At 29.5% G+C, this 107,296-nt stretch overlaps 11 protein-coding genes, 2 long non-coding RNA genes and 1 other non-coding gene across 19 annotated transcripts; 7 read left to right on the top strand and 7 right to left on the bottom strand.

Annotated features, from left to right (window-relative positions):
- The first annotated feature begins 16,272 nt into the window (after positions 1 to 16,272).
- LOC137809987 (glycine cleavage system H protein, mitochondrial) lies at positions 16,273 to 17,797 on the top strand. The gene is made up of 4 exons (XM_068611084.2): positions 16,273 to 16,622; positions 16,714 to 16,802; positions 17,118 to 17,288; positions 17,562 to 17,797. The coding sequence occupies exons 1-4, from the start codon at positions 16,514 to 16,516 to the stop codon at positions 17,688 to 17,690; spliced, it is 498 nt and encodes a 165-aa protein (XP_068467185.1). The 5' UTR covers positions 16,273 to 16,513; the 3' UTR covers positions 17,691 to 17,797.
- A 1,235-nt stretch (positions 17,798 to 19,032) lies between these two features.
- Positions 19,033 to 21,941, bottom strand: LOC137809577 (7,8-epoxymelianol synthase CYP88A154). The gene is made up of 8 exons (XM_068610689.2): positions 21,648 to 21,941; positions 21,089 to 21,563; positions 20,607 to 20,867; positions 20,415 to 20,504; positions 20,217 to 20,295; positions 20,031 to 20,137; positions 19,795 to 19,916; positions 19,033 to 19,311 (listed from the first exon to the last, which is right to left on the bottom strand). Exons 1-8 carry the CDS (start codon positions 21,896 to 21,898, stop codon positions 19,218 to 19,220), a joined length of 1,479 nt encoding a protein of 492 aa, XP_068466790.2. The 5' UTR covers positions 21,899 to 21,941; the 3' UTR covers positions 19,033 to 19,217.
- Positions 21,942 to 30,515: 8,574 nt separating this feature from the next.
- Positions 30,516 to 32,051, bottom strand: LOC137809986 (uncharacterized). Its single transcript, XR_011080829.2, has 2 exons — positions 31,895 to 32,051; positions 30,516 to 30,914 (listed from the first exon to the last, which is right to left on the bottom strand). It is a non-coding gene; the product is annotated as an uncharacterized LOC137809986 (long non-coding RNA).
- Positions 32,052 to 48,989: 16,938 nt separating this feature from the next.
- LOC150028925 (uncharacterized) lies at positions 48,990 to 50,599 on the top strand. Its single transcript, XM_090298018.1, has 3 exons — positions 48,990 to 49,467; positions 49,543 to 49,851; positions 49,945 to 50,599. Exons 1-3 carry the CDS (start codon positions 49,094 to 49,096, stop codon positions 50,102 to 50,104), a joined length of 843 nt encoding a protein of 280 aa, XP_090154144.1. The 5' UTR covers positions 48,990 to 49,093; the 3' UTR covers positions 50,105 to 50,599.
- An 845-nt stretch (positions 50,600 to 51,444) lies between these two features.
- LOC137830459 (uncharacterized) lies at positions 51,445 to 54,022 on the top strand. Its single transcript, XM_068637819.2, has 6 exons — positions 51,445 to 51,675; positions 51,749 to 51,961; positions 52,043 to 52,135; positions 52,224 to 52,325; positions 53,337 to 53,693; positions 53,781 to 54,022. Exons 2-6 carry the CDS (start codon positions 51,797 to 51,799, stop codon positions 53,853 to 53,855), a joined length of 792 nt encoding a protein of 263 aa, XP_068493920.2. The 5' UTR covers positions 51,445 to 51,675; positions 51,749 to 51,796; the 3' UTR covers positions 53,856 to 54,022.
- Positions 54,023 to 56,626: 2,604 nt separating this feature from the next.
- On the top strand, positions 56,627 to 62,561 carry LOC137809984 (protein NRT1/ PTR FAMILY 7.3). Its single transcript, XM_068611082.2, has 5 exons — positions 56,627 to 56,919; positions 57,149 to 57,263; positions 60,292 to 60,509; positions 60,621 to 61,183; positions 61,353 to 62,561. Exons 1-5 carry the CDS (start codon positions 56,887 to 56,889, stop codon positions 62,212 to 62,214), a joined length of 1,791 nt encoding a protein of 596 aa, XP_068467183.1. The 5' UTR covers positions 56,627 to 56,886; the 3' UTR covers positions 62,215 to 62,561.
- An 832-nt stretch (positions 62,562 to 63,393) lies between these two features.
- On the bottom strand, positions 63,394 to 70,179 carry PKP3 (plastidial pyruvate kinase 3). 3 transcript variants are annotated; one of them, XR_016518313.1, is made up of 12 exons: positions 69,827 to 70,165; positions 69,473 to 69,742; positions 69,056 to 69,221; positions 68,716 to 68,850; positions 68,469 to 68,579; positions 67,472 to 67,560; positions 66,261 to 66,379; positions 65,474 to 65,649; positions 64,790 to 64,889; positions 64,508 to 64,656; positions 63,773 to 63,881; positions 63,394 to 63,679 (listed from the first exon to the last, which is right to left on the bottom strand). XR_016518313.1 is itself a non-coding variant. In XM_068611083.2 (12 exons), the coding sequence occupies exons 1-12, from the start codon at positions 69,995 to 69,997 to the stop codon at positions 63,566 to 63,568; spliced, it is 1,653 nt and encodes a 550-aa protein (XP_068467184.2). In that variant the 5' UTR covers positions 69,998 to 70,179; the 3' UTR covers positions 63,394 to 63,565. The 3 variants fall into 3 exon arrangements, 1 of the variants encoding a protein (XP_068467184.2); XM_068611083.2 differs by having other exon boundaries at positions 66,317 to 66,379; positions 69,827 to 70,179; XR_016518314.1 differs by lacking the exon at positions 67,472 to 67,560.
- Positions 70,180 to 74,019: 3,840 nt separating this feature from the next.
- Positions 74,020 to 75,488, top strand: LOC150028924 (uncharacterized). Its single transcript, XM_090298015.1, has one exon. It carries the CDS (start codon positions 74,161 to 74,163, stop codon positions 75,214 to 75,216), a length of 1,056 nt encoding a protein of 351 aa, XP_090154141.1. The 5' UTR covers positions 74,020 to 74,160; the 3' UTR covers positions 75,217 to 75,488.
- Positions 75,489 to 75,548: 60 nt separating this feature from the next.
- On the top strand, positions 75,549 to 76,217 carry LOC137809983 (uncharacterized). The gene is made up of 2 exons (XR_011080828.2): positions 75,549 to 75,675; positions 75,842 to 76,217. It is a non-coding gene; the product is annotated as an uncharacterized LOC137809983 (long non-coding RNA).
- Positions 76,218 to 77,167: 950 nt separating this feature from the next.
- LOC137813124 (small nucleolar RNA Z101) lies at positions 77,168 to 77,262 on the top strand. The gene has a single exon (XR_011081359.2). It is a non-coding gene; the product is annotated as a small nucleolar RNA Z101 (small nucleolar RNA).
- Positions 77,263 to 77,474: 212 nt separating this feature from the next.
- LOC137809982 (Peroxidase superfamily protein) lies at positions 77,475 to 79,309 on the bottom strand. The gene is made up of 4 exons (XM_068611080.2): positions 78,736 to 79,309; positions 78,448 to 78,639; positions 78,197 to 78,362; positions 77,475 to 78,001 (listed from the first exon to the last, which is right to left on the bottom strand). The coding sequence occupies exons 1-4, from the start codon at positions 78,946 to 78,948 to the stop codon at positions 77,574 to 77,576; spliced, it is 999 nt and encodes a 332-aa protein (XP_068467181.2). The 5' UTR covers positions 78,949 to 79,309; the 3' UTR covers positions 77,475 to 77,573.
- Positions 79,310 to 80,968: 1,659 nt separating this feature from the next.
- Positions 80,969 to 86,323, bottom strand: LOC137809981 (type I inositol polyphosphate 5-phosphatase 2). 2 transcript variants are annotated; one of them, XM_068611077.2, is made up of 12 exons: positions 85,772 to 86,323; positions 84,962 to 85,307; positions 84,781 to 84,886; positions 84,602 to 84,691; positions 84,165 to 84,252; positions 83,966 to 84,070; positions 82,840 to 83,638; positions 82,460 to 82,644; positions 82,248 to 82,356; positions 81,908 to 82,056; positions 81,563 to 81,819; positions 80,969 to 81,335 (listed from the first exon to the last, which is right to left on the bottom strand). In XM_068611077.2, the coding sequence occupies exons 2-11, from the start codon at positions 84,989 to 84,991 to the stop codon at positions 81,612 to 81,614; spliced, it is 1,869 nt and encodes a 622-aa protein (XP_068467178.2). In that variant the 5' UTR covers positions 84,992 to 85,307; positions 85,772 to 86,323; the 3' UTR covers positions 80,969 to 81,335; positions 81,563 to 81,611. The 2 variants fall into 2 exon arrangements, with proteins under 2 accessions (XP_068467178.2, XP_068467180.2); XM_068611079.2 differs by having other exon boundaries at positions 84,962 to 85,104; positions 85,772 to 86,055.
- Positions 86,324 to 94,897: 8,574 nt separating this feature from the next.
- On the bottom strand, positions 94,898 to 100,368 carry LOC137809979 (tobamovirus multiplication protein 2A). 2 transcript variants are annotated; one of them, XM_068611070.2, is made up of 8 exons: positions 100,189 to 100,368; positions 99,881 to 99,935; positions 99,318 to 99,655; positions 97,108 to 97,207; positions 96,843 to 96,923; positions 96,665 to 96,769; positions 95,431 to 95,634; positions 94,898 to 95,169 (listed from the first exon to the last, which is right to left on the bottom strand). In XM_068611070.2, exons 3-8 carry the CDS (start codon positions 99,557 to 99,559, stop codon positions 95,062 to 95,064), a joined length of 840 nt encoding a protein of 279 aa, XP_068467171.2. In that variant the 5' UTR covers positions 99,560 to 99,655; positions 99,881 to 99,935; positions 100,189 to 100,368; the 3' UTR covers positions 94,898 to 95,061. The 2 variants fall into 2 exon arrangements, with proteins under 2 accessions (XP_068467171.2, XP_068467172.2); XM_068611071.2 differs by lacking the exon at positions 100,189 to 100,368 and adding an exon at positions 100,070 to 100,160.
- A 1,705-nt stretch (positions 100,369 to 102,073) lies between these two features.
- Positions 102,074 to 107,000, bottom strand: LOC137809978 (tobamovirus multiplication protein 2A). Of its 2 annotated transcripts, none has more exons than XM_068611068.2 (7): positions 106,871 to 107,000; positions 105,859 to 106,172; positions 105,026 to 105,125; positions 104,843 to 104,923; positions 104,661 to 104,765; positions 103,627 to 103,839; positions 102,074 to 102,458 (listed from the first exon to the last, which is right to left on the bottom strand). In XM_068611068.2, the coding sequence occupies exons 2-7, from the start codon at positions 106,098 to 106,100 to the stop codon at positions 102,351 to 102,353; spliced, it is 849 nt and encodes a 282-aa protein (XP_068467169.2). In that variant the 5' UTR covers positions 106,101 to 106,172; positions 106,871 to 107,000; the 3' UTR covers positions 102,074 to 102,350. The 2 variants fall into 2 exon arrangements, with proteins under 2 accessions (XP_068467169.2, XP_068467170.2); XM_068611069.2 differs by having other exon boundaries at positions 105,859 to 106,191; positions 106,871 to 106,987.
- Between the last annotated feature and the right edge of the window lie 296 nt (positions 107,001 to 107,296).

Raw genomic sequence — 107,296 nt, 5'->3', positions numbered from 1 at the left:
CCCTGCAATTATTAATATTTTGCATGATAAATGTTTTATTCAGTGGAGATACGCGGTTTAAGAAGAAGGCAGTGTGAAACTTTATTTTAAAACCAGTATTTGTCCTTTGACATTTTTTAGAAGTGTCAGAGCAGAATAAAGTGTGCAATATTGTATAAAGAAAAAGAAGAAAAACAAAAGGCATATATATAAAGCTTGGTATAATAGGAGTAGTAAATGTCCATGATCTTTGTTGACTTTTTTAAATTAGATTTTTCATCTGAAAATAAATTACTTAATATAATGCCATCCGTAATAGACATGGTGTCTAAATTCCAAAAATAATTATTCACAGAACCAAGTGTTTTAACTTTTCAGTTTTTTACAAAAAAGTTATAATTTTGTGGTTGGGAATTAGTCCCTTTTTCTAAAGAGAATGAATCAGATAACTTTACAAATAAAAATAAATTAATATATTTATCTATAATTCGTTTTAAGGAAGAAAAACAACTATTTAACATACTTTCATTAGTACATAATAAAATCTTGAATGTTTCAAATATATTTTTATTTATTTATTTATGTGTAAGAGATATTCAGGATTTGCATCTATTTAAAAAAATAAACAAATAGTTGAACTTATAAGTATAGTAATTGCCTTTTTTTTTATCTAGCAAATTTATTGTATAAATATTTATCATTTTTATGTGTTCAAACTTTAGATTTAAAGTGAAAGAGAGGAAAATAAAATAAATAAAAAATTATGTTAAAAAGTTGATTTGTTTGAATGTAAAAAAGTGAAAATAAGAAAAAATATAAAGGTAAAAGTATTTAAAAGTATGTAATTTAAAATAACATAAAAAAATAAGGCTATCAAATTTTTATACAACTATATACCAACATAAACATTATATAGTTAACTATCCCAGTGTTTATGTTGGTATATACATTATTTTAAAAGTGATAATCATAAAAAGTGTGTTCAAAATGGTGCTTATTTGATCAAATTTATTTATAATTGATTATTTTATATTTTATTTCAATATATTATCAAAATTACTTACATAATTGGTATGTTAATGACATTTTTGATTAGTTGAGCATAATGATCTAATTATATTTAAGAGTTACATGATTGATTATAAGTCAGGCATAATCGATTATGTATGTTTATGAAAGTTAAACAGTCAACTATGCATGCACATCTCGTAGAAAAATAACTAAGTAACTAAGTGAGTGGGTTATATGAAGCAGGTGCAAGATGAGCCATTTAAGACAATTTATTTGAAAATCACCTTACCTTTATCTAATTTGTGTGATCAATCTAAATCAAGTTCATATGAAAATTTGAACTTTTCATTCTTTTATAACATTTAGAAATTACCAAATAATTTCATTAATTATGTTATAAATTATTAACTTTAAACATTACTTATAATTTAAATTTCTAACATTATTGTGTCTTAAAACTATAATTCAAATATTAATATATTTTATATAAATCAAACTCTAATTATAAAAGTCTATTTTATTTTAGTAGATTTTTTTAAATGAAATAAAATATGAGATTCTACAATATATTATGTATATAGATTATAATCTTAACCATTTAGAAGATAAAAAAAACTGTGTGACCCATCAGTCACTTTCTGTGAAACAAGACTGTGTGGTCCATCAATCACTTTTCATGAAACAAAATTGTCTGTTTTATCTATCAGTTTTTCATGAAATAAAAATGCATGATTCATCAATCACTTTCTATAAAACAAAATTGTGTGGTCAATCCGTTACTTTTCTTGAAATAAAATTGTGTGATTCATCCGTTAATCTATATGAAACAAAACTGTGTGGTTCATCCGTTAATCTATATGAAACAAAACTGTGTGGTCCATCAATCACTTTCCATGAAACAAAATTGTCTAGTTCATCTGTCTCTTTTCATGAAATAAAAACATGTGTGGTTCATCCATCACTTACTATGAAACAAAACTATGTGCTTCTTCCGTTACTTCTCTTGAAACGAAAATCATGTGGTCCATCGGTTACTTGAAACACAAAACCATGTGTTTGATCTGTTACTTCTTAGAAAACAAAATTGTGTGATCAATCCTTTAGTTTCTATGAAATAAGAATATAGTACCTTTATGTGCATATTTATCTGAATGAACATAATTAAATAAGAAAAACATACTTAAATTCAACATTTCAATCATTCATACTTTAAAATATAAAAAAAAATTAGTTGGCCTGGAATAAAAGTTTAAATTAAATAAAAATATATATAAAGATATAATGAATAAGATAACTCTACAAATGGAAAAAAATTAATACATCTATAATTATTTTATTACAATAATGTAATTATATTTAAGAGTTACATGATTGATTATATGTCTTGCAATTGATTATGTGTGTTTATAATAATTAGACAGTCAATTATAAATATATTTTGTAAAAAAGTAAATGAGTGAGTTGGTCATCTTAGACATGTGCAAGGTGTGCATGCAAGGACAATTTATGTAATTTATGTGGTCAAACAAAATCAAAAATTAAATTAGAAACGCATATTAAAATTTGAACAATTTATTATTTTATAACAATAAGAAAGTCCCAAAAGATTTCATTAATTATATTACAAACTATTAACTTTAAACATACTTATAATTGAATTTCTAACATCATTGTGTGCTTTAAAAATGTAGTCACTACAAGGAAATCATGAAATAAAAATCAATTTTAGAGACATAAAAATAATTAGTTGTTATAATGACTAAATTAGAGACAATTTTAGAAACTAAAAAAACTTTTAGTTTCTATTATTGTTAAATGATTTCTAAATTAGTATCTAATTAGCTACCAAGGTTTTTGCTACCAAATTTAGAATTTAAATAATTGGTAGTTAAAATTTTGTAGCTAATTAGATAGCAATTTAGAAACTATTTAACAATAATAGAAATTAATTTAAAAATAAATAAAAAATTTAGTCTCTGAAATGGTCTCTAATTTAGTCACTATAACAACTAATTATTTTTTTATCTCTAAAATTGGTTTCTATTTCATGATTTTCTTGTAGTGAGTTCAAATATTAATATATTTTATATAAATAATTTGTGAGAATTTGTTTTATTTTACTGGATATATTTTTTAAAAGAAATATGAGATTCTACTATATATTATGTATATAGATTAAAATTTTAATCAGTTTGTTTTTATTTATACAATTTTTCTTATATTTTTATTTATACAATTTTTCCTATATTTTTAAACTTTTTTTTCTTTAAATCTTAGTAAGAATTTTTTAATCAATCATAATGAATTTTTGATAGAGTAAGTTTATTTATTTTCTATAATATCCTTTTTAAGTATTTTTTAAGTTTAGGTTGAAATGTTGAATTTTCACAAAATTTGTAAAATGAAGATACAATGTTTTATTAATACCAAACTTTTTTTTTTTTTTGTTTTGAAACTTATATTAGCAATTTCATACCTTGTTTTTCTTTAGATTTGGAAAACAAATATTTATTTTGTAAGAGAAAAAAATATTACGAGAGTTGTTCAAATATTTGTAATTAAAAGAAAATACAAAAATTGTGTGGTCCATCAGTCACTTCTCATTAAATAAAACTATGTGGTTCATTAAACGTTGTTTGGTTTATCTATCACTTTTCATTAAATAAAAACGCATTTCATTCATCACTTTTTATGAAACAAAACTATGTGGTCAATCCGTTATTTTCCATGAAACAAAACAATATGATTTATCTTTCACTTCCTATGAAACAAAACTGTGTGGTCCATCAATCAATTTCCATGAAACAAAGTTTTCTGGTTCATCTATCACTTTTCCTAAAACAAAAAAACTATGGTTCATTCATCACTTACTATGAAACAAAACTGTGTGCTTCATCTTTTACTTCCCATGAAACAAAACCATGTACTTCATCCGTTACTTCTTATAAAACAAAACCATGTGGTCAATCCCCTGCTTTCCGTAAAATAAGAAAAGAGTGACTTTATTTGAATGAGTGTAATCAAATAAGAAAAGCATACCTAAATTCAAACATTTCAATAATTTATACTTAAAAATATATAAAAAGATTAGTTAACCTGGAATAAAAATGTAAATTAAATCAAATAAAAAAAATAAAGATATAATGAATCAAATAACTCTACAAATGGAAAGAAATTAACATCTATAATTAATCTTAAGAAAAAAATTATTTAAGATACTTTAATTAGTATATAATAAAACCCTTTATGTTTCAAAATCTATTTTATTTATTTTTATGTAGGGAGAGATTTAAGATTTGCATCCACTAAAAAATATGAAACAAATAGTTGACTTTATAACTATAATTATTGCCTGATTTGAACTTTAGATTGAAAGTGATATTGAAGAAAATACAATAAAAGAATGTGATAAAAATTATTGTAAAAATTGATTTTTTTTTGAATTGGATAAATAAAGTGAAAAAAATAAAAATAAAAATAAAGGTAAAATTATTTATCTGTATGTAATTTAGAATAATATATAAAAGAAGGTTATCAAATCTTTATGCAACTATCATAATGTTTATGTTAGTATATAGATTATTTTAAATGTGGTAATCTTAAAATCAGAAATCAAATTAGAAACGGGTATTAAAATTTGAAATTTTTATTGTTTTATAACAATAAAAAATACCAAATGATTTCATTAATTATTTTATAAACTATTAACTTTAAACATTAGTTATAATTTAGATTTGTAACATTATATTGTCTTAAAATTATAGTTCAAATATTAATATATTTTATATAAATGAACACCTAATTATAAAAGTCTAATTTATTTTAGTTGAGATATTTTTTAAATGAAATAAAAGATGAGATTCTACAATATATTATGTATATAGATTATAATCTTAACCACTTAGTTTTTATCTATACAATTTTTATTATATTTTTAAACTTTTTTCTTTAAATCTTAGTAAGAACCTTTTAATCAATCAAAATGAATTTTGATAAGGTAAGTTTATTTGTTTTCTATATTATCTTTTCTAGTATTTTCCAAGTTAAGGTTGAAGTGTTGAAATTTCACAAAGATTATTTAATGAAGATATGATGTTTTATAAATATCAATTTTTTTTTTTTTTCCCTAGATGATTGAAACTCATATTAACGATTTCACATATTTTTCTGGTTTAGAATTTGAAAACAAATATTTATTTTGTAAGGAAAACTATCATATGAGTTGTTTGAATCTTCATAATTAAAAGAATGGACAAAAATTGTGTGATTTATCGGTCACTTTCCATAGAACAAGACTGTGTGGTCCATAAATCACCTCCCAAGAAAAAAAACTTGTCTGGTTTATCTATATTTTTTATGAAATAAAAACGCATGATCACTGTGAAAAAAAAAAACCGTGTGGTCCACCCGTTACTCTTACTGAAACAAAATTGTGTGGTTCATTCGTTACTTTATATGAAAAAAAAACCGTGTGGTCCATCCGTTACTCTTCCTGAAACAAAATTGTGTGGTTCATTCGTTACTTTATATGAAAAAAAAACTGTGTGGTCCACCCGTTACTCTTTCTGAAACTGCTTCATCCATCTATCACTTTCCATGAAACAAAATTGTCTAGTTCATCTATTTTTTTTTCATGGAATAAAAACATGTGGTTCATCCATCACTTACTATGAAACAAAACAGTGTGTTTCATCCCTTACATTTCATGAAAATAAATGTGGTCCATTAGTTACTTTTCATGAAATAAACCATGTGCTTCATCCGTTATTTCTGATAAAAGAAAACCATGTGCTTCATCCATTACTTCTTATAAAACAAAACTGTGGTCAATCTCTCAGTTCCTATGATATAAGAATAGAGTGACTTTATGTGTATATTTATCTAAATGAGCATAATCAAATAAGAAAAACATACATAAATTCAAACCTTTCAATAATTCATACTTAAAAAAAATACATAAATGAAACCGTTGGCCTGGAATAAAAGTTTAAATTAAATAAAAAATATATATAAAGATATAATAAATAAGATAACTCTACAAATGAAAAAAAAATTAATACATTTATAATTACTTTATTATATTTAAGAGATAATTGATTATAGGTCATTCATAATCAATGCTTATAATAGTTAGACAGTCAATTATGAATACATCTTGTAAAAAAGTAGATGAGTGTGTTGATCATCTAAGATATGTAATCTGAGCATGCAAGGATAATTTATGTTAAATTCTTGTAATTTGTGTGGTCAATCAACGCATATTAAAATTTGAACCATTTATTATTTTATAACCACAATGACCAAATGATTTAATTAAATATGTTACAAACTATTAAGTTTAAACATTATTTATAATTTGAATTTTTAACATTATTGTGTATGTTAAAACCGTAGTTCAAATATATTAATATATTTTATATAAATGAACACCTAATTGTAAGAGTTTATTTTATTTCAGTGGAGATATTTTTTTCAAGATAACAAGAGATGAGATTCTCCACTATATTATGTATATTGATTATAATTTTGACCACTTATTTTTTATTTATACAATTTTTATTATATTTTTAAATTTGTTTCTTTAATTCTTAGTAAGAATTCTTTTAATCAACCTTAAATTTAGGTTCAAATGTTGAATTTTCACAAAATTTGTAAAATGAAGATATGATGTTTTATTAATACCAAACTTATTTTTTTTATTTTGTGTTTTCAAGATGATTGAAACTCATATTAGTAATTTTATTCCTTGTTCTATTAAGTAAATACTAATGATCAAATTATACGTAATTATTGTATGCAATATTGTACGATATTGTACCAATTATATGCAATTAATTTAATAATGATAGAATCTCATGATTAGTGAATCATTACATAATTAGATTGGAGAGAGAAAGTCTCCCTACACCAGTATATATTTCCTATACATGATGTAAATATACACACAAGAGAAAAAAGAAATATCTCTTTTTTCTTATCATTTTTTTTTATCATTTTTTATATATCATTTTCTTACATGGTATCGGAGCGTAAATTTCTTATTTTAATTAAATTAGATAGGCTAATGTTCTTATTTCCTTTTTTGGTATTTGTTTTCGTGTTAAGAAGTTGACAATTTTGCAATATACTTAAGTCAGTTTTGAACGCTACGACACAAGTTGGTTCATGATCTTCACGTACCAACTTGAGGGAAGTATTAAAAAAATAATAATTATCAAATTATACGCAATTATTGTATATAATATTGTACGATATTGAACCAATTATATGCAATTCATTTAATAATGATAGAATTTCATGATTAGTGGATCACTACGTAATTAGATTGTAATTTGGATAGAGAAAGTCTACATACACTAGTATATATTTCATATACATGAAGTAGTGATGTAAATATAAACACAAGAGAATAATCATATACATGAAGTAGTGATGTAAATATAAACACAAGAGAATAAGAAATATTTGTTTCTTTTACAATTTTTTATATATAATTTTCTTATATGGTATCAGAGCGTAAATTTCTATAATATTCATATTCTCATTTGAAAATCTCTTAAAATGAGGTGTTATTTTAATCAAATTAGCTAGGTTAATATTTTTATTTCTTTTTTTTTTATTTGTTTTCGTTAAGAAGTTGACAATTTTGCAATATACTTCAATTTTTGACGCTACGACACAAGTTGGGGTTCATGATCTTCACCTACCAACTTGAGGAGAGTATTAAAAAAAAATTTATCAAATTACACACAATTATTGTATGCAATATTGTACGATATTGTACCAATTATATGCAATTAATTTAATAATAATAGAATCTCATGATTAGTGGATCACTACGTAATTAGATTGTAATTTGGAGAAAGTCTTCCTACACTAGTATATATTTCTTATACTTGAAGTGATGTAAATATACACACAAGAGAATAAGAAATATTTCTTAGATACAAATATGATAACCTAATATATGTTTACATGTTAATTAGATATTGCATGCATAATATATTAACAAATATGGGAAAAAAATAGGATGTTACAGAAAACCTATTATAAAATTGGTTTGAATCGTTGTAATTAAAAGAAGATACAAAATCTGTGTGGCTCATCAGTCACTCTCCATAAAACAAAATTATTTTGTCCATCAATCACTTTTCATGAAATAAAATTGTGTGGTTTATCTGTCATTTTCCATGAAACAAAAATGCATGATTTATTCATAGCTTTTTATAAAACAAAAATGCATGATTTATTCATAGCTTTTTATGAAACAAAACTGTGTGGTCAATTCGTTACTTTTTCATGAAACAAAATCTTATGGTCCATCAATTACTTACTGTTAAACAAAACCATGTTATTTATCTTTGCTGATATACTTCCTATGAAACAAAACTGTTTGGTCAATCAATCACTTCCCATGAAACAAAATTGTTGGATTCATCTATCACTTTTCATGAAACAAAAAACAAAAAATGTGTGGTTCATTCGTTACTCCCATGAAACAAAACCACGTACTTCATCCATCACTTCTTATAAAACAAAACTATGTGGTCAATCCCCCACTTTTCATGAAATAAGAACAAAGCGATTCTGTTTTAAGTTATTAGACTTTTAAGTTATTGCCGGATGTGTATTTTACTCTTTAATACACAAGTGAATAAGAATTTTCTTTGAAAAATAAAATAAAAATATCAATGAAGATGAATATTCCTTGTCTGATGTGGTGCTTCAATGGAAAGCACGTAATCCCACATAATCGCAATGAAGAAAAAGAGGTTCTGATAAACCCTAATTGCAAATGAAAAAGAGACAATGACTTAAGCGTAAAAGAAAGAAAAGTAGAAAAAAGAAAATATAAAGGAAATATAATCAATTATGCATCTCGTAAAAAAACAACACCTCGATGAATCGCTCATGTGAGACATGCGTAAAGTGAACCAGCAAAGACAATTTAGATAATTTATGTTATTTTTGTGTAATTTATGTGACAAATCAAAATAAAATATTAAATTATAAATGCATATTGAATTTAAACATTTTCACGTAAGAAAGGACCAAATGATTTAAATAATTATGTTGTAAACTATTTATTTTTTACCACAAAATTATGAGAAAATAACTTTAAAATTTACTTATAATTTGGATTCTAATATCTATGTGTATTAAAACTGTAATTCAAATATTAATATATTTTATATAAATGTAGTAGAGATATTTTTTTTAAATGAAATAAAATATGAGATTTTACAATGTTATGTATATAGATTATAATTTTAACTACTTAGTTTTTATTTATACAAATTTTACTGTATTTTTAATTTTTTTTCTTTAAATCTCAGTAAGAATCCTTTTAATCAATAAGAATGAATGTTTGATAGAGTAAATTTATTTATTCTCTATAATATATTTTCTAAGTCTAGGTTGAAGTTTTGAATTTTCATAAAATTTGTAAAATAAAGAGATTATATTTCATCAATATCTATCTTATTTTTGTATTTTTGTTGTGTTTTTTTAGATGATTGAAACTCATAGTAACATTTTCATATATTTTTTCTTCTTTAGATTTGGAAAACATACATTTATTTTTGTAAGGAAACTATCACCTGAGTTATTTGAATATAGTAACTAAAGAAGATAAAAAAACATGGGTGCCCCATTAGTCACTTTCCATGAAACAAAACAATTTGGTTCATCACTTACTTTTTCATGAAATAAAATTGTGTAATTCATTCGTTACTTTACATGAAACAAAACTTTGTGATTCATCTTTCACCTCTTATGAAACAAAATCGTGTGGTCCACTAGTCACTTTCCTTGAAATAAAATTGTCTGATTCATCTATCACTTTTCATAAAACAAAATTGGTATTTAAATTAGTTATCAATGTTTTAGCTACTAATATTTATATTCTTAATTGGTCTCAATTAATTTTTTAAAGACTAATTTAGAATCTAAAATATTAGTAACTAAAATCTTGGTAGCTAATAGTTAAATATCAATTTAAAAACTACTTTATAAATTTTTATTAATAATAGAAATTACTCTAGATACCAATAATTTTTTTAGCCTCTAAAATATCTCTAATTTAGTTCAATAATAACTAATTATTTTGGTTTCTAACTTGATTGATAACTATTTATTTGTTTTACAATTAATTTATATAAAAAGTTAATTTAAATATTATTTATTGTGCGAGTTAAAACCCACAATTCAGATATTAATATGTTTTATGTAAAATAAATACTTAAATAATATAAAATATTTTCAAAGTTAATTTAATAAAAGTATTTATCAACAGAAATTAGTATGATTTTATACAAAGTTTTCATTTGGGATGAAATATTTACTCACAATTTTACTTTTAATAATACTTACATCAAGTAATTTTCACGATTAATTAATCTTACATGACTTTTTTCCTATGAGAGGTGAGTACTTTTAATTCAACATTTCATTAGAAAAATAATCTATATATTTCGTAAATAATAATAATAATATTATTATTTTATGATAATTCATATCATCTTATGCTATTGAATAATGCAAATTATCCTTAATTTAATCTTTTTAATAATTATTATGAAAGTAATAAATTTGATCAATATGATAGTTTATAATAAAGAGTAGTATAAAAATTATCTATACTATCAATGTGGAGATGATTTACTCATGAAATAAATTTAATATATTTGAAACATGGTTTTTACACTATTTTATTTTCTTACTAGGAAATTATTTCATTATTATAATACTTACGTGTGAACCTTTTAAAAATCTGCAAGAACAACGTTTTTATTCGATATTATATTCGTATAGTAACAGTTGTATAATTCAATAAAACTTATTAAACTACAAAAATAACTTGGTGTTCTCGCAGTAATCTTGTTATTATTTATAAAAATATAATTAATTATCTACTTCATTAAGATTAAAAACAAATGGTTAGTTTAGTTAATAATACTATTTTTTAGTTAAAACTATATAGTTTTAAACTACATTAATTTATATTAGCAGAAAGACATAGTGTCTTCGCATTTTTCATTATAATTATAAGTTAAAATATATTGATATTGATATTAATTTTAAGTTTATATATTTATTTAAATTATATATATATATATATATTTAAGTTACTAAGTATGCATGATAGAATGAGTAGTTTTGGAAGTTTGAATTGGAGAATCTTTCTTAATCACTCTTCTCAAATTCTAAAGTCTCAAGTCTCAATCAAAGTCCCACGTGGCGTCATTTTGTTCCTCATATTATTCTACTAATTTAACTTCTGTTTTTATAAAAATAAAAAAAATAAAAATCAGAAAAGGTGTGAGATTCAGACATGAGTAAAATTGTACCCAATTAAATATTTTTACATTTTGAACAGCATTTATTAATTTTATTTTAATGAATAATATTTTTCATGTTGTCATATATTATCAAAACCTGTCTCTTTCTCATCTCTCTGCAAGTCAAAGAGTTTGTTGCATATAGACAGACGCATGAAGCTAAACGACGATAAACATGATTCAAAGTCACGCCACTGTTATTAACTTTTACCTTTTTTTATTTTTATTTTATTTTTTATATATTCAAATAACTCTAATCACTCCCTATTACGAATGCGTGGGATTATATATTTTTGTGGTTCGATAACGGTCCGATAGCGGGTGACACGATAAGCCTAATAAACACTCGTTAGGATAGGTTCGAAATGGCTCTGATACCATATTACGAAGTGGACTTTAAGCCTAACTCAACCCCATAAAACCGACTCATAAGGTTGAGGTTTGCACCCATTTATATATTATGAAATGTCTTTATCACTAGTTAATGTGGGATCTCCAACACTCTCATTCTATTTTTTTATTTATATATATATATATATATATTATTTTATTTTATTTTGGGTGGAAAACCGAATTTATAAATTCAAGTGGAAGAAGTTTGGAAGAAACCATATGTCAACGTGGTACCAAATATGACATCATAGGCCATGTTCCGTTGAAAATTCGTGACCACACTATGGATATTATATTATATTTTATTATTTGGTCATAATTAGTAATAGTTTTGATCGTAATTAGTAATAGTTTATTATTTAATTATTTTATATTTTCATGTTATCAATTTTATTATAAGTCTGATATTTATTTCTAATAGAGCACTTTCTTTTCCGATTGGTTGAGGATGTGAACTATTGACACGTTACAAATAATTTCTCATTGTTTTTTAAAACTTCAATGGATTTATGAACTCGTGGAGAATGATGACAACAACTCTGAACATGCGATTCTGATTTCGCCAATAAAATAGTTGACACAGATTAGATAGTTTATGCAGATTCATACTTTAATAATTTATCTGCTTAAATTTATAAATAAATTATAAAAATATTAATTTTAATAAAATATCACAATTTAAAATTAAATTTGAGTTTTCAAGAGTAATATAATCTTTTTAATATATAATTTTTTTAATATATAATTTTTTTAATAAATTTATATAACTTTTAAGCATTTAAAATTGAAGTTAAAATGCATAAATAAAAAAATGTGAATAGTTGAATTTAATTGGGAACATGGGTCCAGGACATGGATCAGTTGGTCAACGACCTTTGACAGAGATGCTGAAACTTAGGTCCACCATTTCCGACTTTGACGTCATCCTTGTCGGTCTCTTTTGATACTGAAATCAAATTTATTCATTTTTAAAAACAATATTATATATACATTAAATTTATTTGTATTAATAATACTTAAAAATAAAATATAAGTATATTATTTATATACCAAATTTATTTTACTAAAAAGTATACATATTTCTTAAGTTTAAAGAGATCAATAAAAATATTAATATTTTTAAAAGCTATAAAAATATCTTATAGAAGAACTGTCCATTCTTTTTAATCACAGGAATCAGAGAGAAGAGAATGTAAACCAGAAATAAATCTAAGATAAAAATTGACTAAAAAGTTTTAAATTTCTAAAAAGATAATGCTCTCAAACAAGAAACATTAATTCTTATTATATTTTATTTTATCTAATAATTTAAAAGAATGTTTCTTATATAATTTAGTTTAGATAAGAAGAGAATAAATCACCTCCATGTGGGACTAAATTAGAGAAGAGACTGATCTTTACTAATTTCTAATCATTTTAAAGTAATGGTATTAGTTAGAGGTAGAGCTACAAACACTGGGTTTCAAATCTTTAGTTATTTTTGAAAAAAAAAGAGAAAAATTACTACGAGTCTTAATTAAATTTTAGACTACTTTTATATTAAAATAACTATTGTTGAAGTTGAAGGTTTTATTATTCTTTTTAGCATAAACGTGGTGCACTTAATTTGTAATATGTAGAGACATATGCGAACATGAATATAGTTATATATACGAACACAAAAGTATAAAATACGGGAATACGAATTTATATATTATATAATTATAAATTATATAAATTGATAATAAAGATTTATGTGTATAAGTATGTTTTAGATTTATTTTTTTTAGTAGAAAAATGGTTTTTAAGACTGGTTCAAAATATTTGTTTTTTATTTTTACAATTATAATAAAAATTTATACAATAAATTTGAATTTTTAGAAAATTAATATATTTTTTTTAAATTGTGTTAGAATCTTGATAGAATTGTTAGAAATTCAACAAATACTTTTTGAATTGGACACTATACGAATACGTGTTCTACAATGTGATACGAATCGAAACTTCATAAAATTAGTATATATGAATTATATATAATGTAACTTAGACTTATGTTAATGTATTAAAACTTACTTTACATGGATTATTTATTAGTTTAAATTATATTTTTTTTCTATACTTTGAATTGGTAACACAGAAAAGAATTATAAGTGAAAATATTTTTTTAATAATTCTTTTAAAATTTTCTTATTTCTTTCCAGCTCTCTATTTCTTGATTTTGTATATTTTATTATTTTAATATTTTTAATTCTTTTAATTACGTGTTAATAAGTATAATTTTATAAATGCCAAATTATAAGTAAATAGATTTATTGTATGTATAAACAGTTTATAAAACTATTGTAATTATTTTACTTAAATTTTTAAAATAAAGACATATTCAAACTTCACAAGGTTATTTTGTGTGGGAATTTAAAAGAAAATTTGTGATAAAAAATTAAAAAATTGACTGACTAATCTTTTTTGAAAGACTAATCCAAAATATACTTTCTAGCCGGACTCAGAAGTCCTTTTTTTAGTAAATTGCTCATACTTCACATTTTTTTAATTGTTATTTTGCTTCTTTTTAGGATAAAGAGAGCACTTAACCCTTTTTGTTTTACAAAGAGAATCACCAAGCCACACACTTATTCAATAGTGTGTTTGAATTATCATAAAACCCTCAAATCACAATTGAAAAAAAAAGAGAGGATAAATTGTCCCTTATTTATTGCTAAATTATTCCATAGCTGAGACAAATTTTGGTTAATATTTGGTCAACAAAGCCCATTGGAACTTACAAGTATGTGGAAGTATCTACATAAGTAAATAGGGGTATTTCTTCCTGCACCCCTAATTTTTCTTCCTGTACCCCTACATTCTATGCAATACCAGAATTATCCTTGATAATTTTGGATGATTCTGGAATAAGGGTTCCGTAAGCAAAAAATATTTACAGAATAGGAGTTTCGTAAGCAAAATGTGTTTCCAGAATAAGTAATCTGGAAGGCAAAAAATCATTCCAAAATATTCTTTCCGAAACATATTTTTGTAATTTCCAAAATGATAAATTCAAAATTCATAAAATGTGTTCTAGAAAGTATGTTTCAGAAATATTCCAGAAAGAGTAATCCAGACGTTATTTTTAAAAAGGTTAAAATGATCTTTTATGAGAATGATGGGGTACAGGAAGTCATTTATCCAGGTGCAGGGAGGTGACAAATAATAGTTTTTTTTTTATATTTTTGGGTTCATAAACAGTCTTGTGGGCCTACGATACAATTGACGGCTCCTTCTTCCTGCACCACCCTGTGTTCTTCAGACACCACCATAAATTTCAAAATTCCATAATTGCATTTTAGTAAAAAGTTTAAAAAAAATCATAATTGTGGTTTAATTTTGTTTTGGATTGATTAATCCGGTGCATATATGGATTATCTAATTTGTAAGTTAAAAAAAAATAGCAATTCTATTATGGAATGAATGATTCAAAAGTCATTTTCAAATCTAGATTAACATTCCAACTTATGTATATTACAAATTACATATGTCGGAATGATAATCCAAATTTGGAATGTAATCAAGAATTTATAGTTATATTACAAATTACATACGTCGAAATGATAATACAAATTTGGAAGTGAATTTCAGATTACTCAATCCAAAATAAAATGACTAATTTTTTAAGTTAGAGATTAAATAATAAAAAAAATGTCAGATCTAAAATGAAGTGAAAAATTAATGGATTAGTTTTGAATTATGTAATTTAGAATGTTATCTTTGGTATAGAATAATTTCCATATTATATTTTTTAAGTTACTGAATTACTTGTGAATTTTGAAGGAATTGTATGTAGCACAGGTTTGGGTAGAGTGGGTGAGAGAAGAGAGCAGGAAAAGTAAGGTGAAAAGTGTTTAGGGTTTTGAGTTTTAAATTATTTACTTAAGGACAAAACAATAATTTCTTATTTATTATGGGTGTTGAAGAACACATGGGGTGCAGGAAGAAGCAGACACAAACTTTTATTGGGCTAAGTGAACAGTCTAAGATAGACGAAGAAAGAGTGAGGCCCAGTCTCTAGTTTTGATTTGATCTACAATACTCTGAGCTTTGTATTGTTCTTGGCTGCTTCTTCCTGCACATCCATACCTTCTTGTGCCACCCCCATACATTTTTCTTATTCCAAAAATACTCTTTTCAATATTCCGGATTATATAATCCGGAAGTCATTTTTTAGATTCAAAATTAGCTTCCGGATTATGTAATCCGGAAGTCTTTTTTTCCGATGTGTTATTAGCTTTCGGATTGCATAATCCGGAAGTCTTTATCCGGATTACATAATCCATAGGCTTATTATTTCAAATCCAAGGGGGTGAAAAAAAAAGGATAAAATGGTATTTTCATATTTAGTATGGGGGTGGCACAAGAAGTTATGGAAGTGTAGGAAGAAAGAGTCATTGTTCTTTAATTTTTCAGTGGTTGCAAATATAGAAGGATTCAGTAGGGTTTTTAATCCAACATGATAAAATAAATATATTTTGTTAGAGATATTATGATTTTGGAAAATATTAAAAAAAAAAAAAAAAAAACTGGGTTAGGTTTGATTTAATTTGAAGGTTAAAAGGAGTAGTGGAAGGAGAGTGGTCGATGGATAACATAGCATAAGGCAGAACGTAAAGAGGATGAGGCTTTCGCTGCCCACCATTCATCCAAGATAATATATGAAGAGCTCCATGCACTGTTTCACTCATATTATTATCTCCACGACATAACATATAACATAAAACATAACCAAAACACAGACACAAGAACAACCTCAATCTCTGTCTCTAATGGCACTCAGGATGTGGGCTTCTTCCACTGCCAATGCACTCAAACTCTCTTCTGCCTCCAGACCCCATCTCCTTCCTCCTTTTTCTTTCTCCAGATGCTTATCTACTGGTATATTATCATCATCTTCACATTCTTTCACTTTAATCTTTTTTATCAATTTCACTTCATTTTTCATAACCTCTTTCTGCTCCTTTCACAGTCTTGGATGGACTTAAGTACGCAGAATCACACGAGTGGGTCAAGCATGAAGGCTCAGTCGCCACCATTGGTATCACTGACCATGCTCAGGTTGGTTTTCTTCATTAACCTTAACCCTCTTTATCTAATTCATCTACCTCACTGCACTTAATCAGACAAGGCTAAATTATCCTTTTTTTTTAGCAACTTTCCCACCCAGTATAGCTATAAATTTTACTTCAAGGTTAGTAGGACACTGCATTGCAACCGATAAATTGTTGTTTGCTTATGTGTTTAGTGGTTGGTTAGAGAACTTTGCTCCTTACAATTTAATGGAAACTTTGTGCACTTGTTTGTGCAAGGGTCTTCGTGTAAAATATAACTAGAAGTACTTGAGTGAGTGATGAATGTGTGTAATAATTGCAGGACCATCTTGGAGAAGTTGTGTTTGTGGAGCTGCCAGAACCAGGTGGTGCAGTGTCCAAGAATTCTGGCTTTGGAGCTGTTGAAAGTGTCAAAGCAACAAGTGATATAAACTCTCCAATCTCAGGGGAGATTGTTGAGGTTAACACAAAGCTCACAGAAACGCCTGGCCTGGTGATCAATTCTAACCTTCAACCCTGTTTCTTTCTACTATTTGCTCTAAGGAGTTTAGTTAATAGGAAGTTCTGTAAACTACACTGTTTAAGATGGTTACTGTTATTACTATAAACATCAACACAATTGTTATACATGCTTATTACTCTTACTTTACTCGTATATACATGTCTATTTTGGCAATGATCTGAATTACACTGGTGATTTGGCTTTTTCTTCTAATAAGTTATACATGCTCATATTTACTTTTCTACTTTTCCCTACTTGATTAAGGTAAACTCAAGCCCTTACGAAGATGGGTGGATGATCAAAGTAAAGCCAAGTGATCCTTCTGAATTAGAGTCCTTGTTGGGTCCAAAGGAATACACAAAATTTTGTGAGGAGGAAGATGCTAGCCATTGAAGTTTGAATTGGCTCCTGCACTTATATTTGGAACTATTATTCATGTGTTTATCATCTTATTGTCTTCTGAACAGTTTTTTAATCTGCAATAGAACTGTTTCTTTCTATTTTTCCTTCCCCTGCTATTCTCTTCTGTCACCGACACTTCAGTGTGTCATTCTAATTTCTTTAATAAAAATGTTTTTTTTTTATTAACATAAATGCATAGTTTGAAAGAACACAGCACATCAACGTTCTGTTTGAAGCAAGTGTAAATTTGACCCTTTTCATGGTTCAAACAACCTGTTTCAAGCAAGTATTGTTTATGTTTTCTTGTAGAGACTAATATTTTTATGAGTTCTAATATTATTTTAGAAGGTTAATGTAGTTGTGTTTAAAAAAACTAACGTATTCTCTTTGATGCTAAGAAAAACTATAGATATGTAAGTTACTTTATCCCATCAGAATAATGAGTAAGTTTAAAATATTTGACCCTCTAATGTTCGCCTTCTAATTTTAAAGAAGATAAAAAATACAAGGCCACATACTTCTAGCAATTATCTTTTATGACTATATATAAATACCAGAGGATTTGAGAGGAAGAGATTAACTTTTTGAGATAAAATAGTTTTTTAAGTGAAAATAATTAACTTTTAAATTTGTATATCTATTGGACATTTTTATTGGATCGAATGAATTCATTTAGCACAATTACTAATAATTGAATTGGTAATCTTGATTCTTATACCTTGTTAATCCACTTAACTTCTGTTATAAAAGAATTGAATTATTCTAACTTTTAAAAAATGAATATATAGGATTTGTGATTATTTTTTTTTATCAAAAGACGGATTGTTATGTTGTTTGATGAAATAAATATAATAATCACAGTTAAAATATGAGAAGTTCTGAAAAAAAGTTATATTTTTTATTAATAAATAATATACTAAATAAAAATGGAGTATTTGACTGATGTTTCAATTTTTATACAAAAATTTATCTGAGGCTGGTCAACCACTATTTCCTTACTAGTTACACTAAACAATGACAAAAGAAAGTAGACTTTAAGAATTGGTACAATATAAAGACAGATAAAGATAAATATATTTTTGTTGAAAAAAATATAAGACAAATTTTAAGGTTTTAAATTAGTATGAGTATTTTCTTGCACGAGTGATTTATTATTTTTGTAAAATTAAACTGCATGTTTATGGTATGATACATGAGTTTAGAGATAAGGTACACATAACATAAATTTAGATAGTTAGGGGATTGAGTTTTGTTTTAAATTTAAAGTTGAGCTAAAATGGAATATTGTAGTAAAATTGAAAATAAATAAGAATGATGATATCAACTAATCAAATTATAAAAGACTCATTTTATTTTTTAAAAATATCATAACAATGAATATAACTATTACATTGTTTTCACATAAAAGCTCTTTGCAACTTATGCAAGTGTCTCATCTTAAACTTTTATTTAATCATCTCTCTACAGTTTCTTTTTTCACTTTTCATGATTTTTTCAAGTATCTGTATCCATGATGATTTATGTGACTTTTATAATTCTTGCACAGCAGTTATCTGAGGGCCTTGGCAGTGGTAGATAAGTGATTGGACAATCTGGATTAATTCTCTCCATCCTGCAACATTCAAATTTAAGACCAATCAATTTATAATTATAACATTATAACACATAAGTTAGACCTTGTTTGTTATGGATAGAAAAAACTCACGCGCAAGCAGCAACACATAATCACGAATCAATCAATCGTAGAAAATAAATAACACAAAATTTAAAGTGGTTCGGTCGCTAACTGCAACTTACATCCACATACATAACTATTAAGTTTTCATTTCTGTCATGTTGCATACCATTACAAGTACAATTATTTATTTAAATAGAGATTATAAAAATGACACAATAATTAAGTCCATTCACTAAACAACAACATGGGTTTAGCCAGGCCAACCCAATTGGTATTGCTTCATATCCAACACTTACATCATCACTAAATGTTCGACCAAATTAATAGATTTTTGAGCAAATTGAAACAGCATGCATTCTATAGTCCTTCAGTCCAACAACTGAATGAATGGTTGCAAATGTGGAAGGAAGTTAAAACCTGTAGTTAAGAAGAAAATGATGGAGGAAAATGGTGATCTCAAGTTTGGCCAGGTCGCTCCCAGGGCAAAATCTGCTTCCTAATCCAAATGGAAGAAAAGAACCTGCTCTTCCTGTGTGATTCTGCAAGTTAACACACATAACATATTATATATCTTCTCTGTTCATCAAATTAAACTCACATGTTAAAGAATGAGTGATAAAACATTTTACAAAATTAATTACTATCATACATACATCCCATCTGGAAGGATCGAATTCCTTTGGATTGTTGTAAATTTCAGGGTCCATGTGCACCCCTCGATTCCAAACCAGAACTTTCCATCCTTTTGGTATAGTAAAACCTGCAATTTTTCATTATTCTTAAATGTTAAGGTAATTTCAAATAAGAAGCACTGAAAATATATGGAATCAATAACTAACCATTAATGCTGAAGTCCACCTTTGCCTGTCTATAGTTAGCAAACGAGATAGATGTTTTGCGCAGCATCTCATCGATAACCTATTCAGAATATAGTTTTCTCAAACATAACTTTTTTAAACATCTCCATTTTTCATTATTTTACTATTATTAATGCTGATTACATGCCATCAAGAACTTATTATCAGCAATATAAATACCTTTGAAAGATACTCCATTTGCTTAATTTCCTTAAGGTTCAGCCCTTTCTGTGTGGAGGGTCTTGCTTGCATGATCTCTTCTTGTTCTTTCTGGAAGGTGCAAAGTTTTGTGAGTAAAAACCCTCATAAACAGTATATAAAAATCAAGCTGTGAAAACATAGATTGAGTAAAATTATGCAGACACTGAGTACCTTAGCCCTTTGGAAGAACTGTGAGTGTTGCGTGAGGTAGATGATGGTCCACAATATTCCATGAGCAGAACTTTCGTGACCAGCTAACAAGAATACCAGAAGTAAGTCCATAATGTTTTCATCCTCCAGCTTCCTACCCTCTTCATCTGTGACTTCCAACAATGAATCCATCATATCCCTTTTCGTCTTTGTTTTTGTATGATTGCTCCTTCTCTTTAGGTCCACTAGACCTTGCAGCAACTTTGTCAACTTCTTTCGTGCCTGAATACACATACATTAAATATTAAAACCTACACCATCACAAAGTTGTGATTTCTTCTATTAAGTCATAAATTCAACATAATGTGGCATTGACAATTACCACACTCTCTCTACTCGATACCCTCTCTAGTTTCACAAGAAATTAATCAATTAACTAACATTGTTCCTGATTTTGATTAACTATAACAAGGTTCTGGTTTAAAGTTTAATAGTTAATTAACCTTGTGTGCTTTATAGAACGCAAAGCCTGGGAGATGGATAGGCAGTGACTTAGCTCCACGACTTAAATCTCTGTACAAGTTTTGGAACAAGCCAAGGTCGACATGGTGAACATCAGAGCCCATGAAGATGGTGGTGATGATCTTAAAAGCGAACTTTCTCAACTCTGTGAGGAGCTCAGAAGGGGTGGTCATGCTAGACAACTCTTCCAGCACTTTGACAGAAGCATCTTCTGTGAGACCTATGTACGTGGACAATGCCTGGCCAGTTATGGGAGGGGTGGTTAGGCGACGAAGACGCTTGTGTTCCTCATTTGAGATGCCATGGAATGATCTCTTTCCAAAGAGGGACAAGGCAGGATATCCAAGCTTGAGTTGTTCATCATCTGAGAGAACCTTACGACATATCTCTGGGGTGCAAACTATGATGCTAGGGCTCCAAAATAAGAATGTCCTGTAGATACCAGTCCTGCCATATCTATACACAGTTTGTAGATCAATGGTGAATTCCTTTTTTATGTAAAGTGTGCGTACTATAGAGGTGAGTGAAGAGAAAAGATACCTGGAAACAAGATCATTGATAAAAGAATCGGGATCAGACTTGAAAGCTCTGAAGAAGGTGAGCATGTTCCCCAAGAAAGGCCAACCCAGATGACCAGGTGGGAGAGTGTGTTGTATCTTTCTTCCCAGCCTTGAAACATAATACCATTCATTCACTCTCCAAAGAAATCCAAACACAAATGCATATCCCAATAGAGCTGCAACTAGGATGAACCACAAAGAATGCACAAACACCATGCTCATTGTTTTCATACAATCTCTCTAGCACATCCCTCTTTTTTACCTTCCACGTCCAAAATCGTTGAGGGGTATTTATAAAGATTTTCAGACAAATAAACTCTCATATATATATATATATATATATGTATGTATGTATGCATTGCCAACTATTAATCTCTCTGTATACTTTTTAAGAGGGTCAACGATATTACTGCTGACCATGTTTAAATAATATAGCAACTTTTTTACGCTATTGAGTAACAATAAATCACACTAAATATAATTTTTAAACTGCACAAACTTATTTACGTAATTTATTAGATGGAGTTTCCTCTACCAGCTGGTTAAAATTAACAATGATGGAGTTGTTAGGGGATATTCTGGTCTGACTACTTGTGAAGGTATTTTTCGTGGGAGTATGAGGGAATTTATTGGAACTTTCTCTGCGTTTCTTGAAGTTCAGACTACTCTGGTTGCTGAGTTTTATGAGGTTATACATGCTATTGAGGAAGTTCAAATATGGGACTTACTAATGTCTATCTGTAATGTGATTCTGCTTTGGTTTGTGCTGCGTTTACTGCTAGGACCAATGTTTTTTGGATGCTTCGAAATCGATGGAATACTTATCTTAATTACGGTGAGAAAATCAGGTTTAGGATTACTCATATTTTTTCGTGAAGCGAATGCTGATAAGATAAGTTGACTAATTTATGATTTATTCATAGAGAATCTTTTCTTTTAGTATAATAGGCTACCGTCTAGTCGGTTCTTAAAATTCTTTATGAATAGATATAGTCTACCTATGAGTTTTGGTTTAATCCTCCCATATTTTTATATTTTTTTTAATAATATTTTTTTTCATGCGATGATAAATGATTGTTGTTACTTGTAGGTGTCAGCATAGTTGAGATGTCAAATTGCATAGTAATACCTAACATGAAAACTTTTATTTAAAAAGAACTTATTTACGTGCCTCCTCTCTGTGATTTGAGACTTGATACATAACAATTAAAAGGTTTTACACAGTTAATGCATAAACTCTTTGTTAAACAACTCTTTTGCAAGTTACACTGATTACATAAAATTGAAATACTTTTATGAATAAAAAAAAGCATAAAAATTGTTTGATACGGAAATACTAAAAAAACACTGACTTCACAATTCCTTATAATAATAATATAATAATATTTTAATGTATCAGCATACTTGTGTGCATGGTGATGAGATTAATATTTGACTAATTATTTGAGTGAAAAATTAAGCAAAGATTTTTGGGACCCAACTCTAAAATTAATTATTTACTCAATTGGTTAATTAGCAGTTAATTGTGTTATACTCCAATATATAACGAGATGACATACCTAAATTTATGGTGAATTAGGGGTCACCTTATATATAGAATATATAGTTAAAAGTTAGTTCAAAATGTAGGAACATATCAAAATCACAGCCTAGAAAATTGTAGTTTGTAACCTATGAACTTTGATAAATTCTATGATTCCCAGACTTTCCTACCATCACTTTGTTTATGTTTCATTGGATTTCTCAATCTGTTCTTAGAATTCTTTATGAATAGGTATAATCTACCTATGTATCGTTTGTGTTAACATATGAGTTTTGGTCTAATCCCCCATGTTTTTGTTTTTTTTTTCTTTTTTTTAATAATATTTTTTTTCATGTGATGGCAGATGATTGTTGTTACTTGAGGTGTCAGTTTAGCTGAGATGTCAAGTTGCATAGTAATGCTTAACACGAAAACTTTATAAAAAAAAAAAAAGGTGGCAACAGGTTGGTTGATATGACGTTGTATATTCACTAAACTCCTTTAACATTACTCAATTTGAAGTGCACAACAAGTTTACTACAAAGAAAATATTACTTTGACACCGTTTTAATATATAATTATACCTTTAAAGTTTGTTTACTCTCAGAAGTTTCTTCCTTAAATATTTCTAGAGTTTGTCTTTAATTATACGAAAGTATATGAATTTTTTTTTTCTTTCTCTTTTATGCAACCACGTTCATACGAGGAATATCTTATGCAATTTTCTGTATTGGTAAACTTCACACATGCAAGATAAGTATATTAGTTATTTTATGTATTATGTCACATGGAATACTTATAGATGTATATTATTTTATGTATCAATGTCACATGAAATACTTATATGTATATTATTTTACGTATTGATAATTATTTATATGTCACATGGAATATTTATAGATGGTGAAATACGACAAATTTATACTCATAGCGAACTGAATTTTCATTGCAAATTCAATTACAATTTGAATTTAAAAAATAGTTGAACTAATTCATTTTGGTATATTAGAAAATATATTTTAACTTGTGTTTGTATTTTCTTAATTTTAATAAAACTTTTCAAGAAAAGTACACCTCTATGTTAAGAGTGGCTTGTCTCAAACCATTTGTCATTTTTTCTATCATTGGATATGTAACCTTAAACCCTTAAACCATTGAGTATATTTTACTCCACTTTAGCCATCGAACATTTATAGTTTTGCTTCAATTTTGAGCATTTTCATTTTGACTTTATACATTGAATATCTTCAACTTAGTTTCATTTTTTTTTTGTTAAGAATAAATAAAATTAAAAAAAATATTTTAGGAGTGTTTCAATCCTTATACAATAACAGCTAGTAACCAGAACCAGAATAGATCATAGGTAAAAAAAAAGCCAAAACTTCTAAGAGACTATAAAATCATTAAATATAAATCAACTTTAAAGATAAAAAATTATTAGTTGTTATACTAATTAAATTAGATACTAATTTAAAGATTAAAAAATTTATTGATATCTATATTAGTTTCTATTGTTGATAAATATTTTATAAATTGATATATAATTAACTATCAAAGTTTTAGCTACCAATTATTTAGACTCTAAAGTTGGTAGTTGGAACCTTGATAGCTTAATTAGATACAAATTTAGAAACTAATTTGAATATTTTTCTTAAAATATATGGTGATTTTTCTGGTGAATATTATTTCGATTAAGCTAGATTTGAATATTTGTCAAGAGTGATGGTAGTCCTTTGGTTAAATTGATTAAGCTTATTGTGGTAACTTTTTCTATTTGGATGATATGGCGTATGAAGAATTATGCTAGATTTCAGGATAAGATTGAGGTTTATAAAGTTATTTCGATAATTAAATATTTAACTTGTCTAGTGGGAAAATTTTATAAAGCTTGAATGAAGAATGACATGTTAGATTTCAACGTGATTAAGTTTTTTGGTATTAATACTCGTAGTGGTAAAGTTCTTCATCCTCTTCCTGTTAGATGGGAGTTTCGTTCACCAAGCTGGGTTAAAATTAACATTGATGAGGCTGCTAGGGGTATTCTGGTCTTGCTACTTGTGGTGATATTTTTCGTGAGAGTATGGAGAAATTTATTGGTGTTTTCTCTGTGTTTTTTGAAGTTCAGACTGTTATGGTCACTGAGTTTTATGGAGTTATACATGCTATGGAGGAAACTCAAAAGATGGGGCTTACTAATGTCTGGCTTGAATTTGATTCTGCCTTGGTTTGTGTTCCGTGGATGCTTCTTAATCGATAAAATATTTGTATTAATTACTGTGGAAAAAATAGGTTTAGGGTTACTCATATTTTTTATGAAGGGAATGCGTGCGCTGATAAGTTGGCTAATTTAGGATTTATTCATAGAGAATCATTTCATTGGTATAATAGGCTTTCATCTACTATGTTCTTATAATTCTTTATGAATATGTATAATTTTTGTTAACATATGAGTTTTGGCCTAGTCTCCTTATATATTTGTATTTTTTTCTTTTTTTTAATAATATTTGTTTCATGTGATGGTAGATGATTGTAGTTACTTGAGGGATGTCAAGTTGCATAGTAATGTCTAACATGAATTTTTTTTTTTTATAAAAAAAGCTAATTTAGATATCAATAATCTTTTTAATATCTAAAATAATATATAATTTAGCCAATATTAACTAATTATTTTATTTTTAAAAATTTGTTTTTTATTTAATAAAATAGTACCTATATGGTAGTTTTGACCTCTAAAATGAATTTTTATTTAATAATTTTTTTATAATAATAGATATATTAAAATAATGTCTACATGTTCTTTTGACAATTCATAAACCAAAACCAAAACTTAGCTCCATGTCTCACGGATATCTAGCTGCATAGGAATCTTTAGTTTCACTTCCATGTCTTGAGCACTTAGCATAACTCCATGTGTATCTCCAGCTTAATTACATATTTTAAGGATATTCAACTCAAATTTATACCACTACCACTGGTCAAAAAAGACCTCCTTTATCAATGTTGCATTATTTTCTTATTAAATTTAGGTCATAGGTTATCCACATTTCGATCTCTTTCGTTGTTTCAGAGTTCTTTTTTCAACTTACAAACTTCAGGAACACATCATATTTAATATTATGTCAAAATGACCGAATTTAAGTCAGAATGAATGAGTTAATTTATTTTTTTATTCCTATATCTAGATCTAAAAAAAATGTGACGAATCTTTTGTATCATGCTCCAACTAAAACCTACAATAAATAAAAATACTTTAAAAAAATTCAGTATAATGAAAAATTTCAAGCATTTAAAATAAGTAGTTCACATTCTTCTCACAATTTCTTTTAGAAAACTCCTATATTGAAAGTGTCCCTCACCCTTTTCTTATTATATGCATCTTTTAAGTCTGATTTTCATAAATAATTAAGCATTAAATTTTTTATATGTATCTAACGATTATGATAAAAAATCAAATTCGGAAAATTTAAAACTTCTTTTACTTTTATTTATATATATAATTGAAAAGAATGAAAAATAATCTTACTACTTTGTTTTGAAAGTATATAACGATGCATATAAAACAATTTTAAAATGTAATATAATGACAGATAATTCTTAATATGGTTTCTAATTATTATTAAAATCAACAAATTTATTATATGCATGATTTTCTTTATTAAATGACATTATTTAGTGCATAATACTTTTTATCCATTTTTGAAATAACAAATTATCCAAGAAAAATATAAGACATGGATAAGATCAGAAGTTTGAATGTGATAATTTTCTTCTAAAAATATTCTAATTTTAGCAATAGTTTGTTGTTCGCTTAAAGCTCGCATATGATAAATAATATTTAATTAAAATCTTTTAATATGTTTCTTTAAATACAAACGTCCTCATCTCTAGTGCTTGTATTTTTAAAATTTGTTATGTTATTTTATTATAAATATTGTATAATAAATTTATAATAATTTTAATTTTATTGAATTAATATACAACATAAACTTATAAATGTTATTATATATTTTTATTATATAAATGTAAAAGCAATAATTTAGAATATGATCATTTAGTGTTCAAGAAGGTATATTTGTTAATGAATTTATTTATTAAAAGTAGAGTATATTTTTTCTTTAAAGGATAAATTATATATATATATTAAAAAAATTTATTATATATATAACCATTAATTGTAAGAAAATAAATTATTGAATTATTTTAAAATACAAATAAATTATTCAATATAACATTAAACAAACAAACAAATTATTATTTTATTAAAAGAGGAATAATATAAATATACGATATATTTTTTCCTTTTGACAAAAATTATTATTTTTAAATATATATATATATATATATTTTTTTTTTACTTTTTGATTGTATAGGTGGTTTTTTTATTAACAATATTTATTTAAATTTTAAAAAAATAATTACTTAAAGGGTAAAATTGTAAGAAATTGGATTTTTTTTTTTAAATTCAAAATTTTCTAAATTTTTAAAGATTCAAATTTAAAATTTAAAATAAATACTTGTTAAATTTAATATTATAAAAGATAAAATGAGAAAATAAAATGTGTAAAAAAAAGAGAATTCCTTTATATATTGTTATAAATATTGTCCTAACGGTTTTGAACTTTCTCTTCTTGATAAAGAGAAATTGGACCAAACATAATTTTGGCAAAAACAGGTTTTTAAGGGTAAGTATTAATAAAATAAAATATAATATAATTCTAAAAGTTGATGGTACTGGTGATTTAAAGACATAATATTAGTTTTGCTTGTAACCATGGCATCAAAAATGTTTTTTTTGTGAGACAGACAACTCTCAGATTCAGAGGAGTTATAAAAAAAATTTAGACATGCTCAAATACTCTACATTTAAAAAAACCTTGGCTTTATCAATAATGGACTGCGTGAAACTCAAATATATTGATTATGCATCTTCCCTTTCCTCAACTTCATAAATTCTTTGTTTTTTTTTTAGTTTAACACTGCATTATAGGGAATCTCACACTTTTAAAAAAAAAATATTTAAATATATCATATTTAAATTAATTTTATTTCAAATTATTTTGGACAAGGTAATTTAAATTTATTAAAAAAATCATTTAAAAAATATTAAAATATTTTAATTATCTAAATATAAAAAATATATAAAACAATTGTTAACAAAATAAAAATATTTTAGTTGATATTAAAATGTTTTTGTCAGAATTCATTGACAAAAAATACTTTAGTTAATATTATTAAGTGAAAGTAACAGGAAAAAGAAAATCCTATTGAAGAAAAAATAATTTTAGCGTGAATGATAAAAAAAACCTTCAGAGTTTTTAAGAAAAAATTAATCATAATATCATAGAAGTCAATAGAAAATCTACATATCATCTATAAAAAAAATAAATTTTCTAGATTGACTAAAAACACTCATACTTATATCAAACAATAATTTATAATAACAACAAAGCAATTCTAATAATTGTAATAAAGAAATAACAAAAGATTGGATGTAAAAATTTGAAATTCTCTAGTTTTAAATAATCTAATTATTATTATTAAACTTTAAATTTTAATTTCTTTTAAAATTTCTTACTCAAACATTATATTTTATCATTTCAAATTCTCTAAAAATATTATACTCTTAAAATTCCTTATCCACTATCTTCCACTAAAGAAAAAAAAATACCCTTGCGCAATACGTGAAGAACCAAGAGTACATTTAAGCTATTATTGTTTCCAAAATTATGAAAAGATCTTAAGTGAAGTAAAAAGTCAATTCATTCTCATTTTATCTTCACAAATTGTTTTCAAATTTGGAATAGAAATGTCTCCCCATTTTACCAGGCATTTTGTCAACAAAAGAAAGTTACTAACACATACTCAAAATTGTCACCCATAGTCTCCAAATAACGACATTTTTCTTCATATAACACAATTTTCATTTTTCCATTTAATATCTTTTTGTTTTTATTTTTCTATCTAACATCATTTTATTTTTATTTTATTTTATTTTATTAAGTAAAAGCTTTCATGTTAGGTATCTATATCAACTTGACAAAAACGATACATACGTAGACTATATCTAATCATAAAGAATTCTAAGAACGGACTAGATGGTAGCCTATTATACCAATGAAAAGATTCTCTATGAATAAATCCTAAATTAGCCAACTTATCAGCATACACATTTCCTTCACGAAAAATTGAGTAACTCTAAACATGAATTTCCCACAGTAATTGAGATAAGTATTTCATCGATTACAAAGCATCTAAGGAACATTAGTTCTAGCAGTAAACGCAATACAAACCAAAGCAGAATTACATTCCAGCCAAACATTAAGTCGCAACTTTTGAGCTACCTCCATAGCATGTATAACCGCATAAAACTCAGCAATCAGTTAGCAGCCCCATCAGTGTTAATTTTAACCTAGCCTGGTGAAGGAAACTCTCATCTAACAGGAAGAGGACGAAAAAATTTACTAGTACGAGTACGAATACCAAAAAACTTGATCATGTTGAAATCCAACATATCATTCTTCATTGAAACTTTAGACGAATTTCCCACTAGATGAGTTAAATCTTTTATAACCGAAATAGCCCTAGAAACCTCAATCTTATCCTGAAAACGAGTATAATTCCTCATACGCCATATCATCCAAATAGAAAAAGTTATCACAGCAAGCTTACTCAATTTAACCAAAGGACTACCATCACTCTTAATAAAAGAGAGAAGATCATCCTTATTAGAGAAATGAGAAGTAGGAAAAATTTGGCGAACTCAACTCCAAATACGCAAAGCATTAGAACATTCAAAAAATAAATGTTCAATAGATTCCTCGTGTTTTTCACAAAGCATACACATAGAACAAATATGAAGACCTTTATTTTGAATATCTTGATCTGTAGGAAGCCGCCCATGAAAACTTTTCAAAGGACAAAAGTTTTGGAAGGCGGAAGATATGAAGACCAAATAAATTTACCCCAACCACAAGAAACTCTTGGATCCAAGAAAAAAGTCCTAGCCGATTTAAGAGTGAAATGACCAGTCTCATCTAGAATCCAATTACCAATATCCTGTTCCACTCTAACCATCACTCTTATATCGATTTAGAGTTACTCATATCTTTGTTACTTGTCTTAATTACTGTGGAAAAATCAGGTTTAGAGTTACTTATATTTTTGTTAACATATGGATTTTGGTATCCCCAATATTTTTTTCATATGATGACAAATTATTGTTGTTACTTGAGGTGTCCGCATAGTGTGATACCATGTTAAATAATGATGAATAACATGAAAATTTTTATTTTAAAAAAGATATAACAGAATACAAAACAAAGCATGTGAGTGGAGAAAACATGTGGTTGGAAGATAGTCCACACTGGATAGCCATAACCAATTCATAACATTCGGTACAGCAGAAATTCAAAACATAAGAAAAAATAAGTGTAGCATATATTACAGTCTATATTCCCCTGATGAGGTTTTATCAGATTTTGACATCGGGAGATTCAACATAGGAGATTGAAATCAATTCTGACCTAAACTTGTCATCCCAATCAACATTGGGTCTTCCAAAGCCATCTGCGTCCTCGCTTTCACTCACAATATCTGAATCCAGAATTTTATCAGGTAAACAATCAGAGATAGCAATAAGCAACTCACGTGACAGCTCCTCAGGTGCCTTCTTGCTCGGTGATTTGATATCCATATAACTTTCTGATATTTCCTACAAGTCCAAATCTGTTTTGAGGATCCAAAATATCAGATATTCCCAACATAATACCCTGTGTTTCATTCGGCCTAATCAATTACAATCAATTGAAATCATTGCATGTGTTCAGTGTCTTTGTGTGCATTGCCAGAGAAACCCAGATTTTTTTATCATCTCTTGATCTCGTTCTCACACACCAATCATAAGGTAAATAAGTATTAAAATGCATTCATAGTGTAAAGGACAAAATTATTAAATTAGCAAACCATTAGATAAGTATAATAAGAAATAAAACAAGGCATCCAATGAAATTAATACAACACACGCAACTGAAAAAAAGTTCTAGCAACTTTGAATTCCATGACCACTTCCATATCACCCTTTTTTATGAAATATTTTCAGATATTACTCTCAGGGCAATTCCACTAGTATGACCAACCCAAACATAATGAACATTTACGTACGTAACATGCAGCAAATATAAACTATCAACAAAGAAAATTCAGTTAGTGACAGAGTCACACCATTGCACTAATTATCTATTAAAGGCAAAGGAACGGTAATTGCCAATTCAGTCAGAAGGGTTAGCATTGGGTGGATGCTTACAGAACACTAAGTGTGCATTCTAACTTCATTTTCGTATTCTCAGTTTTATGTCTATTTTTGATCCTCTAAGTCAACATAGATCTGATTTCTTGAAGAAGAAATCACAAAATACTCACTCAACCAAAACAGAAAAGAAAAAAAAAAAACCATTCTGATTCTTCCTGCTAACATCAACTCCACGGGATCAACATCAATAAAAAAAAGAAATCCGTTATCATCTAATCTTGCAATGAATTTAATTATCTTGCAATTGGTTTGTTGCAGTTGGCGATCAACATCTCGAAAAGAGTTGCGAATAACAAGACGAGCCTATATTCACGCGAAACAAAAGATCGGCACAGAACATTCCATAACAACGAAAACGCACAATTGAAATTAGGGATCAAAATATGGACAACGCTACCTTATTTTCAGCTCTTCAGAGATGAACGCGTTTTCTTCGCCTTCTCCACCCCAATCTTTTCAACACTCTTTCGTAATTTTCCCGTCCGTTAAGATTTAATATGATAATTTTTTTTTCTTTCTTATCTTTATTTCAATGGGCGCTTTATGAAGTCTTCATTGGAATTATCCAAAATAAACAATTTTTGTTCAAAAAAAAAAATCAAACATTTTAGAATGTTAAAAACATTAAATCGTAAATTCAAAATAAACTAAAAAATCAAATCAATTAATTTTATTTTAAACAAAGGATATAAGAATGCCTGTTTGATAAATTTTAAAAAAAGTTTGTATATTGGAATTTTAAAGTTTTTTTTTAAAAAAATATATAATTTTGAGAATTTTAGTTCTTATTTTTATTATGAATTCATTAAAAATAATTTCGTAGAAATTATTTGTATTTACGGAATTTAAAAAATGCAAGAGAATAAGAGGTGTATATAAAGTTTAGTTGTAAATGGAATATTACGATATAATAATAATATTGTATTTTTCAATTTTCTCATGCTACGTGTGATATTGATGAATAGAACGATTTTAATATTCTTATCCTGATGAAGTAATAAGACGTATATGTCATTTTCATAACAAAATTTGCGCAAAATTAAGTTTTAACTATCACATTCACACATTTAGTTGATTTTTTTAAAAAAAATGTTAGTTTCAATGGATAAAAATGTTTCATATTTAATATATGTTTAAATAAAATTATAAGATAAAAAAATTAATACTTTTTAAACGTTAAAATGATGTTATGTACAAGTTAAAATGAATTTGTAAATTTTAGTTTTTTAACAATCTTTTTAGTTATTTTCCTTCTATAAATATTTTTTTTCATTCATACGGTTAAAGGTCTCTCTCTATATATATATTCACTCAAAGTTATTTTCTATAATAATTGCATCTTCCCCACTTTATTTTATTTCATTTTTTATTTTTAACTGTTTATTTTTTAAAATTATTAAATTTGATTCATGAAAATCATATTCTTAAAAATATAATTCTAAAGAATATAATATTATGAAGGTTGTATATTTGGTTATATTTTAAAATATTAAATTCATTATTTTATTAATTAAATTTGTTTGAAATTGTTTTAATTTTATCTTTTAAACATCTTCAAAATCTGATTTAGTTTATATTTTGTTAAACTGCTTCTAAAATTTAATTCAGTTTTATACTAGTTCAATTCATTTCATGCATTATTTTCCACCACCATGAATTCTATCAGTAATTCTCACTTTGTCATTTATATTCACCGCAAATGTTCAAGAGCTCTCAGACAAGCCCACGTTCCATTGGCTTGAATAATGGAAAACTGGCAATTTCTTATTGCACCTCCATAGTTTTCTTCATGCCCCTATAATTATTGTAATTCCAAAAATATTATTAAAAATTTATATTTTAAATTTTACAATTTAAAATTCATTTTCTGAATTTAAAAATAACTTTTAAATTATAAAATTCAAAATATAAAGTTGACTTCCAAGGTATTTGTAAAATTTGAAAGTGAACTTCTATTTCAAATTTTAGAATTGAAAAGTCATTATAACTTTTGAATTCTAGAATTTAGAGTTCAAAATTTACTTTCAAAGAAAATAATAATTTCATTAAGGTTAAATTTAACTTTTCAACAAGCATGAAGTATGAAGTTACATGCACAAACTATAGAAGTGGAGAAAGAAATGTTCTGAAAAACTGAACCCTAAAACTTAACTAATCTTCAATTGTTTTATGTACCCAAAAAATTTAGAGCCACATCCAATTACTCACGTAAACTATGTAAAATGGTATCTACAATTTTTAAATAGATGTATAATTTTAGTTTCAGAATCAGAAACAATTTTAAAATTTTAAAAATTGATTAGGTGCACGAATCAATTGCCTTTAACTTCACTCTATCATGTTGAATGTATGAACATGTTATATGAATTATGCAGTTAATAAATTATTAATGTTAATAAATTATTAACATTAATAAAAACGAATTGAAGAAAATAACATAAGACAACAAGTTATAGAAACTAAGAAATTACAAAATGTTGAATTGATAATTTATTTTTATTGATTTACTTTAATAATATATATAATAAAATTATAATTTAAAAATAATAATAAAATCTAAATTAATAACCAATATTTGAAAATAGTAAAATTTGAATTAATAAAATTTAGGTGGGAAGAAAATAATAGCTAAAGTATCTAATAATTCCAAGAATATCTCTTATTTTGCTCACTAATAATTAATGCCAGACAGGTAATATTGAGATGAGGTAATGGTGTTGGAAATCCAAGTGTTCATTCTTGTTTTCTTTTTTATATTTTTAGAGACTGTTTCAAAAGTGTTATTTGTTGGAGAGAAAGGTCTAAAAAGAAACTGCTACATTTAGGTATGATTACCAGCATCATTACTACATAAAAAAGAGAGAGAAAGTGCAGTTGTAGTGCTTTTCTTTTTCTTCATAATTGGAGCATCTATTTAAGAAACAGGTTTATTAGGCAACCTAATATAGTGGAACATCACAAGTGAAGATAATGAATATTGGAAAACAGAGGATTAATGAGAGAAACCAAATATAGTGCTTTGCTTATTCACTAATTTTTGTCCTTTCCTTTTTATCAAGGGCCCTTTACATTTAATCACACTTAATTTAAACCAAAATCACTGAGAAGTTTCTTAGTCCATGCAAACTTTTTACGTATCCTTTCCATGTATATACATACATATATACAAATCCATCTAAAGTCTGTCTAAGAAGTTCAAAAAAAAGTTGAATAAGTTTCTTCTTAAGTTTTTATAGATTAAAACTTTACTGGTATGGGGCGAGGCAGTTCACCGAAACTCGGTCTGCTTGACTGAACTGACCAAGATCCCCACGGACGGCCTGGCCGACCGACACATTTAACCATTAACGTTCAAACCAAGGTCAGTGAAACTAAATTACCATTAAGAATTAGGTAATACAACCATAAATGTGATTCATTCCACTAATCAGGCCCAATAAAGTAAGTTCATTAAAATAATATAAATAGCACACATTCCAAGAAATAAGGTACATCATTATCATTGTACATATCCGAGTGTCGAACACCCTCTTTACTGATTTTAGCGTCGGAGTGTCTTCTGCAAGTACCTCCTCCATTTGGCATTCACCCGAGACTGAGAGCCGAAGGAGTAGCGCGAAGACCAGAAGGATCATAACAAAACTCTAGCAACCTGCCCGAAGGAAGGAGGAAGACGAAACCTTCAATAGTTCTCTAGGTCCATCTCCCTAGTAGAAACAACAACTAATTTTTTAGATAAAATCATTCCGTGCATTTTTTATTATTTTTTGTTCAGAAACTTTTATAGAAAAAAATGTCTAGACACATAAGAAATGTTTGGAACTAGAACAGCAAAAGGAATATATTTGTTTTTCTAAAATTGTTTGTAAAAGTGTTATTTCATAAATGGTGGTACCCATGACCAATCGTGGGTTTCAACCTTGTACGCAATAACTTCTTTTGCTGATCAAAATCATATGCTACCTTTGTTCCAATATATAATACATGATTGGATGGGAAATATTAGTCGATATATTAGTTTTGTTATAACTTTTCGAAAATTTAATTAATAAATAATAGATTATTCCCAACTCAACTTACTAATAATTTTGAAAGAGTGCATTATTTAGCATAGTTTTCTTTTATAAACATCAAATGTAATAAAAATTTATAAAATAAGAAAGTTAATGTTGAAAATTACACATTGACTAAAGATAAAAACACTTCATAGTATATAGATGAATGTAAATATTACCTTATGAATTGGTTTTGTAAAATTGAATTAAACTTTTTTTTATTAGCAATTGAGTTAAAATTTTAAGTTCACTTCTTTAAATAAATACAAATTTTACCTTATAAGTCGATTTCATAAGGTTAAGTTATCATTAAGTATATTTTTAAATAGTTAATTTTTAAGTTTCTCTAATTTCAATAAGAAATAAAAATAAAAGTATTTATATTCTTAAATATAAAAAAAAAAGGACTAGCAACAAGAAGGTTTAATGAAGGAAGTTTTGCTTACTTGTGCTTAGCTAAATTTGAAGCGTTTGAGATAGTCCTTCTTTTTCTTTTTGACACAATCTAGATCCTAAATTTATCTCTTCATGAATAATACCTTTTTATGTTCCCTCAACCATTCATCAAACATAGCTTGTTTATACTCTATATATAATAATATATTACAAATATTTAAAAAAAATATTATATATATAACATTATTTTACACTTTTTCTTTAAGATTATATTTTTAATCTCCTTAATATAATCTTATTCTACTTCCTTGGTAACAAAAACTTATCCATTCAATACCAACACTAGTGCATATATTACATTTACAAGAACGACTATATGGCCACATTTAGCACGCACTCGTAAATCGAAGAGATACAAGAACGACTATAAAAAATAACTTATTAATAATTTATCCTTTACTTTATCTTTCCTATTCATCTCTAACTCTATACACAAATTATAAAAAAAAAATAGATAATTGTAATTAAAATATAAATAGAGTAGAAGAGGTCAGAAAAAATCTATTTGTATTCTATCAAAGTAATTAAACAAATTTTTTGGAATTAAGTAACACAAATAAGACATATATTATGTTAGGAACGCTTTAGATACATGTCTAAACGAAAAAAAAATGTGTGAATTATTATCTATTCACACAGGAACCTAATTGATAAGTAGTGTGTGGGTTATCTATCATTCATGTTGGTGCTAGTTTAATCTTCCACTTCAATATAATTCATTCCTATAAAAAAAATTATTAATATCAACTAATTTAAAAATAAAAAATAATTAATCATTACATTAAATAAGTTAAATATTATTTTATAAATTAAATATTAATAATTTTTTAATATATAAAATAATTTTTAATTTAATAAATATATTGATTAATTATTTTTTATATCTAAATTAGTTTATATTTAATTATTATTTTTATAATTATTTTAAGATAGGAAAAATTAAGAGTTTAACTTTTAAATAAATCTAATATTATATACTAAAATCACTTATTTAATTATTATATTTTTGAAAAATTGAAACGATGGAAGTTTTATAAAATCTTTTTTCAAACAAAAGAAAAAATCAAATATTTGGTGAAGTGAAATTACTTTTTATCTAAATCGGACATCAAAATTATATTACTTTTCCTTTTTAAGTAATGGGAGAAGATGAAAGGAACTTAAAGTGTGATTGCAATTCCTTTCTTAATCAAGATTCTTAATTAATGTCTTTATTCCATATAATCAACTGTCTATTTTAAATATAATTTTAGTTAATTAATTTGTCAAGTACTAATAAAATTATTAAATAAACTAATTTTAGGATTGTTTTAAGACATGAGATTTAATTCGAGACATAAATCTTAAAATAAACAAAGGATGAAAAGTATAAAAATAAGTTATAAATATTAATTTTATTATTTTGTTATGAATTTTATTTGTTTAAAATTTTCTTTATCTCCAAATTTTGTTTAGCATTTTGGAGTTGAAGTAATTTATTTTATAAAAATATTATATTATGAAGAAGTTAGGTGGTTGTTGGTCGATCAAAATAGTTGATTAGTTTTAGATAATGTTTTATTTTCTTAAATAGTTTTAACTTATATCTCTTCTTCTCTTTTAACTTTTAATCAAGGGGATGTTAATGGTGTTGGAATTAATTGAAAATTTAAGAAGTTGGATAAGAATGTTGTGGTATTCTAGATGTACACAGGAAGTTTTTATTAATAGACACTATATTTAGGTTAAAAATGTTAATTGTAAATATTATTTAGATATATGATTTGTGGTGATTAAATGACATATATAAGTTGGAGTGTGATTATAAAAATATGTGTATAATTGTTGAAAGTCCCAAATATGATTTTAAAAGCAAAAAAGTGATATAGTAATTAGGTGATAGAATTGGTAGTATGAAATAAGCGTAAATGTAATATATCTATCAAAAATTGAAGTATTATATTATCTAATTGTGAAATTTGTTTTGCCTTGAAAACTTACTTTTAAATTCATCTGAAAAAAATTGGATTATTCCATCAAGATCTAAACACAAGTAATAATTTAATACATACAAAATAAATAAAAATATTTTCAGGAAATAAAATGTATATAATAATTTTCACGTAAAATAAACATCCAATTAGATCGATTTATCCATATAAATCAAGAGGATGTTAAAAAAAGAAGTTGACCTTTGTCTTCTCCTTACTCAAACTTTCAATTCTTACTTAAGTGTAAATATTGCGACTTTGAACAACATTTTGATTGCTTGAGTGAAGAAATTATATGACAAATTATTTCTCTTTTTCTATTATGTTCAAGTGAAATTATCTTAATTCAGTGAGACATGCATAAATAGAGCACCAACAAATTGATGAAAACAACTAAACATTTTTAAATTTTCATCATCAACTAAACATTTTTAAATTTTCATTTCTAAGAAGTAACATACAATGTATATTGACAATTAAAATCATTATTGACCCATAATTCAACATAATCCAATTTTTTTAATACTCAGCAAATTTGAATACACATTTTCATTAAGTTTTCAATTCAATTCACTTCCAACTTGGTTAATTCATTAATTGGCTTCTATATCCTATTCAAATTTTCATACAAACATTTCTACTACAATTCATATCTCATTTTAACACCAACATTCAATAACTTGGGAACTTACATTATTAGTTACCTCAAAGTTTTCAAAATTTTGTATTAAAAAACTATCGTTATTCTGCCAAACAAACATGAAAAAATTTGAAAAAAATATTTTTAAAGATGGTTCCAAGTTGGAATTGTCGTTATAAGTACGTTTTGTTTTAAATATTTTATTATTATTATTATTATTATTATTATATATATATATATATATATATATATATATACTCTATCCTGCATAAAATACCAAATTTCCAGAATAATAATGCAATATGAAAGTCAACATACAATACATTAGTACATATAACATTTTACAAAAAGTTCTATAAATATATGAAAAAGTTTTATGTCATTATAATAATTCGTATATCCTAAAGTGTTATACATGGTTACCTTAAGTTGCATCCAAGTGAGTTTCTTTACATTTGCACTTTCCCTCCAACTCAACATGTTATATCCAGAATAAACACTAAACTAATAAGATTTCATGTTATAACACACAACATTATGTAATGTAATATATGAGTAATAAATTTGTGAATGTAATATAATCATAATAGTTTGATAAATCTCTAACTTGTACTAGGAAACACAATACAAAATTTCAGAATTTTCTGACAAGTAAAAGTATGGGAACTAAAATCTTAAAATACCTGAAAAATACATAAATAAATAAAAAATAATAGTAAACGGTGGATTTTTGGAATCTTGGTCGACCCCAATCCCTTCGGATATTAGCCACCGCCTAAACCGACTTCTTTGTCAAAAGTTATGACGGATTGAAGTTTTTCCATGCTAATTTTTGTCAACTCCAAATCTATCACTCTTCTCTTCAATGTTAGGACTCCTCCATCAAATATTCAGTAAATGAAGTTCCCACAAACCCTAATCAACACATACATGCAAATATTTGTTATAAAATTAATTAAAAAAATTTAGGGTAGGGTTTAGGGAGGCACCACACCATGCATCAATCCAGTCCTAATAGTGTGTGTGTGGTGGAGGTGTTGGCGACGTGCAGAAGGTGTTGTCACACGGAGGTGAAGGGTTGGTGCGGGGGTTTGATGTGCAAAGGAGGGCTGGAGAGTTGGAGCGGCGAAGGGGAGGTTCGCAAGTGGGCTGTGCGCGAAGAGCAGGGGGCGCGACGACCGTCAGCATGGGCAGTGATAAGAAGAACTTGTGTTGGTGGCGGTGGAGATAAGGAGTGGGCAGTGGGAGAAGGAGAAGATGGGTGCACAAGTGAAGAAAAAAAATGAAAAGGTGTAAGTGAAGATGAGGATGTGGGCACGAAGAGAGTTAAAAAGGGGTACAAATAACTACGGTTCCAAGGCAACCGTCATTATATACCCCTCATCAATACATCTAACGACAGTTCATAGAGCAATTGTCGTTATTTCAGCCAAATTGATATATTGTGACTGTTTTATGTTAAAAAAGAAAAATAATTACAAGTCTGCTACCGCCTCTTTTTTATGGATGGTTTTATAAAAATCATCTTTGTTTGGGATCGCCTTTTTGAGATTTTGTACTAGTGATTTAATGATTTTCTTATAGTGAAATCTATGCTTTAGTTTTTGTCAAACGTTTGCATATCTATTTTTTGATAAAAAAATTTGAAGTTAAAGTGAGAAGATAAAGGACACTTAGCCTTTCTTTCTCCATTCTATTTCCTACTTATTGTACTCTTGATAACCATTCAAGAAAGTGAAAGATATTTAAATTGTAAAATTTTGAAAGAAAGGAAAAAAATGAAGAATAAGGTTTCTCTTGAAGGTGAAAACTATGATTATCATTTTGCAAAGGAAAATAAATAAGTTTGTTTTAAATTTTAAATTCCTATTAGCACTCCATTATTTAGATAAGTTTACACCTAAAATCTTAAATCAACTTAAACTCACACTTAACTATCTTAAACTATTTACACCCTCATTTTATTCATACATCTTACATTAAAAGTTTTACAATTATAATAACTCTACCTATTAATAAATGGATTAACTATGTATTTTCATCCTGATATTTTTACGCGAAATTGAATTTCACCTCTAATTCAAATTTTAGATCTCTTGGGTATTTTTATTAACAAAAACTATTAGAATGAGTTATTACCAGTTTTGTTAGGTGGCAAATAAAGTTCTAATATGGATTAGGATGTTAAAAAATGTCATTCTGACTCATCCAATATATGCTAAAAATTTGTTTGTTACATAAAAAAACATTAGAACTCAGTTCAATAGTTTTCTTACTATAAATATTCAAACGGTTTAAAAGTTAGACTAGAGACAAAAACGAATCTTTTATTATAATAAAAAATATATATTTAACCCTATAAATATACTTAAAATTTAAATCACTTTAGAATCTTCCACTGCTTCTCTGAGTTTTGAATTTTTTATTTTTTTTGTAATTAGATAGATTGATGGGTGCATTTGAAGATAAATTAAGAGGAAACACGTTTTTCACTTCATGCCATAAAATACATAGGAAATTTAAAGAGGAGTGAAGCAAAGATTTAAAAGAGGAGTGGCTATGAGAAATATGATATGATTACATGTTCTACATCAAATACAAGTATACGTCATTGGCCAAGCATGCGCTGATGCTCACTGCACTAACTACTTAATTATCCAACTCATACACATTCACAACTATCCATAACAATAAACAAGTGCCCTCACATCAAATATTTCTGATTATGAAATATTTCTATTTTTAATCAATATAAAATCTACACATCAATCTTACAAAATCAACATAAAATTTATACTGTAACTTGATTTTATTTTTAGTTAATGCAAAATCTCTTATACACTTGTTCCGATCTCAAGTCGTTTAACAGTATTGTTAGAGTCAATCACCGCATACAAAGTATTGTCCGTTTTGGAGGTCGGTGTTCCATTACGGTTTTGTCCTTAAAAAACACCTAAAAGATGAAGGGAGGAAGGAGTATATAAATTGCCTTCTGCCTCGATTCTTAGACTATCTTGGCGTACGCACAACAATCCTGTCTGATATTCTAATATGATATAAGATCTGATTTAAGATCTAATGAGAGTGATAAGTGAATTCAGAGATTGAAATTTGAAAGACAATAAAATTAGTTGTTTATTCTCTTGGTAAGGTAATATGCAGAGAGAAAGAAGAGGAAGCAATGAATGTGTGAATCAGCATGGCCTATAAAGGGTGATTACGAACACATCAATCAATGACGTCATCAACGTTGTTCTGTGAAATTGATTCGGTGATTAAAATTGGGTCACGACGTTGATGTTTTCTATGAATGATAATGGGTGCTATCTGACTATATATAATCACACGTAGAATTTAGGAGAGAAAATATCACAGTGAAGCATGGTAGCCCACCATAAAAGATAATCATTTTGCAATTTATACAAACCTAAACTGAATTATAAAACTAAATATTCTACTTTTTATATCTGTCAAAAAAAAATTATGTAACAGATACACACTCATACGATAAAAATAATATCTAAAATGTAATAGATATATTACACGAACACTCATACGATACAAAGAAACGTATAATATCTAAAATGTAAAACATGAAAATACGGATATATATATATATTATAATTATGAATTATATAAATTGATAATAAAAATTTATGTACAAATATAAATATATGTTTTAGATTATTTTTTAGAGTAGAAAGATGTTTTTCATGACTGTTTCAAAAGAATTTGTTTCTTATTTTTATAATTATAATAAAAATTTATACATTAAGTTTGAGTTTTTAGAAAATTAATGTATTTTTATTTTTTAAAATTGTTTCAGATCCGTACTAGAATTGTCAGAAATCCAATAAATACTTTTTAAATTAGACATTTTACGAATGTGTGTTTTACCAGTGTCATACGAGTGTCGGTGTCCGATATGAGTATATGAGTATCTGACACACCATTTAAAAGAAGTGTTTGAGCTTCATATAAAAATTCAGATTGATTTTAATTCTTCACGCATTACTAAAAGTAAATATTGTTGTGGTATTCTAAAATGATTCAGATAACATAATTTAGGAATTGTGACAAAATAAATTTATAATTTCGTCACGATTTTATTTTTATAGAATTTTAGAAAATTAAGAATAAAAGGTAAATTCGTTAGATAAGAAATTGGGCTCGCGCAATTTTATATTTTTCAATCAGTAACAAATATTTTAAAAACAGTACTCGAAAACATGTTTTTGTAATTTCTCTTAAGAATTTATAGTTTTATCTCATTCCATATCTTTATTATTTTAGCATGTTTAATTTTCATTATCTCCTTTTGAAACCTCTTTTGGATTACAATCTCTAAATATTTTAATACTCATTATCTAATCCTAACTCAATCTTATTATGAGTGGCTTTTTTCTTAATTATTCATATTTTTGATACACATAGATTATCGATACTTTTTTAAGATTGTGATCTGTTATCCTAATCCTAATTCAATCTTTAAAAAACAATATAGCTTTGATTTAATAATAATATAAACATATTAAGAATATTTTTGTATTCTAGAAAGAAAAAAATGTATAATCAAGTAAATAAATATTTTATATCTATAAATTATTTCAATTAATATTTACACCAAATATTTTTTATTTGATGTGCCATAGATTTTTAACCTTCATTTAATAATTTAATTTTTTTAGCTAAATTATATATTAATTTTGTCAATAATAAAAGAGAAGGCACCAAATAAATCCATTTGCAAATTTGCGTCAGCCCACTACTGAGTATTGACCAAGACCATACTCTTTATTTATTCATAAATATTAATCAAAATTCATTTATGATATATATAATACTACCTCCAATCTTTTTAAAATACATAAAAATAATTTAGTTAATTTTAAATAATAATGTAAAAAATTAAATAATAATTACACTATAATAAAAAAATATTAAATAAAAATTAATTGTAGAAAATAATTAATCACTAAATTAATTAAATTAAAATTATTTTAAAAACTTAAATAATTATGATATCTAAAATAATTTTTATTATTAATAAAAACATTAACTTAATAACTAATTAGCCTTTACTTAATATTTTTAGTGATAATTATATAAATAAATTGTGATATAAATAAAAACGACTTATATTATTATAATTTTGATCGAAAATAAATTTGTATTTATTAAGGATAATACACCTATTTAGTTTATTTATACATGACTAAACCTTATATATAGTGATAAAATACAAGTTTTTCTTAATATATAATGTTAACAATAACAAATCTTACCAACAATAACTCCTACTTTGCTGATTAAATTACACCCACAAAGCTTTCTCTTTATATAATTTTTACTTAATAAAATTATATAAAAAATGAGACTTAATTAAAAAAAACAATAATCAACTAAAAAATTAATATGATATTCATTCCCAAAGCCAACTTGCATTCCTATGTAATAAACACTTAATTAATTATTAAACAATAAATTAGTACATATATAATCCTAGGCCACTGAAACAAATTTGTCTCCAAACTTAAAACAAGATAGAGGTATATATATAACAATAATAATAAAAATAATCTATTTGATTGATTTTATTCAACTTTTAAATATAAGGTTGTTAATATATTAAATTTATCTTAACTATCAATAACTTTTTAAAATTATTTTCTTATTAATATTTATTAAATAAAAATACACATTTATAATGAGACAAATAACCGAAACAAAAAAAATGTTTCATATAAATTTATGAAATACGTAAATTATTGTTTACATTGAGTTTGCTTGATTTTTCTAAATATTTTTTTTTAGTGAAACAATTATTTTTAATATATTAGAATAAATTAAGAAATAGAGAAAAAAATTGTCCTTTTATGATAGGAACCTTTTAGCTGCAATAAAAAAGATAAACTTAAAAAAAGATTTTTCTTTTGCATTAAACAAACTCATAAATTTATGTTTATATATTAATTTTTAGCAATCACGTATAAAAAATAGAGTCGCTTAGAGTATTTTTTATACATAAAAGTAAATGATATTTAATATTTCTAAATATAAAAATAAAGTATGAAAGTTATTAAAAATATTATAGAATGAGCTTTAATTATAATATTGTTTTGCGGTCATATAAAATAATGCGGTAGGTTTTGGTGTTTTATACCGTTGTTTTGTGCATAACCAACAAATTATATATATATATATATATATATATATATTATTAACGTTAATCAATTAATTTAAGATATTGTTTGTTTTAAAGTTTGAAAATCATATAATTTTATTGTTGCAAGATGTATTAGTATGTTAAATAGGTGTATATAAACTAACTATCATATTAAGTACTAAATAATGTAAGATATATTGAATGTATAGAAACATTATTTATTAAGTATTATCACGTGATCATGTATATGACTTCAGAGTTAGTAAAAACTAAATATCTTATCAAATACTCTTTGTTAATCTTCACATCATACTAATATACTAAATATATTCTTAGAATCTATTTTAAAGAATTTAAATATAATGGGAAATATTCGTCAAGCCATCTTATTCAAAAATAGACATGGTTAGAAAATTATTAAATAAAAATTAATTTTAAAAACTAAAAATAATTAATTATTAATAATTAAATTAGATACTATTTTAGAGACTAAAACAACTATTGATTTCAAAATTAGTTTATACTATTAATAAATAATTTTTAAATATTAGTAGTTAATTATATACCAATTTAGAAACTATTTATCAATAATAAAAACTAATTTAAAAATTAATAATTTTTTAATCTCTAAAATAATATATAATTTAGTCAATATAACAACTAATTATTTTTTATTAAAATTGATTTTTATTTAATGAGTTTTATGTATACTTAAGTATTTTTTTTCAAAAAATAATAATTAATTAATTTATTTTATTTATTAAGTGAGAGTGGTCAATGCTACACTTCATGGTGGTTGCAAGACGGGAAGAAGTGAGAGTGGAAAAACTCTAAGATTTTGAAATAGGAACATTTTTTACGTCCACTTAAACACCAACCCATATAAAAATCACTTTTCTGATTTCATATATAACATATATAATGTAAAAAAATCTGTCTTTATTTACAAAAATGTTATTAAGCAACACAATGCAAATGGTAGTTTATTAGATTATTTAAAAAAAAATATATAACTCAACTTTTTATAAAATTAGTTTACAAAATAAGATTTAAATATTTTTTTTTTATCTCTGATTGATGTGTGATCTTCAAACTTATCCTCCGATCAGAACTAAACAAATATTTATAGTTAGAATGAGGTTCCAACTTAACATCTTTTGAGATTTTGAGAAGAATTAATTTTTGAAAAGCATAGTATGATGAAAGTTGTGAGTTGTGTTTGGAGGAGTTATTATCGTTGACCCCTATTATAGAATGAGTCAAGATTTGAGATGCAATGATTTATCCTATGATAGATATTATCAGTTTGAGTTCGCTTATCTCCGACTCGTAAGTTTAATCGATATAAAACTATATGATAACACTTAATTTGTTCGTTCGCATAATTTGTACTCACGTAACATTTTCGTGTAGCTAGTTAAGATAATTTAAAAACTAAAAATAAAGAAAACGAATGAATAGTGAAAGAAGTCATGGTGGTTTTGCACCCAACATTTGGTGTGAATGGTGATATCTGTTTCTATCGTTTTCGTTGTGGTTTTGATATGAGGAGAGATTGAAACATATATGTTAGGTGGTGCACTCATGCCTAACAGGTGTATTCCTTATTAATTAATCACCTTCTTTTACTTTCTATTTTTGACATCTTGCGGATAATTAGTGCTTTCTGATTAGGACATATATATGAAAAAAACTTACTGAAAAATAAACTAATCTAATAAAAGGAATGATTAAATTAATATAACCAATCTAAGTTATATGAATTGCTTGTAGCCCTTAATTTCAGGTGTAGGTTGAACCACACAATGACTCAATAAAATATTGTATCACGTATGTTGAAAATGAATCAAACTTTTGATTCTTCAGAAAATCTTGTGATGTAGAGGACCAATCTCCTGTTTTCATGCATGCCATATTAAAGAGCATATTATAATGCAAAATTTGGACCTATCTAATTGAATCTAAAAAATTAGTATATATGTGCATAAACTAATTATTAAGTACTATAGTTTCATATTCTTACAGTTTCATATTCTTACACATAAACCAAAACCAAAACCCTGTAAAATCGGCTCGCATGGTGAGGTTTGCACTCACTTATATACGGACTCTAATATCATATTACAAAGTGAACTTTAAGTCTAACTTAATTCTATAAAACTGGTTTATGAGGTGAGGTTTGCACTCACTTATGTATAATAAATTTTTTTCATTTCTAGTCGATGTGGAATCTCATTATGCTATTAGAACCTTTATGTTTTACATGCATTTGTTTTGGTTGCACTAATGTGTTTGAATCTTCTAATACCTCTACTTTATGTACCCTTATTAATTTAATTTATTTTCATGTCTATGAAATTGAAAAACTAATTAGAAGTTCATGCAAATGCCAAATATATAATGTAATTTAAAGGGTAATACTTTAATTAAACTAATAAATTAAATTTTACTTAAGATTTGAAATAATTTAATTAAATATTGAATTTTGGTTTGGATACTTTAAGTTAATAAATGAAACCAAATATACATTAACTCCTTTAAGTTTTCTTTATATCTCAATTTTCATGTATGGTAATTTTTTAATTTACAAGAACCTTTATTTAAAAATTTAATAATAACTTATGTTAATGAGATAAATGTATGTTTTTATATATATATATATATATATATATATATAATATATATATATATATATATATATATAATATGTCTCACTCTAATGATGTGGACAAAAGGAAAATAAAGTTTTCAGTCACTTTTTCTTTTAATTTTCAATTTATTGCCTACATACAGCAACTAACCAGAAAAAGTGCATAAGGTGACATTTAATGTGCTACCAATATTGCAAGAAATAAATCCTAACTATTACACTAGCTTTAACTTCTTAGAGATAAAAAGTTCTCTTGTTTTCTCAAGGGTTATCCAAAGAATATAAAAGTTTGGTTTGTTATAGGTATGAGAAAGTTAGGTTATAAATTTTTATTGAAAATAGAAACTATTTTAAAAAAAATTATTAATAATAGAAACTACTTTAGATACCACTAATTTTTTTAATCTCTAAAATAGTCTCTAATTTAGTCTAATAGTAACTAATTATTTTGGTCTCTAAAATTTATTGCAATTTGAATATTTTTTTTAGTGCATAATCATTTATAAATATTATTTTATAATAATAATAACTTATAAAAATATTAAATGAAACTATTAATAATATATAAAATTTAAAAAAATAAATAAATATATATATATATATATATATATATATATACTCTCTTTCATCAAATCTAAATAATCGGAATTTTAACTTTAACTATCTTCTTTCTTATACACTTATTTTATAAAGAAACCTTCATTTTACATTTACTATCTTTCGAATAAACCTTTACTATATTCTCATTTTTTTTTTTAATAAAAGCTTTTATGTTACACATTAATATGCAACTTGACATATCAGTTAGGCTGACACCTCAACTAACAACAATCATCTGCCATCACATGAAAAAAAAATATTATTTAAAAAAAATACAAAAATATGAGGAGATTAAACCAAAATCCATATGTTAACAAAAATGATACATAGGTAGACTATACCTATTCATAAAGAATTCTAAGAACAGACTAGATGAAAGCCTATTATACATAAATGAAATCCTATTACACCATTTCATAATTAAATGATTCTCTATGAATAAATTCCAAATTAGTCAACTTATCCGCACACACATTCCCTTTACGAAAAAATATGAGTAACACTAAACCTGATTTTTCCCACAGTAATTAAGACAAGTATTCCATCAATTGAAGCATCCACAAAACATTAGTCCTAGCAGTAAACGCGGCACAAACCAAGGCATAATCACATTCAAGCCAGACATTAGTGAGCCCCATCTTTTGAGCTTCCTCCATAGCATGTATAATTCCATAAAACTCAACAACCATAGCAGTCTAAACTTCAAGAAACGTAGAAAAACACCAATAAACTTCCCATACTCCCACGAAAAATACTTTCACAAGTAGCAAGACCAGGATACTTCTAGGAACCTCATCTGTGTTAATTTTAATTCAATCTAGTGAAGAAAACTCTCATCTAACGAAAAAAAAAAAAAAACGATTAAGATATATTTGCACTAGCTTTTCAAGAAGAAAAAGTAAGGTATATTTTTCTGTAAATTAATTTATAAAACTTGTTGTTACATAGGGTATAAGGAAAGAGCTTTGGCCAAATGATAAAGGAAGATTTCGGCCAAGTGTATTTTCATTGTCAAAAACAAAGAAAAAAACGTTTTTGCGGACGTTGAAAAAGGCTAAAATGCCAGATGGATACTCAAGTAATATTGCAAGGTGTGTAGATTTGAAAGGTGGAAAGATTTTTGGACTCAAGAGTCATGATTGTCATATTCTTATGGAACAATTACTACCTATTGCCATACGTAATGTTCTACCAAACAATGTGACTGCCGTGATAGTAGAAATGTGTTCATTTTTTCGACAATTATGTGGGAAAAGTTTAAGTCAATTTGATCTTAATAAACTTGAGTCTCGCATGATTCAAACTCTTTGCCACTTGGAAATGTTATTTCCTCCTACCTTCTTTACAATCATGGTTCATTTAACATGTCATCTAGCTGGTGAGGCAAAACTTGGAGGACCGGTACATTACCGTTGGATGTATCCCATAGAAAGGTAAATTTCCTACGAACCTTTGTACTTTTTTTAAGTTCAAAGTTTGATTATTCTAATTGCGAAAGAATTTTATAGGTATTTGGGACACTTAAAATCGTATGTTCGAAACAAGGAACAACCTGAAGGTTCTATTGCTGAAGGATACCTAGCTGAAGAGGTTTTGACCTTTTGTTCTCAATATATGGAAGGGATGAAAACAAGAACTAATAGACCTTCACGTGTAGATGACTCTTTCAACACAAATATTTCAGAATTGAATACCCTATTTCCACCAATTGGTAGAGTTGTAAGTGCTGCTTCAACTTTTGAGATGTCAACTATTGAGAGAACACAAGCACATCGATATGTGTTATTTAATTGCCCTCAAGTTCAACCTTACATTGAGTGAGTATTAACACTCAATATAAATCTAATTATGTTGAAAAGTTGTCCTTTATGGAATTATTAGTAATATATTGGTTTCAAATTTTTTCTTAGGGAATTTAGACAACATTTACGAAGAAGGTCTAGAGGGAGAAGAATTCCAAATACAGAGCTAGAAAAGATTATCAATAAGGATTTCATGAATTGGTTTCCTCAAAGGGTAGGTACAATATGTTTTTACAAGTTTAAAATGTCAATTTCAAAGATATACTGACAACAAGCATTATTTTTGTAGATTAATAACACAGCCATTTCAAGTACAGTTGCAAATGATCTTAAGTATCTAGCTCAAGGTCCAACAACACATGCTAGAAGAATTTCTGCCTTTAATGTAAATGGTTTCAAATTTAGAACTGAAAGTCGAGAACATGACCTAAAAACCCAAAACTGTGGAGTGTTCTTAACTTCTTCAACATCATGTGTTGTAAGTGGTGTGGATCAAAATATTAGACAAGCAGATTTGGCATATTATGGAAAATTAGAAGATATAATTGAGCTTAATTACTATGGTCATTTTAAGGTTATCTTGTTCAAATGTAAATGGGCTGACACCACAAGGGACTGTGGGTTGAGGAAGGATCCTTGGGGTTTCACTTGTATTAATTTTTCAAGGTTAATTCACACGGGAGATCGTGAGGAGCATGATCCATACATTGAAGCTTCACAAGCTGGAATGGTATATTATATAGATGATGAGGTGAATAAGGAATGGTCAATTGTTGTCCATTTGAAACCATGAGACTTGTATGATATGGGAGAAGGAGATGGTGAAGTTTGTGAAGTAGAACCGTGTCCACAACAAGACTTACATGAATTTTTCAGCAACTCTGACCAATTGGCATTATTTAGGGAGGATGAAGATGATGAATTACTAAATGAGGACAACAATGATGATGAACTTCATGAAAATGACTCAATGTCAGAGTAATAATAACCTTGGTTCAGCTGCACTATTAATATGTTCATTCATCTACTATGTGCATGTATGAAGCTTTTAATATATCTCCACTTTTAATATATCTTCAAATTTAAATTATGTTGTTGATTACTTCAATTTTATGTGCAGATATGCCTAAACCTAAAAGGATCAAGAACTTGCTTAAGTCAGTTGCTGGTTCAGACAAATCTGTGGCCAACTATGTAAACATTAATGCTACGCCTTCTACTACACAGGACCAGACAAGAACTACTTCTGCAAGTCCATTTGGATCTCCACTACCACAAGCTTCTCAATCTATTCATCAACAAACCTCACAACCTACACAATCACAAACTTCACAAGTTCCACAATCACAAGCTTCACAAGTTCCACAACCACAGACTGAATCTGAAAATCTTGAATCATCTGAATCTGTACCTCCAGCAACTTCTGAATCTGCACCTGCACAACCAACTTCTGAGTCTGAAAGAGTGCAACCAAGAAAATCAAGGCAATCAAACCACTATTGGTTTGTTGATGCTATAGGTAAAATCTTTTGTTTTTTTTTTCTTTACATGTAATAAGTTTCACTGCACATGAAATAATGTATTTGGATTTTTATAGATGGTGAAGGAGTTAGTCAAAAACTAAAGGTGAAGGTTAGGGATGCTCATAACTTACCTACCGGATTACGTGTGGTGGTGAACTATGATGACAATTTTCAACCAATTGGAGAAGCATCTGGTTTACTTGCTGGAGTTTGTGGACAACTAGCAGCAAATCATGTATTGTTCCCTATTAGTTTTGAAAAGTGGTCAACTTTGCCAGATACTTACAAGGATACAGTGTGGGAGAGTGTACTAAAGGTAATATAACTTACATTGAAATAACTTTAATTTATTCAATACATTTGGACTAACTTCTTTTCTTTTTTTGAAGTCTCGATTTTGTTTCAAAGTAAATGAAGATTTGGCTAAAAGAGATGTTATGTTTAAAATTGGGAAACTGTGGAGGGAATACAGATGCAAGCTTTGGAATGAATTTTATGACCCTCTTATGAGCAGAAGTGACCTCATCAAGAATGTTCCAGCTGGATTAAACATGGAACAATGGACTGTTTTTGTTGATTATCGTTTGAGGCCTTCTACAGTGGTATAGTAAACTCTGTTTTTTATTATTATTAATAAGCTTACTTTAAGTTTACACAAAACTGATTTCATTTTCACTTTGTAGAACATGTGTAATAGAAATAGAGATATAAGGAAGAGACAAATTATTCCTCACACTGGTGGTGCTATGTCTTTGTCAAGAAGAAGAAATAATTTGGTATTTGTTTACTTATATTGTGCTCTTTATTTTAATATATTACAATTTCCACCACATTATACTTATATTATTATTGTTGAACATATAGAAAATTGAGACTGGTAAAAATATTGGACGAGCTGAAATGTGGAAGATCACACATAAGAGGAAAAATGGCATATATGTGAATGAAGAGGCGCTGGAAATTGGGGTAAGTGTTTGGACTACTTTGATGATGATGTATTGATCATAGAAATATATTGGACTGCTTTGATGATGATGTATTGATCATGGAAATATACTGGACTACTTTGATGATGATGTATTGATCATGGAAATATACTGGACTGCTTTGATGATGTATTGATCATGATGATATATTGATCTGCTTTGATGATGATGTATTGATCATGATGATATATTGAACTGCTTTGATGATGATGTATTGATATGGGAAGTGGTGGATAGGAAAAAGAAAAAGCAGGAAATCTAGAAATAGTAATAATAATAAGAATTATAATGATAAAAATGAATGGTAGTTTATGTGATGGTGACCGGCACAGAGAGGTATGATAGCATGAACTTAAGTGGAATCAGGGGTGGGTAATTGTTATTTATAGATGAATAGGTGCATCTATATTTAGGGGTATGATTTTACAGATTTTGTCTCTAAGGTTCCAACCACATGGTCTTAATTTGGATAGTGATTGATGAGTGAGAATGCTATCATATAGATTTTAGCACTAGATTGATTGATGACCAAACACATGGTCTGTTCTTAATCGCACTAGATTTTAGCATGCTATGGGAAATTAATAATGGAGTGCAGGTATAAAGAACCTTTTACCACAAGGGAATTTTAAAATTAATCAATATTTTCTTTTATAGCATGCTTTAATTATTACGTACCATTATTCCAAACACAATCACATTATTATGTATAAATAATTAATAACCAAATGATAAAGTCACTAATCAATATCTGCATGCATGCTCCCCTTTTTCTTTAGTCAGTATATTCAGGCCTTTAATTTCTCAGTTTTTTTTCTTACCTTTTTACCTTCTTTGGGTTTTAAGTCACTGTCATCAAAATTGTAGAGAATTGGGATGAACTTTGGATGGTTTCTTTTATACCTTACTCTCATTCTATGTTGTAGTTGAGAGTTCAACCATTTCATTATGTTTACTGCTGCTGCCATGATATATTTTCAATTTTATCCAGGAAAAAATTGATGAACTAATATTGACAAATCCAAAAGGTGGTTCAAATATATCTCCAGAAGATCCAATTGGTGTCATATTTGGTAAGGAGCATCCGGGTCGAGTTAGAGGGCTATCATATGGAGCTTGTCCCAGCCTTGCTTTCAAAGGATCCACAACAAGGCTAAGTGGTATGAACCATGCTTCCTCTAGTTCAACTTCATCAAATGTGGAGGACAAGATAACTCAAATGGAAAATGAGCTTGCAACTGTGAAAAATCAAATGAACACTTTGCTTGCTTATATTGCTTCAAGAAAAGACGTTCCAGAACATTTTGCTGCAATAGCAGCTAATTTGGTTCATGCATCCACCAATGAGGTATTAATATATTTAAATATTTATTGGTGTCTTTTATTTTATAATTATAAACATACAAATTCATTAACTTAAAATTATTTATTTCAGGCATCAGATTATGGAAGTGGTGCTCCATCACCTAATCAAGTAATAGGATCAAGTGCCGGAAGCAAAACTGATTAGAGATGTGTGTTTTAATTTTAAACTTGACTAGGAATGTATGAACTTTTGAACAACTATGTGTTGGAATTTTAAACTTAATTAGGGATGTATGAACTTTTTATGTGTTTTAAACTTTTGAACATTATTATGTGTGTTTTAACTTTCAATTACATATAAACATTTGAACATTATTATGTGTGCTTTAATTTTTAATGAAATGAATGGATGATTATAACTTTATACATTATTTTATTTTATTTTGAAAAAGTGGTGGTTAAATTTTATAATTGTATAAAACAGATTATAAAAAAGATTATAGAAAAGTGGTGGTTAAATTTTATAATTGTATAAAACAGATTATAAAAAAAATTATAAAAAAGATTATAAAAAAGTGGTTAAATTTTCCTTATTCAGTAATAAAATTACGTCAGTTAAAAACGCCACTACTTACGAATATTATGGTGTCAGAATCTTCTTCAATGATTGTAAATTGCGACAGTTATAACTGACACTACTTACAGATAAAAACCGCCACTACTTACACTATGTTTAAAGTGGCGGGTGTTGCGGCGGGTAACATAAAACCGCCACATTAAACTTTGTGACGGCCAGTTCTATGGCGGTTTGGGAAACCGCCACAAGCGTATATTGTGGCGGTTATAAACGCCACTTTATACGAAAAAAACCGCCACAATATACACTTTTTTTTGTAGTGAATTATATATAAATTAATTTTAATTTAGAAGAAAAGTAACCGTAATAAATCATTAAAAATTGATAAAAAATAATTAGTTTATATATTGATTAAATTAAATACTATTATAAAGATTTAAAAAAATTATTAACATCTAAATTAGTTTCTATTATTAATAAATAATTTTTAAATTAATAACTAAAATCTTGATAACTAAATAACAATTTATAAATTATTTGTGTGAAAACTAATTTAGTAAAATACTTTTTAGTCTCTAAAATAATATATAATTAACTTAATATAATAATTAATTATTTTTTATCTTTAAAATTAATTTTTATTTAATGATATTTTAGCAGTGTAATTTATTTTTCTTCTAAAATAACAACTTATAAAAAAATCACTTATGCATAAAATATTAGATAATTTCCCAGCAACTGGTAGAAAAAAGTCAATAACTATGTCTCTTAAAGGGTTAAAAACGAGTTAATAAAGTGAACTAATAATGGAAGCTTGTCCCTGAAAACAAAATTCTAAGAAACAAACAAACACAAGAGAATGATTGAGGAAGTGATATTATCATATTTGTTATGAAACTTTACATTACAACATGATTATCACATTTTTTTTATCTATTTAAGAACTAAATGAGACTTAATGATATTTTGTAGGAGTTAGATTAAGAAGAATTTATATTTTTAGAAAAAGAAAAAAGTGTTTAGATTTTATTTAATGGTGATTTGGAAGTGCTAGAATTGCGTGTCTATCTGGAATGCATATAAAGAAGTGGAATTGAAATCTGTCAAAGACCAAACTAACGTAAGAGTAATACATAGATGTATGGTCCTTTTTGTTCTCTTACCCAAAATCAAAATATATAAAAAAATTGTGCTTATCGATGAGTTATATTCTAGATGTTTGATAATAGAATTCCATAACTTTTACTTGTATTATACTTGGTTGCGTAATAATTAAATTATTAAGAACTTAGGCAATTAGATCAAAATTGATAATAGAATAACACTACTTTACAAGGATACGTATAGTTTTTTGTTCTGAATAGTATATTCTTTATCCCAACAGAAACAGAAAGAATAATTGCTTAAAAAGTAAAAATTTTAAAGTCTTATAACAAATATCTGTTAATTACTAATTTAAGAAAATATTAAATACCTTCAATGTTTTTTAATATGACGTCCTATGTGTAAGTTTTTTGTTAATCACTAAGAAAATTATTAAAAATGTATATAATAAATCTATCTCTCACACACACATATATATATATATATATTAATAAGATTAATTTTAAGTTAACTAATTTTTCAATTTTAAAATTAAAGAAACTATTAAATATTTTATAAATGCGTTTTTCTTTATTTGATTCTCTCACGAGTTTGTCTGCAAGTTCACTAAAAAAAATCACTAAATAAAAATCTATTATAAAAAAATAATAATTAGTTATTATATTGACTAAATTAAAAATTAAAAAAATATTTATATCTAAATTAGTTTTCATTAGTGATAAATAATTTTTAAATTAGTATTTAATTAACTATCAAACTTTTATATATCAATTATAATTGATAGCTAAAACTGTTAAAATCTGGTAGCTTCTAAATTTATTTTTTTAGTTTTTAAAATAGTATCTAATTTAGTCAATATAATAATTATATATTTTTTTATAATATTGATTTTTATTCAATAATTTTTGTGTAGTGATTTGAGAGAATAGTTTCAATGCAACTCTTAAATATATCAAACATGTTACATCAATAACCAAACTTATTGTAAAATGAAACTAAACTTAATCTACTAAAGTTGAAGAAAATAAATAAACTTGACAATTACTTGTGGAATGTTCCACACTCAATAACTTTAATCCTCAATTCAATGTATTTGTTATGTATGGAAAGAAAGGGAGAATGCATTTGTGTTTCCTTTTATTGTATATAAAAGATGTGAATACAATAAAAGTAAAGGTGTAAAATTGTACGTGTCAAAAAATGTGATGGTTTTTTTGTTACATAAATCATCATATGTACTATTCCCATAACAACTGTAATGTTTGTATTATCTTCTTGTTTCATATCATTAAATCAAATTTGTGTCTTTGTAAAAGTGCATGTCATACATAGTTTTTGTATGTTTATAACATGTGGATACCCCACTTCTTGGTTTACTTCATTACTCCACCGTTCATGCCAACCTTAGTTCATCTATATATTCATCTCTCCCACTCTCCTTCTCTCTTGTGTAACATTGCTTTCTCTCTTCTCCTTCACCTCAATCTGCAACAACCTTCCTCTACTTGAGTAATCTACCTTGCATTATCAACTTTCTTCTTTTCATATACCACTCATGTCTTGCTTAGAGTCTGAGCTCTGCAAAGAGGTCAGTGTTAAGAGGTTTTACACATACATTACATATTCTTCTTCTTCTTTATTTTTTGAAGTGTTTCTTCTTGTCTGTAGTTTCCTCAGTGTTCATATATTTTATGTAAGATACTAGAAAAATGAGTGTGACATGTATTAGCATCATTTTGTATTCTTTATTTATATCAACAATGAATGTGACAAATACTGAAAAGCCTAGAATTTTGTGTGTTCAAAACTCTGCACAGAGCAAGTTTGAAGAAGAATCAGAAGAGGTTACTCTTGATGGAAGTGTTGATTTGCATGGTGGTCCTGCTATAAGAGCCAAATCTGGAAGATGGGTTGCTGCAATTATCATACTATGTAAGCTAGCTCCAAAAACATTAACTGCACGTATATTTTTATTACTTTTGGATCTTGGTGAAGGATAATGCATATCTGATATTATCACATCATATGCATATAATCCGTATCTTCTTTAGTCGTAAAAAATTGTTTGTTTTGATATGAAAATAGAAAAGGACAACAAATAACTACATCACTCTTTTATTCTCCTAGATTGAGGAATTATTGTTGTTAGGGAGAGAATTCCCCGATGAGTTATTATCTATGAAGTGAAAGGTTATAGGGTGTACTACAATACATTATAAATATTAATTGATCTTATATTCTTTGAATCTATTAATCTCAGGAATTTTAGGTTAATGACAGAAATAGGTTACTGCAAAAATACAATGATTATGGTGATATATATGTAGAAATACACGTAACCTAAGTTTCAGACCAGGAGTATTGTGTGCAGAAGTTTTCTTATGACTCATGGGGTTGTGTGCATATAGCTTATCATAGAAAGAGCAAAAGGGTGGTTACTTTATGGTGGAATATGTGCTACTACAAGCAACCATGCTAGTTAGTCTCCTTCTTACCAGAAAAGAAGGAGAAGACAACACTTAAATGCAGGAACGTGTTTCATTTGGAGTACAAAATCCAAAACCAGACATTTCAGTCAGTTTTGTTGCATTCATTTTCCTGTGGAGTGTGTGTGTTTGGCAGACACTTACAGCTATGTCTTGGCTGGCTGGCTACCTAGTAACTACTTATTCCTCCACCATGCAAAACTAGAACAAAATTAAATTAAATTACCATAATTATTGGATGATGAAATTCTTCAAACCCTCTTAAGTAGTATTATTATCTAAATGTTAAAAATGAATGTTTTTGGAGTTTTTGTACTTAGTAACTTATTATATGCTTTTGTTTATATTATTGGTAAAAGGCCAAATTGTATACTATTAACACCTCTCTGACTAAAATAAGAAAACTAATTTTAATTTTGAAAAACAATACCTAAATATGATGGGACAGAGGATATAGATTTCTGAATAATGCCTGAACTGGGTTTTTGGCTGTGTCCTTCAGAAGAAAAAGAGACAAATAGCTTTCAGAGAAAAATACCTTTCAGAGACGTAACCGCTGTGGAAATTTGCATGATGTGGGTTGCTGCCATGTGTCATCAACACAGACAGATATGCATGCAAATTTGTAACCATTAGCATTTTACAACAATCAAATTGGAAGTGCAAACTTATTTATTAATTCAATAATTAGTATTTGGTCACTGCTATTTACTCATATAGAAAAGAAAAGAAGAGGAGCATGATGAGTACGAAACCAGCTATTTGGGGTAAGTGGTGATATATATATATATATATATATATATATATATATATATAATGCAGGTTCCTATATAGTTCATTCTGAATAACAAAAACTGATATACGTCACGATCATATAATTATTTAGAACCCTTATTCTCTTAAGTTATTTTCGAAATCCTGCTGAGTGTTGCATTATCACACAAACAAAAGAAATTCAAATATTAACAATCTATTTAGCATATAAATCTGTGATTATCTGGCAAAAGAAATGTAATTAGTTTAGATGGTTTATAATATTTAATTTTCCGACAATTAAGAAAGATTCATTCTCCTCGGTCTCTTTGTGTGTTAGGTATCTTTAGATTTTATTAGAAGTATAAAAGAAACTTACGGTACACTATTTGGTTGTGATTGTGTAAAGTTGTTGTCTGTATATGGATATAAAAGGGCTCACCTCCAGCTCCTAAAAACGATGAAAAATGTTTGTTCAATTTTACTTTTCTTTCTTTTACTCTGATCCTTATCAGTTGTCAATTTTTTCCACGTATAAAGAGACACGAAAGAATAATAAAGGTCCTTTTTCCATGAATGAAAAGTTAGATTAAAATAACTAATATTAAATGTAATACTTATGCAAATATAATATTTATAGGTATAATTATTTTTTAAAATTTAAAATACACTCAAATAATTATTTTAAAATACTTTCATTATTATATCATTCCAGTTTGAATTATCTATTATTTAATTTTTGCAAAAAGATAATATTATAATGATTTTTTTTTTTAGTACAGGTGTATTGTTTGGATAAAGGTTGGGTTAACGCAAGTGTGTATAGAGTTACAAGTTTTAAATGCATTTGTGCAAAGCCCTGCTGTAAAATAATACTGCATCGTCATATTAAAAATTAAATTTTGGAATAGTAAAAAAAATGCCATACAAAACAGTAGAGTGACTTTTTCCTTCAGAACCACGACAAAGACTGAAAGAGTTCAAAAAGTGAATTCAGAATCATGAAAATCACGATATTCTCTTTTAAAGAGAATATTTAATATAACAGTTTAATTTCTTTTAATAAGCTTTCAAAGTGTTATCCCACCTATGAAACCAATACTATCTAAGTTTTAACAAAAGAAACCAATACAAATTTCATCGTGTGCTGTGTAAAGGGAAATCCTAAACGTGCCTGACACTATACCCTGAATAGACTTGTTAAAATAGGACCCTGTTAATGGGATATTTTTTTAGACTTTTTAATGCCATATATTGTTTTTAATTCTAATTATTCATATCTTAATTTTTATAATTTTATTATTATTTGCAGTACTTTCTTTTTATCTCTTTCCTTTCAAAATTGTATAACCTCTGAGATTGAGGATTTTTTTATTAGAATGCATATGAATGAGAGACAATTATCTCAAGTAGACGAAGGTATGTTTTTATGTTGTCTTTCATCTATTATAGAAGGCAGGATACAAGGAATAGAAGTTATAATATCAAGTACCTTTCGTGTCATGATATAGTAGTCGCCTGTGGATTATCTGACTGCATGAAATCCTAATCATTGGTAATTTTTATATATCAAACAGAAAAATGAAACACAATTTAAATAAACATTACTGAAGGATATGGCTATAGGAGTAATGCGTATTAACTTACCATGCATGGTTCAAAATATTGAGAACATGGTGCCAATGATTCTTGTTCCCTGATTTGTTGATTGCATCTATCAGTGAATCAAGCTCTGGCAACCCTTGCATTCTTTGGGATGGGAGTGAACCTAGTGCTGTTTCTGACAAGGGTTGTAGGACAAAATAATGCTGATGCAGCTAACAATGTGAGCAAGTGGACTGGAACAGTTTACATCTTCTCTCTTGTGGGTGCTTTCCTCAGTGATTCTTATTGGGGAAGATATAAAACTTGTGCTGTCTTTCAGGTCATCTTTGTTATAGTAAGTAGCGCTCCATTTTCTCTCCTCTCATTCATAATCTTTCTTTTTAATTCCTAACTGTTACATTAACTACTTCACTAATCAACAAATCTGTGTGGCTTGACATAACAGGGTCTAATGTCCTTATCCCTGTCATCATACCTATTCTTACTTAAGCCTAAAGGTTGTGGGAATGAAACAATTCATTGTGGAAAACATTCAAGATTGGAGATGGGAATGTTCTACCTCTCAATATATCTAGTTGCCTTGGGTAATGGAGGTTATCAACCAAATATTGCCACATTTGGAGCTGATCAGTTTGACGAGGAGCACTCAGAGGAGGGTCACTCTAAGGTGGCCTTCTTTAGCTACTTCTACCTAGCTTTTAATATCGGCCAACTTTTCTCGAACACCATTCTGGTCTATTTCGAGGATGAAGGAATGTGGGCTCTTGGTTTCTGGCTGTCTGCAGGTTCTGCCTTTGCTGCACTGGTCTTGTTTCTTGCATGCACCTCGAGGTATAGACACTTCAAGCCCAGTGGCAACCCTCTCTCCAGGTTCAGCCAAGTCCTTGTGGCTGCATCAAGGAAATCCAAAATTCAAATGTCATCAAACGGAGAGAACTTACTTCACATGGATGCAAAGGAGTCTTCGACGAATGCCAACAGAAAGATTCTCCACACTCACGGGTTCAAGTAAGTAGTGGAGGTTCCTTTCAGCTGAAACTACACAATGAATGTATTCATGTGATCAGTTTGCTACAAATTAACACACGTTTGATTTCCATTCCAGTACTGTTCTCCATTCTTGATTGCAGTGAGCAACAACAGTTTGATCAATTTGCCATTTGTTACTGTATTGCAGGTTCCTGGACAGGGCAGCATTTATATCTTCAAGAGATCTAGATGATCAGAAAGAGACCGGTTACAACCCCTGGCGCCTCTGTCCTGTAAGTCAAGTAGAAGAGGTGAAGTGCATACTGAGACTTCTTCCAATTTGGCTCTGCACCATAATATACTCTGTGGTTTTCACACAAATGGCTTCACTTTTTGTGGAGCAAGGCGCTGCCATGAAAACCACCGTCTCCAATTTCAGAATACCCCCAGCTAGCATGTCCAGCTTTGATATACTCAGTGTGGCAGTTTTCATTTTCTTCTACCGCCGAGTTCTTGATCCATTTGTGGGAAAACTCAAAAAGACAGATTCCAAGGGACTTACAGAACTTCAGAGAATGGGAGTTGGACTTGTTATAGCAGTACTGGCAATGGTTTCAGCTGGACTAGTTGAATGCTATAGGCTTAAGTATGCAAAACAAGGATGCATCCACTGCAATGACACAAGCACTTTAAGCATCTTTTGGCAGATCCCTCAGTACGCATTTATAGGAGCTTCCGAGGTTTTTATGTATGTAGGCCAGTTGGAGTTCTTCAACGCTCAGACACCAGACGGCTTAAAGAGCTTCGGAAGTGCACTTTGCATGACATCCATTTCTCTTGGGAATTATGTGAGTAGCTTACTTGTTAGTATGGTTATGAAGATATCCACCGAAGATCACATGCCAGGGTGGATCCCTGGAAACCTCAATAAAGGTCACTTGGATAGGTTTTACTTCCTCTTAGCTGCCTTGACATCCATAGACTTGATTGCCTATATTGCATGTGCAAAATGGTACAAGTGTATACAGCTAGAGGGGAAAACTGGAGAAAATAATGAGTCAAAAGTATAATTTGCAAGGGATATCAATCAAAGGCCATGGATACCGCATATATTAATAAGAGAAAGGAAGGGCAACTAGTCACATATAATCTTGGTTCTATAGTTGCTGTTGGAAGAAATAGTTTGCAGAAAGAGAAGCCCTTCTTACATGAGTTTCTGACTCTCTTACAACTTGACTCATTATTTTTAAGGCTTAAATATGTTCTTGAAGCCAAGTTGTGTAAAACTAAAATTTGATGAAACAATGACTGTTTTAGGGTACTTAGACATTTCCTTTCTCTCGTTTGTAAGTTCCATTTTAAAGACGAAGTCGGCTATGTTGATTTCCATGTATTTACGGAATTTATTTTAGCTTCCCATCCCAGAGCTAACACAAATTTCTGTCCTTAATGTCTGGTATTCATGAACAAACAACGCAATCATCCATTAAGACAATAATTTCGAAACAGAGAAAGAGAAAATTTTACAAAATACTTTCTATTATATTTAGATTTAGCTGATTGAATCAAACAACCAAAGAACTTCCGAACTGGCAGTCGCAGACCAAATGTCATTCCTACAGCAATGTCATGTAGACAAACAAAGAATTCTGTATAAGATCAAAAGAACAGGATAAAGCGATAACTTATTGCTGGCAATTATTTGTCAGAAAAATTTCTTTACAATATCACTTACAAAAAATACAACATTAACATGTGATTAAAGAAATTTACAAAATACACTTAAGGGTGCCAACAACTCGCCCAGCAGTGAATCAATATTCGGAAGATTTATCGTAGCAATCAGAGGAATTAACAGGCAATACTTACAGTCCACAGAATCAAATTTTGCATTATTTATGTGTGTGTATATATGTAATGTCATCTTTCATACGTATAGAGCAAAAAATGGGAAAGATAAAAAGGTTGAAACAAATTAAACATATAAGTAAATTATAAGGTGACCAGTGCACGAGCTCCCAAGTTCTAGCGATATGGGCATAATAACGGCAGAAGACAGCATTACAGAGCTTTACCTTGTGAGTCGAGAGCAACTCTATGCCCAATTATCATATCAAATCAAAATAAATATATCCCACCATGGTTGCGCAAACAGCAAGGTCAATGTGATTTCTTTCAGCCAAGATAAAAATATAAACACGACATATTAACAAAATACATAGTTAGTTATAAAAGAACTTTATGGAGGATACTGAAATTCCCGATAAATATTTGCATTTTGAAAATTTTCTTTAGGATCTAACCTTGGTGTTTCAAGTGCATAATAGCCATAACTATTGAAAGTAAGAATAACTAATTACAAGATAGTGAAGAAGAAGAAAAACTGTACACTTATGAGGAACAAAGACCCTTCATAGAATTTTATTCGTGAACCTCACGAACTTGTATGTGGTGAGTGGATTCCTCACGCCAGATTGGTTGTGCTCCACTTTGAACAAGAGTAACATGCTGTCCCTCGTGTAAATGACCCTTACTCTGAAATATGGAGACTTTTCATAAACGTCTAAAAGAAAAAATAGAAAGAAAATTAATATATCTGAGCACTTGATGGAGATATTACTAACTAACCAAAAGTAGCTTGAGGGCTCTAGAGAAGGTCTCCTCTGCATCATTTGAAAATTGCATGTATATAGGCACAATGCCATGATAAAGCGCCAACCTCTGCTTAATCCTTGATCTGCGAATAGTGAAATCATAAATGTGTGGGTGCAATAGAACATTAACTTAAGCATCTATACTGCCCTCCAAAAATTAGAAAGCGGAAAAAGGAAAAAATCACTGCCTATCAGATTCCCAGCTTCATTTTTTTCTTCTTCTTAATGTGTAGCTTTATTTTTTGGGTGGAGGGGTATGTCCGAGAAAAATAGCCCCTTACATGTAAGCATAATAACATCATTTTAGAAAAAAAAATAAAAATAAAAGTAGGGGGGAGGGGTTTCCATCTAGGATGGGAGAGCACAGGAAAATTAATTAATTGGATAATCTGTAATACTTGAGTTGGCAAGAGAGAAGCTAGCTTTTCTCAAGATAATACATAGGCTGAAAGCCCAGGAAATTAGGTATTTATTTTCCAAACATAAAAAAAAGTACTATTTCTCCTGAAAAGGTAGTAAGGACAAACCATAGTACCGGGGAATTTCATCAAGAAAAGTTTTTATTTTCAGGTTAGTTGCATAAAAATTAATAGCACATTAACACAGAAAATACATATACATGTGCAAATGCAAACATTACTGTGTAAAGCATAAAGGTTAAAAAATAATATATATATATATATATATATAACACCCTGTTAATGCTTACTCATTTGTGAATGCAAAGATTGTTGAGTAAGGCCTATAATGGCTCAAAAGAATAGCCATGGATCCTGTTCTGGTGAAAACAATAATGGGGGTATTAAGAGTATTAGACATTGTTGTCGCATGGAAAGCAAACATTTCTCCCATGTGGCTCTGTCAACAAGTAAACACAAATTAATTAGATTTTAGTATATCCTCGATTTACAATAAAATGTATCAATAATAAACCCTCTACAACAAATGAAACAAAACTCCAAAAGTGCCTAATTTTTATCCGAGGACTTACATTATGGGAACTCAGACTTGGACAAGCAACACCATTTTGAACAGTGGATTCATTCCTAAGAGCCACCGTGTGCATAACTTTAACAGCTTTCAATGGAAATCTGAAGCAGTTGCAAATTGCAATCCTCTTAAGTTAAATTTATTTATTGAAAAAAAAAGGTATACTAAATGCATAAATTCATTAGCACAAGACACAAAGGTTAGACCTTCTTATGTAACCGAGATAAAAAAAACGAATTAAATACATTTTCAAATGAAAAGCAGTTCTATAGTAATTACAACAATCCACAACAAATACAAAAGGATGGAAAATTAGGGATTTGTAGCCAATTTAGGACAGAAGTATCTTTTTATAATGAATGATGTTTTCCATCCTGAAAACATTGCACTCCATAAAATAAAAAAAATAACTATTTGTTTAGTTTAGAGTTGTTTAGTTTAGATCACTTAATAATGCAAATTATTAAACAGTAATGGATTTGTTTAGTTTAGATTCATTCCTATTTGTTATTACTTTTTAGGTTTCTCCTAAGAGAATATCATATCCCCCACTTGTATATCTTTCATTCTCTTCTCTAATGATGCTTCTTCTTTTATCAGAAAATAGTAAAATATGAATACTTAAAAGAAGTTTGAACAGCTTAAAAAAATAGGAAACAAGTTCACCAAGTAATAGCAAACTCACTTTCCATGTGCAGTTTCTCCTGAAAGCATGATAGCATCAGCACCTTGTCTTACTGCAATTGCAATGTCCGAGACTTCTGCCCTTGTTGGCGTGGGATGATTAATCATGCTTTCAAGCATATTTGTTGCCACAATAACCGGCTTTTGCATGCTTTGACATCTCCTTATGATGTCCTCCTGCTTGATTAAAAAAAAGGGAATGAATGAACTACATAGAACACAGAATTAAGCATAGTAAAAGAAAACTACTAAAGTAGAGAACAAAAGCATCAGTTTGAAACTAGTATGCCATAATCTAGTTTGTGTAAGTTGTAATAGGCGCTGAGATAAGTGGGTCATAATAACAATATAATCTTCAAGCAATTTTACTCACTTGTGCACAAGGAAGCATCAGAGGAAAGGAAGAGATTTTCTCTTCTGATATTCTATTTCAGTTTATTGGTTTGTTGCGATAGCCACAAATAAGCACTTTCTTTTATAGGTAAAAAAAGTTTTAAATATAGAAGTATTAAAACAACAAATCTTAAGGACACAATAGCATTAAATGCTCCCGGAAGCTTGCAGTGCAGCAGAAAATGATCTGCTTTTTTCTAATCTCAAGTTACCAGCCTTTCATATTGCAATTTGTCTCACAAAATGTGGTCACAGTAAGCCTTGTGCAGAGTAGATGTTAGCTTGCAGTGTAGGCACCAACAATTTTAGGAAGTGTTTAGCTAAAGTAGGAGCAAGAGATAGCAAGAAACAAGAGGAAAATGACTTGGAAGTAAAAAAGAGATAAGATATCATACCACAGGTTTATAAGTTTAAATATCTGGAATCCATGTTACTCTGAGCATCACATTACCTGCAATAAAGGAACTTCCTCTATCGGAAGTTCAGCTCCAAGATCCCCACGAGCAACCATGGCCTGCAAAAATAAATAAAACTCTGAAAATGAAACTGGATGCTATGTGTAGATAAAGATCTTGATTATATTCATGATATTGAATAACATTAAAAAGCTTTCTCCAAAATATAGACTGTGAAAGTGTTGAAAAACCTACAGCAGGTTCAGACCAGCTCAGAGTAAAGGTAAAATCAGTTCTATATGTTAATTTAAGGTTTCACCATAACTTAGTCAAAAGATATGCAGTAGATTTTCTTACTCAGGCATTTGTCAAATACATTCATTTCTATCTGTAATTAAGTCTAAAGGAATCTACTATAAATGTATGCCCTGAAAATGATATTGTCTAATGTATTTGTAAAGTTAATTGTGAACATTAAAGGAGAGAGATCATCAGTATGCTTACCAAAACTTAATAGAACAATCTCCACTAAACCAAGTTATTTGATATTTTAAATCAAGAAAAATGATTTTCAACCAATAGTGCACAAACAAGCACACACCACAAAACCACCTTTTTCTCCTGAAATTACGCAAGCATTGTATATCCTATAATCAAAGAATCATCACCATGACATGATTGTACCGTCATAGGTTGCAGGACAGATATCGTGTAACTTCTAATCAATCCATAATCAGCTCAGGATGCAATTATGTTCCTCTTGTATCCAACATAGAAAATGAGACACATATTGCTGAGATTTTGAAGAATACAATTGACAGCCTAATCAACTTAGGCCAGAAAACAGCAAAGTCATTACTTAAATTTGTGCATTATACAAGGATTACTAGAATTTTCAAGTCCTCTCATAGAATTAGTGAGACTATTAACTTGAAATATTCCATTTTTCAGTTTCTTTTTTCAGGTACTATTTTCACATGAAGCATAAGTGATAGAAGTATAGAACTACTATACATAGTATGTATCCATTCCTCCATGTAACCAATTCCAGTTCTCATATGTTGAATACTAAATAGACCAAAATAAATAAATAAAAACATGACTAAAAAAATATCGATCACCAACATAATTTAAATTTCAATCCCTTTTAACTGAAAGTATTGAAGGTATGAAATATCTACAATACATGATCTGAACATTTTGAAACTAACCCCATCTGAAGCAGAAAGTATGGAATGAAGATTTGGTATGGAATCTGCACTTTCAATTTTTACAATCACGTGTATATCGGCCTTATAACCTATAGAAAAAGGTTTACAATAATTTAGTTGATAATGAGAATGATGGGACCCATAATCACTGTCATGAGAAGTCATGTATTATTAAATATTGAATGTAAGTCTAATAATAATGGTCATGTTGCAGTTATGGGTAGAAGCTAGGCCTAGGAGCAGTAACATAGAATTTAATAGAATATATCGTAGTGTTACAGAATAACTTGTCCTGCATTCGTTGTTCCGTATTAGTTCTATATTAGAATTAGAAACTGTCTCACTAACAGTTGTTTTGAAATATAATTTAATGCGGAAACAGAAATCACATACAATACAGGGATTCACTTTCTACAGAGAGTACTCTCTGTCCACAACAGCAAATAACAACACGTCATGACATGACTCGTTAGGACCTAACTCAAACCAGCTTATAAGGCAATAGACACCCTATAATTTTTCACTGAACTTTCTCATTAGTTAGAATCCTGTGTCAGTACTAAAACATAATAAGTACTCACAAGGAGTACAAACAAACACTTACATACTCTACCAAGCAACACATGCTATCCAATATGATACTTAGAAATCCCATAATACCCAAGTGTCTATCAACTACCCAAGCTTTATAAACTTTTAAGTCATAGGTGTAGTCGACAAGGGACTAAAACACCACCCTATGCAACAGTTAAGACAACTCCCAGAAAGCCACAATTAGGGTGGGATAAGGGTGACCACAATTCAGGCAGATGACCGTAATTAAAGTGGCTTTCCGACAATTGTTATGACTACGGATATCTAATAATATATGATTGCACATGATTATTGGTTTCTTTTAGAGAAGCAATAAATAAACACCAAGAAAGAAGAAACTTCCACACATGCACAAAGCTAGATACAAAAGCATAAAAAGGAAATTAGACATCTAAAAAATTACTTTTGAGGTACTCCTTTAACTCGTGCACCACTCTAGCATCCTTGACAAATGAGACAGCATAGAAGTCTACTTGATTGTCCATTCCAAACTTGATATCTTCCCAGTCTTTGTCTATGAAGTTGAAACATAAGGCAACAGAGCGTAAAATTGTGAGTGCATTTGCATTCAAAAAGTATCCAGCTACAAGTGAATCACAGAAACTTATTGCCCAAGCACAGTGTCAACAATAAATAGAACAGAACTATACCAGTTATGGAAGGAAGTGTAGCACTTTTTCCACGGACATTTAAATGACGCCTAGATTTCAGTTCACCACCATCAATAACTACACATTTAACCAAGTCTTTTGTCTTTGACTTAACAGAAAGAGACATCATTCCTCCTAAAACAATAACCAGACCGGATTAGAATCTTCTTTTAAGATAATCAAAATTGGCGGTTATAAAAAAGTTCAATAAACTCCTCTAAAACACCGAGATTATAAAAAATAAATTACTTACGGGTAGCCCATACATGGTTAACAATCAACTAATTAATCACAAAACTTGCGCGCAAAATATTCACAAATAAGAGATCATCGTTCTTACCATCAACCAGCAACACATCTCCAACCTCCACATCATTCACAAAATCATCGTAATTCACGCTAACCGTACTTTCCGTGCTGACCCCTCTCCTGGTGGTGAAACAGAATTCTTGACCCTCTTTAAGTGAAATTGGTTGAGGCACATCACCGCTTCTAACTTCAGGACCCTGCGAAGACGAACCCGCTCTGTCTTCAAATCCAAAATACAGTTTAAAGACGGAAATTGAAATTCAGAACAGCGGAAGTGAGTTTTAACTTTGACGCTTACAATGAAGTTGAAAGTATTAAAGTGGATTTTAAATCTAACATATGAAATTTCCTAATCTCTAGTGTGTGGGAACTCTAACGGAAGTGTTAACAGACACAATTAGGTCGAGCTAAAACGACGAAAACGGAAGTTATATATGAAGGAGTTGACCTTGGTGTCGAGCATGATCGCTACGACCTTATCCTGAAACTGAGCATTGTACTCTCTCACCAACTCAATGGTCTGCAGGTGCGATGCGTGGTCCCCGTGCGACATGTTCAAACGCGCCACGTTCATTCCGGCTTCAGCCAGGTTCCATATCATGTCACGTGAGCTCGTGGATGGACCTATCGTGCACACGATCTTAGTTTTCTTCCGCGCCTCGGAATTCGCCGCGCCGCAATCACTGACCTGAACCTCGAGCGAAGAGTTCGCGTTGCCCTGCGCAATGAATTGAACAACACAGAGAGGTTAGGTTAGAGATAGCGAAGTGAGATTCGTTTGCGGAAATTGCAAGTAACTTACGAGGGAGGGAGAGCCGTTGGAGGAGTTGATTTGGACTTGGTTTGTTACCATGGTGATTTTAGGGATGCGTTTGGTTCGGTGTTTGGAGGGAGAGAGATCGGATTGGAAGAGCGAGGAAGTTGCTGAAGAGAGATGAATGGTTGCCATGTTTATTGCTCGAGAGAGTAGCATCAGCTATTGCAGCCAAACAAACAAGTCTCTCTGTTAATTTGTTTCTTGCAGTTCCAACCAACCAGCTTCCACTGACCTTGTGTTCTATATTTCGTTGTTATCTCAGGCCACCACCAGAGACTGGGCACTGTTTGAGGTTATGGATTACTCTGTTAACCGCTTTTATCCACTACAATCAATTTACTAAACTATTTATTTAACACCATTGCTTAATTACATGCACAAAATTTGACTTTTATGGTTTGTTTCGATTAGAAAGAAAATGTATGTATTTGACTTTTAATATTAATAATATTTTTTATTATTAAAGATATATAAATATGTTTATATTATTATTATTATTTATAAACAATAAATATATTTATGAGTTTTTAATTAAACCCTACAATTTTCTCTTTTCTTCTTTCACATTGTGCTCTGTTGCTGGTCCATTTCCTTGTGTTTTTCCCCAGTTTGTGCTTCCATTTCTTCCCTCTCTACCTGCGTTTAGTTATGATGTTGTAGTTGTTGCATTGCCACCACCTAAAACAAATCATTTTCATTGAACATAGGGAGGAACACCACTACAAGTTTTAATTTATTTTGTATATTGTATTATACATGCACAAAATATTTTTCATAAAACGTGGCCAAATGAATAATCCAATGATGACTCATATCAGATGTTGGTTGGGTTATTGGAAAAATAATAATTTAATGAACAAGAAAAATTACATTATAACAATTAACAATGATATATCTATTATTTGATATGCTTATCCATTTAATAAGTGTTTGTTTGAAAATTAAGACAACTGAGTCAAATATATGGTTGTATGATGGGACCAAAATACAACGACACATCTAGCAAGTTTTCTAAATATTCATATTGTTCATCATTTCCAAACAAATCAACATATTTATAATGTCACTGACTAATTTATTTAAGGAAGTTCATGCGCACAATAACCCATGACTCCTCTCCCATTCCCAACAACATGATGATCATAATGATCATCAACTTTTACATCAACAACATCAACTATGTATGGTTGAATCCCTACAGGAAATTCATTGAGCAAATGAATTGATTTTGTTTCAAAAGTGTCTTTCATGACTCATTTGCTAGATTTTCAGATAAAAGAACTATCATGTTGTGAATGCAAGCCATCAACATGCTCAAAATAATGTGCATCGACCTCATATGATATCCCTGTGTAAAAATCGTCATCTATTTCTGACAAAAATCAATTTTAAAGGCGTGTTCAACAAACTCATTCTAAAAGCCTTTTTTTGGACTCTGAAGTTTGGTAGTCATATCTTCACCATTTCAACCACCAAAACTAAAAAAATAGCGTCCTTCCACACATGAAACCACCTAGTATTGCTTCTAAAAAAACACCACCATACATCATTGGAAGTGTCATCTTTGTACACCACCAACCTTCAACCGCCATTATCACAAATCACGTATTCCATAAATTCATTCCTTTTAAACAAACTCTCAAGGGAAAAGCTAGTATTTTAAAAAGTAAGGGTTGCATGAAGTAAAAACCTTAAATTGCTAATGAAAGAAAACTCACATTGTCCACTATAGGTTGTAGGCTATTGCATTATATACCCCATGGTTTGAAGCTGCATCCCCATGGGTTAGTGAAATCTTAAAAATATTACTGGTTCATATTTATAAAACAACCTTATTTTAGATTGTATGATAATTCTTGTAGATTATGACTTGCACAATCCAAAACCTATTTTGATGTTTTGTGTACATTTTGGAATGCACATTTCATAATGTATCTTTGGATCTGAAAATATATTTTAAAATGTGTATTCTATAATGTATTAATGCACAATCCATAATACATATTTCTAAATGGTAAAATTGGAAATTTAATTTTTATGGGGTGTAGAAACAATATATGAGGGTGCAGAATTGAAAGGCTCGGGTTCTGTATAAAAAATGTTGCTTCTTCGTGCACCCCCACACTCTTATGCAAAGACGAAATCACCCTTATTAGTTTTTAAAATTCCAAAAATATCCCTAATCTAAAAAAACCCTAAAACGAAGGCAGCGACTGATCTTCTCATTTGCGCAGCCGTTTTTCTTCCTCTTCCACAATAGCGTAACAACGACACCTCCATAGCATTCTCCTTTCAATCTCACATTTCTTTTTGGTGATTTAGAGTGTTCCCTGTTAATTTGATATGATTTGTGTTGATTAAATTGTATATTTTATATGATTTTGGTTGATTAAATTAGGATTGAGTAGAGTTAAAATTGGTGTCTCATAGCCGAATAATGAGTAAGATGGGTGTTTCTCATCCTCATATACTACCTACAGTGGATTTGTTGGGGCAAGCTATGACACGATAGACAAAGGGTTGTTATGTGCCTTTGTAGAAAGGTGGCACGCAGAGACAAAAAATCCTTTCATCTGCTTGTGGGTGATTTAACCATCACATTAGATGATGTGTCGAATTTGTTGCGGCGATTGATTTGCTTGTTGATTCACTTCGTGTAGATTGAGGAGTAGCAGCTGCTAAGACTCGTCATTGTTGAGGTGGACATGTGCGCTTAAGCTGGTTGAGGGAGATGTATGATGACGCATGTACCAGGTGACAATGGAGTGTGGCTGCACGGGCATATTTGCTACACCTAGTAGGTTGCACCATCTTTGCAGATAAGAGTGCTACGTCGGTTAGTGTATCCTACTTGGGATTATTTGTAGATTTAAGGCACACCGGAGGATACTCGTGGGCAGCAGCTGCTTTGACCCACATGTATGAGCAGTTGGACAACATACTTTGCAAACTTAACTTTACCTCATATGTAGTAAACACATCTGTACATTCATATATCTTCGATGACTTCTCAATATCATCATCATCTTACACACCAACCCCATCATATAATTCTTATTCAAATTCTTCACTACTGTCCATGTTTCTACAAATAAAAAAAAAATGAAACTAAATCATTGCATTACGGATCCATAAATCCATAAGTCAAAAAAATCATTATGGATATAATAATCCATAATTCAAAAAGACCATTCCGGATTTAGGAATCCATAACACAAAAAACCAATTCCAGATTCATAAAACCATAATGCAAGTGATGCATTCCGGATTCAGGAATCCATAACACACAAAAACAATTATGGATCCACCAATCCATAATGCAATTTAGGCTTCTGGATTCCACAATCCGAAAAACAACAATTTATGCATTTTACCTTCTGGAACACCCATCATCCGGAACACACAATTTAATCAATTTTGGATTCATGAATCTGAAATATATTACCGGATCCCAATATCTGGTAACCCCGAAATCCCCATAACCACCGTGCTCCTAAAAAAAACTTAACTCTTACCTCTATAACCCAAACAACATTTCGGCAACGTTGCGTACTCCTCCACCTTGCTCCGAACAATTACAAAGACCCTCCACAACATTTGATACTCAAGGATAAAGATGAACAGTGACAGTGAAAATGCAGCACGGTACCCCTTTTCAAATTATAGATCAAGATTAATGTTAGAAATATTTAATTGTGGGGTGCAAGAAGAAAAATGTGAGAGTGCAGTGGGAGTGCGGGAAGAAGAAGCCCTCCATACATTATTGCGACACTCCAATACTCAATGTTTACATTTTTTTTTCTTCATAAAAAAATAAATTAATCTTTAAAATTCCACACTCCTTTTTCCTTCTTTCATTTTATCTTAGTCCGGTACCCCAGAGGACCTCCATTCTTTCTTACATTTGTTATTAATTTAAGTGTCCTTATTTTTTTCGTTTTTTAAAAATATTTTTAGACAAACGATTTATAGAATCCAAAAACAATTTTAAAAAAATGTTACAAATTACATAAGCTAATATCAAATTAGAAAATACTTTCATCCGAAATGTAAATTAATTATAAAATGTGTATTTTAGAATGTATTCGGAAATATATTTCATAATGCACAATTTAGAATACATATTTGGTAAAATTGAAAATTTATTTTTATTGGGTGCAGAAAAAATATATGTGGTTGCAGAATTCAATGGCCTGGGTTCTATATAGAAAGATTAGAGCCCATGATATTGTTTGGCCCAAAGACGAGATCGTTGGTTTCATCTTCTGTCTCTTGCATAGCACGGTGGTTGCAGCATCACCGCACCACCACCACACACCATGAAGCTGTCCTTGAAGTTCCAGGGTGATGAAAACCACGAGCAACACAGCGCACAAATCATGACGGCGAAGGTACCCATTACTATACTGAACAAGCCCTTTCTTTCAGCCGTCACCGCCACCACCGCCACCAACTCCGTTTCCGAGTTTTCCTTTGCACTCTCCTCAAACTTCACATCAGGCCCATCCCTCAGAGTCTCTTACACGCCCACCGCCTCCCAACCCTTCACCCTCTCCCTTAAATCGGGCCTGGGCCTGTTCGGCTCCCCGCTCCACTCCCCTCTCGTCTTCTCCGCTAACTTCTCCCTCTCCCCAACCCCAACCCCTTTTTTCTCTCTCCAATTCAAACCCCAATTCGGCCACTTCTCTCTCCACAAAACCGTTTTCTCCGATACCCCACCACCCCCTTCTCCTCTCCCTCCCACACCTCAAATTGTGTCCAATGAATCTTCCTCGGGTTGGCAGAATCTGAAATTGGAACCATGCGGTGACAGAGACCAATCACACCCTAACGTTTTGGAAAACTCTAAGAACGATGCAAAACACGCTCTCTCTCCTGCCGTTAGGGTTATGGCTCAGACGCTGGTGCCTGTTACGAAAGGTTTCTTCTTGAACTTCCGCTGGGGGGTGAATTTTCCCCGGAATTTTGGTTCCAAAATGCCGAGCTTAACCGTTAATAAGATTCGGTTAGAAAGGGTTGAGGATGAGAAAGAGAGTAGTAACAGTAATAGTCAGAAGAAAAGGGTCGGTTCTGAAATTGATTTGAAGGAAATGTGTTTTTGGATGGGGAGAGATTTGGAGAACGTGGAGAGGGAAAATAGGGAGATGAAGCGTTTATTGGATGAGATGAAAATGGGAATTTCCACCGCCAGAAAAGAAATGGTGCTGCAACCAAACAAAGTGAGTGAAACCTCTTCTGGGGAGTTGCAGCGTCGAAGAAGTTACAAGAGTGGAAGACAAGAGGATGAGAAAAAAGTGCAGCCAAACAAATCGCAGAGTGTGGCCACTGATGTGGAATCTGAGTTGCAGAAAGCCATTAAGGCTGCTACCTCTTAGCAAGCTCAAGGTTGTTGTTGGCTGTTACCACTTTTTTTAACATACTTTCAAAGTTTGCCTGCGTTGCAATGTGTATAAAATCTCAGCTTCTGTTTCCTGTTTCATGTTAACACTTACTAATTTTGTTTAGTGTAACATGTTCACGTATGTGTATGACAAAGGATGAGAGGAATCTTAGTGTTTTTGTAACTATACTTTGTAATCTGATAATTATTTTTGCGTTTTGATGGATCTACAATACAATGCAACTGTTGTTGACCTTCACTGCATAATTAATTGTGTGGATCACATGAAAAATTGAAAGTAACTGTGTGTTGTTGTGCCTTCAACATGGAAAATCTGAATTGATTTTGGCAAAAAAACATGCTATTAACTGTTACTAAGTGCTTGTGTAGTTTTCTGGGTATAAATCACAGCTCTCCTGCAACTGAGGTTGTCTCAGGTGGCTTATTTCATGAGGTGATCACTCCAAAACACCATTCCAGTTTCTGATATAAGAACTATTTCCCGTAATTAACTGTTCTTTGGGTAGCAAACCTGTTGGCTGAAACTATTTGACATGTTCATGATGGTAGTTATGTTAGTAGCATTTTTCAGTAATGAATTGTTAATTTGATGGACCCAGGTTTTCCTTCTCAGTTCATGCACTTGACAGTGGTAACTGAAGGCAGTGGTGATGAACACTGAAAAAACTACTCAAAGGATTGGTTGGTGATTATCATGATTCAAACGTTAATTTGGATAGCTTTGAATCTGACATGATATGGCCAGATCTAATAGTACTGTCTGAAAGTTGTCAAATCATTCTAGAATCTAAAGTCCTGCACCCAACTAATTCTAAATTAGTAACATTCTAAATGTAATTTAGAATAATTCTTCACATTGTATTGTAGTAAAATTAACCAGTTTAATAATTTTTTTAATTCATATTCAAGGAGAACTCCCTCTGTATTGTAGATACCTTTTACAAAATCAAATTAATATATAAGTATTATCTTTAATAAATTCTTTTTTTTTAATATTTAATTTTATTGCTAAGTGATGTTTCAAATTTAAAATCCTAATTAAAGTGAATCAACCTCGTGGGACAGTATTATCATTAATAATTTTAAAATTACTAAAATGATATTTTCATAATTTTAGTAATCAAATCCATTAATATTTATAACTTCGGAATTAATTCAATCACTGGCTCACCTGTTCAACTAACAGAATTAAACTCTTCTAAGAAAAGGTAAAATGGTGAATAAAAATCAATAAAACGCCCAATATACTAAATGTATAAAAACATAATACAGAAATGATCGAAAAATTACTTTTTATCTTTTAAATACTTGTTCATAAGGTATTAAAAATAAATAAAAAATATTAAACTGCAACAATCTTAATTTATTTTAGAACACTTGATATTAATAAAAGATATTAATATATTAACAAAAATTCCTTTTATGTTAGGCAAATTCTTCCTTCATCATACCAATTAGAACTTACACCCTATCATTTTTTAAAATTTCCAAAATTACCCTATATTTTAAATTTTTAAAAAATACATTTCGAAAATCAAAATCTCATTCCAGAAAAATAAATCCCAAATAAAAAATACATTTTGAAAACAAAAAATCCAGAATATTAAATTTAAAAATAAGATTGGGCCTGTAGTACACAACGGCATGGCCCAAAATCTAATCAAAATTCCAACTTCCTAGTACGAAACCCTAATATGTATCTATAAAGTGTCACAAGCCATTTTCTCCTCTGTCCACAATATAGCATCGCAAGGTTTATGTAATACGATTCAATGTATAGATGAGATGCCGGAGGCCTGTCTCCGGTGGACTGTCTCCGGTGGCCTTTCGGACATAGCCACTCTCCTGTGTTCTTCCCTTCTTTATTTATTTTTATATTTACTCCTATTTTTTAAATAATTTAACAACAATTTTCCCCTGTTTGAAATGGGCATGTGATGAATCTCATCTAACAAATGGGTAATTTGCATCTGAATTACATTCATTGATGGTATATCACCTTGGAGAACTGATGCCCCTTTTTTTTTCTCTGTTATTTAAACATTAACATGGTTTGAGTCTGATAGCATCTTTCAACTACTATAACAATTTATCATTATCATCCCCTTTTGTGTATTGAAATGAAATGTTTTCCTACTTGCAATTTTGATCTTTTAAGACATGCAACACAGAATCAATTAGAGGGTGGAAAACTGTTGCATGGTTGCCTAAATTTTGTTTCCATCATTTGCCATGTGATTAACTTCATTTATAATGTATTCTCAATTGGAACTATAACAAGATTGTGTCACAATTAGTCTATAACAGACCATATGCAGTAATACATAACTACTAAGCATTGACAAATCTACAATTCCTTCTAATTTCTCCTTCATCACCAGTAAGAACATTGATATTTCCCATCTTAATCATAGATTTAGCAAATGAAGAAAAGAAAAGTTTTTCGTTTGAGGCATATGCCCACACTTGCTCTGTAATCTGTCCATCCAAATCTTGGGTGATAAGAACATTATCAGAACCTAGCAAGCCATTCCCTCCAAGAATGTTTATAAAATATTGATTGTCAAACCTTTTGGGGGTCTGCAAATCAAGGGGTGCAAATTTGTTGTCCCTTCCCTCAATAGGGCAAATGGACTGCAGAATTCTCCTGAAGTTTGTGTACCGCTTATAGTGATCATAGCCATGGTGGTATTCCTCTTTTGCTTCATATATCCTCTGCCTGAAGTTTAGACATTTTGCTCTTCCTATAGTATGGCTACCTGTTTTTTGTTCACCATGAACTCCTCCTCATTAGTTGTATAATCTCTTCTTTTTTCAGTGTCCCAAATTATTGATTGAATTGTTTGAACAGATGAATTTAGTTACTCTTTGTATTACTCTCTAATCACAATTATATTTCACTTCAGTAATTTTCAATTCTGATTGAATACACTTGAGTAAGGAATTAAGTATACCTGATAGAGTTACCAAGTCTTGTATGTCAAGGCCTTGTTGCTTAAAGTTTTCTATGAGAACCTCTAAAGAGGAATTTGGAGCAGGGATGAAAAGATTAGCTCCACTGAAACTTGACTCCCGAGAATCCTTCCTCCCCAGCAAGACCTCCCATCTTGGTCCTCCTCTCTGCAAAAGCCAACAATAGAAATTATTGTGAATCAAAAGAACAAACAATACATGTGTGATAAGTAATGACATTCATTTTGTGCACCAGTTGAACAGCATCACGTGCAGCCATGACAAGGATGTCTGCACATGAAACAGTGATAGGACATTCCTCTTCCAGCAGATACTTGATCTTGTCTATAACCTCAAACCCACGTAAAGAGTTCACATTTGGCCCAGCCAGTTTTTCACTTGCCATGCCCTCCACGCTGTCCAGAAGCACCGAAGCATCACATCCCTATTGTTCATTTCATCAGACAAATAGACAACAACAACAAAAAAAAGTAACATGGGCCATGAAGAATGAAAAGCTGAAAAGGAAGATGGTCACTACCATGACAAAACAATCGTGGAAGTGTAAGCGAAGTAGAGAGGCTGCGAAACGAGGGTCTTTCAAAAGTGCCACCTCCACGTTATGTCTCACGATGTCTTCAGCTAAGGGACACTTCTCCTTGTAGTAGTCATGAACAAGAAGTTCCACGCCACTTAGAGTTGTAGCATTGAAGAGAATACCAATCAGGAAGAGTGTGAGCCTCATACTCTCCATCGAAGGAAATGATGGAAAATGGGAATGAATGGTGGAGCAGAATTAGGCTTCTGCTCTATTCTATGTGCCTAAACTGAAGCCTCTGATGATGTTTTCTTGTACCGTTTGTTAGTGTGTTTTTTTCTACATTTTCAAACCAAACCTTAGGGAGGAGAATTTTCCCAGGTGTTTTGGTTCCACCAAGAGTTGATACAACCATCTTGACTTTCTGTTTATTGCTTTTTAACTCTGTTTTGTTCTGTAAGCACTGTAGCTGGGTGGCATAAGGTGCTTTCCTGAGGGAATTATCCACCCTAAGGTTGGTTTGAAAATTACAAAAAAACACTGACGAAATTATATATTATTTGTTTTGATGTTACTTTTCCATAAAGCAATTCAAATTGTTTGTTTATTGTATTATTTAGTGCTACAAGTTTATGCTGGGTGTATGAGTTTTCTTGGTTCTACAGAGTCAATACTCATAATCTGTTAAGAAATGTTGAGTTTTCTTTTATATGATTAAATTTGACTTAGAAGTTTATTTCGTGATACTATAGTAATCTATTCTAGCAACACAAAGTGAATATATTTAAAAACATAAAAGTATTAAAGTTTAATATAAAGAAAGAAAAAAACAATTACAGAGTGTTAATTGAGATTTTAAATGACTTTTATGTAAAAAATGTTATGCATATTTTATAATATAAGAATGTGATTATTTTTTCACAAATTACATTTTATAAAACTTAATTTATATATTATTGTACTGGACCAGAGCGCTCAGAACTCAGCACTCGGAGGTCGGACCTCAGCACTTGCCATAGGCGGGTCAACTTAGCTCTTGGGCCTGGTTGGAGGGCCATGTGGTTGGGTCTCTCATGCTGGTACATGAGTACTAAGAGAGTGTATTTTCTGTTGAGTATGCTTTCACTTGAGATAAATACGCTATTTCTAAGACCGAAACTCACTACTTTTTGTTTCTTATAAGCCTGTACTTCAAAAGGGAATAGCAAATTCCAACAGAGATAAACAAAGCCAGGATTTATCTTTAGAATCAATCGGCAAAAACAATTAGGTAATTAAATTATGTTCACATAAATATCTAATAAGAATTTTTTACTATCTTGATATATTTCAACTCTTTTAATTCTTTTACTCCTTTCTTTATTTAGCAATTAAAAAAAGTCATTTGATGATTTTATTGGGAATATTAACAAATAGCTGTATAAATATGTGATTAAAAAATTCCATTACTTCATGTTTCAACACTCTAATCTTTCCACCTCTTCCTTTAGTAATTATGAGTACTCGTTTAATGTATAGTGAGAATTCTTTTACTTTTAAACTAAATAATATAAATAATTGGTAAATATTTTTCTATAATTTTTTTTCTTATTTGTCATTTTTCATCAAATTCTTAACTAGTTGACTACAGGCGAGTTTAGACCATATTAATGAAAATCTATCATGTCAGTGTAATTAAAGAAAATGTTCAAAAAAACTAGTAATTCAAATATCAATATAATGTATAAGAGACAGATTCAAAAAAAATTCTTTTTATTTATTCCACAATCATATATAACAGTAACAATAAATCAAATTGAGGGTAAAAAGTAATAATCGAGAACTATATATGAAAATTTTTCACATAAATTTTTTCATGACAGTTATATTTATACATGCAAATAAAAGATCACATAAAATCATTAAATGTCCAGTAATTAATCTATTGAAATCTGAATGATATTGAATATCTGATTATTCTTTTTAGTCTGTTAAATTTTCAATTGAATACCACTAGACTTTGTTAAATCTTGATAATGTTAAATGAATATAAAAATAATAATCTTTGATAATTTTGTTTCAATAAAAAAATTAATCATTAAGATCTTGATTGAATATAGTGTAGTAAATGTTCTGAAATGTGAATTGGAATTAAAAGTAACATTTAAACTTATGGAACAGTTTGAAATTGACTCTCTCAGAATTAAAAGCATAAGAGGATTTTAAGGCACAACTTTTGTGATTAACAAGAACCTAATTTGCAACATCACACCAAAACCATCCAAGGCTATTTCCTGTTAATGCTTGAAGTTCAATGCTGAAATCAATAGTAGTTTATACAGAACTTGTGCACTGTTAAAAAATCACTCACCCCCATGTTTATTGTCCAAAAATATAAAATAAATGGCACACAAAACTGATGAGGCCAAAATCAAATAATGACTTTTTACTATGGATGAAAAAAAGGTCCCAAAATCATCCTTTTGTATGAGTATATACACTTTACTGTTATAACTATCTCAGTGGCTTCCTATGCAACTTAGAATGGCAAAATGATTGATTTCACTGTTAATCTCAATGGATGCTTCTTTCTGAGCTAACTTGAGAAGAGTGCTCCTAACACCCTGCAGGAGAATAAATCCATGTTAACACATACTTGCAAGCTAAATCATGATACAAACACAAACTCCAACACCCTCATGGCACCAAGCAAACTCCAAAATTTGTTTTGAACTGACTGAGTTATGTTCAACCAAATCTTTGAAAATGCACAATCATGCAAAAGCATATCCTACACAGCATGTCATAAATTGGATTGTTGCAAGGAAAAGATGTAAAAGACTATATTTACCGGTATATAGTATAGGATTGTAGTTCAATTGAATGAATTTCTAATATGATTATATTTCTCCATCTTCATCAAGGAAGATCCCTGGGTGAACTGCTGCACTAGTGAAATTTAGAGCTCTTTTTAGCTTGCGATGGTCAAATACTTCAACTTCAACCAAGAAGGCTGAACTGACTGGTCTGTGATCTGAGAGCTTAATTTCTGCACGTCCATATTGTAGTTGTTTTATTCCTTTTCCTAGCCACAATATACGATCACACCTGCATAATCTTGCCCCAGATTAAAATATTGCCACCTACTTTGCCTATTCAATAGTTTTTATAATATGTAGCAACAAAATATTCTTACCATGCTGGAGATCTTCTTTTTTCCCCTTCTTTTGGGCTCTGACCCACATATCTATCAGAGTTAATTTCATACTTGTAAGTGGGTGGGAAGTTTATCAACCCCTCTTTCCATCCATCAAACACATGCCCAATACGCAATTCTTTGCTTAGCTACAAAATTAGGTGAACCAATTATTATTTATCTAGGATAAATTGTATCCATCATCACAAAGAATATAATATCAAAAACATTGTGTAATATATCTCAAGTAGTAACACAATAAACCCAAAAAAGAAGCTAAATACAATCTTCTTGCCGTAAAAACTGAAAACTAGGCATATTTTGCAGGCACAAGTCTCACCTGGTCATAATTCATCAACTCATTCCACTTCTTTAGAGCCACCAATTTTCTAACATTGGCATCCAACATATTGATACGATAATTCAAATCCCCGAACCAGAAAATCTGGCTGTTAGCAACCAACAGCAATCGATGAACATTGTATCTCCAAGGAAAAGTTTGCTAAAATTGTGAAGAAGGAAAAAGTTTCATGGTGACATAGTAAAGCTTACTCATGAGATGGGATTGTTTGCGGTTGATCTGCATCAAAGGCAGGTGAGAAGCAAGTGCGTCTGAGAATTTCATGAACATCAGAGTTTCGCCTATGTTCAGCCCCTTCCTTCTGACCAGAAGTCAAATGGGAACAAACAAAGCACAGACGTGACTGGAAGAGAGACATACTAATCGAAACTGACCCCTGCATCAGTGAGAATGTTTCATCACATTCACTCATGTCAAAAGGTGTAGGTACAATATAATCACTGATGGTTAGTGATCATAAAAATAAAACTTATTTCTCTAGTGTTTATGAAGCCTTGGTAAGTAACACTTAAAATGCAATTCTTCATGGCCAAGAATGCTTTGAAATATGTCTGCCATAATGATGTCTTACCTTGTTTCCCATGTAGCCCATAAGACCAATTCCAACCGGGGAAACTTTCAAATTATTAACGTGCCTTCTCAACCTCCTCTGAACCCAAACAGATACATATATCCCTACCATTTGCTTGCTCACAATCCGAACATACATTGGACTTCCACAAGATTTCATCGCCCCCAGTTCATTATCATCTTCGGTGTTCACCATTTCAATGAAAGTATCACCATCCTCAGCTGATAAAAATTCAGAGACAGAATCAACTACTTCAGGTATCACTTGCTCTTCTTCCCACAACAAGTCCAAGTTTCCAGAACTGTGGTGTGAGCGTTTCATTCCAACACTATATATCAGAGTACTTTCAGTCCTGTTAAAGCCAATTCTAGCTGAACTGCTCAGTACTCTCCGCAACTTTGAGTTGGAATCAACAATTTGTGGGATTGCATCTAATGAGCGTTCAGGCCAGTCAATATCAATGCCATATATTCTCCTCAACTGCAAGTTATTCTGTATATCAATTATGCTCTTCACTTCCTGCTGTTTCACCTCGTTATTGTGTACCGTTCCTACAAATTCCTCAATCATCATATCTATTGGAATTGGATTATCAACGTCCATAGTGTCTGCTAGGAGATCAGCTGCAGAAGAAGTTCTTAACACTGGAGAAGGAGGGGCACTGTAGCTTTTGTGTTTACTGTCAGGCTCAGAAGATTTGTTTAGAGATCTCCTAATGATTGCCTCCCATTTTTGGATGGGTGTATTGTCTTCTGCTCCTAGCACATTTCCTGCATTCAGTGGAACTACCTCCTGAAAACTGTGAAAGGCAGCAAATACTTCAGTTATCAGAAAACCATGCAATAGATGATATATACTACAACAATCACCAGAGGCGGGCACTAAAACTCTTGTTCTACCAAGTGAGATCGGTACATGGATCATATGATACCATTCGGCATGGTTAAAAAACAAAGTTTCAAGAATAAGAATAGTACATCTTAAACAAAAATTGTTCTTGTGTCAGAAATCAGAAGTAAAAAAAGATCACACAAATGTCATGGAAGTACAAACAAGAGAAGGTGCATGATTAAATTAAAAGATGTTTACTGCAAATTTGGTAACTTCAGAAACTCAGATTACTCACCCAAGAATGTAAATATCAGCTGGGTCTTCAGTGCAAAGCCAGTCATCAATTTCAAGATCCTCATAAGGATGTCTTCCAGCAACATTCCATGTGCCAATTGTTACCCTGAAGAATAACCAAATTTAAGATGCATGTCACTGATATGTTCAATTTAATATAAGTCTAAATGCCATGCTGCATAACCAGGTTAGCTGCACACCTCACTTCCTTTGTGTTTATGTACTGAGCACGCAGAGTTTCAGATTTTCCTCTTCTGTGTCTTGCCTTCTGGCCCTTACAAGATGCATCTGAATTACATGATATCAAATCACGGTTAATGGTGTCAGGTGATAATAACAATCGTTTGAATTCATAAAACAAGATGATTGACTTAAAATTGTCTTTAAAGTTATGTGTAGCATTGACTAAATTTGACTCCAGTTACAAGCAAAGTTATGAAAGCCAAGACAAGATGTTTCTTAAGATTCTTAATTTCACAATAAGCTACAGTTACAAATTTCTATGAAGCGTGGCAAAAGGTCTAAAAGAGAAAAGAAAATGTCAAACAATATTAAAACCACAGTTAATGGAATCATTCTTCTTTTTCCATTTATCTTCAAAAGAGAACCAGATTGCTGAAAAGGAACGGAGACTTGCCTGATCTTTGACTTGAGAATTTGGATGGAACCCCTTGTGTTCTAAGGGGGGGTTTATCTTCACGCATTCTTGAGACTCTAGGAGAGCAAGCTGGATGAAAATTGAAAGAAGCAAATGGGAAAATTTGAAAACTATCAAACTAAACAGAAAAAAATAATAAGGTAAAATTCAAAGCATACCATCATCTTCACTCTCAGTTTCAGTGTCCACTTCATCTTCACTAAAGTCATTCACCTTGGGCTTGATGTTTAACCATTTCTTCATCACAATGGAAGGCCAGAAAGCCTGCAATAAAATGAAATGAGGAATTCTGCAAGTACCAAAAAACAAGTTCCATAGCATGGTAATGTTAAGCCTTACCTCAGAGCGTTTTCCTCTCCTTGCCTTCATTGTTTGAGGTCAAAAGACCACAACAGAACCCAGAAAGACACTAGCGTGTTATGCTGGACTTTAGAAGCACAAGCTCTTAAATATGGAATCAGTCAGTGACATTAATTTGGCCCCTATTGGCAGTTAATATTTAAATATGAGGCCATGGTAAGAATACGAAAAAAGGGGATTAAGTGAATGCGAATGAGGAGGAAGATCCGTATTGGAACCAAACAGAAAAGGACAGAAAATGTGTGAGTATCTCAGCAACTCATCCACAACCGCAACTTGCAGAAGGAAAATTATGCTGCTGGTCCTCACACCACGTCGCAATTTTCTGAAAATAATTAAAAGCATAAAACACAACACCCTTGGTTGAAATCTCGTTACAAACCCAAAAGGCAAGTCCAATAAAACCATGTCATTTTCAGCAGACACACACTTACGTTGCAATTTACCAAAATGTAAATGACGAGAGGGCATCATCAAACATAGGACACTAGTGTTACATCTTAACTAACACAAAATTTTCACTCTCAATTCAACCAACCAACAAAGTAAATAATTGATAGCAAAAACTACAAAAACTTGAATAACAATACAAACCATTTACCATGCCCCAAATGCAGAAGCTAATAAATACACATTAGTTTAGCATGAAAGAATGCAATTATGAAAAGAAGGATGGATAAAAATAAAGCATAGAATCATAGCCGAGATGTGGCAGTGGCCCACATGATGAGAAGGTGTCAGTAACAAGGAACAACCTTATCATTAAACAAAACAAAAATTGACACTTACATTAAATGGATGATGCTTAGTTCAAATGGACAACTAAAGTAAACTAAGATTTCATCATGTCTGTCTGGGACAGCTGTAGACCCATTGGTTAGCTGATCCACCTTATATGCTTATTTATGTTCTCTCCATCTCTCTCATCACGTACTGATTTAGAAGCTGACAAACTCTGAAATTAATAAGAAAAGAACGAAGAAGAAGAAGAAGAAGAAATGGTCCCACAGAGAGAAGGAAATGCGAGGATGAGGAAGAGAGAGGCCCAGTACCCTAGCACTATGTGTGAAGATAACAATTTCAGAGTTTTCAAGTGTTGAAATGAAGAATCAAACGCGTTGGGGGAACGTACAAAACAGAAAATAGTAAAACTTCTCATAACTCATGCCTTTGACTATGGTTTACTTAACACAAAATAATATTAAAAACTTTTTTGAGTGATGGGAAAAGTACAACCAACCAGGCGCAAGTGGGAATGTGGCATAGAGCAAGAAAGAGGAAGAAAAATTTCCTTTTTATTCATGCCCACATGGAAACTTCAACAGTACTTCATCACAATTCAGATTTGAAGGGTCTTAGGGACACCTTCCAGAAGAATTTGAAATTAAAAAGCTGATCTTGAAAATTTCGAGTTATATACTATAGTTTACATAAACTTATATTAAGGACAGTGACTTCACAACAACTAAAAAAATGGTGTGAAAAACTGTGTAACATGCACATAAAGCCTAATGCTAAAGAAATTTGAAATGTAAAATTATAACAAAACAATATTGAAAGTGTAATGGTATAGACCGAGGTTTCCCTAACCGAGCTAACCGAAACTTCATGGAAAACTATTAAAGCTCAAACCAAAGTCAGTAAAGTTAAATTATCATTAAGAATTAGGTAATGCAGCCATAAGTGTGATTCATTCCACTAATCAGACTCAATAAGGTAAGTCTATTAAAATAATATAAATAACGCACGTTCCAAGAAGAAAGGTACGTCATTACTATTATACACATCCGAGTGCCGAATATCCTCTTTACTGACTTGAGAAATGCCTTCTGTAGGTACCTCTCCCATTTGACATTCACCCGATATTGAGAGACTGAGAGTCGAAGGAGTAGCGTGAAAGGCCACGAGAATCACAGTAAAACTTTAACAACCTACCCGAAAAAAAAAAAAGACGAAACCTTCAATAGTTCTCTAAACTTCATCTAGGAATATAAAGGATTCACGCAACATTAATGTATGTTTAACTACACAACCAGACACTAATAGTCTTTTATAGTCATTGAAGATTGAACCTAAATTGAATTAAATACAACAACTCATAACTAATCAAATCCCATTAGCGTTGATAATTTAATATTGATGACTTTAAGGCAAGTAGTTAGTTTACTATGCTATGATTAACATCAATCACCGTCACCTTTACGCGCTCTTCTTCTTCCTCTATCACAGATTGCCAATTGTTTAAGTAATGTCTCTCAGAATGGAACACCATTCTAACCTTATCAGGAAGGAATTCTAATTTACTTTTATATTTTCATAATATTAGTTCTATATTTAAAATTCAATTTCGTAATATTTTTATTCATATGTGATCATTTTAATTTAAAATATATGAGAGAACTAGTTGTGTGATGAAAGCAAGATAGTGTGAAAAGAAGGAAAATGTTGAGAGTGTTACAGTTAATATGAGGCTGCAATTTGCAATGTGGACAGAAAATAAATACAATTGTATGAGCATAAACATGAACATTCTTGGACTACATGAACTTGTCGGCAACTTGTACATATGTTTCTCTTTTTCATCATATAATATTATTATGAAGCAAATTTAAGTATTTTTAAAAAAATTATAGACAAACATATAAAAAATATAAATATATATACCTATTAAAAAAAACTTCGTTTTCTAAAAAGAAACACAAATAAAACAGTTTTAGATTCAGTGTCATCATAGCTTATAAAGTTATTTAGGTTGAATTAAGATTTTATAGAAAAAATAGTATTTGTTTGATGATAGAATTGGATAAGAAATTAAAGTTTTAAATAAAATTGGATCTTAAAAATTGTAATTGTATATGTATGATTTTTTTTATTTTTTTTTTGGAATGAGACAGTAAGATACTCTATGATTTGATTATATAGAATTTTAAGACGACTAAAATTGATATTTCCCTATTTTTTAATCTGAATTTTCTGAAATATTATAATTAATTTTATTTTTAGTATGATTACATTTTAAAATAATTAAATTAATCAATTGATTTTCTGAAAAAGTAGATCTAGTTATTATTTATATAAATTGACACCTTAATCGGGATTAAAGATGCAAAACGTGGTTTTTTTCATAAATCTTTAGGATTATGACTTTCACTAGACAAAATATCACGTTGTCTCTTTCACTTCCTCTTTTTGATATTGGCCAAACAAAAAATATTAAAATAATTGACTTTTTTTTTATCAAAATCATTTCGAATTAGTATTATACTTTCATATTTAAATATTATATTTATTGAAAAAAAATTAATATCTCATTAAATTTTCACTTTCTTTGAACAAATTTTGGTATCTCTTTTCATATCACGCTACAGAAGTATAAATTTAGTAAGATACTTTCTTTAAAGCTGAAGAAATTTATAAAAATGATGTAGAATATAACTTTGTATCCACGCGATTAAAATTTGGGTGATGATATTTTGACATCATACTCCATTTTACACCCACAACAAAATATTAATATTTGTAATAAAAAAATAAAATAAAAATCCTTAATGAAAATATAGACAAAATACAAAATGTTAAAATAACTTTCAAAACTAAAAAAAAAAATAATTAAAATATTAATATTTAGTGGGGTGTAGGGTGGAGTAATGGGTGTCAAAAAATCATTTTCCTTAAAAATTTAAGGTAATATTTTGTGTTGATATATGTTTTTTTAAGGTATCCATGAATTCGATCATTTTCTACAAAGAAAATAATTTCTTTAAGTTCTAAAATTTCTGATATTTTTTAATAATTCTCTTATATTAAATTTTTTAACTAATACAACAAGTCATAAATTAGTTGTTGCCAAACAAGTTACTTCTAAATTTGTTTATCAAGATTTAATGTTACAAAATTATTTTGATTTCTTTCACATGATGAACATCTTACCAACATATATAGTTAAATCTATCCCAATTGGTATTTTTTTAGAAGAAACCAATTTTGTCTCTAAGTTCTTTGGACTGAAAAGATGAAAAATGAGAAACCATTAAGTAAAGACAATGAATTAGTTTAAACCTCAAAGAAACCGAAATGTCCTCCTAAAACTAGAGTGAAAGCAGATAAGATGACCTCCAAAACAGATCAACCAAAGATAAATTAATGGTAGTGACGTACAACAATATAATAGGATTTTTATTATCATTGTTGACACTACAAGAAAATCATGAAATGAGAACTAATTTTAGAGACCATACAAGAAAATCATAAAATAAAAACAAATTTTAGAGACAAAAAATAATTAGTTATTAAATTGGTAGCTAATTAGCTACCAAGATTTTAATATACCAATTTAATAACTAATTATTTTTTGTCTTTAAAATCAGTTTCTAATTCATGATTTTCTTGTACTGTGAATACAACGAGTCCATCTAATTGAATTGTTAGGATTCAATAGTTCCCTTTTGTTATCTTTCAGAGTTATACATTAAAAAATGTTTTCTTTTGGTTTACCTTCTTATCTTTGTTTTTTTTTTCATTTTTTTTAAACTTTCAATATAGTTGCTCAAACTACTCTAGAGAGTTTATTTGTGTTTCTGTTTTTTTTTTAAATAGTATAAAAGTATTAATTTCATATGTTTTTACATATCTTTTTTATAAATCTGTCAATTTGGTAAATTCTGTGTAAAATCGCACTGTTCTAATTATATTTTTTTAATCAGAAACGTGAAATTTAAAAACATCATCCACATCAAATAAAAGTTAGGATTATTCTTTATTTATAAAATAATTTATGAGAAAGGTTTGTCTGGTGAGAATAGCACATGCATGCGTGGTAATATGCCATTGCTACAGAATGAGATCTTCATCACATTCTCAACACTCTTCTTTTTGCTTTCTGTCTTCTAACCTTCACATCGATCCATTTTCTCTTTCTCTTTCAAAATACTTTTCCTTTCTTTTTCCAATTCTCAACATTTTAATAATATTTTTTTAAACTATATTTCATGTTTAGACTTATTATTTTAAAATAATTCACAACCCTCTTAGCTATTATTTTATATTTATTAATTTAAAATTTAATTTTATAAAAGGTTTTTAGTTTATTAAGTCATAACACATTAGATTTTGCCTGACTAATTTTAGTTTGCACTAATTTATCAGTTAATTTTGCTAAATAGCCACTTTTGTTAAGAATAAATTCGAGGTTTTTTTTATTTCCTGAATAAAGGAATGTCTGGTTTTCTTTTTCAAAAGAGTGGTTCAAATATGTGAAAGTTTGTCAAAATCAATAACATGATTGGATCTTAACCACACAACTGGAATAAAATATCTAACAATGATAATATTCCAAAATGTTTGCAAAATATACTTTTATCTTTTTTTTTTAAATTATCACATTTTTACTCTCTTTTATTTTATTTTTGTGTTTGTTTCAATATTTTTTTTTATAACTATGGATGAAAGAGAAATAGAGAAAGTTTGAAAGTGAAAGCAAATGGAAAATAATGATGAAAATTGGAAATACTATAGCAGTTACCTTTAAGAGCAATGGTGAAGGAAAATATAATCGAATAGTTTCTTTATTCCAGAAGGACAAAAAGTTTTTTAAATGTTTTTTACAATTAAATTTAAGATTTAATTAAGTTTTAACGAATTGTAAATTTTAGTTTCTATTAAAAAATTGTTTTACTAAATTTTTAAATTCTTATTTTGTTTTCGTGTAAGTGTGTATAATTTGATTTCGTTATCGATAAGATATATGATAGTTTTTTTTTTCATTTTTTAATCCAACTTGTATATTAACTTTTATATATATATATATATATATATATATATATATATATATATATATATTCCATATCTTCTAATTGATTAATTATCTTGCTTTTAGAAAGAAAATAAACAAGTTGAGTAATGATGAGATTAAAGTGAAAAAGAAACAAATTAAATCAGATTAATCTTTTATTAGATTTGTTTAATACATAAATTACAATATCATGAGTTCAACTGAACACATAAATTATACAAGTTTAACCAAAGCTTCGTTAAAATATATATAAATTTTTAAATCAATTTGCAATTACACATATATCCAGATTCAAGAGAAGAAAGTGGACTTCAGGTATAATACACACTTTTCTAAATATTTGTTGTTTAAAATATATTTTTCAATTAAAATATTGTTTCTAACACACACACACATATATATATATATATATAATTTTTTAAACTCGATCTTCTTCCTATTTTAAATCTAGAAAAACCTAATTTAAAATTTTATATGTTAATTCTACAATTTTCTTTTTCTTTCCACTCAATATAATAAGAAATAGTCTATCCCTAGTACTTTCATTTTAACAAAGTGTTAGTAACAAACTCTTTCTAATAATCTTTTTAACGACTAACATATGTATTAAAAGTTATAAAATTAATAGATGGTCATTAAATAAGTTGTGAAAACCCACAAAAATTCAACTAGTATAAAAGCACATTAAAAGGGAAAATTTCCTTTTTTGACACCACTTTTAAAAAAATACATCTATTTCAAAACTTTTTATAAAACAAAATATTATATTATAATAAAATAATATTCTTTAGATGTTAAATAAATGTAAATGGTCTCAAATTTATCACTACCCTATTAAAAATGTTAGGTTAGAAATATTTGTAACACTTTTCATCTTTTGATATTGTATACCATTAGTGTTGCTACATTAAAATATGTTAGAAAATGAAGGCAATGAATTGAGTGAATAAATTTCCTTTTAAGAGAACACATTATTTAGTGGGTTATGATAAGCAACATGGCATTGTCATGTATAAGGACTTGTCAAAGATCTTCATTCACAAAAACTTCTTTTTTCTTCTTTCCATTTTAAAATATCAATCTATTAAGTGATTGTAATTTGCTACAATAGTGCTGGCCTCCATTAGCAGCATATAGAACAAAGAGGAAACAAACAAATTCAATTCAACTCTGAATGTGAATATATTCATAACCGACCAAGGCTAATCAAAGCCCCTTCAATACTATACTATTAAACCATGACTAAACACAATAACAAATCAAACACAATTTAATCAGGAATCAAAATCTTTGCCACCCAATTCAACCTTATCAATATAATAAACACTTAAATATATCTTTAATCCTTGTATTATTAAGTGAAATTGGTTTGGTTTTGTTCTCTAGTCTAATCTTTAGATCTCCTATATGTTTGTCATAAAAAAATTACTTTTTATCAGTATTTTTACGTATCAAATGAATTTTTAAATTATTAGTTTTTTTTACGTGATTGTTCTAATATGGATTAAGATGTTAAAATATTTTATGTCGGCTAATCGTTAACCTAAATGTTATATATCATACTATACACTACAAGACAATTATGAAATAGAAACCAAGTTTTTGCTACCAAATTGGTATCTAATTAGCTATCAGGTTTTTGCTACCAAATTTAGAATCTAAATAATTGGTAGTTAAAACCTTGGTAATGGTAGCTAATTAGATATAAATTTAGAAACATTTATCAATAATAGAAACCAATTTTTTTTTAGTTTCTAAAATGGTCTCTAATTTAGTCACTATAACAACTAATTATATTTTGTCTTTAAAATTAGTTTCTATTTTATGATTTTCTTGTAGTGATAATTCACGCTGAAAATTTATTTGTTAAACAAACACCGATAAAAACATATTCTAATAATTTTTTTACTATAAGTAGGTAGAAAATCTAAAATTTGGATTAAGAAAAAAATCAATTTCACATTAAATATTTAAATATACGAATGAAAAACATAATAACCCTATAATAAATCATCCTTAACTATAGTATTAAACTTGAATGATGATGAGTTATTTGTCTTATAACTTGTGTTAAGGTTTGGATTGTAGCTAGCAACATAGACATAAAGAATATTGGAAGTGTTATTGAGGGAAGTGATGAACACTAATAAAAAGGTGATGAAATAGGGAAGTCAACATCTTCACCGTTAGAGGGCTAATGAAAATGGAGCACATGTCCTCTTCTTACATGCAAGAATCCAATAACATCATTAAAGAAGCATAGAGAGAAAATGGGTAGACCAAACACTAAATTTAAATACTTGGCTACCATGTGATTGGTAGCTTCAGTTACGTGACTGAATTTACATTTGATGCACAATAATAAATATTGTATTGTTCATGGCAGGGAGATATTATGCATGTTTAGTGCAAAATTTTAATCTAAAAAAGTGATAGCGTAAACATTAGCATCACTGATTGATAATAATATAGGAAGAGCAATTGTCTCTTTTCTGCATTTTTTTTTAATCAACAATCTGTTTTGTGCATAACACGCAGGCCACAGAAGAAGATAACGTTCCAGAGCCTTCTCAAACATATTTAATTAACTCTTATTCAAAACATTAATTTGCTTCTCCTTCTAGACATTCATTTTCCACCTCATAATAATAATAATTATTATTATTTTCTCTTGTTACACCTTATTTTCCACCCCTTCTGACAAGTGTCCAGGTCAACAAATATTCGTTAGGATAGATTCGAAATGACTTTGATATCATATTACAAAGTGAACTTTAATATAATTTAACTAAAATTATTTTAAGATAGTACGATTTATTTATTTTAATAATTTTTAAAATATTTATTTATTTTAATAATTAAGAGATAAAATTATACTAAATTAATAAAAATTCTTTACTACTCCTATCAAGGAAATTAATTCATTAGGAAAAAAATTTATTTTCCTAAAATTTGAAAATGTAAATTTTATTTTTGGTTTATCTTTTGAAGTAGAATACTTTCAGAAATGTTTCTTGAGAATATTTGTTGACAATTTTTCGTAAAATTATCCCAAAAGACTACAATTTAAAATTTTCATAATACCAAGTTAGTAAATCATTAAGTATGATAATAAATTCAAGGCTTTAGTAAAAGTAACATTATCTTTGATTTATAGAAAACTTCATAAATATTCCTTAAAGTATTTTAAATAAAACTAAAGTCGGTTCAAAAAGTATCTAAGTTTCCAGAATTATAATTTCCGTATAAAATGTTACTTCCTCCTGCATGCCAAAAATGTCAACTAACGCCCTTTTTTTTATTCCGAAAAGATTGACTGTAACGTACTTTTATGTTCCGAATTGTCATTTTCGAAATGAAAAAAAGGCGAAACTACTTCATGCACCCAAGCAATCAATTTTAACGTAAAATGATAAAAATATCCTTTAAGTAAAAAAGATAAATATTAAAAATATTTTTTAATTTTTTTTTTCTGAAATACATTTTTAGATTTAAATTTTAAGAACATTTTTTTTAATTTTTAAAAAAATTATCCAAACATATTTCCAAATTTTTTTTTCTTGATTTTTTTTGTTCAGAACATATTGTTCATTCTGGAATTGCTTTTTTCGAAATAAGATTTTTAATTTTTAAATTCTATGTCCATCCGAATTTGATTTTCTTGAATGTATTATTTGAATTATAAATTTTCAATTCGAGAATGAAGGTAAGTTTAGAAATTTCAAAAGGGTATCGGATGTTGGTCACAATTTGTATTTCCGAACACATTTTCAGATTTTGTTTTCTTGGAAATTTTCTCAAAAACAAATTTTTTATAAGATTTTGATTTTCGACATTTCCATCGGAATTTGATTTTCTTAGAATGTATTATTTGAAATCTAGAATAAAGGGTGTTTTTAGAAATTTCAAAAGAATTTGCCATGAAAAAGGAGTGTTAGTTCAAGTTTTTGAGTTTCAGCAAAAAATGGCCTTGGATAAAATTTTGGGGTCCAGAAGTTTCCCTAGTTTCCATTAGTCGATCATATTGCACTGTAATACAGTTCAAGGTTTATAGACAGAAAAATGCCGTGGTTTAATTAACTCCAAATTGAACTGTTTTAAAGCAGAAAATCCACACAACAACAAACAAGCAATTGGAATAATTTTTAAAGGTTTTATTTACAGCAACGCCACTGTAAATTTTGACGTCTCAGCACAAATATTACACACAAATATGAAGATGATGTTGGCCATGTCATGGAGTAATCCAGTGCAACTTGAGTTGTGAACACAAATGCAGCAAAAGAGATCACATTATAGTGCAACGGCTCTTTTCTTCAGTTGACTGTGAGTTTACTTGCTGGAACCTGCTCGACTCAGATGGGTTGTATGTGAATTCCGAAGTATCAAGTCCATACTGAATAACGACAGTACTAGTGTTAGACGGTAAAACCACATACATCACCATAATCATCTAACGTAGCTAATAAACAAGAAGAAACTATATTATGAAGTGGATTTTAAGCCTAACTCAATCCCATAAAATCAGAGATGAGTTTTGCACTCACTTATATACTATGAAGGATTTTAATATCTAGTTGATGTAAAATCTCCAATAAACTATCATACATATATATATATATATATATATATTCAAATTCAGAGAAAAAGATTTCACCTTCTCCCTCATCCGTGCACTCCATGCATCATTTCTGCTTGGACGCTGGTCAATAGTCCCAGCAACCGGTAACCCTGTTACTGGGGCTGCAGCTGGTCTGTTGAGCAATGGTTGCTGCCTTGGATTAATGAACTCCTCATCACTATCATAATCTGCTGGCTTATTTACAGCCCTAACAATAAGGGCTAACAAGAAAAGTAGGGCCTGCAGTTTCATACATATTCCTTTAGATAGTATATGAAAAAAATCCTACACAATTTCATGACCCACAAACATAACAATGGATGCATTGCCCCACACACATGTATAAAGCTTTCATTACTATGGACCCCTCCATTTCCTTCTAGTGGTATGTAAATGGGGATTCGATGAGATATTCAATCAGGTACTCAAGTACATTTGAAAAGTTGAACTAATATTATACTAATTATATATACGGCTTCTCACAGGCACAACTGTTTAAAAATTCCTTAACAGATAACTAGGAAGCCTCAAAGGAATAAGGAGGCTTCAGTTAATTTAGAGTCAACTCTTAGATCAGGAATATTCGCAATATCTAATAGGGTTGTTGTTGGGCTTATTATTATTATTTTTAAGTTTGTGTAATTAGGCCTTTATATGAGTTACATATTGTTAGCTGACTTATAAGATAGTTTGTTGAACCATAGACTAATTAGTTAGATGTACCTAGTAGTCTTGAGTTCATAATATAAGTTGTCAATTGTTGACTTGTGTAAGAAGTTTTAACTCATTGTGAACAAGTTTTACAATTGTGAGAAAAATTCTCTATGTTTTTAAGAACAACCCTTGACTCTTATCTTTGAATTTTCTAGTACCAAGTGATGAGTTTTCCTCAACTTATCAATCACTACGGATAATAGCATTGATCTCCATTTCTAGATTTCATTCCATTTTTTACCTTTTCTTTTTCTACAGTTTTCTTGAAATTTCGTCATAAAAAAACTAAAATAACGTGAGATGCTGAATTTGATTCATCAAACGGAGTTTACACGATGGATCAAATACAACATCTCACATTCAGCCTCCTCGTCAAGAGTTAAATTATTCTTCATCGGTTATGGGCCCAATCTAAATAAAATCTTATAAAAAATGGATGGCTTGCAATCCGAGAAACTATTATCTGCTGCCAATGGGTACAGGCACAAAGACAAAAGAATGCAAAACAATACGGCTTTCTTTCAAATGCCAATCATTCACACAAGTTCTTGCTTACCTCAAAGACAACAATTCCAAGAGCAACCCATCTCACAATATTCCAATTCTCACTCAGAAATTCATATATCGCATCAAAATCTCCAGTTTTGTCTGTTGGGATTTCCTGAATGAAATATAATTATAAATGACAAATTCAACTTTAATATCTGTCACAAATTACCAGACTATTTACTTACTTCTTTCCAGTTTTTGTCGAAGAATATAAAGGCTGCACATCCCAGCTCTATCAAGATCAGTAATACCACCAGAATTGAATACTGTGTTGACTTAAGAAAATCAATAACGGATCTTGGATAAGTACAGAAAAATGCATGTAATTGTACATATATAACGGGAGAGAAGAGCAGAAACTTAAACTAGTGTTTTCTTTGTATGAGTGGAAATTTATGAGATCATGAAATAATTTAATACTATATAGCATGAGACACTCTAATAGGATACACAGCTCAGGCAGCATCCATTTCGTGTTGCAGCTCCAATACAACCAAAACAAGAAATAAGAAAGAGAACTACTCCAATACCAATAAATACAAAAATAAACCTGCCAAACATGAAATAAAGAATTAGAGTGAGATCAGTCTTTGTCAACTTCAAAAGTAATTATGTGTTGTGTGAGTAACTAACTAACCTATAAGCTAAAATGGAACAGTTTGTCATATAAATGTAAAATATCAGTCGTGACTCAGGAATGAACAAAAGGTAAAGCATTGAGATCATAAAGCTCCATCAACATACAAAGGGCAAATACTACATGTGGTATTCAATTGTTGATTTTCTTTTTCTCGAACAAAAACAATTAGTCAGTAAAAAACACTACACCTGAAAAAATAAAAGTTAATTCAAATTCACATTTTGAGGGTCATTCTGGAAAGTGCACAAAGTAGGTTGATCAAGTTTATTTCTTAATCACTGGCAAGAATAATCAACGGTGGACCAATCAGACCAACAAATGAAGATGCTTAGCCTTAAATTTTACCTTCTTAAATTATAATTAGTTCATAACCACAACAACTCCACATTCAATTGACCAAACATTCCAAAAGTTCCACCTTGCAAATCTCACAAAACATGACCAAAATCAAACATAACAATATATATAGCAGCACAATTAAAACTGCTGATTAGTTACAAATCTATCCCATGTTTCTAGCAGTTTTTCCTCTGTTAGTGGTTCCTGTTTTGTAGCCATGTAATCCCTTTATTTTCGGATTGGAAGTTTTGGATCAACTGCAATTTATTTAATTGAATTGTATGACAGTACTGCGTGTACTGCAGTTCCATTCAATTATTCAGTCCTCTTTATCTTTTTCTAATTTGGTATCAAGTACACAAAATCCTGGGCAAATCTCTCCCCATACAGGCCAATCATGGCTACTCTTCCAAGCACTCCAAGTTCAAGTACGTCATATTCCTTGCCTCATCTACAAACTTGATCACAGTAATTATCTCTTATGGGAAACTATGATCTTGCCCATCATCAGAGGTGACAAATTAGATGGCCATGTCCTTGGCAGCAAACCTTGTCCTCCAGAGTTCTTGCCAAGAACCACACCAGGCAGCACAGTAAAAATACCAAACCCAGAGTTTGAAGAATGGGTCTCAAATCACCAATTACTTTTAGGATGGTTATACAGCACCATGAGTCACTGATATAGCATCTCAGTTGATGCGAAACTCGACATTGAAAGAATTGTGGGATGCAGCCAAAGAACTTTCAGAGGCGCACACAAGATCAAGGATTGTCTATTACAAAGCTGAATTACAGAAAACGAGGGAGGGAGGCATGAAGATGGAGCAATATCTGACAACTATGAAGTCTATTGCTGATAATCTCGCTGTGGCAGGAAACCTGATAGCTCAATCTGAATTAACAATTCAAATTTTGAGTGGTTAGAATACACCCCAATTGTCACTCTTCTGACTGGTAAAGAGTCTGTGTCCTGGATTGAACTGCAAACTCATTTGTTAAGGTTTGAAAGCAGGTTCGAGCAGCTTAATACATATTCAACAGAGGGTGTTACTCTTACCCATACTAATGCCCGCCTTACCACTAGCAAATTTGACAACAAGCCATTTAACACAGGCAGAGGGAAAAGTTTTCAAGAAGAGAGGTGCTAAGAAGCAATGGAAATAAACCTGTGTGTCAACTATGCGATAAAGGAGGTCACACCGCTTCAATCTGCTGGAACAGATTTGATCGTACTTTAATGCCAAACTCATCCAACAACCAAGCCTCAAATGCAGTAAATGGAAACTTTGGTTTGAAGATTCCACTTTTAGCACAAACCTAAAACTAGAGGCTGTACCCAAGAACATAATTAAGAGGATGAGTCCAACTCCAGAGCGCTATCATGTTCATCGTAAAGTACTGAATGCATTTGACCCATAGTTTTTCTAGAGCAACTCAGAATTGTCTTTAACATAACAATGCATTTCATACAATACTGATTACTACATTGTTACGAGCCATTAAAGCAAATTTCCCCGAACACCCGGGAAAAAAGCTTTGTCTGCATGAATATAATAACCTACGGAAAACTAGATAACAGATAGCAAATTGATGTAGTAAAAAACCTTTAGCAAGTCAAGAATCAATATAAATCAATGGATATGCCCCAATATCAAAAGTGGCAAGAGAGCTGAACTCATACCAAGCACTGGGCAGGTTATCAAAAAAACTGTTGGATAGGGAGACAGTCATAAGCACTGGCCGGCCAAGTTGAATCAAAGCAGAATCATCACTGACAGGAGAAGTCGTCAGAGTTTCGCCATCTGAAGCTTTAGAGAATTCAACAAAAAGATAGATTCCATAGCCCACTATGGCCAGACCAGTGAGGCTCAATATGAAGTTCAAAAGCTTCAAAAGGCACTCCCAGCATCCCCTACATGCCATCCTCTACCTATAACTGTACTTCAATCCCTCCACCACAGTTCAAAAAGTAGACCAATGCCTTATATATTTTTTCAGCAGAAACAGACAGGCACTTCCCTACAGTATCAGGTAACAAAAAAATAAAAACTATCACATAAACTATAGCACCTGCAGTTCAATTACAATTTAGCTTCAACTTCTCTTGTTCACACTTTACTGTCAGAAACTAACAACAACAATGATTTTGAGCTCTGTTTGGGAAAAAAATCGAGAACGTATTTTCGGGAATTCTAATGCACGTTCCTGAATTCCAAAGCACAAAATGAAGGAAGAATTTGTTACTTTGGAGTTAAAGGTACTTCTGCAGGTCCCAAGCCGATGTTCACAACCCTCTGATCTGCAAAACACATAAAAACATTTCTCAAACGAAAAAAGAAGCGATTTCCGCAAATTATACAAATAATAAATGCAAATTTCTATCCTTAATTCTTTTTATATATAAAAAAAAAAAAGTAGTGTTGTTGTGTATACTTGAGCCCTATTCGAAGCGACGTGCAACTAAGAAAATTAATAAGAGTTTCGGCGATTGATTAACGAAAACTACACAAACGAGGAGAAGTGAAGAATGAGTCTAAGCTGCAAGAACTTACAGAATAAATTGACGATTTCGAGTTGCAAATTGTGAATGCTTCTTTCAGAAATTGAAATTAAAATGGAACTCAGAGAGAAGAAAACAGAGAAGACGACACAGAAAAAGCGACAAATCACAAATTGCCACTCTGGCATAGGGAGGATCGTCTACAGTATCCATAAAAATGTAAACGATCTCCACCTTTAATTTTACAGAAAAATAATTAATAAATAGTGGTTAAAAATTATGAACCGTTAGATTGCTTTGAACCACCAGTCTCTCTTGGTCCTTGTTTGTTACTCACATTAAAATAAGAATATAAAAACATTGTTTTCTAAAATTAATAAAACAACAAAATAATTTCTGGAACTTTCTATTATAATTGCTTTAATTAAATTTTGCCTAACTTTCAAATTTTCACAAAATATGTAAAAATACTTTCTTAACACTTTGAAGTCTATTAATTTTCACTGAGTGGACCTGTAACACTTACATTATCATAAATAAATGAGATTAGTATTTGATTTAGTGGATTTTAAAATAAAAAATTACATTTTAAAATTATACTCATTTTAATTCTAAATTGCATTTAATTTCTTAAAAAATTGTAAAAATATTTAAGGTATGGTTTCAACTCTTGACTTTTACTTTTCCACTGCCACTAAACCTGCAAAGCCATTTTAATTGTTAATTTAAATATAAAAAATACATCATACATTTTATTAATGTATTTCTTAATTGTACTTATAATTTGCTAAATGTGTGTATATGTTTAATTGAAAATTATTTAAAGTTAAGATGATAAATTCATTTATGAATTTTTTTTATGTTAATTATGTAACTTTACTCATTCAATTATATTAAATTATTTATACATCTTTCTCCATTTTAGATATAGTCTAGTTATTTATAATTTATAATACACATATTTAGTAGTTTTTTACAAGGCATTGTATTCTTTTAACAAATAAACAATTTTAGATATTTAATTAATAAATTTGTATCATCATTAATGATAGCTTTCATAGAAAATTAAGTCTCGTAATTATCTTGTAGGAATCAAATTAAAGTCAATAAGAATTTCTCTTTATCTGGTTTAAGAATGAAATAAACAAACAAATAAATAAGAATCAAATACAAAGAAGAAAAATAAAAGAAAAATAAGAAGGAAAAATATTTTATACGGATGAAAAGAAATGAGAAATAAAATAGGTACAAAAATTTCTCGACAATTGTTTGGATGGATAAAAAAAATTAATAGAAAAAACTAAGTAAATTATATAAAATTATTTTTATATTAATTGTTTCTATTAGGGAGATGGACCTAAAGAACTATTGAAGGTTTCGTCTTCTTTCTTTCGACAGGTTGCTGAGACTTCACTGTGATCCTTCTGGTCTTCGCGTCACTCCTTCAGTTCTCAGTCTCGAATGAATGCCAAATGGGGGAGGTACATGCAGAAGGCACTCCGACGCTCAAATCAGTAAAGAGGATATTTGACACTCGGACGTGTACAATAATGATAACGTACATTTCTTCTTGGAATGTGCGCTATTTATATATTATTTTAATAGACTTACCTTATTAAGCCTGATTAGTGGAATAGATCACACTTATGGTTGCATTACCTAATTCTTAATGGTAATTTAGCTTCACTGACCTTGGTTTGAGCGTTAATGATCGACCAAGTCGTCCGTGAGGTCTCGATCATCTCGGTCAGGGAGGCCGAGTCTCGATCATCTTGGTCTCATCCCATACAAATTATTCTCTATATTCCTTTTTACAAATTATTCTCTATATTTATTATTATAATTACTGTAAATAATACATTTAATTTTAACCAACATTCATAAGCATTAGTGTCCACAACTTTCCTTTCTAAATTCCCATCAAAACAGACAGAAAATACTCAAAATCAGTCTCAAATTTATCCTTCCCAAATAAATCAATACAAATATGGGGTTAGGGAGAAAATCACAGTTTTCCAAACTAGCAAGTGATGAACTTGGACCACTTCAAAACAAGGAAGGACAATATGAGCATCTAATGACTTCACTACTCTCTCTAATCTATGAACACAAGCAATGCACTGTAAATTTCGATGTCTCAGCACAATATAACACGCTAACATGAAAATGATCTTGGCCATGTCATGGAGTGAACAAAATACTCAGCAAAAGAGATCACATTATAGTGCAGCGGCTCTTTTCTTCAGCTATCTGGGAGTTTACTTGCTGGAACCTGCTCGACTCAGATGGATTGTATGTAAATTCCGAAGTATCAAGCCCATACTGAACGACAACATTAATGGTGTAAGATACTAAATAACAAATAATAATAATTTACACTGAACTTATTTGAAACATGTCCTATGCTTAGGTGTCATGTTTTTACTTGAAGTGTCAGTCTAGCTGAGATGTCAAGTAGCATAGTGATGCCTAACATGAAAGTTTTTTTTTAAAAAAAGTTTCATGTTTTGAACCTTGTGTTACATCGGAAACAAATTAGATGATATTCACGTTTAGCTAAACCTTCAAGACATGAATTCAACAGAATGAGCTAGATTGAAAACTCCATGAAGTCTCTCATGAAATCTTATAACGATGTTATTCAATGATTAAATATTCTTGTGAGAATGGAATAATATTTTAATCATTCAACATAAAATGCTCAACAAATTCATATGCCGGAAGAGACTATCATATATATAGATAGTCAAAACTATAAAGTTAGCTTTAGATCACGTGACCATTTAAAAATATTTATGTGTATTTATTTATATTTTAATCTTGATCAGTATAATTAGATTTTATAATCAATATCCATTCATTGTCTACATTTGTTATAATAATCAAGCATTTCAACCTAAGTAACTCCTTTGTATATGTGTGTGTTTGCTTATATATGTATGTAAAAACATCCTGTGCAAAGATCATAATTATTGGCTTAGTTAAGATCTCAACCAAGGAAGCCTAGAAGAGCCAAATATACGTGACTGTATTGGAAAATGTTTGGTAACGATGACGCTAAAAATCCTGGATTGCACCAAACAAACACATGTATGATACTATCCATAAACCCTAAACCTTAAACTCTAAACCAATGAAGCCTAGAACAAGAGCCAAATATACGTGACTGTATGGGAAAATGTTTGGTAACAATGATGCTAAAAATCCTGGATTGCACCAGACAAACACATGTATGGTACTATCCATAAACCCTAAATCTTAAACGCTAAACCAATAAAGCCTAGAACAAGAGCCAAATATACGTGACTGTATGGGAAAATGTTTGGTAACGATGACGTGATGCTAAAAATCCTGGATAGCACCAGACAAACACATGTATGGTACTATCCAGCACAGACCAGGAGTACGCAAGCGTGTAGGAATACCAGTTAAAACAAAAGGACAAAAAAGAAATGCATAACAATATTAGCTAAGAGAAAAAAGATTGCACCTTCTCCCTCATCCTCGTACTCCAAGCATCATTTCTGCTTGAACGTTGGTCAGTTGTGCCAGAAGCAGGTAACCCTGCTGATGGGCCTGCTGCTGGTCTATTGAGCAATGGCTGACGAACTTGCTGCCTTGGATTAATGAACTCCTCATCACTGTCATATTCTGCTGGCCTATTTGCAGCTCTGACAATAAGGGCTAACAGGAAAAGAAGGGCCTGCAAAATTTTATGATAAGAATCCTAACCAAAATTTATCTTCCAGAAACATAACTATGGGCACATTACATCACACACACATACAAAGCTCACATTACTATAGGCTACCCCTTCGCTTCTGGTGGTAGGTAAGTGGGGATTCGATAAGACATTTTCAATAAGGTAATCAAGTACATTTGAGATATAAAAGTAATATTACATTATATCACAACAGAAAAATTAAGGTTTCTCAAAGGCAAATCTTTTATAAAATACCTGAATTTCTAAGTTGATCGTTACTTAACTAGTGCATTTCAACCTTCTCAGTCCTTGATATTGTCCCATTTTATCTCTTCCGGGTTTCTCTTTTTCATTGAAATGTGTAATATATCATAACTATTTTTAGTTTCTTTTGGGTCAAGAAATTAACCTCTGTAATTGCATTTCTCATCAATAAAGAAGCATCACGAAAAAGTTGGCTAATGGGCAAGTTTCCAAGAAATGGGGAAATAGGGGGCAGGGAATCCTATTGTTGATGATAATTGACGAGTGATTACCATGAAATTATTAGCAGGAAGGTGGTAATAATCAATTCATTTTCCTTGTCTTCCTGGTATATAGATGTTTCTATATAAAAAAAAACAGTGTTTTTTCCAGATCAACAGTTAAAGCATTCTCAATCTGTTTTTTGCCCAATCAAAAATAGGTGCTATACAAAATCAATAGCTTGATTATAATCCTGGAGACTATTATCTGTGGTCTGTGATTACAAGTACAAAATCACATGACTGCAAAGCAATATGGTTTTCTTTCAAATGCCAATCATACAACTTCTTGCTTACCTCAAAGATAACAATTCCAAGAGCAACCCATTTCACAATATTCCAATTCTCACTCAGAAATTCATATATTGCATCAAAGTCTCCAGTTTTGTCTGTGGGAATTTCCTGAATGAAATATATTATAAGATGACAAATACATTTTTAATTTCAGATTACAAATTATCACAGACAACTTAACTTACTTCTTTCCAGTTTTTGTCAAAGAATATAAAGCCTGCGCATCCCAGCTCTATCAAGATCAATAATACCACCAAAGTTGAATACTTTGTTCACTTAAGGAAATTAATAACAAATCCTTTAACTAGTACAGATTAATTCATGCCCACAGGGAAAATACTGTAGCATGAGACATACTAAAAGGATACACAGCTCAGGCAGCATCCATTCCGTGTTGCAGCTCCAATACAACCAAAACAAGAAATAAGAAAGAGGACTACTCCAATACCAATAAATAAGTAAATAAACCTGCAAACATGATATAAAGAATTAGAGTAAGGTATGTCTTTGTCAACTTCAAAATCAATTTTATGTGATGTACATGTGTATGCACTAACTGTACTATGAACAAAAAAGGGATAGTTTATTATATATGTGTTAAATATCCTTGTAGAAGAAAAGGGAAAAAAATACATGTGGTATTTTATTGGTGATTTTCTTTTCTAACACAAATACATAAGTTGGTACAACAATACAACAGAAAAAATATCAATGGTGGACCAAACTAGAAAGCGCATAAAGAATAATCAATGGTGGACCAATTACACCACAGAATGAAGCTCCAACTATTTCATATTCAAAAGTCCATGTAAATCTCACTAAATGGGCTCAAAATAAAACATAATGATATAGCAGTACATAACTAAAAGTAGAAGCCATGCCCTAGAAATCTAAATGAGAGGTTGGTTCCAACTCTATAAACCTATTATCTCTGGTATGTAGTACTAAATACATTTGACAAATTATTTTTTTAAAGCGACTTAGAATTGTTTAATCACTTAACTATGTATTTCATTCAATACTGATTATGTATGGTCAAATGTCATTAAAGAAATTTCCCCCAACCACTGGCACGAGTAATCTATAGCAAAACTAGATAGCAAAGTATAACCAAAAGCAAAACCTTTATTGAGTAAGTCAAGAATAAACATAAATCAATGTATATGCCCCAAAAGTGGCAAGAAGAGGGCAACACACATACCAAGCCCTAGGCAAGTTATCAAAAAAGCTGTTAGATAATGACACAGCCATGAGTATGGGCCGGCCAAATTGAATCAGAGCAGAATCATCACTGACAGGAGAAATATCCGGAGTGTCATCATCAGAAGCTTTAGAGAATTCAACAAGAAGATAGATTCCATAGCCCACTATTGCCAGACCAGTGAGGCTCAATATGAAGTTCAAAAGCTTCAAAAGGCACTCCCAGCACCCCCTACATGCCATCCTCTACCTATAACTGTACTTTAGTCTCTCAACCAAGCTTCAAAAAGGGGACCAATGCCCTATATAAATTTTCTGCAGAAACGGACAGACACTTCTCTACAGTATCAGTTATGAAATAAATAAAACTATTGCATAAACTATAACATCAGCAGTTCAATTAGACTTTTAAGAAATACGCCAACTTCAATTTGTCCGCTACACTTACTGTCTCAAAAAGACAGAAACTAATAACAACAATAACTTAGCTACGTATAAAAATTGTGAACGTGTTTTTGATAATTCTAATACACATTCCTCAATTCCAGAGGAGGAATAATTTGTTTCTTTGGAGGTAAAAATACATTTGAGCTCTCGAAGTAATGTTCACAACTTAATGCAACGCTTGTACTTCAGTCTGAGACCTTAAAACTATATTTTTTTGTTCCAAACCAATACTTTCCTCCCTTTTCATTTCGTGCATTGGAATACAGAGGCACACAATGAATTCTTCAAAAATATTTTTTCAGCTTTATCCAAACATAGACCTAATCGTTTGATTCCCAAAAACATAAAACATTTCTAAAATCTGGAAGCGATATCTGCTAATTATACAAATAATAAATGCAAAATTATATTCCTAATTCCTTTTTAAAAAAACAATGTGATGCATACAATGTAATTGAGTCCTATTCGCAGTAAATTGCAACTGATAAAAATAATAACTTCAGAGATTCATCAATAAAGAAGAAACGACAGAAGAGATGAGTGGGTTCCAAAAATTGCGAACTTACAGAAGAAACCGACGATTTTGAATTGCAAATTGCGAATGTTAGCTTTCCAAAAATTGATATTGAAATCAGCCAAAGAAGAAAACAGAGAAAAAGAAAACAGAAAAAGTGACAAAGCACAAAATGCCACTCTGGCACTGCCAGATAATTGTCTACAGCGTCCATAAAAATGTACACGATCTCCACCTTTAGTTTTTAAACGAAAAATATTGATCAAATTTTCTGAACCATTGGATCTATTTAAACGGTCTGATTCACTTCTCCATGGTTTTTGTTATTATACAAGCAACCCCCAAATTGCGGTGTTATGGAGATTAGTGTGAATGACATGTTTGCCCTTCTCTTTGTCCACCTATAACTCCAGCACAGTGTAACAGTATTTCCAATTTTAATATTATAATGTTTTTAATTAACTTGTTTTATTTTTAA

The sequence above is a fragment of the Phaseolus vulgaris genome, chromosome 2 (genome assembly GCF_051622355.1).
Source record: "Phaseolus vulgaris cultivar YP4 chromosome 2, ASM5162235v1, whole genome shotgun sequence".
Lineage (NCBI taxonomy): Eukaryota > Viridiplantae > Streptophyta > Magnoliopsida > Fabales > Fabaceae > Phaseolus > Phaseolus vulgaris.
The sequence above is the reverse complement of the archived record's forward strand: the minus strand, read 5'-3'. Positions and strand labels throughout refer to the sequence as shown.

Excerpts from the sequence above, each read along its gene's own strand:
- LOC137809987 (XM_068611084.2), top strand. The coding sequence starts at position 16,514 with ATGGCACTCAGGATGTGGGCTTCTTCCACTGCCAATGCACTCAAACTC. Across the intron at positions 16,623-16,713 it reads CTCCAGATGCTTATCTACTG|TCTTGGATGGACTTAAGTAC; the intron begins GTATATTATCAT and ends CTCCTTTCACAG. Across the intron at positions 16,803-17,117 it reads GTATCACTGACCATGCTCAG|GACCATCTTGGAGAAGTTGT; the intron begins GTTGGTTTTCTT and ends TAATAATTGCAG.
- LOC137809577 (XM_068610689.2), bottom strand. The coding sequence starts at position 21,898 with ATGAAAACAATGAGCATGGTGTTTGTGCATTCTTTGTGGTTCATCCTA. Across the intron at positions 19,917-20,030 it reads TCGATCCTTCCAGATGGGAT|AATCACACAGGAAGAGCAGG; the intron begins GTATGTATGATA and ends GTTAACTTGCAG. Across the intron at positions 19,312-19,794 it reads CATTTTCTTCTTAACTACAG|GATGGAGAGAATTAATCCAG; the intron begins GTTTTAACTTCC and ends TGAATGTTGCAG.
- LOC150028925 (XM_090298018.1), top strand. The coding sequence starts at position 49,094 with ATGCCAGATGGATACTCAAGTAATATTGCAAGGTGTGTAGATTTGAAA. Across the intron at positions 49,468-49,542 it reads TGGATGTATCCCATAGAAAG|GTATTTGGGACACTTAAAAT; the intron begins GTAAATTTCCTA and ends AGAATTTTATAG. Across the intron at positions 49,852-49,944 it reads CAAGTTCAACCTTACATTGA|GGAATTTAGACAACATTTAC; the intron begins GTGAGTATTAAC and ends ATTTTTTCTTAG.
- LOC137830459 (XM_068637819.2), top strand. The coding sequence starts at position 51,797 with ATGTTTAAAATTGGGAAACTGTGGAGGGAATACAGATGCAAGCTTTGG. Across the intron at positions 51,962-52,042 it reads GTTTGAGGCCTTCTACAGTG|AACATGTGTAATAGAAATAG; the intron begins GTATAGTAAACT and ends TTCACTTTGTAG. Across the intron at positions 53,694-53,780 it reads TTCATGCATCCACCAATGAG|GCATCAGATTATGGAAGTGG; the intron begins GTATTAATATAT and ends TATTTATTTCAG.
- LOC137809984 (XM_068611082.2), top strand. The coding sequence starts at position 56,887 with ATGTCTTGCTTAGAGTCTGAGCTCTGCAAAGAG. Across the intron at positions 56,920-57,148 it reads AGTCTGAGCTCTGCAAAGAG|AGCAAGTTTGAAGAAGAATC; the intron begins GTCAGTGTTAAG and ends AACTCTGCACAG. Across the intron at positions 61,184-61,352 it reads CTCCACACTCACGGGTTCAA|GTTCCTGGACAGGGCAGCAT; the intron begins GTAAGTAGTGGA and ends ACTGTATTGCAG.
- PKP3 (XM_068611083.2), bottom strand. The coding sequence starts at position 69,997 with ATGCTACTCTCTCGAGCAATAAACATGGCAACCATTCATCTCTCTTCA. Across the intron at positions 69,222-69,472 it reads CGATCATGCTCGACACCAAG|GGTCCTGAAGTTAGAAGCGG; the intron begins GTCAACTCCTTC and ends TCGTCTTCGCAG. Across the intron at positions 64,657-64,789 it reads CAAGTCTGAGTTCCCATAAT|AGCCACATGGGAGAAATGTT; the intron begins GTAAGTCCTCGG and ends ACTTGTTGACAG.
- LOC150028924 (XM_090298015.1), top strand. The coding sequence starts at position 74,161 with ATGAAGCTGTCCTTGAAGTTCCAGGGTGATGAAAACCACGAGCAACAC.
- LOC137809982 (XM_068611080.2), bottom strand. The coding sequence starts at position 78,948 with ATGGAGAGTATGAGGCTCACACTCTTCCTGATTGGTATTCTCTTCAAT. Across the intron at positions 78,640-78,735 it reads TCCACGATTGTTTTGTCATG|GGATGTGATGCTTCGGTGCT; the intron begins GTAGTGACCATC and ends AATGAACAATAG. Across the intron at positions 78,363-78,447 it reads CACGTGATGCTGTTCAACTG|AGAGGAGGACCAAGATGGGA; the intron begins GTGCACAAAATG and ends TGGCTTTTGCAG.
- LOC137809981 (XM_068611077.2), bottom strand. The coding sequence starts at position 84,991 with ATGAAGGCAAGGAGAGGAAAACGCTCTGAG. Across the intron at positions 84,692-84,780 it reads AACTGAGAGTGAAGATGATG|CTTGCTCTCCTAGAGTCTCA; the intron begins GTATGCTTTGAA and ends ATTTTCATCCAG. Across the intron at positions 82,057-82,247 it reads AGTTGATGAATTATGACCAG|CTAAGCAAAGAATTGCGTAT; the intron begins GTGAGACTTGTG and ends CTAATTTTGTAG.
- LOC137809979 (XM_068611070.2), bottom strand. The coding sequence starts at position 99,559 with ATGGCATGTAGGGGATGCTGGGAGTGCCTTTTGAAGCTTTTGAACTTC. Across the intron at positions 96,770-96,842 it reads TCGACAAAAACTGGAAAGAA|GAAATCCCAACAGACAAAAC; the intron begins GTAAGTAAATAG and ends TATTTCATTCAG. Across the intron at positions 95,170-95,430 it reads GTGCACGGATGAGGGAGAAG|TATGGACTTGATACTTCGGA; the intron begins GTGAAATCTTTT and ends GTCGTTATTCAG.
- LOC137809978 (XM_068611068.2), bottom strand. The coding sequence starts at position 106,100 with ATGGCATGTAGGGGGTGCTGGGAGTGCCTTTTGAAGCTTTTGAACTTC. Across the intron at positions 105,126-105,858 it reads GATAACTTGCCTAGGGCTTG|GTTTATTTACTTATTTATTG; the intron begins GTATGTGTGTTG and ends TCATGTTTGCAG. Across the intron at positions 104,924-105,025 it reads ATGGATGCTGCCTGAGCTGT|TATTCAACTTTGGTGGTATT; the intron begins GTATCCTTTTAG and ends AAGTGAACAAAG.